The following is a 121,165-nucleotide window of genomic DNA, read 5'->3' as shown; positions in this document are numbered from 1 at the left end:
TTTTTCTTCTATTAGGTGCAGGTTCTCTGTGCTAGTGCCTAAGTCTTTGATCCACATTGAGTTAATTTTTGTACAGGGTAAGAGATAGAGGTTTTAATTTCATTTTGCTTAGTTTTGTCAATTTTCCAGTTTTGCCAGCACCATTTGTTGAATATGCTTTCTTGTCTCCAGTAAATGTTTTTGGCACCCTTGCCTAGTATAAGATAACCGTATTTATATGAGTTTGTCTCTGTGCCCTCTATTCTGTACCTTTGGTCTGCAAGTCTATTTGGTGCCAATACCATGCCATTTTTGTTACTATAGCTCTGTAGTACAGTTTAAGGTCTGGTATTGTGATGCCTCCTGCTTCACTTTTCTTGCTAAATATTGCTTTAGCTAAAGCAGTTAAAAGACCAATATTCTTGGTCTTTTATTTTTCCAAATAAATTTCATGAATGCCTTTTCTATTTCTATGAAGTCAGTCTTCATTGGGATTTTAATAGAAATTGCATTAAATCTATATAATGCTTTGGTGGTATGGCCATTTTGACAGTATAAATTCTGCCTATCCAGGAGCATGGGAGATCTTTCTATATTCTAAGGTTTTCTTCAATTTTTCTTTAGTGTTCTGTAGTTTTCATTATAGAGGTTTTCACCTCTTTTGTTAGATTGATTTCCAGGTATTTTATTTTATTTTTGAGGCTATTGTGAATGGAGTAGTTTTCCTAATTTCTCTTTCAGTGGATTCATCGCTGATGTATAGGAATGCATTTGATTTGTGCGTGTTGATTTTATATCCTGCTACTTTGCTGAATTCATTTATTAGATCTGTTCAGTAGTGAGAGAGATGTGTTAAAGTCACCCAGTATTATTGTGTTGTGGTCAATTTGACTCTTGAAATTGAGAAGGGTTTTTTTGATGTACATAGATGCTCCATTGTTTGGGGCATAATATTTATAATTGTTATGTCCTGCTTATATATACTTCCCTTAAGAAGTATGAAATGTCCATCTTTGTTTCTTCAATTAATTTTGGTTTGAAGTCTACTTTATCTGAAACAAGAATGGAAACCCTTGCTTATTTATGCAATCCACATGAGTGATAAGTTTTTTTCCCATCCTTTCACTTTTAGTCTGTGGATGTCTTTGCCCATGAGGGGAGTCTCTTGAAAATAGCATATTCGGGGCTGGGGATGTGGCTCAAGCGGTAGCGCGCTCACCTGGAATGCGTGTGACCCAGGTTCGATTCTCAGCACCACATACAAAGATGTTGTGTCCGCCGAGAACTAAAAAAAAAAATAAATATTAAAAAATCTCTCTCTCTCTCTCCTCTCTCACTCTCTCTTTTTAAAAAAAATAGCATACTGTTGGGTCTTGCTTTTTAACCCAATCTGCCAATCTATATCTTTTGATTGATGAGTTGAGGCCATGAACATTCAAGGTTATTATTGAGATATGATTCGTATTCCCTGTTATTTTGATTTATTTCTGGTTTTTGATTTGTCTTAGTTTCTCCTTTGGTTGAATGTCCCTTTAGTGTAGATCCTCCCTTTGCTGGTTTTCACTTTTTTTTTTCCACTTCATCCTCATGGAATATTTTGTTGAGAATGCTCTGTAGTGTAGGCTTTCTTCTAGTTGTGAATGCTTTCGATTTTTGTTTATCACGGAATGTTTTAATTTCATCTTCAAATCTGAAACTTAATTTTGCTGGATATAAAATTCTTGGTTGGCATCTGTTTTCTTTTTCTTTTTTTTTTTTAAAGAGAGAGTGAGAGAGGAAAAAAAGAGAGAGAGAGAGAGAGAGAGAGAGAGAGAGAGAATTTTTAATATTTATTTTTTAGTTCTCGGCGGACACAACATCTTTGTTGGTATGTGGTGCTGAGGATCGAACCCAGGCCGCATGCATGCCAGGTGAGCGCGCTACCGCTTGAGCCACAACCCCAGCCCGGCATCTGTTTTCTTTCAGAGATTGAAATATATTATTCCAGGACCTCCTAACCTTGAGGGTCTGGGCTGAGAAATCAGTTGAGATCCAAATTGGTTTCCCCCTGTATATAATTTGATTTTTTTTCTCTCACAGTCTTTAAGATTTTATCTTCATTCTGTGTATTAGTCATTCTCATTATAATGTGTCTTGGTGGGGGTCTGCTGTAATTTTGTACCTTTGGGGTCCTGTAAACCTCTTGTATTTGGTATTCCATTCCATTCTTTAGGTTTGGGAAATTTTCTGCTATTATACATTGAAAAGATTGTGCATTTTTTGGTTTGTATCTCTGCTCCTTCATCTATTCTGATAACTCTTAAATTTGGTCTTTTAATGTTATTCCATAATTCATGGTTTCTTATCATCTTCTCTGCATGTTCAACTCTACTTTTATGATTATATATTTTGTCTTCATTGTCTTCCAAGTGGTCTAGTCTGTTGGTGATGCTTTCTATTGAATTTACAATTTGGTTTACTGATTACTTCATTTTGAGGATTTCTGCTTTTTTTTTTCATCATCTCTAACTCTTTATTGAAGTGGTCTTTCACTTCCTGTATTTTTTCTTTAATTTCACTCCTTATACTATCCTTTATTTTACATATCAATTTAACTATATACAACCTGAATTCCTTTTTGAATATTTCTTCTACTGTGTTATCAGTGGCTTCTGTTGTTGAAGCATCTTGGTTTGTTGGGGTGCTTTATTCCCTTGTTTTTTCATGTTGTTAGTGTGTTTTCCCATCTAAAAATATGGATCTAAGGCAGGATAAATTTTACCCTGTAGACTTATAGTGTCCCTGAAGTTTTCCAGCACTTCACCTTACTGGTGAGAACAATATCAATAGCACCCTATGTACACAATATATATATTTAAACCTAATAGCTCCCACTAAGGTGTCTACTGCTTTCTCCCATTAAACCAAAATAATAAGTTTAATAACTATCTATAGTACAAACAGAATATTTGTTAAAACAGTTTACAATTTCGAATGGTAGATGAGAGAACAGAGGTAGTGTAGTATGAAATATTGACTAGGGAGGAAGAGAGAAGCTAGAAGTAAAAATTCACAGGAAGACTGGAAGAGGAGCCGACAGAGATTGGCTGTTGGTTGGAGAAAAGTTGTAAAGAAAATCCAAGAAACTAGACAAGAGAGAGGAAAAAATGCGAACAAAAAGAGAAAAAATTAAAGACATAGGAATACAACAAAAATGCAAAAACACCATTCATACATCATCGACCTCCACATACTGATGCATAAAAAGCATCCTGTTCCAAATATGGTACAGAGTTCAGTGAATCAAAAAATAAAATAAAACAAATCTTGCTGGAAAGTCGAATTGTCTCTGTCAGTGTTCAACAGTTTCTCAGCCCTGTCTCTGATGTCTCTCACCAAACCCAGATCAGCTTGGATCACCAAACCCAGATCAGCTCTAGTAAACCCAGTCTCTATCCCACCCATTTGGGCTTCAGATACCTCAGGATTGGCCACGCTGCAATTCCAAGATCTCAATGCTGCTCCTACTTGCAGAGAGACCACTAGCGATACACTCATGCAAAAGAGCAATCCTGAGATGCAGCAGCAAGACAAGGGCCACCAGCACTCTCAGCAGGAAGACCCCAGGCTCCTCCCAACCTGAAGGCACCCTCACACTGGACCTGCAGGTCCCAGCTGGAGTTCCCAGACAGAGGCTCTTGTGGTGGTAAACCTGCTGGCACCCAGGCTCCAGGCCCTGGCTGGTGTCTCAAAATGGGTGCAGCCATGTGCAACCAAACCTGGAGTCACCCCCAAGCAGTCCTCTAGGCTATAGTAGCAGCGGTAGTGGTGGTAGTTGTTAGCAGCAGGCAGCAGGTCAGCAGTAGTGGTGGCTGCAATTGCAGCTGTCGGGGCAGCGTCACCAGGCGATCTCTGGGAGTCAGCAGCAGTGTCAGCTTCAGTTTCATCCAGGGCAGCGGTTTCTTCTATGGCAGAAGCACCCAGAAAGAAGACCTCCAAAGATCTCAGGCTGGCAGCAGTGGAATCAGAGGCAGAAGCAATAGAGGTAGTGGTGCAGGAGGTGGTTGATTGACTCCACCTGTCTTTCTTTTCTGGGAAATGTTCTTAAACTATTTCACTGATGATTTCTCCTCCTACTAATTTGTTACCTTTTTATAATCCACTATCTGAATATTTTGTCTATTAGACCAATATTCTAATTTTCTTTTATTTAGTAAGTGTCTATTTTTAAATATATTTGCTCTATTTTTTAAAGATTTCCCTAACTTTATCTTTCAACTTCTCCATTTAGTCTTTCCATTTATAGCATATTGCATATTACAAATTTCTAGAGACTTTCTGATTTCTAAAATACATAAATATACAATGTATGCCCTTTAGCCAATAAATTTCATAGAATTTTACATATATATGTGAAAATGTATATATTCTATTATATTTAACAATATTATTGAGTGGTGATCTCTTGTAAAGCTGTACTCCTTGCATTATTTTTCTGTCTTCTAAGTTAATCCACATTACTGTCTAAACTGATGTTTTGTGTTTTCATTCATGGCCTTGCTCACTGACTTTATTTCATTAATTAATTAATATCAAGGATTAAACCCAGGGAGGCTTAACCACTGAGCCACATCCCCAGCTCTTTTTATTTTGAGACAGGGTCTCACTAAGTTGCTGAGGCCTTGCTAAATTGCTGAGGCTGGCCTTGAATTTGCCATCCTCCTGTCTCAGTCTCCCTAGCCTCTGGGATTATAGGCATACATCACCATGCCTGGTTTCACTGACTTCTCTTAAAAAGGCTCTTTTAAACTGTTGGGGGAGCAAGATTGTGGCATATGAACTCTGTTTAGTTAGTGTTCTCCTTATGAATATAGCAGTAGCAGTATATAGTCTTTTCTGTGTACATCTAAGTTTAGGTTTGCTACTCATTTATGGAAACTGAACAATAAAGCCAGGCATGGTGGTGCACACTTGTAATCTTAAAAGGCTTAGGCAGGAGGATTGTAAATTCCAGGCCAGTGGTAGCAATTTAACAAGAACCTGTTTCAAAAATGAAATAAAAAGGGCTGGGGATATAATTCAGTGGTTCAATCCTCAATATTGCAAATAAATAAATTAATTAAATAAAAAATAAAATTCAACTAAACAATAAGCTTTTAGAGATGGGTGAGACACTCACTAACACTCAATAAAGAAAATCAAGGGCTGGGGTTGTTGGCTCAAAAGTAGAGCGCTCGCCTAGCACATGCGAGGCCCTGGGTTTGATCCTCAGCACCACATAAAAATAAATAAGTAAATAAATGTATTGTGTCCAACTACAACTAATATATATATAAAGAAATTGACATTGAAATTGAAATTAAAATTGACATTGAAATTGACATTAAAAAATAGCTGTTACTTCCTGGGATTTTTAATCTGGGAAGAGCAGATTCTCAGGCTTCTTAGATATTAGTAAGGCTTTATTTTATTTTAGTACTGACTGGGGATTGAACCCTGGGTGCTCTGCCATAAGCCACATCTCCAGCCCTTTTTATTTTTTATTTATTTTTTTAAAGAGAGAGAGAGATGAGAGAGAGAGATGAGAGAGAGAGAGAGAGAGAGAGAGAGAGAGAGAGAGAGAGAGAATTTTTTTAATATTTATTTTGTAGTTTTCCGCGGACACAACATCTTTGTTTGTATGTGAAGGATCGAACCCGGGCGCACACATGCCAGGCGAGCGTGCTACCGCTTGAGCCACATCCCCAGCCCCAGACCTTTTTATTTTTAAGTTGCTGTGGGCCTCACTAAATAGCCAAGGCTGGCCTTGAACTTGTGACTCCCCTGCCTTAGCTTCTCAAATTGCTGGGATTACAGGTATGTGCCCAGGCACTCAGCCTCAGCCCTTTCTATTTTTTATTTTGACTCAGGGCCTCACTAAATTGCCCAGGCTGACTTCAAACTTGTAATTCTCTTGTCATCACCAGTTGATACTACTGAGGTTTTAAATTTTGAGCTAATGGGTTATTAGGTTCATTTTATTACATTTTATTCCTTTTGTTTTCCATACTACCTGATTATAAACCTTTGTAAACATATGATACACTTATAAAAACTAGATGTGCACTTATACAATTAAAAATTTTAGGGGCTGGGGATGTGGCTCAGGCGGTAGCGCACTCGCCTCGCATGCGTTCGGCCCGGGTTCGATCCCCGGCACCACATACAAAGATGTTGTGTCCGCCGAGAACTAAAAAATAAATATTAAACAATTCTCTCTCTCTCTCCTCTCTCACTCTCTCTAAAAAAAAAAAAAAAAAAAAAAAAAAATTTAAAGATGATTTGCAAATTAGAAAAAGGCTTCTAATTTTCTAAATAGAATTTCTTATGTTTTTGGACATTTATTGCCTTTACTAATTTTGATTGCTCCATTTTGAAACGTAACCATATATGATAAAAATTTCGTAGTACTTGCTTAATATATTTGGAATAAAAAGTAAAAGTCAGGGCTGGGGTTGTGGCTCAGTGGTAGAGGGCTCACCTAACACATGCTAAGGCGTTGGGTTCAATCCTCAGCACCACATAAAAATAAAATAAAAGGTTTTATGTCCAACTACAACTAAAAAATAAATATTAAAAAAAGAAGTAAAAGTGCTTTAAAAAACAGGTGAAATTTAACAGTGTTTTCCCCCCAATTCCCAACATAAAAAAGTCAAAACCTAAAAGATAAACAATAAATAACTTTCTTTTTTGATTTTTGGTACTGGGGATTGAACCCATGGGCACTTCACCCCTGAGCTACATCCTTAACCCCCCCCTTTTTTTTTTATTTTGAGACAGAGTCTCCCTAAGTTGTTGAGACTGGCCTTGAAATTACCATCCTCCTGTCTCAGCTTCCCTAGTTACTGGGATTACAGGTATAAACCACTATATCTGGCAGAAAATAAATAACTTTCAAAATTTTTACTGTCCAGTACTTTCAAGAGTTAATAAAGCAGGAGAGGGAATTGGTTTTATAAAACACATTTGTAAATAGGCCAAGTCATTTCATTATGATATGAAATGTGCATCAAAGAAAATTATTCTAAAAGTCTATAAAGCATGGCAGTACCACAGTTCTGGTGGATTATCATAAGAGGAACTGGCAAGAGCCCATGGAATCTGCATGTGAATTTGATTAAAATGTTTTGCTTTAAATATATACTTTGTGATGTTGAGAGGAGACTACTTCTATATAAAGAACATTAGATCAGGTAGATGCATTTGGTCAATAATGGAAAGAAGACATTTGTTCCAACTGAGAATACATAAGGATTTTTCTTTCTTTCTTTTTCTTTTTTCTTTTTTTTTTAGATTTCACGTAACATATGACCTAGTTTACCTGTTTTGTTTCTTCTTCTTCTTCTTCTTTTTTTTTTTTTTAGTGGTGCTAGGGATTGAACCTAGGGCCTAATGCATGTGAGGCAAGCACTCTACCGACTGAGCTACATCCCTAGCCCCTTCATTTTTTTTTTTTTTTTTGGTGAGTTTTTCATTCTATTCTTTGTAAATCAACAAATGAATTTTAAAAATTGTAGCAATCATAATGACACATTGCTATCCAGAAATAACAAGAGCAGGAAAAGGGAGAGAAATATCAAATTTAGTCCACTGAATAAAATTTGACTCTTATGCACAAATAAGCTTCTTTATCCTTTGCCAATCATCATCATCATTATTATACCAGAGATTGACTCCGGGGGTGCTTAACCACAGAGCCACATCCCCAACCCTTTTCAATATTTATTTTGAGTCAGGGTTTTGGTAAGTTGCTTAGGGCCTCACTAAGTTGTCAAGGCTGACTTTGAACTTGCAATCCTCCTGTCTAAGCCTCCCAAGATGCTGGGATTACAGGTGTGTGCCTGAGTATCCCGCTCTGCCAAACATTATTAAATACATAATTTGACATAAAAAATGTTACCAAAATTCATATTTGTATACAGATTAAGATTGAAAAGCTTTTCAACTCTTGTTTTTAGATTTTTTTGAAAATTTTAGTTGTGATATTCTAAATTTAAGAATAATTCTTATTAAGCCAGTTTTTCATTCACTCATCAATTAATGCATTTCTGTAATGCATGCAACATAATAAGTATTTAATAAGTGCAAAGTATATAAACAGCAAAAAGACATGGATAGATAGAATATTTGTTTATTTATTTATTTATTTATTTTTAAAATTTTTTGTACTAGGGATTGAACTCAGGAGCACTCGACCACTGAGTCACATCTTTTTTGTATTTTATTTAGAGAGAGGGTCTCATTGAGTTGCTTAGTGCCTCACCATTGCTGAGGCTGGCTTTGAACTCGCAATCATCCTGCCTCAGCCTCCCAAGTTTCTGGGATTATAGGCGAGTGCCACCTTGCCTGGCTTGTTTATTTTTTGTGGTACTGGGGATCAAACCCATGAGAGTTCTATCTGTGAAGTATATCCTCAGCTCTTCTTTTAAATTCTATTTACTTATTTATTGGTACCAGGGATTAAACCCAGTGGAGCTTAACCATTGAGCCACATTCACAGACCTTTTTATCTTTTATTTTGATTTTTAAAAAATATTTATTTATTTTTTTTTAGTTATCGGCGGACACAGCATCTTTGTATGTGGTGCTGAGGATCGAACCCGTGCCGCCGTATGCATGCCAGGCGAGTGCGCTACCGCTTGAGCCACATCCCCAGCCCCAATTATCTTTTATTTTGAGACAGGGTCTCACTATGTTGCAGAGGTTGGTCTCAAACTTGCCATCCTGCTGCCTCAGCCTCCTCACAAGCTGGGGCTGTACATTCGTACTACTGTGTTTAGCTTCTATTTTTTTTAACGTAATAATCTTCAATACTGAAAATAAAATGTTTTGAAAAGGAGAAAGAACTCTAATTTTGACTCTTTATTCACCACATAAGAATTTATTAGACTTCTGTTGTGTGATAGACTGTGCCAAGTACTTGTGGCATATAATGGTGTTAATAATGGCCAGAGTCTCTGTTCTCTAAGGGCTTTCAGTTTATCAGGCAAGAAAGGTGACTGACTAGTTACTTATTGTCATCCATGCTGCTTTGTCCTTATTAAAATATAAATTATTTCTATGATTAAAGAGTATAAACTTGCTTTCAAAGAAAGAAAGAAAGAAAGAAAGAAACAAACAAACAAACAAAGGTAACAAGCAATTACAATAAAGTAAGATAGGGTCCAGATGGAGAAAGGACTGGGATCTGTGACAGAGGAGGGTATCATAAGTCACTGAGGATGCAATGCACCATTCCCAGGAGGGAGTATTTTAAACTGAGATCTTACAATAAAAAATCATACTATGAAAAAAAAAAAAAAGGAATCACACTATGCATCTATAATAATAATAATAAGACAGGAATTATAATGATAATAATTACATACATTTTATAAACTTGACATTTATCAGGTAATTATATTAATAAACTGATGTATTAACATGATCATCAAGTCTGCATCATTATCTCCACTTTAAAGAAGAACAAACATGTTTAGAGATGAGAAGGTGTAACTGGAATTCTAACCCCTTGAGTCAATGTATATGGAGTTTAGACTTATTTCAAAAAAGTATAAATATATAAAGTTTAATCTTCCCTGCATGTATGTTTACTTTTGGTTTTGTAGTACTGAGGATTAAACCCAGGAGAACTCTACCACTGAGCTACATCCCCAACCCTTTTCATCTTACCTTTTTTTTTTTTGCGGGGGTGGGGGTGGGGGGGACATTACCTTCATTTAGAGACAGGCTCTTGCTGAGTTGCTTAGGGCCTGTTTAAATTGCTGAGGCTGGCTTTGAACTCATAATCCTCCTGCCTCAGCCTTCTGAGCTGCTGGAATTCAGTCATGCCTCATCGTACCTGGCTCAATTTATCTTTTGAGGCAAGGTCTTGCTAAATTGCCCAGGCTAGCCTCGAACCTGTGATCCTTCTGCCTTAGCCTCCCATATGACTGGGATTACAGGTGTGAGCCACTGCACAGCCTCACAAGTTAATTTAAAAAGCATGCTTGTCTAGCACTTGTGAGGCACTGGGTTCTATCCTCTAAAAATAAAGAAATGAAAGTATTGTGCCCATCTACAACTAAAAAAAAATTTAAAAAGAGAGAGAAACAAAGTTGTATAATACTTAATTAGTTAGGAAATCTCAAAGCATACTTGAAAACATGTAGGCTTGCCGGGCCCCATGGCATTCCCAGTGGCCCCACAAGCTGAGGCAGAAGGATGGGGAGTTCAATGCCAGCCTTTGTAATGGCAAGGCACTAAGCAACTCAGTGAGACCTTGTTTCTAAATAAAATAAAAAATAGTGCTGGGTGTGTGGCTCAGTAGCCGAATGCCCTGATTTCAATCTCTAGTACCAGAAAACAAACAAACAAAACAAAACAGAAAACAGGTAGGCTCATTTCATCCATCAAATACATTGTTATTCCAAGACAAAAGGTAAGGGTTTGGGGGTATTGTCCATAAATTTAATATTTCAAAATAATTTCTTGATTCAACTTTAAGAGTTTATCTATAAAGCCACTTGGATAAGGATCCCTGAGGTGAAAACTAATTTAAGAAAAAGAAGTTGAAGCCAGACATGGTAGTTCAGGCCTGTAATCTCAGCAACTCTAGAGGTTGAGGCAGGAGGATCATAAGTGATCCTCAGCAACAGCAATTTAGAGAGGGCCTAAGTAACTTAGTGAAATCCTGTCTCAAAATAAAAATAAAAAGATCTGGGGATGCATCTCAGTGGTAAAGTGTCCCTGGTTTCAATATCCAGTACCCAAAAGGGTGTGTGTGTGGGGGGGTAAAGCTAGGGATATAACTCAGTGGTAGAGGGCTCCTGAGTTTATTCACCAGTAATGCTAAATAAATAAATAAATTTAAATAGAAATATGTTGGTACTCCACAGTTTTGGCCAAGTTAACTAACCTCATGGCCACAGCTTTATACCACAAAAGATTATTGTGAAAAACAAAATATAACAATGTCCTTTGTAAACTTAAAAGTTATTTAAGTTTATCTCCCTATCCAACTTTCTCTTGCTTTCTGAGGGTTGGCACCATATTTTATTTCTCTTTCTGCTCCCAATACCTAGTAAATAATACAGTAATCAAGGCATATCAGCCCTATTAAATTATTTCCAATTATATAACAATTGTGCATTGTTGAATGGGGAAGGGGGGTAGTTTGCTGTTACTAGCTTGGCTCCATGATCAGCTCTACATTTCTCTCTTCTCCATTTTAGACTTCATTATGAGATTGATGCAGAGGAAGCTGTTGGTTTTGTACAATTTTGGAAAACTGCTAAAGTAAATTACAATAACTTGACACTAATATTCTCAGGCATTCTGACCCAAATTTACATATTTCAGAATTAACTGAGATAATGTGGGAAGGCACAGAAGCAGTATTTTGCTTTTGTTTGTGGTACTAGGGCTTCAACCCAGGAGTGCTCTCCGACTGAGCGCCACCCACAGCCCTTCTTTAGTTTTGAGACAGGTCTCTCTAATTAGGGTTGCTGAGGCTGATGTTGAATTTGTAATCCTCCTGCCTCATCCTCCCAACTTACAGGCATGTTCTACCATGCCTTGCTAGTTTGGTATCCTCTTGAGGCCAGACTTGTCCAAAGACTTGTGGGACCAGAACTCCTTGTGGGGGTCAGGTACATCAGGAGGGCCTGAGTCCCAGGAGCTACATCGTAGCACTTCTTATTTTATTTTGTGGTAGGCTCTCTCTAAGTTGCTAAGGTTGCCCTGAAATGTGCGATCCTTCTGCTTCAGCCTTCTGAGTAACTGTCATTACAGATATGAGCCACTGTGCTGGCTAAGCAGTGTTTCTTAGGGATGCAGCAGGTTTATGTTACCTTATGGGTGCTGTGACTTTGAAAGGCTTTTTGTAACCAGACCTTCTGACTTCAACAACAGTTTTCATAAAGTCCGCTTCTCTGGCAATTGATTTTGTCTAACCTCACAGCACTCCTCAAATTAAGGAACTTTCATTTGGTTATGTTTTATCTTTTTTCAACATGAACATATCATGGGAAATCAAAAACAATTACTGAGTAGTTAACAAATGGTCAATGTTACATTCCTATGCTTCTTCATATTCTGAGTTTTGGCAAAGTAAACCACATTGAAAACCTTAAACCAGCAGGGTGTGGTGGCGCACGCTGTATTCCAAGCGGCTCAGGAGGCTGAGCCAGGAGGATTTTGAGTTCAAGTCCAACTTTATCAATTTAGCAAGACCCTGTTTCAAAATAAAAAAAAATAAAAAGGCCTGGGGATGTGGCTCAGTGGTAAAGCACTCCTGGGTTGAATCCCCAGTATCAAAACTAACAAAAACAAGAGAGAGAGAGAGAGAGAGAGAGAGAGAGAGAGAGAGAGAGAGAGAGAGAGACCCTTCCTTTAAGCACTTTATAGTTTAACTGAAAATGTAATGGAAAGGACTAAGAGCATTTTCAAAGCAACAGGTAAGTAAATGTGTGTGTCCTTCAAACTTCTAAAAAATATTAACTCACAGAAAAGAAATGCATTTTACACAGTGACCAAGCATACATATACACAAAAATAACAACAAAAAAACGTTTCATGAAACAATATACACTTTTTCTTTGTCCCCAGAAATGAATCCAGGACAGAGTAACCACTGAGTCACATCCCCAGCCCTTTTCTATATTTTATTTAGAGATAGATCTCACTAAGTTGCTTAGGAACTTATTAAGGCTGGCTTTGCTGAGGCTGGCCTTGAACTTGTGATCCACCTGCCTCAGTCTCCTGAGCTGCTGGAATTACAGGTGTGCACCACCATACCCAGCTGTACTTTGATTTTTTTTTTATTCCATCCTCTTTCACTGTTTTTTGGTCAATTTTTTAAAATTCTGGAATCAGCCAAGGAAACTTAGCTTCTGATCCATCTGGGTCATGACCTGTTGTTTGGAAAATATTGATTTTATTAGATTACTAATAACATTCTTTTGTTTAATCTGTGATAACATGCCTACTATGCTGCCACTTTCTGGGTCCATGAAATTTATAGATAATATAAAAATTAAATATTCACAAGCAATCATTATGTGGGAGTCAGAAACTGATTCATAGAAATAAAGTTAAAAAGGCTATGAGTATCTAGAAAACAATATTCTAAGGCCCAATGAACTAGGCAAAGTCAACTAGAAAACTGTGGAACAAGAGTGGTAAAGAAAGCATTGTCCCTAGGAGCAGGGAGGATAAAGTATCATTTAATGAAACAGGAGCAGACTTGGAAACAGAGAGGGAAAGTGGCTGGTTCAGGATATCTGAGATGTGGAATCTGTGAATAGAAGCCAGGGAGAAAGCAATTTGACCTAAACTTGTGGACTTGGAATGACTCAAAAATACTTGGTAAAACTGCAGATAAAGAAGATAAAATAATCAAGCTAATATAGAGATTTTGAGGTTGAGTGTGGTGACATACATTGATAATCCCAGTGACTTGGGAGGCTGAGGCAGGAGAATCACAAATTCAAGGTCAGCCTCAGCAATTTATCAAGAATTTGTCTCAAAATAATAATTAAAATATAGCTGGGGGTTAAACACCCATGGGTTCAATTCCCAGGTTATTTGTGCATTATCATTATACATAATAGTGGGATTTATTTTGCCATATTTGCATATGACATAACATAATTTGGTCAATCCCATTCCCCAGTACTTTTCCTTTCCCCTCTGCATATCCTCTATTTTACAAATAAACAATAGAGCAAAAGGTTCCATCACCTTGTACCTGTTTGAGTCCCTGACTGAGGATCAGAATGCCTGCAGGTTGACACTGTCCACATAGCTTTCTGTTTCTCAAGGTTCTGAAAGCTACGACTTCCCAGCCTTCAAGCCTAGCAGTGGCAATAGAGCCTCAAACCTTACTTTGTGCTCTGCCCGCCTCCACATGGTTTCCTTGTCTTCTGAGAACTTTTCTTGTCTTCTAATAATCCTTTAAAAATTGTTCCTTTCAAAGTAGCTCCTTAAATTACCCAATATGAGTATGTCATCTATTCCCTGCCAATCCTCAATGATAAGATCCTTTGTGATTCTGCTGTTTTTTTAAGCTTCTCCTAAATAATTTACAAATAAATCAGAAATTTTTTCTAGCATATCCATGATATATTTTTCCCTAATGTACTGAAAAAATATTTGTTTGCTTGTGTGTGTGTGTGTTTCTGTATTGGAAAAGGAACAAAGGAAGGAAAAGGTGGGTAAAAGAAAGATAGATGAAAATAAAAAACTGAAAACAAACCAGGAGACAAAAGGAAATTAAGATCATAAAGGTGAACAGTGGAGTTTAGCAGTTAAGGACTCCATGTGGTGAACTGAGATCCTCCATGGCCACTGGCTATTGTATGACATTGAAAAAAATCACCTTCCTTTGTCTAAAAACTGTTGTAAATAATACTTCCTATGTCAAAGTAGTGTTGTAAGGATTCATGAAAAAAAAAATTGTATCCATTCTTGACAAATTTAGGTCTTCTGTAATTGCTATTTATTTATTTATTTTCCTTTCCCCCAGCATTATTGAGATTACTAAAATAATGTGAATTTTGTTTCTGTATTTTCATTGACATTAGGTTAATTTAGAATTTGAATGAATGTGAAAATCTCCTAGATGGACTCACATCTGTAATCCCAGTAACTCAGGAGGCTGAGGCAGGAGAATAACAGGTTCTAGGCCAGCCTCAGCAACTTAGCTGGGCCCTGTCTCAAAATAAACATAAAAAGGGCTGGGGATGTTGCTCAATGGTATAGCACCCCTGGGTTCAATTACTGGTACCAAAAAAAAAAAAAAAAAAAAAAAAGAAAGAAAGACATTTTTTCTTCAGTAATGTTATTTTGGTTTGTTTCTTCATTCATTAGTTGAATAAATAAAGAAAAACCATCCAGGTGTGGTGCTATATACCTATTATCTAAGAAACTCTGAAGGCTAAAGCAGAGCATCACAAATTCAAGGCCAGCCTCAGCAGTTTAGCAAGGCCTTAAGAAATTTAGTAGGTAGACCCTGTCTCAAAATTAGACAAAAAACAAAGAAAAGGGCCAGGAATGTAGTTCAATGATAAAGCACTCCTGGCTTCAATCTCCAGTGCAAAAAAAAAAAAAAAAAAAAAAAGGAAGGAAAAGAAGAAAACAACATATGCAGAAGGTATATGTTTATGATGTTTTGACTCATGCTTTTTCAACTCCTTGATGATGTGAAAGCAGTAAACATTAGTAGAAACTATATTTCAAATTTTAAATTTGGCTCTTTTCCCAGCCTAGCAATATAGCAGTATGATACAGTTTTCTGATACTGAGCAGTAGCAATGAGCGCAGCTCCCAGAAAACCATGAGATAATGAAGGTAAACAACTGATACTCTGTGGTGTGCGATGTTGCTAAGCAAGGGTAGGTCATGTTGCTAAGCGAGGATAGGTCAGTAGGTAAGGTATATTAAATGCATGTTCAACTTACAATTGTGTGTTTGTGTGTATGTGTGTGTGTGTGTGTGTGTGTGTGTGTGTGTGTTTTGCTGGAGATAAAATCCAGGGACTCACATGTGCTAGGCACATGCTCTACAGCTGAAGTACATCCCTCGGTCAACTTAAATATTTTCAGTTTGTAAGGAGTTCATCAAAATGTAACCGCATCATGAGTCAAGGATCTTTGCATCTGTATACAATATACAAAGATACATATAAGCTTATATGTAAATATATGTATTTCAGAATCCAGCATTTACAGAGTGACAGGTGAATGAAGGCATGATACAGAATTTATCTTCCTATGTGCAATAGCTCTCTATTACATCATTTATGTTATTCCATTATGTTATGTGTGAGTACTTCCTTCAGTAAGTCCTTCCTTCAGTATGACTGCTTATGTGCAAGATATATACAGCATTTTCCTTTTCTTTCATTCCTCTCTTCTTCCCTCCCTCCCTCTCTTCCTTCCTTCCTTTTTTTCTTTTCCTTCCTCCCCCCTCCCTCTCTTTCCCTTCTTTTCTCTCTCTCTCTCTCTCTCTCTCTCTCTCTCTCTCTCTCTCTCTCTCTCTCTCTCTCTCTCTCTCTCTCTCTCTCTCTCTCTCTCTCTCTCTCTCTCTCTCTCTCTTCTACCAGGGATTGAACCCAGGGATGCTTAACCACTGAACCACATCCCCAACCTTTTTTTTTTCTCCCACTTTGAGACAGGGTTTCACTAAGTTGCATAGGGCCTCCTTAAGTTGCTGAGGCTGACCTTGAACTTGTGATCCTCCTGCCTCAGCCTCCTGAGTTGCTGTACACAGGCATGTTCACTATATCTGGCAGCATATACAGCATTTTGAAAACTTTGTTTTAGCATTTAAAATCAAATCAAATCAAATATACAGTGCATCATGTAGTAGAGAAAATCTTCCAGTATAAATTTAGGAACAATTAAACATGATTGAATCTTCTCCTTGAATCGAATGGTATTCGTATACATTTCTTAAAGACATTTCAAAAATACTGTTTGTACTCATAAATTTAAAAAATCTGTCTTCTAATTGTGAACCATATAAGCTGCCTTTTTGATGATGAAAAATATTAAATCATTAAAGTGAGCCACTCTTGTAAAAAGGGAAACAATTTTTTAATTAAAAAGAGATTTTGAAACAATCATTTGACCCCTTGGTTTATTCAGTTTCAATGCAGTAAATGCCCCTGCTTTGGAATATTTTCAGTACTTTGTTCAGCAAATTAGCTAAGCCAGTTGGGCTAAGATTCAAAGGCTCAATTCAGTTTGTAATTTGTTATATTCGAATTTCCTTCACAGGTTTCTTCTTCTGTCATCTGATAGCCACATTGCAAAAGATAAAACCTCTCTCAAATGTGTAACAGAAACCATTTTCTGTCAAATCCATATTTCTGGTTTAAGTTTTGTGATTTATTCTTCAGAAAATTTTGTGGTATCATAAAATGTGCATAGTAGTCTGTTTATTCTGGTGTTATCTGTCACTAATTCTGTTTTTTTAATTTGTTTTAATTAGTTACACATGACAGTACAATGATCTTGACATATTATACATTGAAATCAGATTCTGTTTTTGTTTTGAGCAAATAAAAACACCTCACTGTCACTTTCCTCAGTTAGGAAAGAAGTTTCCTTTGCTAATTTTTTTCTGCTACAGTTGTTTGATTTAAACTTGAATTAAGGATGTTTCAGCAATTTTTTGAAACCTGTGATAACAGAAGCTAAATGTAAGTTTCATGGCAATGGGAATTTTTGTTTTATTCACTGATATCTTCCAAGTATATTCCTGGCACACTGTGAAAGTTCAATAAGCATTTTTTTTTTTTAAGGTGTAGGCAGTGGAACCCAGGGCCTCAGCTACGCAGTTCTGTAAGCATTTTTTCAATGTAATACTTTTTAGCTGTAACAAATATACATTATACACTTCGTTCTTTGGCACCAATAAGATTCTTTTATTTTTTAGTGTCAGAATCAAACCCAGGGCCTCACACATGCCAAGCAAATGCTCTACCACTGAGTCATGTCCCTAGACCTACCTACATTGGTTAGAATGAATCAGATTAGTGTGAAAATCTCTTCTAGATTTGCTAATGCATTTCATTCATTCATTCATTCTTTCTTTTTTCGATTCTGGGGACTGAACTCAGGGGCACTTAACCACTGAGCCACATCCTTACCCCTTTTTATTTTGAGACAGGGTCTGGATAAATTGTTTAGGCTTTGCTAAATTGCTGAGGCTACCCTCAAACTTGATTTTTAAAAAATATTTTTTAGTTGTCAATGGACCTTTATTTTTTATGTCTTTACACACAGTGCTGAAAATTGAACCCAGTGCATAATATATGCTCAGTAAATGCTCTACCATTGAGCCACAACCTCAGCCTGCTTGAACTTTTGTTTTGGCCTCTCAAATCCCTGGGATTACAGGTTTTTAAAACCATATCCAGTCTACTAATGCATTTTAGAAGTATTTCCTATCTGGAAGTAATCTCAGTGATTTGGGAGGCTGAGGCAGGAGGATCACAAGTTTAAGACCAATCTTAGAAATTTAATGAGACCCTCTGTTTCAAAATAAAAAAATATAAAGTGCTGGGGATGTAGGTCAAGTGGTAAAATACCCATGGGTTCAATCCTCAGTCCCAATAAATAAACAAATAAATAAAAATTTCCCCCTAAATTTACTGGTCACAGTAGCAGTAATTCTAATTCCAGTCTCAAGAGGTGGAAGCAGGTGGATCAAAAGTTCAAGGACAACATCAGCAATTTAGCAAGACCTCAGCAATTTAGCAGAAATCCTGTCTCAAAATAAAAAGGACTGGGGATGTAGTTCAACAGCCACTGGATTCAATCCCCAGTATTGAAATCAAAGCAAAAAACAAAACAAAACAAAAAAACTCCCTAATTTTGCAAATGCTTTTGCAAGTATAAATTCAAACTTAAATCAAACTCATTACATTAAGAAAAAAAGTCATTTATTTGTTTTGGCATTAAGAATTGAACCCAAGGCCTTGTGCATGTTGTGTGTCCTCTACCACTGAGCTACACCCCTAAACCCTTATTACATTTCAAAATAATCTGCAAAGTATGAAGAGGTTGTGTTGTATATTAGTATAAAAATGCGAAAGAGTATAATTTATTTAAGGTTTTAAAAAGACACTGAGATATTCAAGCCAAGTTTATGACCTTCTAAGAAATCTATTTATGAAATAAAAAAAGAGAAAGAAATGTATTTACTGTTTGCAAAGTCCCTGAAGGCTTTTCTGTTTTCTTTTTGTTAGTGTGCTTCAATTAAACTCAACATGGTAGGAAATACTGTTTAACAAAAGTTCCTTAGACACGTACACCAAATGTTATTTATTGCTGCACTTGACTGATATCTAGCCTGGCATTGTGCTAATTGGCAACAAATAACAGTGTCCATTCCTTTGCAGGCTCTTGCACTGCCAAATCACGGAGGCCATTTACAACTAGCTGCCTAGGAAGAGCAAGGGCACAACAGCAAACACGTTGACAAATTACTTGAAAACAATTTGGAATTAAAATTTAAATGCATCCTTTGCATTTAAACCCAACTAGAGTGGGTTTTCATGATGCTTGTTGACCTAAGGACTTTATGAAGTTTGGAAAACTAGTAACTGAACTTTCATGCATGAAATCCACACCTAAAAAGAGCAGATCAGGACTCCATAAGAAGTCTAAAAATACTCTCTGATGACTTTGGACCTTGATTCTATTACAATATTCTTCTTAGGTTGAAAAATTAAGAATTATTGCTAATGCAGACTAATGTGTGAGGGAGATTTGGTGTCAACGTTCCGATTGTTGACCCATGAACCACAAGGAATATTTAATATCTTATGTAAAACTTATCATATTTCTGCTTCCTTTCTGCTGAATGAGAAAACCTATTTATAGACTACATAACATGAAAGGCATGGCAGAGTTTTCTTTCAGGCAATAAAAATGTAATGCAAGCCTTCCCTTGTAAAGAAAAACAAATGGCTTGACAAGTGATTCTGTAACTGTTTAAAACAGGATCACTTATGAAAACAGATCTTTTAGTCTTCTACTGGGTTGGGAAAATGAGCAACACCTTAGTGGTTGTTATTCCTCACAATTATCACACAGACGTGTTTCCCCTGAGTAATGGAAGCACAAGACTGGAAAGGTGGATTCTAACATTGAATAAATGGTTACTGATAGCCACATGTGTGAGCAGATGGAAGAAAGGAAGGATGGAAGGAAGGAGGAAGGGAGGGCATAAAGGAAAGAGAGGGAGGGAGACAGAGAGAAAAAAGGAATCAAGGAAAGAAGAAAGGAAGAGCCATAAGGAAAAATTGAAATTATGGCATCTACAGGAAAATGGATGGAACTTGAGATCATTATGTTAAGTGAAATAAGTTAAACTCAGAAGGTCAAGGGTCATATGTTTTTTCTCATATGTGGAAGGTAGAGAGGAAAAAGGAAAAGAAAGGTAGGGAGGAGGAAATCTCTTGAAAATCAAAGGGAGAGCAGTAGAAGGAAGGGACCAGGGGGTAGAAGAAGAGAAGGAAGGTGGGGAAGCTGGGGAGTGGATATTGACCAAATTATATTGTTATATTGTATGCAAGTACGAATGTGGAATCACAAATTCCATCATTACAGATAATTATAATGGATCAAAAAATGTGGATAGTGAAACACATTTTTAAAAAGGCAGGAAGGAACAATAAACTTCACCTGAAACCATCTTGCATTCTCAATTAGATTGGTCATCCTGTATATTTGTTTTTTGCAGTTCCATTTTGAAACATGACACATTTATGAAGGGCATGTTTAAGATAATATCTTTGTAGGCGGTGATCTATTTGTTCAATTGGTATCTTATTATTAATGTGCTAGACAATTCTCTATATGTAATTAAAGTAAGCGATCATATATAGAGGCTAGCTGAGAAAACTTGTTGTGCTAAGCATATACTCTTTGACTTACTTTTAAAAATTTTATAGAAAGATGTGACTAAAAAAAAAAGAAAGATGTGACTAAAGGAATGTTTATTATTCATCCAGTATTTTTATTAAAAGCTAAACACTGGAAGGAATCTAAATGTCCATTAATAGATATGATCTAATAAATTCTATGCACTTTACTATTGAATGTTATACAGTTGTTAAAATGAGCTTTATAGCCAGGTGTGATGGTACATCCCAGTGACTCAGGGCTGAGAGAGGAGGATCAAGTTTGAAGCCGGCCTCAGTAAGTTAACAAGGCCCTCAGCAACTTGGTGAAACCCTTTCTCAAAAAACAAAAAGAGTTGGAAATATAGTTCAGCAGTAAAACACCATGGATTAAATCCTGAATACTACTACTTCCAATAATAATGATAATAATAATTGTTATAATAATAAAGATTAGTTGTCTTTTTTTAAAAATGAGCTCTGTGAAGACTTAGAAAAACTTCAAAACAAATTATAAACTAAAAGTGGGAGTCACAGAACAGTATATATACAATTATTGACTTATGTAACATTTTAAAGTTATAGTGTATGTGTATGCAAATACGTACAAAAAGGAAAAGAACTTTTAGAATGTTTTGTAATATAATATGTATTCACGAGTTACTTACTAACTCGAAAATAGCAGTTATATTTGGGTTCAAATTGGTTCATGGTGTGTTTAGTTTGCTTCTGGGTACAAAATCATTGCCCTTTTTTTGAGTTGTTTTGTTTCTTGTTAGTTTTAAGGCAGATACATTACAGTTACTACCTTAACCATATGAGCATTCCATCTAATTTTTTTTTAATTTCCAGAAAATAAAATCTATCAATCTCTGAAAAAAACTCACTGAGGGAGGTTTAAAGAGAAAAATCTGAGAATTCTGTCCTTGGTTTGGGGATAAGTTTCTCAATACATTTATTTTACATTTTGCAGTGCTGGGAACTGAACTCTGGCCCTTGTACATACTAAGCCAGTATTTACCACTGAGCCACAACCACAGCCCTTAGTACTTTTAAGAATAATTCCTTATTACTATATTTATTCCTAATCCATCAATTCAGTAGGTTTCTGAACATTCTTATGCAGGAAGCCTTTCTCTGAGGCTGTGAAGACACTGAACTTCACCTTCTTAACCAGGACCACTGAAAATTTTTAAAGAGGAATCAAGCACAAAATTAGCAACTCTCTCCCCATACAGTAAGCAGGATACCAGGAAGAGAAAAATAGAATTTAAGCATCAATTAATTATGATTTTTGTGGAGAGGGTGTTATGGGGATTGAATCTAGAGGGCTTTAGCTACTGAGCCACATCCCTAGCTCTTTTTATTTCAAGACAGGGTCTCACTAAGTGGCTTAGGTAACTTACTGAGGCTGACTTCGAACTTGCCATCCTTCTGTCTCAGTCTCTAAAACCATGGGATTATAGGCCTATGCCACCATACCCCGAAGTTACATAGACTTGAACTATCAGTGCACTTAGCTGCAGATAACCTAAAACTATGACTCGATTGACTTTAACAATACAGAAAATGCATAATTTCACGTAGCAAGAATTTTTTCCAAGAGGATTCTCTGGGAAGGTGACGGGGCTCTAACAGAGATTCTGAGAAGTCATCTTTTCATTTCTAGCAGTAGCTAAATAGTGGATCCAGAGCTATAACAGAAGGCAAGACCCATGTCATGAGGGTTGCCGTTGGAAGGGTCCAGCAGGATGGTTTCCAAAGAATCTGTGAAACCATCTTTAAAAAATGACTCAGCTTTACACATCTGCCAAAACCAGAGAGTGCAAAGCTGTCTTAAAATAGTATCAGTCAAGGAAGAACTTTCTGCTTCCCTTTTCTCTCCTGCCTCTAGTGCTCCAACAAAGAGGGGTCAGCAACAGCAGCTGAGAATGTGAGAGGAGTGAACAAACATGAAAGAAGCAGCTCACCACATTGTGTTTTGCCAAGTCCGGTGGCCTGCCCACAGTTACGACCTAACTGCGGAAAGTAGTGAGTGGGGGGGGGGGGATCCTGTTTTTAATGAAAGCTGAAATGTTGATTAACATCACTGTCTGGGCTTTGGAGTGTCATCTTCTAGTCTGTGCAATGTGATTTAAAACAGCAATTTAACTTTTTATTTCCTAAGCATGAGGAGAACAGTTAAAGGAGAGCCTAGGTTATTTTCCAAGGACCTTGGAAGAGGTTTCTTTATTAAATATATTAAATATTAAAATACATTAAATATATTTTTCTGAGGGAGAAAGGAAAATAATGATTTCTTAAGTTCTCTGATTAGGCTTCCTCCCTATTTGCTTCTGTGCACAATCAGTTAAACATGTGCAGTCATCTCTATTCTATTTTTTTTCACAGCCTGTTTTTTGTGTTTTATTTTACTTTATTTTAAAAATTATTTTTTAAAATTTATATATGAAAGCAGAATGCATTAGAATTCCTATTACACATCTAGAGCACAATTTTTCATATCTCTGGTTGTATACAAAGTATATTCACACCAATTCGTGTCTTCATACATGTACTTTGGATAATAATGTCCATCACATTCCACCATCATTGCTAACCCCATGTCCCCTCCCCTTCCTCCTCTATTCTTAAAAAAAAAAGAAAAAAAGAAAAAAAGAAAGAAAGAAAGAAACAAGAATCCTCCTCAGAACTGGGTGTAGTGGTACATGCTTGTAATCCCAGCAATTTGGGAGACTGAGGCAGAAGAATTGCAAGTTAGAGGGCAGCCTCAGCAATTTACTGGCCCTAAGCAACTTAGTGAGACCCTGTTTCAAAATAAAAAATAAAAAGAGCTGGGGATGTGGTCCAGTGGTAAAGCACCCTGGGTTCAATTCCCAGTAGCAACACCACCACCACCATCATCATTATCAAATATAAAACCTCTTCCTCTCCTAGTTCTGATCTAGTTATATTGATATAGTCCCCCTGCCTTTTTTTTCTTTTGAGAGCAGATTTTTTCCCCCATTTTTTTTATCAGTGCATTGTAATTGTACATATTGATGGGATTTGTTGTTATCCCCCTACTGAGAGTGGTTCAGGAATCAAACCCAGGGTCTCTGGCATTCTAGGCTTGTGACCTGCCACTGAGCTATACCCCAGCCCTTCTTCCTCTTTAGGGTCAAATTTACAGAAAAAAAATTGGCTGTGTGTCAGAGGTCTGTCAGGTCAGTTCCAGAACCGTGAATTCCTGATCTCAGCAGCAGGCACATGATTCTGACACCGCAAAACACAGTGGCCAATATCTATGAACAGCAACTGGGCTAAGGAATGCGCCTATGGCACATGCAGTGACAATTAGAATATTTACTTCAGATTGCTACTCAGAGTTTGGAAGGACTGCTGGGAAACCCAGTTTCTGGTCCTATTACCACAATGAACACACTCTTGTAAGATTCATCATTTCTAATATTTGTTACTATAAACTACATCATACTACAACTTATTGAGGCCCTTAGCAACTTAGTGAGACCCTGTGTGGAAATATAAAATAGAAAGAACTGGGACTATATAGCTCAGCGAAAAAGCACCCCTGGGTTCAATCCACAGTGCAAAAAAAAAAAAAAAAAAAAAAAAAAACAAAAACCCAAAACAAAAAAACAATCTAAATCAAATCAAGGGGTCTGGACTGTGGCTCAGTGGTAGAGTGCTTGCCTAGCAGGCATGAGGCACTGGGTTCGATCTCCAGCATAACGTAAAAATACACAAATAAAATAAAGGTATTATATTCATCTACAACTAAAAAATATTAAAACAAACAAAACAGATTTAGCTAGACACAGTGGTTCATGCCTGTAATCCCAGAGACTTAGGAGATAGAGGCCAGAGAATCACAAGTTCAAGGCCAGTCTTAGCAACTTAGTAAGACTGTGTCTCAAAAGTTAAATAAAAAGAGCTGTGATGTATCTCAGAGATAGAATGTCCCTGGGTTTGATCCCCAATACTAAAACAAAACAAAACAAAACAGCAGCAGCACTACCAGCCAGGTTTATTGAGATATAATTCACAAGTATCATGTAGTTCACTTATTTAAAGCTGTGTAACATTCAATGTGCTTTACTCTATTCATGGTTATGCAACCATCACCGCAATAAATTGTAAAACATTTTTGTCACTCCCAAAATGTAGTCCATGCTTACTAGTAGTCATTTCCCATGCCACCTCCAGTCTTATCTTTTTATTATTGAATTTTAACCATACTTTATCCAGTCTGGTTACTAGATCCTTATCAGGTATATAACCTACAAGTATTTTTCCTACTCTGTAGCTTGTCTGTTCATTTTCTTATAGTGTTCTTTGATGCATAAATGATAATGATGATGATAATGATGATGATGATGATTTTGCAGTGCTGAGGATCGAACCCAAGTCCTCCCACATGCTAGGCAAGCTATCTACCACTAAGCTACATGCCCAGCCTCATGTTTTCTATTTTGATGGTATAATTTGTCAAATTTTTCTTTGGTTGCCTGTGCTTTTAGTGTTGAATATGAGAAACCATCAAGCAAACCAATCTGAGGAAAAATTAATAAAAACCAAGGTAAAAATTTTACTTCTATATTTTATTCTAACAATTTTATAGCCTTTTAAGGTTTTACATTTATACCCATGATACATTTCATGTTAAGCTTTGTAAGTGGTGTGGGGTTGGTGTCTATATTCCTTTTAGTACCAAATGGTCTCAGTACCATTTGTAACTATTTGTTATTTTACTCATTAAATTTTACTCCAAAACGCTTGGCAATCTATTAAAAAGTCAGCTGACTGTAAATGTAGGAATATTTTTCAATGTCAATTCAAGTGGGCTGTTCTGTATGCCTGACTTTGTTCCATTAACCACACTGTCTTTATTACCTTAGCTTTGCTGTACTAAGGACAAATCCCAGAGGCTCCACTCAACCATTGAGCTACAATCCCAGTGCCCTCACCTTTTCTTTTAAGACAGGGTCTCACTAAGATGTCCAGGCTGGCTTCAAACTTGAGATCCTCTTGTCTCATCCCTCAGAGTAGCTGGGATTACAGGTGTGTGCCACCATACCTGGCTTTTATTACCTTAGCTTTATAGTAAATTTCAAAAGCTGCAGGATGAAACTTCAATTTTGTTCTTTTTTTTTTAAACTAAGACTGCTTGTTTATTTTAGGTTACTTGAATTTCCATATTACTTTTAAGATCAGTTTGTCAATTTCTATAACAACTCCAGTTGAAAATTTGATAGGGATTGTGTTGAATCTAGATTAATTAGGGGAATACTGCCACCCTAATTATACTGTCTTTCAATCTATGAACATAAGATGTGTTTCCATTTACTTAGATCATCTTAAATCTCTTTCAATAATGTTTTATAATTTTCAGTATCTGTGTTTTAGACTTTTCTTATTATATTGACTCCTTAGTATTTTAATTTTTTTTTAAAGAGAGAGTGAGAGAGGGGAGAGAGAGAGAGAGAGAATTTTTTAATATTTATTTTTTTTTAGTTCTCGGCGGACACAACATCTTTGTTGGTATGTGGTGCTGAGGATCGAACCCGGGTCGCACGCACGCCAGGCGAGCGCGCTACCACTTGAGCCACATCCCCAGCCCCATTAGTATTTTATTCCTTTTTTAAATATTTATTTTTAAGTTGTAGTTGGACACAATACCTTTATTTTATTTATTTTTATGCGGTGCTGAGCATCAAACCCATGGCCTTGTACTTACTAGGCGAGCGCTATACTGCTCAGCCACAACCCCAGCCCAGTATTTTATTCCTTTTGATGTAATTATAAATGAAATTGTCTTTATCTTTGTTTCAGATTATTCATTGCTAGGATTAGATACATAATTAAATGCACTTTTTACTTACTTTTTTTTTTTTTTTTTTAGTAACAGGAGTTGAACCCAGGGGCATTTTACCACTGAGCTACATACCTAGCCCTTCGTCCTTTTTTTTTTTATTTTTGAGACAGGGTCTTGTTAAATTGCTGAGACTGGCCTGGAATTTACAGTCCTCCTGCCTCAGCCTTCCAAGGAATTGGGATTATGGCTGGGTGCCACTGTGCCCATCCCAACTTACTATATTTTCAATTTACAATGAGTTTATGGGGACATATCCCCAACCTAAGGGAAGCATCTGTAATGATATTGTATCTTGAAATTGTACTGAACTTATTTGTTGGTACTTGTAGATTTTTAGTGGAATCCTTTGGATTTTCTACATACAAGATTGTATCATCACTGGGTATGGTGGCTCATGTCTGTAATTCCAGTGGCTGGGGAGGCTGGGGCCAGAAGATCCAAAATTCAAAGCGAGCCTCAGCAATTCATCGAGGCCTAAGCAACTTAACAAGACACTGTCTCAAAATTTCAAGATAAATAAAAAAGGGCTGGGGATGTGACTCAGTGGTTGAGCACCCCTGAGTTCAATCCCTGGTACAGAAAAAAGATAATATCAAATAGAGGTAGTTTTTCTTCTTTCTTTTCAATCTGGATAACTCTTATTCCCCCCCCCTCCCTTTTTTTTCTTTTTTTTCCTAATTGCCCTCATCAGAGCCTTTGGTTTGATGTTGAATGAAAGTGATAAAAACAGATATACTATCACTTTTTAATTTTTTTGGTACTTAGTGCATTTAACCACTGAGCCACATCCCCAGCCCTTTTTGTTTTTTTATTTTGAGACAGGGTTTCACTAAATTGCTGAGGGCCTCCCTAAATTGCTGAGGCTGGCTTTGAAATTGCATCCTCCTGCCTTAGTCTCCTGAGTCATTGGGAATACAGGCATTCAAGACTGCACCCAGCTGTCACTCTCAATCTTAGGGCAAAGCATACAGTCTTTCACCATCAATTGTCAGCTGTGGGGATTTTTGTAGATGCCATTTATCTGATTGAATAAGTTTCCTTCTGTACCTAATTTGTTAAGTGGTTTTATCATGAAAGGGCATTTGATTTTGGCAAATTTGTTCCAAATCTCTTGAAATAATCATGTGGACTTTATTTTTTTATTCAGTATGTAAGTATGTTGAATTTGATATATAATACTAAATTATCTTTAAAAATTGTAACAAATTATATTCTAAAGAGAAATTATAAAATTTTCATTTGCTCATTACCAACAATGGTTATTACTGATCTCAATTTTCTTTTATGGTGCTGGAGACTGAATCCACAGCCTTATGCATGCAATGCAAGCACTCTGCAAACTGAGCTATATCCCCAGCCCAGCAATGGTTATTATTAAATACTTGTTAATTTATCAGATTAAAACTGCTTATGTTTTACTTTTAACCACTGGGCTACATCCCCAGCATTTTTTATTTTTTATTTTGAGACAGGGTCTCACTAAATTGATTATGGCCTTGCTACATTGCTAAGACTGGCCTGGAACTTGCCATCTTCCTACCTTAGCCTTCCGAGTTGCTGGGATTATAAATGTACTCCACTGCATTCCTATCAGGAATGGAACCAAGGGGAGCTTAGTCACTAAGACACCCCTTTTTTATTATTTTATTTTGAAACTGGGTCTCGCTATGTTACTTAGGGCCTCGCTAAATTGTTGAGGTTGGCTTTGAACTTGAGATTCTCCTGCCTTAGCGTACCAAGTTGTTGGGATTACAGACATATGCCAAGGTGCACAGCTTAATATTTTTTTAATTTACAGATACTCATAATTTTTTCTTGTTAATTGCATAATTTCATAATTTCACTTTAACCTTGTTTGTAATTTTTTATTAATTTGTAAAAATTTTTATAAATTATAGCTATTTACTTTATGTCATTTATGACAATTAATAGATACTGTGTCAATGAACATAAAAAGGTATTCTGGAGGCTGGGGCTATAGCTCACTGGTAAAGTGCTTGCCTCGCATGTGTGAGACACTGGGTTGGAGCCTCAGCATCACTTAAAAATAAATAAAGATATTGTGTGTCCATCTACAACTAAAAAATTTTTTAAAAAATTTAAAAAAGGTATTCTAGAGAATACAGGAAATCATTCTCTTTGCCTCATCATGGTGTCAAAATTATTTTCTTCTTAAGATCTTAGTTAAAAGTACATAAAACTCAGTAACTTCTTTTATTTAGACCTTAAAAATGTCAGATATTTTCCATAACATCTTTGACACATTTAAAATTATTTTCTCAGATTCTACTGATGCCTTTTTTTTCTAAAGAACTCATCATAAAGGAACTAAAAATTTCTGGGTGTTCAAACTGTCATTATGACTATGCCCTATAATTTTCCATGCTTGCTTTTTTTTTTTACAACACACATTTTTCTTTCTTTTTTTTTTTAAGAGAGAGAGAGAGAGAGAGAGAGAGAGAGAGAGAGAGAGAGAATTTTAATATTTATTTTTTTACTATTTGGCAGTCACAACATCTTTCTTTGTATGTGGTGCTGAGGATCGAACCAGGCCGCACGCATGCCAGGGGAGCGCGCTACCGCTTGAGCCACATCCCCAGCCCCCCATGCTTGCTTTTGGTCACTTTCAATTATATGCTCACCTGTTTTTGCCTACTGAGCAGAACTGCCATTTCTGGGAATGCTTTGGTAGTTTGTGTCTCTCAAGGTTTTAATATTTCATTAGAGTTGTAGAATTTAGCAGCACAAAATTGTTTATAATATTTCCTTCATATATATATGTATATATATACATACATCTATATATATTTATGTGTGTGTGTGTGTCAGAGAGAGAGAGAGAGAGAGAGAGAGAGAGAGAGAGAGAGAAAGAGAGAGAGAGAAAGAGATATGCTGGGGATCAAACCCAGGGCTTTGTGCATGTGAGGCAAGCACTCTACCAACTGATCTATATCCCCAGCCTTCCTTCATATACTTTTAAAATCTGTAGATTGTTAGTCCTGACCTTGGTCATTTGTGTTTTCTCGTTTTTTTTTTTTCCCCCTGATCACTATACTGTGATCATAGTTTGTTGATTTTATTGCTCTTTTCACATAATGTGTTTCTGGTTTTTTTTTTAAATTTTTTTTATTGGTTGTTCACAACATTACAAAGCTCTTGACATATCATATTTCATACATTAGATTGAAGTGGGTTATGAACTCCCAATTTTACCCCAAATGCAGATTGCAGAATCACGTCGGTTACACATCCACAATTTTACATAAAGCCCTATTAGTAATTGTTGTATTCTGCTACCTTTCCTTTCCCCTACTATCCCCCCTCCCCTCCCCTCCCATCTTCTCTCTCTACCCCATCTACTGTAATTCATTTCTCTCCTTGTTTATTTTCCCATTGTTTCTGTTTTTATTTATTGTTCTTCAATGTTTTTCTTTTTTTGGGAGGGAGGGTGGGTACCATGGATTGAACTCAGGGGCACCCAACCACTAAGCCACATACCCAGCCCTATATTGTATTTCATTTAGAGACAGGGTCTCACTGAGATGCTTAGTGCCTCCCCATTACTGAGGCTGGCTTTGAACTCATAATCCTCCTGCTTCAACCTCAACAGGCATGAGCGAAAGCGCCCAATTGTTTCCTATTTTATTGATTACTGTTGTGGTGTTATTTCCTTTATTCTGATTATTTTCGGTTTCATTTGATATTTCCCCTCTCTTTTTAAAGATAGAAGTTAAAGCTGGGCACGTGGGGCATGCCTGTGATTCCAGTGGCTGGGGAACCTGAGGCAAGAGGATCGTAGGTTGGAAGCCTGTCTAAGAAATTTAGCAATTTAGCTGTCAAGCTACTTTGTGAGACCCTGTCTCAAAATAAAGAATAAAAAGGGGTGGGGATGTGGCTCAGTGATTAAACACCCTTGGTTCAATCCCTGCTACTAAAAAAAAAAAAAAAAAAAAAAAAAAAAAAAAAAAAAAAAAAGCTAAGCTCATCAATTAAAAAACATTCTTTTTTAAAAATACAGATGTTAATGCTATAAATGCCCTTCTAAGTTTTGCTTATGTTGTATTCCACAAATTTTGACATTTTATATTTATATTAGCTCAATTCAAAAACTTTCTATTGATGTCTTTGACATATTGATTATTTAGAAGAATGATTTATTTTAGCTTCCAAGTGCTGAGGGATTTTTCCAGATCCTTTTTTGTTATTGAAATCTGACATAAAATTATATTTAAGAACATACTTTGTATGATTTCCATTCATTTAAATTTTTAAGTTTTGTCTTTTGAACCAGGAAATATAGCTAATTTCATCAACATTTTGGGTGCATTAAGGAGAGTATATTTTATTGCTGTTGGATGGATTGTTCGATCTTGACAATTGGTCAAATTGGTTATTACTGCTGGGTGTTGTGGTACATGCCTACAAGCCCAGCAGCTTAAGAAGCTGAGGCAGGAGGATCATAAGTTCAAAGTCAGACTCAGCAATTTAGGGAGGCCCCAAGGAACTTAGTGAGACCCTGTCTCAAAAAATAGAAAGGGGTAGGTATGTGGCTCAGTGATTAAGTGTCCCTGCTACCAAAATAAATAAATAAATAAATAAATAGATAATTGGTTAATACTATTGCTCAAGTCTTCTATACCTTTGTTTGTTTTCGTATTGGGGTTGAACCCAGGAACACTTTACCAATGAACCACATTCCCAACCCTTTTTATTTTTTATTTTGAAACAGGGTCTCACTAGTTTTGAATTTTCAATCCTTCTGCCTCAGCCTCCCAAACTGGGATTGCAGTGTGTGTACCACCATGTGTAGCATGTCTTCTATAACTTTATGGATTTTTATCTCTTCTTCTATCAATTATTGAGAGAGGGGAATTGAAATCTCTGACATTAATGGTTGACATCTCTAGATCTCCTTTAAATTCATTAATTTTTGCTTCATGTATACTAAGGCTCTATTATTGGATATGTAAATGTTTAGGATTATTATGTCCTCTTGATGAACTGACTCATTTATCATTGTAAAATTATCCTCTCAATCCCTGAAAACATTCTTTGCTCTGAAATCTGCTTGTCTGATATTAATAAAGTCTGTATAGCTTTTTTTTGTTGTTGTTGTTGTTTTCTGATATTGGGGATTGAACCCAGAGATGTTTTACCACAAAGCCATATCCACAGCCCTTTAAATTTTTTTTACACAATACCTTTAATTAATTAATTTTTATGTGATGCTGAGGATTGAACCCAGTGCCCCAGCTGTGCTAGGCAAGTGCTCTACCACTGAGCAACAGCTTGCCACAACACCAGCTCCCCCCCCACCCCCACTTTAAAAAAGAATTTTGAGACAGGGTCTTGCTGAATTGCCCAGGATGGTTTCAAATTTGCAATTCTCCTGCCTCAGTTTCTCCAGTAGCTAGGAAGACAGGCATATGCCACTATGCCCAGCTTTTTTCTGTTTTTTTTTTAACATTTAGCCAAATTGTAAATTTGTATTTAAAGTGAGTTCAGTGTAAGTAGGACACTTGCTAAATCTTATTTTGTCCAATCCAACAATCTCTGCTTTTTAAATGGTGTTTTTAGATAATCTACAATTGCTTTGAGTATTGAAACATTTGGGCTTAAATAAATCATATTGCTCTTCATTTACTGTTTTTGCTAACATTTTTTTTCTAGTTTACTTTTCCTATTTTGGATTATTAAATACTGTTATTCAGTTTTATCTCTCTTGTTGGTTTATTAACTATAATTCTTTTTATTTTTGGTAGTTTACTTTTTTTGCTTTGAGATTTACAATACACATCTTTAATTTACCATGGTCTATCTTTTTTTTTTCTTATGTTCTATCTTAAAGGGATATTAAATCACTTTTCACGCAGTATAATATCTTGTAACATTATACTCTCATTTGTTTCCTTCCAGCTTTTGGGCTACACATTTTACCTTTTTATATGTTACAGGCCCCAAAATATGCTGTTCTGCTTTAGCCAGTTAGTTATCATTTAACGAGATTTAAAAAACAAGAGATAATAACTGTATAATTACCATGCAGTTACCACTGCTGGTGCTTTTCTTTCTTTTGTATAGATAGAGATTTCTATCTGGTATCATTTTCTTTCTGATTAAAGGATTTCATTTAACATTTTATATAGTAAAGTTCTGTTTGCTAGTGATAAATTCTGTTAGCTTTTGTATCTATGAAAGAGTTTTTTATTTCCTTTCTTTTTTGGCAGGTGAGGATGGGGTACCAGGGATTGAACTCAGGAGCACTCAACCACTAAGCCACACTCCCAGTCCTTTTTTGTATTTTATCTAGATACAGGGTCTCATTGAGTTGCTTAGTGCCTGGCTTTTGCTGAGGCTGGCTTTGAGTTTGCAATCCTCCTGTTTCAGCCTCCTGAGCCACTGAGATTACAGGAGTGTGCCACCGCCCACCTGGCCCCTTCTTTTTTAAATTATTTTTTTTTCCTGAGTATAGAATTGTAGGTCAATAGCTTATTCCTTATAGTATTTAAAAAATAGTCCTACCCTATACCTGTCTTCCAACTTGCATTATCTACAATAAGAAATCTATAATCTTTCCTCTCCTCCTCCTCCTCCTCCTCCTCTTCCTTCTTCTTCTTCTTCTTCTTTTTTTTTTTTTTTTTGGTACTGGGGATTGAAGCGAGAGACACCTTACCATTTAGTTACATCCCAAGAACTTTTCATTATTTATTTTGAGACAGGATCTCACTAAGTTGTTTAGTGCCTCCCTAAGTTGCTGAGAGTGGCTTCAAACTTGCAATCCTCCTGCTTCAGCATCTGAGTTGCTGGGATCACCAATATGCACCATGGAACCCAGCAAAAAATCTATAATCTTTTTAAAAAATCTTTATCCCTTTGCATATATCTTTTTTCTTAGCTTCTTTTAAAGTTTTTCTCTTTTCAATGATTTTAAGCAATTTGTTTATGATATGTCTTCTATTGTTTTTTTTCATATCACTTATGCTCACGGTTCAGATATTTGGATATATGGGTTTATAGCATTTATGAAATTTGGAAAAATAATTCAGGTTTTATTTCTTCTAAGTTTTTTTTTTGCCATGTCATCTCTCCTTCCCTTTGTAGACCCTGATCACTTGAAGCTCTTCTTTAGCTTACAAATGTCCTGTTATTCTGTTTTTCCCCCCTTCTGTATTTTAGTTTCTATTTCTAAGCTATTTCATGCATTCATCTTTTCTTCTGTGCTGTCTTGCTGTAGTTAATTTCATTCAGTATATTTTTCACTTCAAATATAGTAGATTTCATATATATTCAATCTTTCCTTAAACTTGCTAAATGTGAAATATAGTTAGAATGCAAGAAATACAGATTTTAATGTCTTTCGGTAGGATTTCTCTCATCTTTGAAAATTTGGGGTAATTTTCTATTAATTTTTCTTCTTAATTATGAGTCGTTATTTTCCTTCTTGTCTGCATGCTTGGTAAATTTTCCCTGTATGCCCAACAGTGGAGTTTTATCTTATTGGGTACACGGATTATTTTGCCATCCCTATGAAAATTCTTGAACTTTGCTCTGGGATATAGTTAAGTTACATGGAAACAACTTGATCCTCCTGGATCAAATTTGGTTAGGTGATATAAGAGTAGCATTTGCTCTAGGACCAATTTTGCCTGACTTCTGAGGCAAGACTCTTCTGAGTACTCTTCCTTATAATTCAGAAATTATAAAGTTTGCCAGTTTGAGCCATGAAAGCAGGAACTGTTTTTAGTCCTATATTAAATCTGATGCTTGCTTATTGTACCTTTAAATCTTTGTTTTTTTTTCCCCTGGCTTCTAGTCATTTCCTTACATATGCACTGATAAACTTCCTGAGTTCATTCAATAGAGATCTCTTCTGTCTGTTAATCTGCATTATGAACTCTAGCTTGCTTTGTCCCTCAGATTCTCAGCTCCAACTCTTCAAATCCAGGAAACCACTTGGATTCCTCTCCTTGTGCCACAGCCTGGAAACTCTTGCAGGCATTAAAATGGGCAGTTGTAAAATTAGTTCACTTTGTTTTCTGCTTCTCAGATAGCACTATCCTTTTGTTACCTAATGTCCAATGTCTTTTAAACAATCATATCTAGGGGCTGGGGATATTGCTCATTTGGTAGAGTGCTTACCTTGTATGCATAAGGCCCTGGGTTCAATCCCCAGCACCAAAAAAAAAAAAAAAAAAAAAAAAGATCATATCTAAATAAAAGTTTTCTGGGCTTGGTGGCCCATTACTATCATCCCAGCTGTTTGGCAGGCTGAGACAGGAGGATTTCAAATTTGAGGCCAGCTGCAGCAATTTATCAAGACCTTGTCTCAAAACCAAAGAACAAAAACCAACCAACCAAAACCAAAAACAAGCCCAAAGGCTTGAAGAGACAACTTAGATATAGAAAAAAAAATATTTGCAGCCCATACATGAATAAGTGATTAATATCCAAAATATAGAAGGAACTCAAACAGTTCAATAGCCAAAAAAAAAAAAAAACAAATAATCAATAACCAGAAAACAAATAACCTGATTTAAAAAAGGGTAAAGTACATGAATAGATATTTCTCAAAAAATATATATAAAACGTTGGCTGGGGTTGTGGCTTAGAGGCAGAGCGCTTGCCTAGCATGTGTGAGGCATTGGGTTTGATTCTCAGCACCACATATCAATAAATAAAATAAATGTCCATTGACAACTAAAAAAAATACATAAAACATCCAATAAGTTGCTGGGCGTGATGGCGCCCACCTATAATCCCAGTGACTCTGGAAGCTGAGGCAAGAGGATGGCAAGTTCGAAGCCAATTTTAGCAATTTAGGGAGGCCATGAGAAACTCAGTGAGCTTCGTCTCAAAATAAAAAAAAATATAAAGGGCTGGGGATGTGGTCAGTGGTGTGTGTGTGTGTGTGTGTGTGTGTGTGTGTGTGTGTATATATATATATATATATATATATATATATATATATATATATATAAAAGCCAACAAGCATATGAAAAATTGTTCAACATCACTAATCATCATGGAAGTCCAGATCAAAACCACAATGTGAAATCACCCTACATTTGTTAGAATGGCCATCATCAAAAAAACAAAAGATAACCAAAACTGGTGAGAATGTTAAGAAAAGGGAACACTTGTATACTGTTGGTGGGAATGTAAATTAGTACAGCCATCATGAAGAACAGGATTGAGATTCTTCAAAAAAAAAAAATAGGACTATGATATGATCCAGCAATTCCCCTACTGGGTATATGTTCAAAGGAAGTGAATCATAATGTGGAAGAGATATCAGTGCTCCCATGTAAGATGTGGCACTACCCAAAACAGCCAAGTGTCTATTAAAGCCCAAATGCATTAAAAACTATGGTCTATACATACAAAGGAATATTCTTCTGCCCTGAGAAAAGAAGGAAATCCTGACATTTATAATAATGTGAATAGATCTACAAAACATATGTCAAGTGAAATAAGCCAGGCATAGAAAGACAAATACTGCATGTTATTGCTTAGATGTGAAATATAAAAAAAAGTCAGACTCACAAAAATAGCATAAAATGGTAGTTACTAGAGGGTGGTGATGAGGGTGGGGGTGAGGATGGAGATGCAGGGGAATGTTGGTTGAAGGACATAGAATTTCATTTATGAGCAATAATTTTAAGAGATCTATTTTAAACCCCAGTGACTACAATTAATAACATACCATGTATTTGAAAATCACTAAGAGTAGATTTTAAATGTTCTCATCACAAAAAACAAGTATGTGAGGTAATGCATATACTAAATAGTTCAATATATTCATTCTACAATGTATACATATATTAAAGCATCATATTGTGCATCATTAATATATACAACTTTTACCAGTCAATTAAAAATAAATTTAAACAATTCAGTCAACATTACCTGTTGATCCTTGGTGGAAAACAGAATTTGGATATAATATAAACATGGCAGTTTTAGCATGTGATGCATGGCTTAGGAGAAAAGATATACTTAAGATTTGGGGGCTTCCAGTTTAGAGTAATAAAAGTTGGCTTAAAGTCTATACTTTTTCTTACACTGTGAATTTAAAGTTATTATTTTAAATAGTGAATAAGTATACAACATGTAAGTGCTCAGTGAAAATTCTAAAAGTGTGATACTTTTTGTGTGTGTGTGTGGCACTGCAGATTGACCCCAGGGCCTCATATATGCTAGACAGGCACTCTACTGAGCTATATCCCTAGCCCTAAGAGTAGGAGACTTTTAAAGATCATTCATCCTTTGACTGCAATCTAGCCAGGTTTTAAACTTTTTGCCTTATATTCTAGGTAGTTTATTTGCAAAATTAGGTAAAATTTGGGAATCTTAGGGATAATTCTTCTCAGATGGCATATCTTGGCAAGGTTTATGACATTTTATACCTATTTTCACTGACATTATGATATCTTGTGAGGTTTTATTTTAGTATTTAGTTTAAAGAATAAGATAAAGAGGCTATGATGAATGTCATGAATAGCCTTTGCCTAGAAAACAAACACAGTGATTGCTCTTTACACATAACCTGAAATCAAGAACAATACCAGCATCTAAAGATACAGGAATTTAAATCACAAGTGCATAAGGTTTGAATCCTGATATACCTGAACCATGTTTTGTACTACCTCAGCTTTCAAAAATCTGTAATTTTTCTATTGAATTGGGAGTTATTCATTTTGAGGGTAATAAAGAAATTCCAATTTGAACTTCCGCGTATCTTTTAATCGGAATTTTCCCAAAGCACAAAAGTAAAAAGTGTAAAAGTTGCTGTGTTTCATTAGTTTCATTCTTTTGAATGTTGCTACCCTGAAATCTCTGTGTGAAATTATTAGAAGACAAGTTTTCAAATGGTGGTAAAAGAAGATGCATATGTGGGGACTCACTCAAAGGGCATTATTTAAAAAAGAAATTTTGTAGCCACCCAGATCTCAGGGTAGCTATGTCCATTCAAGGATAGAGAATCTGCCATCCGTGTGATTATTTTTACATCTGAACTTTTTTTTATACACCAGAGAGACTCAAAACTTTCAGGGTCATTTGCCCAGCATGTAGTGGAATGTCCTGTGCAATAGATTCCAATTAATATGACCATGTTCAATGGCCCTGTATCACCAATGATGTATAACTTCTTTCCACTTGGCTTTATATGGCACTTCTTTGTTGCAGCTGTAACCAGGTCTATCGCCCCTTTGATAAAAATTTCAGTTACCCCAGAGAGAAGCTTTCAATTTTATTAAGCATTGAAGTCCACACATTTGTTCTTTTTCAGAAGAGAAGATCAAAAGCACTCTTTCTAAGGAAGTAATCTGATAAATTAGGATAGTACTGGTGGACTTTGGCAATAATGTTTTTCTGTAATTGAAACCTAAGAACTTGTATAAACTGACTAGACTATCATGAACTTTTTAGCATTTAACAAAAGTTTCTTTCATTTTTTAAAAAAGTAAATAGGGTTCCTTGATTCTATTTAACCAGTTCTTTAGCATGCTGTGTCTTTTTGGTTGTGGTTAGGAAAACCTCAATCTAGGTTTAGTGATAGGGAACTGACAATCAAGGAAAAAAGCAATTAGATCATCAAGTTGTGGTATAGAGAAAAGCCTGTGGTTTTTCAGTCCTACCTTTCACATTAATTCACTGTAAAAACTGGAGCAAGAGACTCAATTTTTTTCTGGGCCACAGTTTCCTCATCTTTGAAAAGGAAGGATTAATTGTATGGTATGTAAAACTTCTGCTGAATCAGAAATTCTCTAATTCTAAATGCCATACTTTGTATTTACATATAGCCATTTCTTTTTCCTTTGTGTCTCCTGCCTGCTACAATTTCAGGTTTAGTTTGGCAATGGAATAATATGATGTAGTACTGCTTCATAAAAGAGCCCAGACAGAGTCTCATTTTTTTCCATAGTCCCAAACTGCAAGAGTTTGGAAAAGACACCAGACAGGCTCTTGTTGAGAAAATTCTCTCTCTCATACACACACACACACACACACACACACACACACACACACACACAACATTCACACATATCAGATTTCTTCACAGCTGATGAGACAAATGTTGCCTTCTGTGTAAGTCTGAATTTGAGTGCTACCCCCTGTTATTAGCACCTTCAAAGGTTTAGAATGAGATCTTTAAATTCCAGTTTGTGGTATTTCAATCCTTGGGAGGGGTATCCTGAATCAAAATGCATGCCACACACTGCCTGTTGACTGAATATAATTACTTGTAGTGGTTTGTCAATGGGTGCTTAAAATATCAGCATTACATGTAGAAGTCTTAAAAATATTTTATCACTAAATGGAAACTATTTTGTATATGGATTCTTTCTAAATTTTAAGCTCTGATGATTGGGATTTAGAAGGGATCATGTTCTTCAGAAACTAAATACCACCAATATGGGGGTAACATTATTAGAAACATTTTCTTAGGAAGAAGAAATTTAGAAATCAAGTTTCTAATTTAGACCCTTGCCAATCCATTTCTGGTATTAGGCAATTCTCCAAACATCTACAAATGCTAGTTTGATACTGGAGATTGAATCCAGGGGCACTCTACCACTGAGCTATATCCCCAGACCTTTTTAAAATTTTTAAATTTTGAACTTGGGATTCTCCTACCCCAGTCTCCAAAGCAGCTGGAATTTTGGGTATGTGCCATCATGCCCAACTCTGTGCTGAATTTTTAAAGGTTAATTGTAATGTGGAATCTGAAACCATATAAATAATTTTTTTTCTATAGGATTATGCCAAAATTCACTGATATTTTTCAAACTGAATGGATCTTTTACTCATGCATGATTTTGTAATATCATTCATTTATTATTGAAAAAAAGTTGGTTCACTGACTTAGTTTGATTTTTCTGAATGCTGATTCATTTCATTATTACTATACCAAGAGATCTTTTTGTTAAAACCACCACCAATCCTGTCAGGAAAACCTGTAAATGTGAAGAAAAAAAGAAAAAAACAACAACAAATTCATGATGACAGATTAAAGTCATCCAAATATGTTACTTTTTATCTTACAGGTTCAAATTTTATTTTAGGCAATAAATACCCTTTCTTTTTGTTTACCTATAAATATAAAAAGGTCTGCCAAATACTTGATGTGAGAATCCACATTTGTTTACTGGTCTTTTTCTCAAGCAAAAATAATGTTCCATGAAAACAGGTTGATTCCCCCTCTAACTCAATTGTGTCAATTTTTTTTTCCCAGAGATAACCATGTTACTTCAGTATGCAGCAATAGTGTTTCATGAACACTTTTCATTTCATTATGCAGAATGCTAATAAGACATGTACTCAAGGGTCTAGATTTATAAAAGTAATATTTTTATTGCTTTTTTTTTCTTACTCTTTTTTTTTTTTTTTTGGCGGGGGTAGGGGGTGGGGTGTGGGGTGGAATTGCAAATTGAACTCAGGGATGCTTTGCCACCAAGATACATCCCCAGCCCTTTTTTTTATTTTTTATTTTGAGGTAAGATCTCACTAAGTTGCTTAGGGCCTCACTAAATTGCTGAGACTGACCTCAAACTTGTATTCCTGTTGCTTCAGCCTCCCAGGTCACTGAAATTATAGGTGTGTGTCAATGCTCCTGGCTATAAAAGACATTCTTGAATGAAACTGGCATTTTAGGGCTGGAGTTGTTACTCAGTGGTAGAGCACTTGCCTGGCATGTGCGGGGCCCTGGGTTCAATTCTCAGCACCACATATAAATAAAATAACTACAACTAAAAAATAAATATTTTTTTTAAAAAGAAAGAAAGAATGGCCTGTGTCCCCTAAGGAAAACCTCCACGTGTGACCCCTCAAGGCCCCTGCAAGGGAGGACCATGGGGGTGGAACTGCCACCAGGGGGACATCTGGGTGTCAAAAAGAAAAAAAGAAACTGGCATTTTATTTTTGATGTGCCTGTCTGATGGTGAAGTGTGTGATAACTACCAATGTAGTTTGATATCAGTCCTTGAATCTTCCTAAGGACCACTCCTCCCGCCCGTTGACTTTACACCATTGGTAATTATTAACACAGTGAAGAAAAAAACTAACATCTTAAATTTATTATAAAAATAGCTTTGTTCTTGCAGACTTTTAAAAGGGAGCTTGGAGACCCCAGGAGAATGCAGATTGCATTTTGAGAATTTCTGGACTAGAGTTTAAGATTGTAATGGTCTTGACTTCTCTCTTTTAGTTGTCAGAAGAATGGGTCAGCTTCTCACGGCTCTTTTTGCCACAGAATTGTTTCATCAGGAGTAAAGAATTATTGACACTGAGGCCCACTCATTAGAAGAAGGACCTACTTAATGACTGAGGCAAGATGTAAAAGCAGAGGGAACTTGAACTAATGTAGTTGGTACCAGTAAGCAGCACATAACTGCTCTCTTCTAACTATATTTGACTCTTTCCCCAAATGGGACAATAATAAACAGACCCTTAACAAATTCTTGGTATAGGGGCAAGGTCAGAATTTTAATCTGGACTAAAGATAAAGTCCATGTACTTGAACACTATCTTACTCAGATCTCTATGCAACTACTTAGCCCTGAAAACCAAGGAATTTAGGAGATAAACATCTTCCAGAAATGACAGATGAAGCTGCTGATGGTTGAAACAGACTCTATAGACACCCTTGAAAGAGTTTAGTAATAACAAAAGCCCAAAGGATTTGGGGAGAAACTGGAAGGATTTTAATAAATGCAGCAAATGGAGATTTTTTTCTAGCCATTTATAGAGCGTATAATAGCCTAGGGGTTAACAGTGCTGGTTTTGAATGTAAATGATTCCAAGCCTGAAACTACTACCTACCACCTGTGTGGTTATGGGCAAGTTATTTAACTTCTCTGTGCTTCATTGTACACAAAAATAAAGAAAACTGGGTGCAGTGGTGCAAGCCTATTATCCCAGCAGCTCAGGAGGCTGAGGCAGGAGGATTACAAGTTAAAACCTAGCCTAAACAACTTACTAAGCATCTTAGTAAGACCCTATCTTAAAATTTAAGGCAAAGGACTGGTGATGTAACTCAGTGGAAGAGTGCCCCTGGGCTCAATACTAGTATAAAAAAAAAAAAAAAAGAATGAAAGAAGTCAGAATGATGAGGGATCATGATAATAATGCTGACTCTTGAGACTTCGATTAGGATTGGTCTGATAAGGAGTAGAGCACATGACAGGCATTAGTGAAATTTAGCTATTAGAGTTATTTGTAATGCTGGGAACATGATAACCATTTAAAACAATTGGGTATTGTTACTTTCTTTAATTTGGTACTGGGGATTGAACCCAGGGGAGCTTTACCAATGAGGTACATTGTCAGACTTTTTATTTTTTCTTATTTTGAAACAGGGTCTTGCTAAATTGCTGAAGGTCTCACTAAATTGCTGAAGCTGGCCTCAAACTTGCTATCCTCTTGCTTTAGCCTCCAGAATTGCTGGGATTACAGACACGTGGAACAGTGCCTGGCTTGATTTGTCTATTATTATTGGACACACTGCCCTCTGCATCTCAATACTATCGCAAACATAGCTTTCATTTATTTTTCATTTATTTTACAGATTTGTTGGTTCCGCAATGATTTACTGAACACAAACTGTGTAATAGTAGCTGTGCTGAATGATGAACCTATGGTTAGCAGCTCTAATGTAGCTATTTTTTTTTCGTGGTAGATTCTAAGACAGACAATTAGCATGGTGATTTTTTACAGGCTTCCTCAGATCATGCAGCTAATGTCAAGCATTCCACCTTTTTCCTCTATTCATTTTTTAAAAAATTTTAAATTAGAGGCAGTCTGCTGATAACTGTGTCTTGATCTTTTGTCCAGCATTTGACAGTAAGAATTTTTTTCAGTGTTGGGAATCAAACCCAGGGCCCTTGAGCATGCTAGGTAAATGTTCTGCCACTGAGCTACACCCCCAATCCAAGGCCAACATTTTAAAGCAAACAATAGATATGAAAGTAAGTGTCTTTCTGATATTATCATAAAGGTTTTTAAAATTCAGGCCCAAAACACTTTACATAGGATGTGGTTCTCTTACAAAAGTTAAAATATAAAGTAATATTATGCCAGTGATACAAATAGATTCTTTGATAGGAAAATCTCGATTCATTTCTCACCATGGTGATGTATCTGGTGCTTGAAAATTTCTTAAGAGCTGCACATTTGCAGATGAAAATGAAGTTCTTCGCTCCTACCCTTATCAAAAACAAATTTCTTGAGAACCTGAAGCTTCTCCCTAAGAACTGAAGAACGTAAGTGCCAACAATTTATTCACTGAAACTGAAAATAAGATTGAAAATTTAAAGAAGATAATCTTTGAGTGGTAGGAAAAGCTAATCGTTTTTCTTTAACAATCCTTAAGCTTCATTCTTCCTGAAAGTTTAAATTCTCCGTAATCTTAGCAAACACTGGAATGTATGAAAATCATAGTACAGGTATACAGCAAATTTGTCTTCAAAATTTCTTGTCTGACAGATTGGAAAATTGAATAATATTTTAAATGCATTAGGAGAAATCCTTACATAAAAAAATCCTAAGATAAATCCTATCCATCCTAACGAATTCTATTATTAACCACAGAAAAATCCTCTCTAAATTATATTTTGAATGTCTGGCTTTGTGTATTTCATGTATTTTAAGGCAAGATGTGTTATAGTAGAAGCTATTATAAATTTTTTTTTATTTATCAAGCGAGAATCAATCATACGGTGTTATTGTAGAGTAAAGGATTGTGAAGGAAATAAAACTGTGAGGTGGGTCATAACTGAGTGATACCAGTGATAGAATTAATTTCAGTATGTGTTTTCCTGAGCTTCTCAATACCCTTCAATGCCACTGGCCACTCCTTCTTTCTTGAATGTGCTCTTTTGTTGTTGTTTTTATTTATGCTTGTCTCAACTCTTTCTTTTTTGCTTCTTTATTTTCAGAGTTCTCTTCTGTCTTCCCTTTTATGCATTAAGTTATCTGTATCTATGGATAGAGCTCTATTGGTTGCAGTCTTGGGGCTGTCTTGATTTCACAGAGCCAGACTTCATGGATTCAAATCCTGACTATAATGCTTGAACTCCGTATAGACAAAACTTTAACTTCATGTGCGTTCCTTTCCTAATTAAAAAAAAGAGAGGAATAAAAAATAAAAGTACTTCATGGGGTTATTATGAAGATTAAGTAAATAACATTTAAGGAAGTTAGATTAGTATTTGGTACATAACAGGCATTCAGTATGTTTGTTTGATTTTAGTACTAGAAATTGAACCCAGGGGTGCTCAACCCCTGAGCCACTTTTTATTTTTACTTTGATACAGGGTCTCACTAAGTTGCTTAGTGCTTCACTAAGTTGCTGGGGCTGGTTTTGAACTCCTGTCTCAGCCTCCCGAGCTGCTGGGATTACAGGTATGTACCACCACACCAGGTTTCAGTATGTTTTAATTCTCCATTAAAAGTATTTTTATTTCCTAAGTAAATGCATGAATTCCATAGGCTGAAAATCCTAAATTTGTAATCTATAATCACATACTTCAAATTATGTTTAGAAGTGAAAGTTGTTAATCTACCTTTTTGTAGATCTCTTTCCCATTCCTAACTTGATCCTCAAATCATTCCAATATGAAAACGTCATAAAATATTTTTTTAAAAGAGGGGGAAAAAACCTGTTTTCAGCAATTAGCATAGTTGATCTTGTTTTATTTATATTGCCATGCCCAAACTAGAGAGTTTTTGGAAGTGAATCCCAAACACCATATTATACATATATATTTTTTTATGTTATCTATAAAATCATTACTTTTTTTTTTTCATTTTTTAAAGACACTTAAAACCTTTACCAAAATATCATGAATTGCTTCAAAATTGTACTTTATTTGCTGTTGATTTCAATTAGAACCCCAAGTGGCAATGATTGATAAACTTTTGTTTCTCTTCATCCTTCTCATTCTGAATCTTCCCTCCCCAAACATTTTTGTTGAGGAAATAGTCATTCTCCTTGTAGTTTTTCTCAGTCCCCAGAGTTTCCTGTGAAATGGTCCTTAGAGTTAAAGTCTTGGCTTGGTTTTTTTTTTTTTTTTTTTTTTTTTTTAGGTTATTCTTTGACAAGATTTCTGCATGGGAAATGTTGAGCATTTTCATCAGGAAGCACAGAGGTCTGGTTGTCCTCTCTTTATTTGTGATATTAATATCTGTTTATGGCCATTGTTTAGAGTAGGCCCGTTATACCATTAATTGTTATGAAATGTTAATATTCTTTTTATAACTGTTTCATGTATTAGCTGAAATATTTTTGTACAGAGACTCTGCTCACAAATTTTGGTTACCCTCCAGTACCTACCACATAGGAAAGACAAAATACTCAGTTCTTACACTTTATCTGTCCCTATCTTCTCACAGTTTATCCTCTCTCTCTGTATATGGTCATTTAAAAACCTTTTTTTAAAAGCTTTCCATTAAAAAATAATAATAAAAAACATAAAAAAAATGGTAACCATAACAGTCCTTCTTTTCATTTACTTGAATATCATGGAGATCACTTTTATAGCAGTGTATAATAACAGCTTTATTTCCTTTTATAGTTTCCTAACACTTAATTGAGTGGCTACATCATGCTATTCAACCAGAACACTTTCTGACAGATGTTTGCTTTGTTCCTCGGTGTGTGTTGATCAGTGTTCCACAACCAGCTCTCTACAAAGGAAAAAGTCCTGATTTGGAGTATTTGCAAATTTCTGTGGTATAAACATTCCCACCATGGCTGATTTCAAGCTCCTACCATGCCTCTGAGGTGAAGTTGGGGAGTGATGTACAGTGGCAATCCTTCAAATACAATACATGTAGATTACCTTACTATGCTTAATAAAGCCTAGTAAATCAATTAGGAAATGAGGAATTTTGAATGCTTATTACTTTTGCTTTTTTTTAAAGAGAGAGTGAGAGAGGAGAGAGAGAGAGAATTTTTAATATTTATTTTTTAGTTCTCGGCGGACACAACATCTTTGTTTGTATGTGGTGCTGAGGATGGAACCCGGGTCGCACGCATGCCAGGCGAGCACGCTACCGCTTGAGCCACATCCCCTACTTTTGCTTTTAATATTATTTAATTGTTATAAGTTTATGTAATTTAATTTCCAATGCTGGCTGTATTTTAACAACCAGCTTGCTAAATTACTGACAGTTTCACGGCTGGTTCTCACAAGTGGAGAGAAGCCAGCTCTAGTATTTTCACTTGGTTGCTATTACAAATATTTCTTTGATGAATAGTTTTGTACATGTGTCAATTTTCAGTAATTGCCAATGTATTGTTGGCTCAGAATCTCAAATGTGGAATTATTGAGTCAAAGGATAAATGTGATACTGTGAAATTATTTTCTAAAAAAGCTGTATTATTTGGCACTTATCACTAAAATTATACAAGAGTGTTTCCCTGAATCTTACTATCAGAGCATATTCTCAAGATTTTGGATTCTTTTCCCCCAAATAGGTGAGAATTGTTATCTCACTATAGATCACATCTACATTTATGTTAGTATGAGTGAGGTTGATCATCTTTTTATATCTGGCATGACTGATACCTTCTTTGCTCCCCATTCCTCATATCTAGCTGATTACCAAGGATTTCTTTTTCTTTTTCAGTATCAATTGCTACAATTCCAGGTGATGCTACAATCCTCTTATCTGGATTAATAATTAATCTTCCTATTTTTTTCTTCCTGCATCCAAAATTGTTGCCTTCCTTAATTCATTCTTTACAGATCACTCAGTCCAATTTTTCCAAGAAAAATGGAATCATATCACTCACCTGCTCCACATGCTAAAGTAGTTTCCCATCATCCTTTAGAATCCAATTCTTCCTTAATCTGACCTACAGGCCTTGGCAGAGAACTTTGTCACAAAACACACTTAACCATATAGGAAGCTTGGAAATATAGTGTGGAAATGGAGGACAAAGAGAATTTTTTATACTAGCACAGGTTAAATACGTAATTAATTAGACAATGGTTAAGTTAGTTTACAGTTTATTTGGGAAGATGTCTTAAAACAGGTGGTAAACATGAGCTGGTGGAGAGAAAGTAGAAGAATGTAAAAGGAAGTAGCAAGAATATCTTGGCAATAGGAAGCGAATGGGAGAGGTTCAAGGTGCAGAAGGAACTACTGTGTGGAGTCTCTAAGAGGCTCAGAAAAACCACAGCTCTTTCCAATTTTTGAGGTTTCCAGAATGTTATAATTAAAAAAATTCCAAAACAGGGCCTCAAAATTTATGGTGTATTTCAAAGACATCTGTTTGATACTTGTAAGTCAATTTGCAACATAATTCCATCATTCAGAAGATGATTACAGGATTTACAAAAAGATATTAGTTTATAACACACCACAGAAGATGTGCTGTGGCAACAGAGTGCAGGTTTTAAAGTTCTACAATGTATATTTCTTTTCAGTCTTACTAGAGTGTCCTTAAGATGGTGTTACCAGTTGAATCATGTCCTCCTCTGGATTTGCCAGGGTTCTTTGGAGAAACAGAACAAATAGTGTGTGTGTGTGTGTGTGTGTGTGTGTGTGTGTGTATGTGTGTGTGTGTGGTGTTTATGACTTATTGATTTTGATATTGGGAATTGAACCCAGGGGTGCTTTACCCTGGAGCTACATCTCAGTCGTTTTTATTTTTTATTTTGAGGCACGGTCTTATTTAGTTGTCTAGGAAAGCCTCGAACTTGTGCTCCTCCTTTGTGGGATCTCAGGTGTGTACCACTCCACCGGGCTGTTTATGATTTTATATAAGTAATTGGCTCATGCAATTATGGAGGTTTCCAAGTCCAAAATTTGAAGTGTGGGCCAGCAGGCTGGAGACCTGAAGTACTTGATGGTGCAGATAAAATTTGAAGTCTGTCTCCTGGAGAATTCCTTCAGTCTTTTGTTCCAGTAAGTGATTGGATGAGCCCCAATCACATTCTGGAGAGCAATCTGCTTTATGCAAAATTTACTAATTTAAGTGTTATTCTCATACTAAAACAATCTTCAAGATGATACATAAAATTAACCTTCATACCCCACAATAATGATGCCTTGAAGTTCTGATCCTCATCATCTCAGAATGTGAACCCACTCTACTAACACCTTGAGTTGAGACTTAGGTACCAAAACTGTGAACAATAAATTTCTATGGTTTTTAACCACCCAGTTTGAGTTACATTGACCCAATAGCCCCAGAAAACCAGTATAGACTGTATGTATGACTTCAGTTGCAGATATTAAAAAATCTAACTTGGAAGCCCTTTATTATAAAGTTGATGTTTGTAGGTCAACTCACTAAAGGTCAGTTTTCTAAAAAACTGTTAGAAAGATTCTGCCTTATGTAGTGAGTTAAACATTCCCTTAAGATTAAAGAAATCCATATGACTTTCTTCATATCTAGATTCCCATGGATGTTTTCAGTTGTGAAAGTCTGTGTCTTTTCTTCTGTTTGTTAGGGAACACCATAGTATTGTGGATTTTGTAAGGAAAGCTTGACACCAAGTTGGCTCACACTAGGTAATATATATATATTTTTCCCTGGTGCTGGTGATTGAACCCAGGGGTGCTTAACCACTGAGCCACATCCCAAGCCCCTTTTTATTTTTTATTTTGGGGTAGGGTCTCACTAAGTTGCTTAAGGCCTTGCAAAGTTGCTGAGGCTGGCCTTGAACTTGGAATCCTCCTGCCTCAGTCTCATACATAGTTGTTGGAGTTATAGGCATGCACTGCTACACCCAGCCCACACTAGATATTTCTGAAAGAATAACTCAGAACTCTTGGAGTCAGGCTGGCTTTCAACTCCAACTCTGCCAGTTTCTAACTGATAGAGTCATTGAATCTGACTCTTAATTTCTTCTTCAGTGAAATGTGGGAGAAAAATCTTCCAAATTTTTCCTTCTTTCTATTAGCTATGCTATTTGCAAGAAATCTATTCTACTTTGGTAAATCAGATAAAAGTTAATGTGATTTTTTAAAAAAGTAATAGTTTTTGTTTTATTTATCTTATAGAGTTGTGCAATCAACATAATGCCGGGTATGGTGACTCACACTTATAATACCAGGACTGAGGCAGGAGGATCACAAATTTGAGGTCAGTCTCTGTAACTTAGTGAGGCCCTTTCTTAAACTAAAACTAAAACTAACTAACTAAATAAATAAATAAAAAGGACTGAGGATGTAGCTCAGTGGTAAAGCGCTCTTGGGTTCTATTCCCAGTGCCCCCCCCCAAAAAAATCAATGTGATAGTAAATAATAATATTGCTTGACAAAATATATTAATATATGGATGTAACAAATTTATCTTGCTAATATCATCAACAGCTTCAAAATAAATTTCTGGTTCAATATCACGAATAAGCATGCTCTTTTTAAGCCTTTAGGTAAGGAAATTAATTTTTGAAATTTGTAACTGTTTATGCATATTTATATTTTCAAGTTTAGGATTGCTAATTTATTTAACTTAAAAGATAACATTTATGCAATAGAAGCAAATACAGTTCTTTCCAACTTGGCATAACAGGTTCACAAACTGGCATCTGTTGCTCCTAAATGCAAAAATATCTTAAAAAACAAAAATATTTTGCAAGTAATCTGTAGTAAAATTTAATTTCAACTGTTTACAGTCAACTTATTCCACTTAATGTGATTATTTATAATGTCACAGCAAAAGTATGTGATTCTTTCTTCCCATACAGAGCTTAAGAAAGATCAAAAAAGACAAAGAAATTAAAGAGTAGTATGAAGGAGATATTTAAGCTGCATATATTTAAGAGCCGAAGTGAGTGTTATTAGGCCAGGAATGAAAAAACTGTAGACTTTAGTTTTTTACCTTCTAGAAAGGTGAAAATAATTTTATTGAATGATTGTGAGCTCAAATTTAACATGGTCCTTTTAACAGAGAAAGTACAGTTTCTGAAATAAACTCGATTTTTCTTGAACAAAGGAGAGTAACCTTGATTCTTCAGAACTTTTCTTTCATCAAAGTTGAACCATCGAATAATAAAGACTCTTGTGTCCTGGTGGCTCATGACACATTATCATTCCATGAATTGGCCTCGAAAAGTGTAGGATCATTGTCAGGCTTAAGAAATAAAGAGTTTGATTTTCAGGAGTCGGATTGAACTTAGAATAAGACTCATATAGGGTTCTTGACCTTAATATTTGCTCAACCATCTTTCAAGGCTCTGATTTGTTCAATCCCATTTTTACAAGGCACAGTTTTCCAACCCTTGGTTACCGCCCGGTCCTGTCTGTTTCAGGCAAGGTCAAAGTACCCTGTGTGAAGGTTGTGAGTGCAGTCCTTGCTGCCAGTCTCCTCCATGATGTTTTTCTATTTGCTTAAAAAAAAGAAAGAAGGAAAGAAAGAAAGAAAGAAAGAAAGAAAGAAAGAAAGAAAGAAAGAAAGAAAGAAAAAATATCCATATTTAATTTAAACCTCAGACTACACATGCAAAAGCTTGGGCACTTATTTAATAATCTAAAACACCTTGAATATTAATCCATCTGCCTTGCCATCCTTCAAAGGTCTTTTTACAATATTAAATAAAGAAATAGTTTTCTTCAGTAAATACTATACTGCTATCAGAAGACATGACCAAAAGCATTTCCACTGACAAATATTCATCATAGGGTAGTGGTTAGAAGCAGGAAAATTTGGGACTGGACTCAAATTCCAGCTCTGCCACACTTTAATAGTGTGGGGCAAATAACTCAACCTCCTTTCTTTACTTTCTCTCTCTTTTCCTTCCTTCCTTCCTTCCTTCCTTCCTTCCTTCCTTCCTTCCTTCCTTCCTTCCTTCCTTCCTTCCTATTGGTAGCAGGGATTAAACCCACAGGCACTTAACCTCTGAGCTACATCCTTAGCAGCTTTTTTATTTTTTATTTTTGAGACAGGGTCTTGCTAAATTGCTGAACTTGTGATCCTCCTGCCTCATCCTCCTGAATCACAGACTTGCCTCAACTTTCTTATCTGTAAAATGGAGGCAACAATACAATAGATTTTTCTGGGTAATAAATGTAAAACATTTGGTAAGGTTCCTGCTGTTACATGTAAGAACTCGAGAAACATTTACTTTTTGCCATTATTTGCAGTGAATGAACTTATAACATTTGAAAGCTTTTATTTTGCAAAATTTTCCCACACCATATAACCTCTTCCATTGCTGTCTGCTTCAGTGGCCAACACACATGTCATGTTCTAGTGCCTCTACAGATATATATCTCTGGAATCATGTCCTTCAAAATCCCTAAGAATGGTGGGGAAATATCATTTTTAATTTATTCAAATGTCCCTGGCCAGTATGACTGTGATCCAGAGTTTATCATGACTGTATCTTTTTGCCTTCTAGTTTATTTTTTTCTCAATTAAAAAAAAGTCCTATTAAATACATTTTTGCTGAGTGTGAAGTTTTACTACTTCCATATTAGAGACTACTGGCAGAGCCTATCAGGCCACAATCCTTTAGAATCCTATTCCAATATCCTATCAGTGAGGAATGACAGAAATAAGGTTTACAGATATCCAAACTCTTATGAGACTGAGCATGTCAATTTTCAAAATATGGAGTATTTTGAAATATGCAGTGGCGTCCACCTATGACCCTAGTGGCTTGGGAGGCTGAGACAGGAAAATCATAAGTTCAAAGCCAGCAACTGAATGAGGCCCTGAGCAACTCAGCAAGACCCTGTCTCTAAATAAAATATGAAAAAGGGCTGGGGGTTGTAGCTCACCCCTGAGTTCAATCTGGGACCATAAAAAAAAGTTATGGAGTGTCAAATTTAGACACACTCAGCTGTATGCATTAGACCACACATTTATTCCATTTTTGAGAATATACACAGTATTTGAAGTGAAAACTAATTTCTGTATTTCTCTTGTTGACTACCTACTATATCCTAGGCACTTGAAATAGTTTTTATTCAGGTACAGCTGAGGTACAGTAATCCTCATTCTACAGGTCTGACAAACATATACAAGTGCACCATGACAAAACCATGGGACAGTCCCACTGCTCCAGAACATTGCCCTGCACCCACAAAATTAGCCCTATTCCCTGCAAGACACTGATCTGCTTCCTGACTCTACACCCCAGTCACAGCCATCATCCCAGGTCACTTTATCTAAAACTCCTCTGAGGGGTAATATTACTCTTGTGGCAGAGATAGAGTTGGCTGAATATTTTTTGCCTTAGGTGATAGCTAGTCTGTAACTTTTAGTCTTATCAGCACCAAGCCTTATAACAAAGTGTTAGGAAAAAAATAGCTACTATCAAGTGACTTGTTTCCTATTAATGGAAGCTGATTACTTTCTTAAAGGGAGATTTTTCCCCCCTATGACATGCTTCTTCTCAGAGTTTGACTTATTATTTTATTTTTTTTGGCACTGGGGACTGAACCCAGGGCACTTAACCATTGAGCTACATTCCCAGCCCTTTTTTATTTTGATTTGGAGACAAGGTCTTGCCAAGTTGCTTAGAGCGTGGCTAATTTGTGAAGCTGGCTTTGAACTCGCCATCCTCCTGCCTCAGTCTCCTAAATTGCTGGGATTACAGGTGGGTATCACTGTACCTGGAGTGACACTACTTTGTTTTTTCCTGCATATGTCAGAACTTATGGTTTCTTTCTGCTGTAATACTCAAATGAAGACAGAGTAATGAGACTATAAAATTAATTTTAAAGCTAGAAAATGGGCTGGGGATGTGGCTCAAGTGGTAGCAGGCTCGCCTGGCATGCGTGCGGCCCGGGTTTGATCCTCAGCACCACATACAAACAAAGATGTTGTGTCCACTGAAAACTAAAAAATAAATATTAAAAAATTCTCTCTCTCTCTCTCTCTCTCTCTCTCTAAAAAATATTTCTTTCTGTTGAGAGCCACAGCCAAAGGGGCCCCAGCAAACTTCCAGCTGCCAGCAAACTTCCAGCTGCCGGCTGATGATTGGCTCACAGCGGCCCCAGCAACATCTAGCTGATTGGCTCCTCTGCGGTGATGCTCATTGGGCTGTTTCCCTGACCTTTCAGACCACGGAGCTGCTCATTGGGGGACTTCTTTGGCTCCGCCCACACAACCCAGCCAATCGGCCTCAAGAGCAGGAGGATTGTGGGAGGTGGAGAGGCTGGTGTTGGGGAGAGAGGCTTGTGGGAAGCGGGTGGTGGCAGTTGGGCTCTGAGGGTTTTTTCCTGAGGAGCTGTTTTGTTTGGCGTGTGTAGTTCTAAAAATAAAGTTAGTGTCTTTTGACAAGTGCCCAGCCAGACTGCGGCATCTTTCTTTCTTTAAAAAAAAAAAAAAGCTAGAAAATGACCACCGATTTTTATAAAGAGCTTATTTGTATTCCAAAATAATTTAGAGGCAATGTATAAACTCTGTCCTTTAAAAAAAATTTTTTTTGGGGTGCTACCCAGGATTGAACCCATGGGCGTTCTACCCCTGAGTATGTCCCCAGGCTGTTTTGTTTTGAGACAAGACCTTGTTAATTTTCTAGGGCTGACTTTGAACTCAGTATTCTCCTTCCTCACCCTCCTGAGTAGCTGGGATTTCAGGTGCATGCCACCATACATGGTTCACCTCAGTCCTTGATGGCACAAATAGAGTGAAAATTAGCAAAACGCCCTTAAACACCTGGCTCTAATAAAAACCACCAATCCACCAATAACCAACTTATTAGACTCCATCCAATGACAACAGAATTTGTTGTGCAGAGACTACTAACCAAGATAGTATCTTGGGTCATAAAATAAAACTCAGCAAATTCTTAGAAATGGAAATCATACAAAGTATGTTCTGTAAGTATAACAGAATTAAACCAAAATAAGCCCAGTAATCTTGAATTTATTTATTTATTTATTTATTTATTTATTTATTTTTAGTTGTTGATAAACCTTTGTTTTATTTATTTACATACGGTGCTGAGAATCGAACCCAGGGCCTCATGCCAGGCCATGTGCTACCGCTGACCCCCAGCCCCAGTCCCAATCTTGTATTTTAAATGGTAAAGGTAGAGTTTGTAGGTAAGACCTTGGGCTCTGGATTTGAATAGAAAAGAATTTGAATTCTGGTTGTATTTATTAATATGTTATGGAAGCTTGGACAATTTATTAGACTTATAGGTGTTTTATTTCCTAATTTGTAAAATGGGCATAATAATTATCTATGTCTTACACCATTATCATATTTACATAAAGAGAATAAATTGCCTGGGAGAGTTTACCTCTCATGTGTTCGATGTACCTTGGCTATTATTATGAGGTTCTGGAAGCCCACTTAAGGTAAGATTGTTGATAACAAAGGCAGGAACCCCTGTTTGGATTTAAAATAAGAGGAGTGTGACGGATTCCTTGACATTGATCCAGCATAATGCATTTTAACATTTTACTAGAATATCACTCATTTGTTGTTTTGGAAATATTTACTGCATGTGACCTGGGTCTTTATTCACATTCTAGAGCCCAAACTTTGCCTAGCACTGGTGAACTGTGTTTTCTGGGGTTGATTCATACAGCCACCCTCTTTACCACCTTCTTTTGACTGATTAATTTTGTTGATGAAAATGGGAACCATAATAGAAAGAATTCATTCATTTAATAAATGATTACTTGGCACCTACTTTGTAGTGAGCACTATCTTAGATAATGGGAAAACAATGGCAGAATGTATTGTCTAAAGGGGAAGCAAATACAACAAGCTTTTTTAAAAAAAATTTTAGTTGTAGATGGACACAATATCTTTGATTTATTTTTATTTTTTAATTTATGTGGTGCTGAGGATTGAACCCAGTGCCCCATGCATGCGAGGCAAACACCCTACTACTGAGCCACAACCCCAGCCCCAAATACAACAATTTATTATTTATTTATCTATTTTTGGGGTATCAGGGATTGAACCCAAGGGCACTCAACAACTGAGCCACATCCCCAGCCCTTTTTTGTTTTTTATTTAGAAACAGGGTCTCACTGATTTGCTTAGGGCCTCACTGTTGTTGAAGCTGGCTTTGAACCCACAAGCCTCCTTTCTCAGCCTCCCGTGCCACTGGAATTACAGGTGTGTGCTGCCATGCCCAGCAAATACAATAACTTATAATAAGCAATTAGAATAAAAATAGTGAATGCTGTGACTATTGGAGTACAGTTTAATAGACAAAGACACTTGAGTCGAGATCCCCTTTGCAGTTGCTATTCTTGTCCACTCTGTGTTAAGGATAGCGAATAAGAGATGGAAACTATTGGCTGGGCTGGTGGATGACAGGCAGGGTGGGAAAGGGGGGCACCCCTTAGTGTGTCCTTGTACATTCATGATGGTGTCATAGACCCAGAGAAGATTAGAACACACTGTTATAAGCTCACCTCTCAGATCATCTTTCAAATTCAGAGATGCCAAAAGATCAAGATTCCAAAATTAGGATCTTATGGGTCTTTCCAAGTGAATATGCTTACCAGTTTTGCTAATAATGATTTTATGAGTATTTGCCAAAAGCTGACCTGAGGGAAGGCCTATGCTTGTGAAAAGTAGAAAAGAATTTTATTTAAAAGAAAATGATTTTTTATAACTGAAGATGACTGTTGTAAATTGTGGCTTCTAATAATGTACAGGAAACAGGTGTCTTATGAAGCTGTTTGAGACAGAGACAGAACTCAACAGATGAAATGGGGGTTAAATAAAATCTCATCGTCAGCAGGTTTAAAAGTGGTTTCTATATTAAGGAGGGCATAAGGAGCTAGACGGAAAAGGTATTTCAGTGACTAAAATAACTGACTTTTTTGACCACTCTAGGGAGCAGAAAGACTTTAGTTTTGGATCCTTGGGCACATGATTACAGAAAGACCAGAGAGTTAAAATGAGCGTGAGTATTATTATTGACTATTCTGTCAGGCTTAGCAGCTTTATGTACGGGGGCAATTAAATGTATTCAGAAGCTTGAATCAGTCTCTCAAAAGATTTCAAGTAGCAACGTGAAATTCCTTCTTTAAGGTAGATCTCTAAAACCATAGGAGCCATGGTCCAACCCCTTAATGAGAGCAAAGCAATTTTCCTAGGTTGGTAATGTCTCACAAGTTTTGTAATGATTGAAAAACAGAGAATAATTTGTCTGTAAAGCTCTAGGAAAAATGAGAAGATTCTCAGAGCACTGAAGGACTTAATCTGGTATTAGTTAAAATTCCAACCACCTGCTGTAGAAAGTTTTATAAAGTATGTATGGTATATTCTTTTCATCTGTACAAAAACTGGTAAGATTATTTCTTTTTCTTTTTTCTTTTTTACTTTTCTTTCTCTTTATCCCTACTCTCCCCCTTTCTTTCTTTCATAGATAATCAGTCCAAAAGTCAGGGAAATGAAGTGACTTACCCAAACTGCAATTACTGCTAAGTAGCAGACTGAGTACACCTCCTTTTGGATTCTTCAGCTTCATTGGAATAGAACATAATTTGGATATGTAAATAATCTCTATGAAAATATTGTTCAAAAGATGCAAAAATTTACCACAGGTTTCAGAGTTTCTGTTTTTATGTAAAGAAGTAACTAATGATTTTATGTTGAGTGTGAGTGATACCTTGTTCTCTGTCTTGGTAACTTTAAACAAATTATTAGATTATTAGTTACTATCAATAAATGACATTGTAAACTCTCATTTTTGTTTTATTTACATTTGTAATGTGATTTTATTGTAAAAACTTTTTGTAAATAGAGATAAACCAAGATAAAGATTATCTAACTCCCCAGTTCTTGACCAGAGAAATAACTGATAAGGGCTGGGGATGTGGCTCAAGTGGTAGCATGCTTGCCTGCCATGTGTGCGGCCTGGGTTCGATCCTCAGCAGCACATACAAACAAAGATGCTGTGTCCGCCGAAAAACTAAAAAATAAATATTAAAAAATTCTCTCTGTCTTAAAAAAAAAGAAAGAAAAAAATCACTGGTAAGCTTTAATGTATCTTCCTAGTTTTTTTCTTTGTTGTTGCTGTTGGGTACAGAGATTGAACCTAGAGCCTCTTAACCACTGAACCACATCCCCAGCAATTTTTTTTTTTATAACCACATCCCCAGCACTTTTTTTTTTAAATTTTTAAATAGGGTTGCTCAGTTGCTGAGGCTGACTTTGACCTTGTAATCCTCCTGCCTTGGTCTCTGAAGATGCTGGGATTATAGGTATGCACCACCACACCCATCTCATCTTTCTAGTTTCATATACTAATGATGGTTCAACTTAGTTTTTCAACTTTATAATGGTGGGAATGCAATATATATTGAGTTTAAGCCGTACTTTGAACTTTAAAACATTTATTATTATTATTTTAGTTGTAATTGGGCACAATACCTTTATTTCACTTATTTATTTTTATGTGGTTCTGAGGATCGAAGCCAGGGTCTCACATGTGCGAGGCGACGCTCTACCACTGAGCCACAACCCCAGCATCGCTGTACTTTGAATTTTGATCTTTTCTCAGGCTAGTATTATGTGGTATGATGTCTCTTGTGTGATGCGGGGCAGCAGCAAAGAGTTGTAGCTCTTGGCCTCAAAATCACCAGGGGAAGCAGAGGATATGCTTCAGTGTACTGTGTTGCTTGGCTATGATGTCAGCAGGCTAGGTCTACTACATGCATTTTCCACTTGTGATATTTTCAATTTATGATGAATTTACTGGGATATAAATTTAACTTTGTAAGCATCTGTATACCCATATATATATATATATATATATATATATATATATATATATATAGTATATATATATATATATATAAAGTAAATCATATCCACAAACATATACTGTATAAACACATTTGAAATTTTATATACACACTTAAAATTTTGTATATCTTAAATACACATAAATGTATTTATATATATATATATATACATACATACAAAATAGTTGTCTGCTTATATGTTGATTTTTTAAGAAATTGTCATGTCCATTCATACACTTCTACAACAGCATTTTTATGACAACATTTTTTGATGTTTTAAATTGTCACTATGAACAATACTGAGAGGAACATCTCAGTAACTTTGCCTAAATTTTCAATTCTTTCCTTAAGGCAAATGTCCTGGAGGGAGTTTTGATACATGTTGACAATTGTCTTCCAGGGAGTTATTCCCACCAGCAGTGTATAGGGGTTTTTGTTTCCTCACTTGCACATTTACAAGGAGGGTTTTCAGTTCATCAGTTGGCATTTACTGAAACTCCTATGTACTCATAGTTCTGTCCTCCTGAGGATATTTTATTCTAAATGACTAAATGACCCTGAGATACCCATGGAGAGTGCAGTGACAGGAAGACCAGCTGGTTTGCAAGATTTATTATTTTTTTTTAATATTTATTTATTTATTTTTAGTTTTCGGTGGACACAACATCTTTGTTTGTATGTGGTGCTGAGGATCGAACCCGAGCCGGATGCATGCCAGGCGAGCACGCTACCCCTTGAGCAAGCTACACGCTACCGCTTCCCCAGCCCCTGGTTTGCAAGATTTAAACAAGATACTCCATGCCCAGCATGTGGCAGAGTGTCTATAAGTAGTAAATGCTAAGTGTATTGGTAACTATTATTATTGATATTTTAACTTGCAATCTTCCCCTTCATCTCCATTGGGAAAGGTTGTCTTTCAGCCTCCACATGAAATACACAATCTTCTTTTCCGTGTCTTTTAAAGTTTCTTCAAGGATGAGTTAGACCCATTTTCTCTTCACCATGTGCACTTTATATATATTTCTGTTGTAGGTCATATCATATTGTAACAAAGCGATTTTTTTTATATGGTTGATTTTCTAGGTACATGTGAATCCCTGTAAATAAAGACCGTGTTTTATCTCTGCCACAGCGCTAAGCACACGTCCTGACATATGATAGCAATGCAATAAATGTTATGAGTGAATGGATTTTAAAAAAGCAAAAGTGAAAACGTTTCACTCTTCAAATAGGTGAACTGTGACTTCCTCATGATCCCTTATTATAGGATTTAAGGTACAGAAGAAAATTGATGAGGACTTATGGTCCTAGTTTCCTCTGAAGTTTGCAATAGAATTAAGAAAATATGCAGCAGGGCCACGTGCAGTGGCACATGCCTGTATCCCAGCTATTCAGGAGGCTGTAGGAGGATCTCAAGTTTGAAGCCAGCCTGGGCAACTTAACCAAGACCCCGTCTCAATAAAAATGGCTGGGGATGTTGCTCAGTGGTTAGAGCACTTGGCTAGCATGTGCAAGGCCCTGGGTTCAATCCCCAGCACCTCAAAAAATAAAAGAAAGGGGAAAAAAAAAACTATGAGGCAATTATGGAGAAAACTATGAGATTTCATTGGAAGTTTAGACACAATGCTTTTGATGTGTAGGCAAGAGTGTCTTCCTTTTTTTTTTTTCCTGTGTTGTCAGAGTATGTCACTGAAGAAAAAGGAACTTGCCAAGTTTTCAGAAGGAGGGAAAAACTAACAGATTCCTGGGGAGATGTCTGCTTAGACTTTCTTTCCTTTTCCCTAATCCACATGGGTGAGCCGTTTTAGTACTGTTATCTACTCCTTTCTGTCCATAATTAGTTAGTGGTGGACAATTTACTCAGGAGGCACCAATTCCTTCATTGTACTGAATCAACGAGAGTGTGTCCCTTGGTTATTAGGGCCAAGAGGGGCTAGTACCGATTAATTGCTGCTGGAGCTGGACCTGAGAGGACATGTAGTGGCACTTAGGGTGGCCATCTTTGACTCTGGGTATGAAGAAGGAGAATAAGCACATCTGCAGAGTGAGAAGAATGATACAAATGTGCCCCATTAAGCAGAGACAAGAAACCATGCCATCCATAGGGAGAGGGAGAGGGGGGTAGGGAAGAGAAAGAGACGAAGAGCTGCCTGGGCTTTCCACTATGGCTCTGCTCGACTGTGGGGCCTGGTCAGGTTCTGTGCTCTTTGTCTGCAAAGACACCCTTAAGTTAATTGTAAAAACCTTCAATGATGGACTGGGGGTTTGGCTCAGTGGTAGAGCTGAACCTACCAAGGCCCTGGGTTCCATCCCCAGCATGGCAGAAAGAAAGAATTTTCTGTTTTCCATTTTTACTTGTTATTGGAGTCTTTTTATCTTTCTTTCTAAACTTCTAATACAAAGAATTTAACCAAAGCAGTAGGTTGTTTATTGTACAGAAATAGTGAGTGGTACTTTGAAAACTAATGTCCATCCTGGAAGTGCCAGGATTTTGTCCCAAAAGACATGTTAGAAGGTGGTGTGGAGGTAGAGTGTCATGTCACTGTTCCTGATGCTTTATGCATAAATCAGTCCTTATGGGCAGTCCAGCCAAGGGGTCAACTATTTTCTGTCTTGACTATGATCCAAGTGGATCTTTGGATGTACCCTGGCCCCACAGTGACCTGGATATCGTCCTCAGAATTTCTGCACCAGTTTTACCTCTTGGCACATTTGTAGAGAAAATGATCAGGATCCTTTGGATTAGAGGCAGGCAGTTTTCCTGGGAAAACTTTTAAAAATGCACCTATAGGGTGACTTATCATTTAAACTTTTGTTTGTTTGTTTCTGAAGATTGAACCCAGGGGCATTTAACCCAGTACCAATCCACATCCCCAACCCTTTCATTTTTAATTTGGAGACAAGTTGCTAAATTGCTTAGGATGTTGCTGAGGCTGCCCTTGAACTTGTGATCCTCCTGCCTTAGGCTCCTGAGTCTTGTTGAAATTACAGGCACACATCCTCACACTTGGCTCATTCAAACTTTTGAGAGTGAAAAGGACACTATTAATAGTGGAACAGAAGTCAAAAGTGGAACTATTTTTGGCAAATGGTTATATCGTCACCATATCTCTGGTGGTTTGTAAAGACTTATGTATCTATTAAATTAACAAAGGTACTGACTTTTATTTGAGAGTCCTTATTTTTTATTTTGTTTTAAAAAGTATTTATTCATTGTAGACAAAATGATGAACTATAGATATACATAAAGAAGACACATTGGGCTGGGGATGTGGCTCAAGCGGCAGTGCGTTCGCCTGGCATGCAAGCGGTGCTGGGTTCTATCCTCAGCACCACATACAAATAAAATAAAGATGTTGTGTCTGCTGAAAACTAAACAATAAATATTAAAGATTCTCTCTCTCTCTCTCCCTCTAAAAAAAAAAAAAAAAAAAAAAAGAAGACACTAAAACAAATACCCAGTCACTCACCTCTCAAGGATAATGACTATTACTGTTTTGACACATATCTTTCCAGGTTTTTCTATTTATGCTTATATTTAAATAAAAATTAGACTATATTGTACATATCATTGTATAAATTGCTTTTAAATGTCTTTTCATGCCAATACCATTTTAAATAGTTATTTTCTAATTTACTTATGTGCCATAATTTGTTTAACAATCCCTATTCTTGGCCATTTAGGCATTTTCTAGTCTTGCTAATTGTGCTTTAAAGAGCCACTCAGAATGTTTTAGTGGAGAGGGCTTCTGACTTTTGCTATTTCAGCAAGTTGTTTTATTCATGAACTCTAATTCCATTTACATCAATTTGGGAGCAGTCTATCTTTTGGAATGAGACATCTTTTGCCCAGGGGGAGGTAATCAAATATATTAGTCTAGAGTCACAAGAATAAATTATTTTTTGCTTAAATTAAAACCATATGTTTATTAGACGTCATGTCTTCTTCCCTATTCAATGGCATGCTAATCTGTTCCTGGTCTCTTTGTGGAATGAAAAATGAATCATGGTTTGAAGAACTGTCATTCTCTCATTTTCTAAAGAAACTATTAATGATGGCTGTTTCTTACTTCTCTATTATTTTTTACCTAGAATTTTCTTTTATTTTCCTACTTCCTAATATTTATTTTGTTTCCTGAGTGTCCAGTCATAATTTATTTTTCATTTCCTGCTACTATAACAACTTAGAACATTAAACATGCTCATAATACTTGGGTGGCATTTTATAGTGACACCTTATACATTCATGTATATCGTTTATAAAATATTTTGATAACCTGCCATAGATTCTCGTTCTGTCCACATGCTTAAAAAAAGGGCAGCTCTCAAGAATAAATATGAATGTGTTTAAAAAAAATAAAAACCATCCTGCAATATTTTTTTCTTGTGAAATAAACGTGGGGAAGCAGAGGTTTTTTTGTATGGAGGACCATGCTCTCAGAGACCCCTCAGGTGAGAAACACGCTGTAGACTGTATACATAAGCCTATTAAAACATTTTAACTGGTCACCAAAGCAAATAGCATTTTCTTCTTCCAGGAAGACAAAAGAAGCTTTTGGAAGCAGGGCCTGTGCACCCCCTTGTGTCACCTGGGTGGTATGAGCTGCCAGCATTCCTTCCTTGCATAAAAACAGATCTTCCCAAAGCTGAGGAGAAAGATGGCTTTGCAAAGAACACCATGATAGATATCAAAACACACAAAAGAGTAATTTGTAATTTGTCTTTATATCTCTAGGGATTTTTGTACCATGAAGTGATCTTGACTTTTGGTACATTTATTAGATAGCATTCTCTTTTTATCTTACCCCATCTTTGCTATAATATCATTTTGTATAATTAAAAAATTTTAACAGTAACATACTCATTATAGAAAATACAGAAAGTATAAAATAATTATTATAACAAAGAAGATGATTATAAGCATTTTTGATGTACTTTCCTCTAGTATTTTATATATACACACACACACATATATATACATATGTAATTTATATAGCAGATAGTATATACTGTTTGGGGGTTGATTTCTTTCTTTCTTTCTTTCTTTTTTTTTTTTAAACTTGACATTGAATTCTCACTATAGGAAAGTCAGTTTCTGTATCTCTCAGGCTCCATGCTGAATCTCTAGTACCCAGCAAAATACATGGCAAGTAATAAACTCCTGACAAATAGTAATTCAATTGCTGAATCTTTATCTTGTTATTTATGTAACCATTCCCATTTCTGGTTTGTTCACTATTGTAAACCACATAATGATGAGCTTCCTTGTGCATACATAAATCTTTTTCCACCTTTCTGATTTCTCCATCATGATATATTTCTCAAATGCAATGATTAGATCAAAGGGAATAAGAAATACCAATTACATGTTGCCTGACTGCCTTCCAATTCACACGGTCATCAGCAGGGTCTATGAGTAAATGGCAGAGCGTCAGATGCAACTAAACTTGGGTTCTCAACACTGGGTCCTTGATACTATTCTGTGCTGCCTCTCCATCAATCCAATTAAATAACTGATTGAACATTGGTAATCTAAGGATTCTGATTAATTAATTCTGACTTACCAAGCCAGTAATTCTGGCACAAAAAAGAAAGGGTTAGTTTGTTGGGGCTTTAACTTAATAAAGCCATTCTGACTCATGATAACAGAACCACTATTAGTCCAAATAGTACCTTTGTTTAAAGCAGAAAAAGATCATCCTTCTCTAAGATATTCAATGCACTGTGTAGGAAAATTATCTTAATGAATTCATCTATGAATACAGAGGTGGGAATTATACCCTCTACAGCCATAGGACACAAAACCTGGATGACTGCATTTTCTAAGCCCTTGGGAATCCAGTGTTTAAACCAGCCTAGAGGGCTAGGGATGTGGCTCAGCAATGGAGAGTTTGCCAACTTGCCCTGGGTTCAATCCTTAGCACCACAGAAAAACAAACAAACATGGGAAGGGTGGAGGAGTGAGATGAACATCATTATCCTACAGGTATGACTACACTACCTGTGTGACTGTACATCATGTTCAGCCAGAGGAAAGAGAAGTTGTGCTCCACTTGTGCACAATGTGTCAAAATGCCTCCTACTGTCATGTATAACTAATTAGAACAAACTAAAAATAAATAATTAAAAACAAACAAAACCCAGCCTAGAATTGTGTGAGGATGTAATGTCAAGTTAAGTAAACCATGGTTTCTGGAAGCCCCTTTATGAAAATTCGGACAACTCTTGCCCTTCTTTTAATCTCTTGACTTCTCTTCCGGTCTCTCTCTCTCTCTCTCTTTTTTAATGTTTCCATTGTTCTCCAATTTCATCTACTTCTCCATTTCTATTCTGGTATCATAAATTCTCTCAGTTGAGAGTGATGTCAGAAAATATCATTATATGGGCTGGGGATGTGGCTCAAGCGGTAGCGCTCTCGCCTGGCATGCGTGCGGCCCGGGTTCGATCCTCAGCACCACATACCAACAAAGATGTTGTGTCCCCCGAGAACTAAAAAATAAATATTAAAAAAATTCTCTCTTTCTCTTTCTCTCTCTCTCCTCTCTCACTCTCTCTTTAAAAAAAAAAAGAAAATATCATTATATAATAAAATAACGCTTTGTGAAATAAGCCAAATCCCAAACCCCAAAGGCCAAGTGTTCTCTCTGATATGCAGATGCTGACTCACAGAAGGCTGGAGGTGGTGTGGGTGGAGAGGAGGAAGGAGTGGAGGCACAATGGGGTGACAGGGGTGAATAGGGGGAAGGGAGAGGTTATGGGAATGGGAAAGACAGTAGAATAAATCATACATAACTTTCCTATGTTCATATATGAATACACGACCAGTGAAACTCCACATCATATACAACCACAAGAATGGGAAGTTAGACTCCATGTATGTATAATATGTCAAAATACATTCTACTGTCAAGTGTAACTAAAAAGAACAAATAAAAAAAGTTCAAAAGTAAAATGATAAAATAATAAAACAATAATAAACCATTCATTCTCAAGAAAATAAAATGACTTATAACTATGATTTTAGTATTGTAAAAGTAAGTTTCATGTATGTCTTTATTTGAACATTTTTTTCAAAACTTGAATTTATTAGAGAAATATTTTGTTTTTCTAATATGTGGAGTCAGAGAATTTGTGTTCTCCACCTCATTACTTGACCCTTTATAGGATGAGTCTTCATCAATTCCAGAAGTATATTTGATATTCAATTTTGACATCTCAGCTTTCAAATGTAAACTTGTAGATAAAAACAGTGAGTCTTTCAAGAGATATTATTATTATTATAAAAATTCTCTATAATTAACATATTAACAGTGGGCTGACAAGTTGAACAGTTGTGAGGACATCTGAACATTGTTTTTTTTTTTTTTTTTTGTGATACTTAGGGATTGAACTCAGGGTCTTCTCTAGGCGAGCTCTCTGCCACTGAGCTATGTCTCCAGCTCTGGTATACATTGATTTTTAACTATTTATTTTTGAAATTTTTAATATTATTTTAAATTTTATTGAAGTATGTCCACACCGAAAGTAAAATTTTAAAAGGCATAGTTTATTTTAAACGACATTCTGAGATCTTTTTTACGTGATAGACACAGAAGGTTACATTTCATTTAAAACAGATTTTTCTCCTCTATTTTGTTCTGCTACTGCCATCTAGAGTAAAAGTGAAGCAAAGGACAGACCTCAAGCAAGCCACCTAGAGTTCAGATTCAGTCAGAAGCAGAGCAGTTTAGCCAATCAGACCAGCACAGGTGGGACTCCCTAATGTATTTGTGAATTTGGCAACACACCCATCACCTGTTTCAGGCTCAGTTGTGAATAGTGAGTATTTGTCTTGAGTGTTTTCTGTCTTCTCTTTTTTAAAGTTCCTTTTTCTCTTAACACATTTTCTTCTGAAAATATGTTCTTTTCTTTCTCATAAAATAGTTCTCTCTGGCCACACACCTGTAATCCCAGTGGCTTGGGAGGCTGAGACAGGAGGATCACGAGTTCAAAGCTAACCTCAGCAACGGCGAGGTGCTAAAAAACTCAGTGAGACCCTGTCTTTAAATAAAATACAAAAATGGGCTGGGGATGTGGCTCAGTGGTCAAGTGACCCTGAGTTCAATCCCTGGTACCCCCCCAAAAAAAAAGTCTCTCTGGACAGGATCTGACACACTAATACTCAGATGTAAAGGATGAACAAACTGTATGAACTGTTTGGGGGCATTTCAGCATTAGTGAGTGCTATGGTTTCAGGATGGTTTGTCTCTACCAAAACTCACGCTTGGTCCCCAGTATAATAGTGTTGAGAGGTATTGGACCTTTAAGAGGAATTCATGCTTTTTTTGTGGGAGTGAGTTCTCACTGTTGCAAGACTGGATTGGTTACCTCGAGAATGGGTTGGTATAAAGTGAGCCTGGTATCTCTCCTCGGTCTCCTCTCACACACGTGCTGTTCTGCACATGCCTACTTCCTCTTTTTGTCCACGAGTTGAGCCGCCATGAAGTCTCACTAGAAGGAGGAAAGATGCCATCTTCTTGAACTTTCCTGCCTCCACAACTGTAAGCCATCACGAACCTCTTTCTTTTATAAAGTATCCAGCCTCAGGTATTTTGTTATAGCAACAGAAAATAGACTATAACAGTGAGCCTGCAAGCAGCCATTTCATCTCTTTCTAGGTTGGGGCAGTTCAGGATGAATGCATTCATATTCAAGTGGCAACAGAATTATAAATATTTGAGGATTTATCTAGTTTAGTTGCTCAATAGCTGACTTTCAGAAAGACTTTGCCTTGAACTCCACCAATGATGACATCCTATGGGACTTCAATATCAATACATGAAAAGACCTGCTACAAGGGTCCTCTCTGTTGTACTCCCAGAACTTGCCTAAAAGAATATCTTTTTCATTTTATGGAAATTGCTTAATTATATGTCTGTCTCCACTAGGACTTTATGCTAAGGAGACATTCCATAGATGTTTGTTAAAGAAAAATAAAAGTATTACATTTAACATTTTATGAGTTTCTCTTTGTTCTCAAAAGACTTTAATGCGAATATTATCGTAATGGCATAAAATCAGGCAAACGGCGTAGCCTGCAGCTCAAACTCTACCATGGTGTTGAGACTTGATTTGCTATCCTTGAACTGCATTGTGGTGTTGAGACTTGACTTTGCTATTACTACTGTCAGCAACATCACTTAACCACACCTATTACTAGATGTATATCTGAACAGCCATAATAAAGTTCTTAAGTGCAGGCGTGCTACCAGCATTGAACCTGGGATATCTGTATTCACAGCGTGGAGTCGTTAAATACATGGCTAGTTAGATGATAACAATAGTAACATAAGCCTTTTAAGTGGCACCAATAGTAGAAGAACAACAATGGAAAAAGGCGGGGAGTTAAAAAGCCAAGCCACTGATATTTATTTCTGATAAATAACAGTGTCACATAGGCTATGTTGGCTTAGCGAATGGCTTGCAAATCAGAGGAACAGCAGCTACACACCACGGGAGTCCTAAGGAATGGTTACAGATTAGCTAAATGAAAATAAAATTTATGTGACCAGAATGTCTTATAATCACAAGTAGACACAGTGATGGCAATCTTCATTAATAACAATCTTTGACTATGAGGTACCATTAGGGAAAAAAATGCTTGCTAACTGATCTAAGTTCAACAATAGCTAAAAAAAAAAGCAAACAAATAAACAATAACAACAAAACCCAAACAAACAGAACAGAAACAATAATCGGAATTTTTTCAGGGGTTATTAATAGCACCAATTTAAATGAATTATCACAAAATTTGTTTCCTTTCTTCCTCTCTCCCTTCTTTTTTTCCAAGAAGCTTTGAGGGTGATGTCAATTACTGTTCCACTATAGATTTATTGCAGTTGTATCCTAACATCTACCTTAAATACAGTAACAAAAAAATACCTTCCTAGTTATTGCCCAAACTCCTTGCAGCCATTTTCTCATCTTTCATTGCCTTTTTTGGGGGGTGGAGTACTAGGAATTGAACCCAGGGGTGCTTTACCATTTAGCCACATCCCCACCCCTTTCTTATTTATTTATTTATTTATTTATTTTTTAAATTTTGAGACAGTGTCTCATTAAGTTGTTTAGGGCCTCACTAACTTGCTGAGGCTGTCCTTGAACTTTCGATCCTCCTGCCTCAGCCTCCTGAGTCACGGGGATTACAGGCATGCAACACTGCACCAGGCTTCATGACCTATCTCAATAACAATTTCTATCTGTACCTTTCTGATTTGTTCTTACCACCACTACCACCTCATTATTGTTATTATTAATTTGGCACTAGGGATTGAGCCCAGGGGCACTCTACCATTAATACATCCTCAGCCCATTTCATTATTCTCTTTTGAGATAAGAGTCTTGCTCAAAATGCCCAGACTGGCCTCAAACTTTTGGCCCCCTTGCCTCAGCCTCTCCCCCCGCCCCCCCCAAAAGTCCCTGGGATTACAAGGGATGCTTCATTCAGCTGGACTCTACACCTTTAATTAATCAATTAACTTACCTTTTTGTTTTTTACTACATTTATTTTTTACAATTAATTTATTTATTTTACTATATTTATTTAAATACAGTATTTTACAGTATTATTTTACTGTATTTAATTTACTTACAATGCATTAGGTCACACAGAACACAAATGGAGCAGAGCTTCTCATTCCTCTGGTGGTACATGGTTTAGGGTCACTCCATAGTGTAATCATACATGATATAGGGAAATAATGTCTGTCTTTTTTACTGTCCTTCCCATCCTTACAACCTCATCCCTCCCCTTATTCCCCTCTACACAGACCAAAGTTCTCTATTCTTCCCTATGCCCCACCCTCATTCTTCTTAATATTGTATCAAAGAGAAATTAGATGACACCTAGCTTATCCCCAAGCGAGAGTATTCAGGCAATTAGTGATACAGCCATGATTATATGTATTCTGCCAACACATATGGTCTATTCTCTATGCTTATTTTACTCCATTTCCCATTAATACTTGATACTATTGATCATTCCCATGTTTTTGAAAAAGACTTCCTTTGTAGTCTCTTGCTATTTTCCTACTCACTTGGTGGCTAGTCCTTCTTTACCAGACTTCCACATATTGGAGTGTTCAGGGCTCTGAATACAGCCCTTTTATCTTCTTATCTCAATGTTCTGCTTAAAATAATTCCATCCAGTCCATTGGCTTTAAATACTACGAATACTCAAGACAACTCTCACATTTTATTATTAATTTCAGCCAGGACTTCATCCCTATGCTATAGGCTCATATAGCAAACACATTTCCTCTTGGGTGTCTCAAACTCAATGTGTCCAAAAGAGAACTATGCATTTTATTCCACTCCAACTCTCATTTTCTCTGTGGCTTTGCCATTACAGTAAATGGTCCCATCATCTATCAATTGTTTGCACCCCAAACTAGGTAGTTATTCTTAATTCCTCTCTTTATCTTCTCAATAGCATTGACTTTGAAATAGATTTTTGAATCTAACCTCTTTTTACCATCACCTCTGCTACAATTTTAGTTCAATTCAGCAACTGTTGGTTAAACTAGAGATGTCAGAGACATCTTCACCTTTATGCTATCCATTATTCAATAGCAAATGAAGAGGTATTTCTAAAGTGAAAATACCATCCTTTAGCTCACTAACATAAACCTTGTAATGGCTTCAGTTGTGGTTTGGATATAAGGTGTCACCCAGAAAGCTCAGGTGTGAGACAATGCAGGAATGTTCAGAGGTGAAAGATTCGATCATGAGAGCTGTAACCTAATTTGATGGATTAATAATCTGAGTGGATAAAAATGAGTGGTAACTGTAGGCAGGTAGGATGTGGCTGGAGGAAGTAGGTCCCTGGGGTGTGCCCTTGGGGATTACAGTATCCTTGGCTCCTTGCACGCAAGCGCTCTCTGCTTCCTGGCTGTCATGAACTGACCATCATTCTTCTGTCATATGTTCGGCCTCATTCAGGCCCAGAGATATGAAGTGGACCAACCGTAGACTGAATCTCTGACCCCATGAGCCGAAATAAATTTTTCCTTCTCTAAATTGTTCTTGCCAGGTCTTTTGGTCATAGGGATGAAAAGCTAACTAACACAGTTTACATCTGTGACCAGAATAAAATATGGACTCTTACCTGAGGTCTGCATGGTCGGGCTCTTGCCTGTCTCAGGACATAGTCTCTCTCCATTTCTTCCCTTGTTCTCTGTGCTTGAGTCACTGGGCTTCATCTCACCTCCCTAAGCTTATTCTTCCCAAGACTTTTACCCCGTTATTCCTTTTACTTGAAACACCCCCCCCCCATTTTCTTTTCTTTTCTTTTTTCTTTTGCAGTGCTGGGGATTAACACTCATCTTTACATGACATTTGACATAATAAAAATGTGTATCCCAGGAGATACCTTTTCTAAGCATTGTAGCTAAGGCAGTATTCCACTCCCACCCTTTATCATATCACTTAATTCTATTTTCTTTAACAATTGAACTTTCTTATTTATTATTTTAGTTTATAATTTGTTTTCCTAATGAGAATACATAATTGTCTGGAGGGCATCTCTGTGTGTTTGTTCTCTATGCTTAGAACTATGTCTTCCAATTGTATTCAATAAATTTTATTAACTGATGAAGCACTTCTCTGGAGTTCTGTTGAATTTATTACATTTGGTGTATATGTCTGTCTGTAATTGTCCTAATAAATGAAAGCAGCTTATTGTTTTCTGCATAAAATGAAACTTGCTTATTGTGAAATTTCAAACAAAATAGCATTAAGAAGGAAGTCAAAGTTACTAAAAATCTCACATATAGGTAAGGTAATTACAGTTAAATATTGTACAATGATTGAAACAATAATCAAAAACTTAGCATATATTGTTTTGTTTTGGGTATTGAATTATGTCCCTAGAATGAATTCCTAAATGTGGAATTGTTGAGTAAAGATTATTCTCATTAAAAATGATCATGTAGCCAGGCACTGTGGGGTATTCCTGTAATCCTAACAACTTGGGAGGCTGAGGCAGGAGGATTATAAATTTAAGGCCAGCCTCAGCAATTTACTGAGATTATCAGCAATTTAATGAGAGCTTGTCTCTAAATAAAAAAATAAAAAATGACTGGGGATGTACCTCAGTGGTAGAACACCCCTAGTTCAATCTTCAGTACCAAAAAAAAAAAAAAGCTGATGTGTTTTTTAAACTCTTTTAGTTACTTCCATGTTCCCATTTTCTAGTTGCTTCCAAGCAACTGTATGAAATTTTACTCTCACCAAAAATATATGAATGTATTTATTTTCCACATAAATGAAAAATTTGTGCTAATGTGATTAATAAAAGACATTTCTTGGTTGGTTTATTTTCATTTTCATGATTACTAGAGAGATGGAACATGTTTTCACTGTTTAGTTGATATATTATACATCTTCTATAATGAAATAAATGGGCTAAACTCTTTTGCAAATAATTTTCTACTGGTGGTATGCCATTTTTAATTGATTTATGGTAATTCTTTATGTATTTGAACAATAATCCCTTTGTATAATATGTTCTGAACATATTTTCTATTCGTGATTTTTCTTTATTCTAGAACCTTACATAACATTTAATCTGAACATAAATGTGTATTCAAATTAAATATTATTTTAATAACATTCACATGGCATCAGTTTTAAAAAGTCTCCCTGTCATCCCAACCCTGTTCCCTGGGCACTTGCTCCTTTCAGGAAGCAACCTATGAATATATGTTGTTTTCCTTGTGCATACCCGTCTAGAGAGAGTCTCTGCATATCCAAACATATTTCCAAATAGTTGTAATCTATGCACATAGTTTTCAACTTTGCTTTACTTAAAAAATAATCTTAGAGATTGCACCATACCAGTATGTAACCTCTTGTTTTTGTGGCTGCATAGGGTCATTAGAGCCAAGTGCAGGAGTCACATCTGTGGTACCAGCTACTCAGGAGGCTGAGGCAGAAGGACTGCTTGAGTTTATAAATGGAGTTTGAGGCCAGTTTGGGTAACATAGTGAGACCCCAATATATAAAAAATTGCACTGCAATTTATTTTACTAGTATCCTTTTGGGGATATTTGATTTGTTTGCAGTGATTTCTTATTATAAAAAAATTGTGTATTTAATAATCTTGTATTGATGTCCTTTTGCATGGATATATTCCTAGAATTAAAGATGTGTACTACTTGGACAATGTTAAATTGCCCTCTATGTAATGTTCCCCAGTCATGTTTGAGAGTGCTGTTTCCTTATAGCATCTCCAAAGTGTGATGATTTTTTTTTAAACTTTGCCAAATAGGTGAAATATTTTATCTTGGCATAGTTTTAATTTGCATTTCTCTTGTGATGAGTGAATAAGCATCTTTCCATATGTTGAAGAGCGATTTCTATTTACTTTTTTAAAAATATTTTTTAGTTTCCAGTGAATTTTTTACTTTATTTGTTTGTTTATGTGTGGTGCTGAGGATCGAACCCACAACTTCTCACATGCCAGGTAGGCACTCTACCACTGAGCCACAACCCCAGTTCCTGTATTTACTTTAATATAAACTATTGATGTTCTTTCCTATTTTTCCTTTTGTTATTGAATTATGAAATTTATTCTTTTCCACTGATATGAATTTTAAGGATTTTTTCCAGTTTGTCATTGTGCTATATTTTTCCCATGAAGTACTTTTAAAATTTTGACATTATCAAGCTCATTAATTTTCCTTTAAGGACTTCTGGGTTTTGTAAAACATGAAAGACCATCCTTAACTCTGCAATTATGAAGAAAAAATTCCATTGGGTTCTTATTTCTTTTATATATATATATATATATATATATATATATATATATATATATATATATATTTGATTCTTTATTTCTTACATTTAAACTTCTGAATCATCTGGACTCTATCTTGGACTAGCATGTGAGAAGTGAATTAGGACTTACTCTCCTCCTCCCTATTACGTGCATTGGTACTCAGGTGACTCTCTAGCTTGTTTTTTATCTACTGACTTAAAATGCCACTGTAATCATATACAAAATTTCTTAATGCTTTATGCTATACTTCTGAACTACTTCTTCTATTCTACTGAGTTATATGTTTATTCATGTATAAATATAACATTCCCTCCCAATACACATATCAAGTAGGATCACTCTTATCTTTTTCTAAAAAATTTCTAAAAAAAAATTCTGTCTAATCTGGCTTCTGTATTTTCTCTGAATGAATTTTAGCTTATTTTGTTAAAAATAAGCATTAGAATTTATTTTTATTTTATTTTATTAGCATTTATTTTTCTTGAAATAATAATTTTAGAAGAGTTAACCATCTTTTCCTGTTATGTTTCATTGATATATTTTAAAATTTTTCTCATGTAGATAATGCATGTTTCCTGATTTCTCCAATTTATCTTTTTTTTTTTTTTTGGTTGCCATTTGCAACTTGTCTTTTAACTTGCTTGAGATTATTTTCTGCCCAGCAGATTTCCATATTTATATAATCATGTTTATCAGCATTTTCCAATGTTTTTCTTTATGGTTCTGCAATTCATGGACTATTTAATTAACATCTCCCTATTTCAAGCCTAAATATAATTTTTCTTTAGTATTTGAGAATATAATTAGGTGACTTTTTTCATTTCATACACACAGGGCCTAACAGTTTTACATTCAATTTGATTAATATATTTAATATTATCTTTTTTCCTTGAACTTTTTATTTTTAAAGATTCAAACATACAGAATATTTTAAAGAGCAGTGCAGTGAACACCTTTACACTCTTCATCAATTGTTAAAAAATAGGATAAAGGCTAGACCCAGTGGCCCATGCCTGCAATCCCAGGAACCTGGGAGGCTGAGGAAACAGCATCACAAGTTTGAGGCCAGCCTCAACAACTTAGTGGGACCCTGTCTCAAAAAAAAAAAAAAAAAAAAAAAAAAAAAGAGGGCTGGGGGTGTATCTCAGTGGTAAAACTCCCCAGGGTCCATTTCCCAGTACCAAATAAATAGATAAATAAATAAAAAAGGATAAAAATTACAAAAGAATAAGAAAAAGGGTAGTAGGAAATTAGTGTTTAAAAGCAGTAAATGACAGTGATTCTAAGATAAATTTTCCTCCTGTTGGATTATTATTACATATTTGGCTGTCATTATTATGTATTTTAATTATTTTGTTTTTGGTAGTAGGCATTGAATCCAGGGGTGCTTAATCACTGAGCCACATCTCCATCCCTTGTTTTCATTTTTTTTGAGACAAGGTCTCAGTAAGCTACTCAGGACCTACTAAATTGCTGAGTCTGGCTTTGAACTTGGTGATTCTTCTGCCTCAGCTTCCCAAGCTGCATGCCACTGTGCCTGGCTTTCCTCAAGTGTCTTTAAAATTGTCCTGTATCAATGTGCATAGCTGTAATTAATTCGTCTTTGTTACTATACAACATTACTATAGCACTTTACTTAGATTTATTTTTTACTTTGTTGTTATTAGACATTGGAGTAGTTTTTTGATCTTGGAGAAGTTAGTCCTTTTAGATACATTGGAACTGGTGATATATTTGAATTTTTAATGGATCAAGGTATGTGTTACTAAGTATTGTCAGTTTTCTCTCTGGAATTTCTCTGCTACCTGTGCTCTCAGAGCCGGGCATGTGGCTCCCCCTTTTCCACAGCCTCAACAACATCTGGTATTATCTGATTTTCTAATATTTACTGCTATTATAGGTAAAGTATTTCTTTGTTTTAATTTGCATTTCCAAGATAAATGGAGGAGTCTAATGCCATTACTGTACTTCTTTTTAAGAATATAGTTGATTTTATATGTGTGTCAGTCTGTGTCATTATATTCTGAACTATTTGAGAGTAGGCTGCTTACATCATTACCCCTTTACTATCTTACTATTTCAGTACGTATGTATTGTGAACAATATCCTATTTTTATGACAGCAGTTCAGCTATCAAATGAAAAAAAAATTAAATAGATATAGTATTTTATCTAATCTACTGTCTATATTCCAATTTTGTAAACTGTCCCAATATTTTCTCTCTCATGTGCGTGTGTGTATTATTATTATTATTATTTGTATTGGAGATTTAACCCAGGGCTGCTTGACTACTGAGTTTCATCCCCAGCCCTTTTTATGTTTTATTTTGAGACAGGGTCTTTTTAAGTTTCATAGGGCCTCGCTAAGTTGCTGAAGCTGGCTTGGAACTCATAAGCCTCCTGCATCAGCCTCCTGAGTTGCTGGGATTACAGGCGTGCACCACCACGCCCAGCTGTGTGTGTAGCTTTGTACTGGGGATTTAACACGTGGGGTACTTTACTATGGAGCTACATTCCCAGTCTTTTCAAAACCTTTTTCTTTTTAGCCAGGGTATCACTAAATTTCTAAAGCTGTCCTCAAACTTGCAATACTTCTGCCTAACCTCTGGAGTTGCTAGGATTATAGGCGTGAACCACAGCACCCAGATCGTTTATATTTATTTATTCTCCAAGAAAGAATCCAATATAGGATCACATATAGCATTTGATTTTCCTAGCTCCTAGTTCCTCAATATTTCTCTGTCATTCTTGATTACATATTTGAAGAATATGGCTAATTATTTACAATAAAATGCCTAGGTTGGAATTTGCCTAAAATGTCTCTTCTCAATTGGGATTTCTCAAGCAAACTAAGATCTGGAACATCCAGTGTATAGAATGAACTAATTTCTCTCTTATGAATCTGGAATGGAGGATTGAGAAAATAGTCACTCAGGTCATTTTCTCTAAGAGTTAATTCTGCTGTGGAACCCTGGGTGAGAGCCCTGGCAACCTTATGACTTAGTTCAGGTTATGCATTGCAGGCTGGGCTACTACATATGTGACATTGTACTCCTCTTAAGATATGACATTTGGAAGCACATATGTCATCTCTCATTGATGTAGATTTTGATCATGCAATTAAGGTGTTGTCTAGTTTCTCCCCTATATAGTAACTGCTATTCTCTTTACAACTAATAAACAGTCTTGAGGGAGACCCTTTATGAGTGTATAATTAGCTTGCCCCTTTGTACAATGAATTTTAGGAATTGCTTAAATTTTCTGAATATAAAAACTTTTTTAGTTATATGTGCACACACACTAAAGATTGAACTAAAGACTGAACTAAAGATTGAACCCGGGGTGCTTTACCACCAAGTTACATCCCCAGCCAGTCCTTTTACTTTTCTTTTTGAGAAAGTGTAAGTTGCTCAGACTGGTCTCAATCTTGTGATCCTCCTGCCTCAGCCTCCTGAGTTGCTGGGATTATAGAGATGTGTCACTATGCACATGCAAAGTTTCTAATATGATCTGACTTATTAATATTTTTTCCTTATATTTAATTTTCTTCATGTCCTAGTAATGAAATAATTCCCTATTCCAAAGTTATGAAGTCATTCTCCTTACTTCTTAGAGCATTTTAGTTTGTTATTATGCTTAGGTTTTTAGTACTTCTGGAGTTGATTTTTGTGTATGGTGTGAGGTAGGCACACAATTTTACTTTTTTTCCATATGTGAGGCCAGGCGTGGTGATGTACCCCTGTAATCTCAGCAGCTTGGGAGGCTAAGACAGGAGAATCACGAGTTCAAAGCCATTCTCAGCAACTGTGAGGTGCTAAGACCCTGTCTCTAAATAAATATAAAATAGGGCTGGGAATGTGGCTCAAGTACCTCTGAATTCAATCCCAAGTACCAAAATAAATAAATAAATAAATAAATAAATAAATAAATAAATCCATAGTTTACTCAGTGGGCTAACCACCATGCATTGAAAAAATCTGCAATTTCTACCATGATATGGAGTGATTCAAGTCCAAGTATTCAAATCCACAAATAGTATGTATGAGCTTTATTCTGTTCATTAATCTGCTTTTTTTGTTTCTGTACCAATACTTACATTTCTTTATTACATTAATTTTTTCTAAGTTTTGCTATTTAGGTAAAGCAAATTTATTTTGTTCTTTTTAAGAATGTCTTGGCTATACTTGGTTCTATATATTTCTACATATTTTTTAGATTCAGTTTGCCTAGATTCACAAATATAGGGCTGGGGATGTAACACAGAGGTAGAATGTTGGCCTAGCAAGTGCCAGGCCCTGAGTTTAATCCCCAGCATCACAAGCACACTCACACATGTAAATAACTCACAAAAATGAATTGAGGTTTTAATTGTTGTTTTATTAAATCTATAAATTAATTTTGGAAAATTTACATCTTTAAATATTGAGTATTCTACTCAATGAATATGGTATATCTCACCATTAGTTTAGGTCTTCCTTTATATCTATTAATACAGTCTTATAATTTTCTCCATAAAAATCTCAAAAACTTCTTTGATGTTAGGGATTTAGTTTGCTTAATACTGTTCTAAATTTGAGGCATAGAGGAGTATTACAATTTATCTCTATAAATTGATTTCATTTCAGTAATTCTGTTAAATTTTCCAAATTTAAAATTGTCTAGATTTTTGGATTTTTAACCTTGACAATTATATAGCATGTGTGAATAACAACAGTTTTGTGTCTTCCTTTCTGAGCAATTAATTATTAATTCTTACCTTACTTTGCTTTTTTTGTGCCTTGCTGTGCTGGATCCTTATACAGTGTCAAATTGGAGTGGTGATAGTAGACATATTTGTTGTATTTCTGATCAAAGGGGAAACTTTCAAGAGTATTATACATTTTATTTGCAATAGTTTACTTATTTATTTGTAAATACTCTTAGGTTAAAGAAACTGTCATAATTTTTAGTTTGCAATGTTAAATTTTATCAAAGCTTTTTTCTGCATTTAGGTAGAAGATTAAATGCTCTTTCTCTTGGGCTGGAGATGTAGCTCAGTGGTAGAATGTCTACTTTGCATGTGAAAGCCCTGAATTCAATCCCTCCCATCACACACACACACACACACACACACACACACACACACACACGAGAGACAGAATTATTTTTCTTAATTTGTTAATGTGATGAATCACATTAATTGACTTTAGGTTAAAAAAATTTTACATTTGTGGAATTAAACCAAGTTTAGACATGATAAATTAGCATTTTATGTGTATTGATTGATTTAGTGTGCCAATACTTAGATTGCAAATTTTGAATATAAGATACTATTATTTTAAGGCACTATGAAAACAAAAATGTTGCCAACTAAATTATGACACAATACATTGCTTTCCCTCTTTTTATTTTGTGTTTGTTGGGATAACTCTTTTTTAGCTTCTTTAAGCATAGATTTTATTATTTGTCACCCTTATACACAGAAAAAAATAGTATCAAGAAAAATTGGTTAAGATACTCCTAAAATGTATCACAACTGTAGCACTTTAAATTTAAAACCACACCTTTTTCAAAAGTAACTTCTGTATTTCATCAAATTGAGGGCCACTCATCCATAGCCTGTGGTGAAGATATATCCCTCTAAAGTGACTTTACTTTTGCTTCTGTCATTGTGAGGACTAGAATTGGTTTTGCTCAAATACTTGATGTATATTTCTTGGAATCTTATTTTTCATTATCTCTTTTTCCATGAATGTTGTGAATTTTCTTTTCCAACTTTCATCTAGTGAAGAGGCAGCATAGGTACAGAGTGGCATACTCTAGGTATGGGAGAATTGCCATCTTCACTGGACACTAACATGCACATCTGGACTACCATAGTTCTTGTCTGGGGACTGAGTCCTCTGCTGTTCCACCTTAGATAACTAGGGGCAGAATAGGAAAAGTTAGACTTACCCAGCTGCTTTTTCTGTGGACTTCTAAATTATCACCTGATGGGTTTCTCCAGGCCTCCTCTAGCTATCTGTGTATACCACTTCTGTCTTGAAACCCCCTTTGAACTGCTTCTGCACATCTTTTCCTTCTCACCGGAGGCTGTAATTTCCTCCTTCAGTACCTACTTTGCCTCCCATAGTTCAGAGATATTATATGATTTCTAGACTAGTAGTACCACCTCTTGTTTTTATCCTAGGCTGCTATGGATTTATTCATATTATTTTTTTATTTCTAGAAATCTGGGATGGGATGTGCAGTTAGAATGTGCATTCAGTAAGTATTTCTACCAGCATTTTAACAGTGGTTATATCTGGGTGATTTTAATTAGCATTTGGTGTATTTTTTAAGCTTTTATATAAAGCATTAACATTAGTTTACTTAATTATATTTTGACTATATTATTGTCATTTATATTGATTGCTTAATTTTATTTAATATTTTTTTTATATGCAGTGCTGAGTATCGAACCTAGTGCTTCACACATGCGAGGCAAGCATTCTGCCACTGAGCTGCAACCCCAGGCCTGCTTAATTTTATTTTTTACTACAAACATCATTAAATAATATTTGTGCAAAAGTGAAACTATCTTTACACCCCCTGCCTCTAATCTCACTTCTTATAGTTAATCACTGTCTAGATCAGAATTTCAAAATCTTGGCACTATTGGCATATAGGCCAGATAATTTTTTGTTGTAGGGAGCTCTCCTACCCACTTTAGAATGTTTTGCATCATCCTGATCTCTACCTACACCTGCTAACAGCAACTCCCAAGTTAAAACACCCAGCAGTGTCTTTATATATTACCAACTGCTTCCTGGTGGACAAGATCATCTGTGGTTAAGAACCACTACCCCAGATTTATTTTAATGAGTTTACAAATAAATACACATGGGCATCACATGTGAAGAAAAAGAACTCTTTTTCTTTGGTACTGGGGATTGAACTTAGGGGCACTTGACCACTGAACCACATTCCCAGTTGTCCTATTTTGTAGTTTATTTAGAGACAGGGTCTCACAGAGTTGCTTAGCACCTTGCTGGAGAGCACTCTGTTATGTCTTGTTTCTGTGACTAGAAAAATTAAGCAGGTTCATTGTGGGCAGTTTAAAATCAACAAATAGGAAATTGAAAGAGCCCAAAACCCACCCATGTACATTCTAGGTGCCTTTCTCCTGGGTCTCGTGGTGTGGAGGCTGACTTTGAACTTGAGATCCTCCTGCCTCAGCCTCCCAAGCTGCTGTGATTACAGGCGTGCACCACTGTGCCTGGTGAAAAATAACTCTTATCCAGTAAATGATAAAATCTGCTGACTATGAGCCTATAAAATCAATATTTTCCAAAGTGTAGCCTTTGAACATTAGCTTGATATTGAGTGGTATGTGAAAGAACAGTGCTCTGTGATCAACTAATTTTGAGTGACCCTGAGTTAGTAAATTAAATACTTTTCTTTCCTATCAGACTACTCTGAAACTCTTAAGTTATTATTCTCAGGAACTTCTATAGAGATATAATTGTACTATTTCTCAAGTTTATGTGACTGAAGAATTCTTAAAAAGAATTTCATGGAGCATTTCACGGGGCTAATATTCTGTGAAAGCACATTGATCCTCTAAGTATAAGCATGCCCATGGCAGGTTTTAAACAAATATAAAGCTGAAACAATAAAACAGCAACAACAACAACAACAAACCCAGTACTATTTGTGATGAGTTTTGAACAATGATGAAGTTAAAACAATAAAAAAAACACAAAACTCAGAACTATTTTATGTTCTCAACATTCTCCCATCTTCTTATCGTATCTCAAACCACAAGGAATATCAGACCCTGAGGTTAGGCTGATGGACGAATCAGACACAAGCAGACAGATTGCAGGCCCACTTGGCACACAGAAGTACATGACTTTCCCTAGGTGGCAGTTTTTTATGGAATACTACAAGCTGTTGCCAAAGAGAAAAAAGTACTAGAATAGTAATGCTCTCCTAGTAATGCCATCCCAGTAACCCTATATTTGGGAGGAGACCTATCTCATGAGTAGCCATTGTGGTTCTTCCTATTTCCCCTCTGCCAAGATTACAGTCTATTATTATCTGATCTTTGCTTAAAAAAAAAAAAAAACAAAAAACAAAACTAGGAGGAAGAAGTTATTTTCACCAGAATTTTGGTGGCAAAAATATTATTATTTTTTTAACCCTCATTGGATTTATAAAAATTTACGTGGGTCTTTTGATCTTAAAACAAGAAATTTTACTAGAGGGAGACAAAGAAAAAAATCCTTTACAGTGTTTCCTTCAGATTGATAGTCATAGCTCATGTATAGTGAATCCAAGGCGTTTTCTTTGTCTCTGTTGTTAGACAAGACTCAAATTCTACTGTAGGTCTTGGGGCAGGAGTGTGGCAAATAGACACTATTTCTTTAAATGAGGGTAGCCTGAGGTCGGTTGGTGTTGTGTAGCATAAAAGACAGCAGGGACATAAAGGAGCAACATCCATGCTCTCTCATCCTTTCGTCTCTTCATGAATCAAATAAAAAAAAATGAAAGTAGGCTGGAAAAAAAAAAGAAAATTAAAGCTGAAGGTAGAAGATGTAGAAGGTCATACTCATGGTATCGCTTTGTTATTTCCAAGATGATTATTTAATATTTGTGAGATAGAGAAACAAATGGAAAATATATATATATATATATATATATAACTTCACATGGGCTCATTCAGTGAGACCAGGGCAGAAAGAGTGAAGGCTATTCCATGCCTATCTAAATCATTTCAATTTGCATTTTCTAAAGAAAAACAGCATTATGAAAAGGGGGGTCTGTGTCACACTTTTCTATTCTTATAGAAGTTGTCATCAGAGGACAGTAGTAAATGTCTAGGAGAAGATTAGACTCTATAATTGACAAAGAGGAAAGAGTACAAGGCCGTAAGCATAAATCTTGGTTAAGTCTATTCGTCTGTACTTTTTTATATTTTCAACTAGAAACTGCAATGTTTACAACAACTTTTAAAGGGAGGTCTTAAAGTGAAATTTTTATTACTCCTACAGGAAGATCTCAATTTTCTGGGACATTTTTGGTTTTTTGATGCTGGGAGTGGGACCTAGGACCTCATCCATGCTAGGCAAGTAAAGGTTTCAATTTTCTAATTAAAATACCTTTTAAGTTTAGATGGATTTTTGTATAATCAGTTATAACAGGTTATAATTATAATATAAATCTTAATTGAAAATAAATCTAGCTTGCTGAGATGGTGCACACCTATAATCTCATCTACTTGGGAGATGAGGCAGGAGGATTGCAAGTTTAAGGCCAGCCTGGGCGACTCAGCAAGATCCGATCTCAAAAGAAAATTTTAAAAGGGATGTAGCTCAGAGGCAGAATGTGCCTGGGTTCAATCCCCGTATCAGAAAAAACAAAACAAAAATCCTTCTCTTTGAGATTTAGTGGTGGTACCCGTATTAGCCTTATTGTGCCATATGGCTGGAACATGGCATTTTTCTTAAGCTAGGAGCCTCATGCTATCATTTGACTTCCAGAGTGTATTTTAAGAAAACATGATTTCCTTTCCATCCAAAAGAAATGGAAGGAATTGAAATTACGCAACACATACTCCAAAAGGATATATAAATAAATTTGGAAACAGAATGTGGTTTTGTTCAAAACTTGATTTCATAAAAAAATTCATTTTGATATATTAAAAGTATAGTTTGTTTAAGTAGTAATTGCAAGTTTACTAATTAAGGTTACACATTGCATCTATTTATTTTCACAAATAAAGCAAGGACAAATTTGAGAATTGAGGGCACTATCATATTTTAGTAAAACAAAAGGAATTAATTATGTGTTCAGGATGTGATGCCAAGAAGACCTGGAGGACTTGCTTTCCAAAAAGAAAGTGAATGGGGTTGGGGTCGGGGGCAGCGTCTCAACTAAAATTGAGAATGAAATTTGTTGAATGTAAACTCTATCAGTCTCAGGTGGTATAGAGACATTCATTGATTTCTCCTGCTCTTTTTTCCTCCATTTTTATCATCACAAAAGACATTAAAAACTAAAAGAGGTTCCCTAGATTGAGGAAAGCTTCTCTGCTTTTATTTCTCTGAAGACGAAAGCTGAAGACTGGGGGGGGGTGTAGTTCAGCATAAAGTACTTGCTTCTTATGCACCAGGCCCTGGGTTCCATAAATACATAAAATTGATATAAAGAGGATAGAGGAGAAAAGGCTACCGTTTTTCAACATTGTCATATCTTTAAAGTTACCCATGGTAAAAATGGTGGGCCAACTTTAGCCACTGTATGTATACCTCCAGATCTTTTTGGTCTAAAAACCCACAAACAGTAGCCGGATGTTGATTGACCATATGTATCTTCATCAACTAATCTTGAGGCATTCACAAGAAATCCAGTGTAGCCAACTCCAGTAAAAATGTTTGCCTCTTTCACTGGAGATCTGTGAACTCACATGAAGGGGTTCTTACACAAAAACTCAGAATTTCTCCAGAAGAATGTCCTCATGAACCATTTCTTCTCTCAGGAATTTCCTCTAACTACAAGTTACTCTTGTGTATCTTCTTTTCTGTTCCATTCCCTGTCCTGATCTGCTCCAACAAACTTTTAATCATTCTTTTTCTCTTCCTACCACACACAGTTTTATTTTCCAAAGCAGCTTTTTTTCTTCCCTTGAAAAGTAGCATCTCCCCGTGCAGACTGAAGCCTTCTCAGGCTTGAGTCTATCCAGAAGTGGGCTATCAAAGAAAACATCTCAATAAACTTGGCTTCCTTGTTTCTTTTTCTAATGTAACTTTCACTCCAGCTACTCAGAAGCATTGCTAAATAAGTAGTCCATTCTCATACAAACAAACAAAAAGAAGAAAAGCATTGTTTCTTCCCCATGGAGCAGTGGATGAGAAGGTGTAATTACTGAGAATTACTGTGGAGAGCATATAACGTTATTGCTCATGAAATATTTTCAAAGACTTAATTTTTTCCTAGATAAAATATTATAAATTTATTGAAAGCTTGATTCTCACCTTCAGTATGCAAAATGTAAACTTGAAAAATGTTTTTTTTAAACTTTGACAAATATAGAAAATAGAAGCCTCTTTAAGTTTATATTACATATTTATTTAGATAAGCAACTATACAGAAAAAATAACATTGGTTCAGCTTAAAGCATACTTGAGAATAAACCGTTGTATAAATTATTGTACATCTGAAATCACAGCGCATAGCAGACTGCATGGAGGTGTTAAAGTAGTAAACCAGTGGATGCATGGATAAAGAAAATGTGGTTTATATGTACAATGGAGTTTTATTCAACCATAAAGAAGATCGAAATTATGTCATTTGCAGAGAAATTGATGGAACTTGAGAGCATTATATTAAGCAAAATAAACCAAACTCAGAAGGATGAGAATTGTATGTTTTCTCTCCTATGTGAAACTAGAGAGGAAAAAGGAAAAGAAAGGTGACAAGGGGGAATCTCATGAAAACTGAAGGCAGATCAGTAAAGCAGAGGAAAGGGACCAGGGGAAGAGAGGAAGGGAGATTGGGGAATGATATTGACCAAGTTATATTGTTATATTGTGTGCATCTACAAATATGTAGCAACAAATCCCACTATTACGTACAACTAAAATGCACCAAGGGGAAAAAAATATGTGGACAGAAGGAAAGAAGCCAATCAAGCAACACTGATTTTACCATTAACACCTTGGATAGGACTGAGGCTTCTTAACTCCTGAAGAGCAGATTCCTTTCAGATGAAAGAACTCCTTGTGGAACATGCTAGCCTGCAGGTTTGTGGGTTTTTTTTTTCTTTTCTTTTTCCGCTTCTAGGAATTGAACCCAGTGATGCTCTCCCACTGAGTTACATCTCCAGTCCTTTTTTAATTTTTATATCAAGACAGAATTGTCCAGGATGTCCTTCAAATTGTGTTTCTGCTATGCCTTAGTTTCCTGAGCAGCTAGAATGACAGGGATATGCCTCTAGGCTCTGCTTGCTCTGTAGGTTTTTAAGGATTTTGATAGAGTAGAGTTCAATTTCATGGTGTAATAAGTAGTTTTTTAAAAAATTATTTTATAACAAATTACCATGAAGGGATGGGGGCAATGGTGCATATCTGTAATCCCAGCAGTTTGGGAGGCTGAGACAGTAAGATTGCTAGTTCAAAGCCAGCCTCAGCAATGGCAAGGCACTAAGCAACTCAGTGAGATCCTGTCTCTAAATAAAATACAAAATAGGGCTGGGGATGTGGCTCAGTGGTTGAGTGAGTGCCCCTCAGTTCAATTCCTGGTACAAAAAAAAAAATTACCACAAATGTGACACTCACAGTGTCTGTAAGCCAAGAGACTGGATGTGGCTTAGCTAGGTCCTGTGTTCCAAGTCCCCTAAGGCAGCACCCAGTGTTGGCTCTCCCATGTTCCTTGCTGGAGCTCAGGGTTCCCTTCCAAGCTCACTTGTTGGCAGAATTCAGGCCACTATGGTTGCAGACCTTAGGTCACCATTTTCTTTTTTTGGCTGTGAGCCCGGGGCTGTCTCAGCTCCTAAAACCTTCCCATAGTTCCTTGAACTTGTCAGTCTCATGCTGGTAAATGAGATGTAACTTCTAGATCAGAGTTTCAGGAAAGTTAACTCCTCATAGCAATGGTGACAGTCCGATTATCAATATTGCATAGGGTCCCTTGCCCTGGTCCCTGCAGGGTCATGTGAGGAGGGCTGGATAGACAGATGCCTGCATATTCAGCAAATGGCATTACAGGTAAAGAATTTTAAGTTTAGGGAAACTGGATCTCCCATCGTGCACAGTAGCATGCTTGCTTTTGCCCCCAAGGGAGAGACAACCTCCATCTTCCAAGATTGTTTACCATATAAACCTTTCTGAAAAGATATTTCAAAACAAAGACAGTGCCTCTGTTTAAAAGACATGGAGAATTCTCTCTCAACAATAACCACTGTTCAATTTTCAAAAGCAGGACTTTATTGCCAATCTGGTACTATTCCCTAATCTCCAAACTTTATCAAATTTCACCAAAGTTCTGACTACTCTCCTCTTTCTGCTGTGGGATCACATCTTCTTCATCTTCTTCATCTCCTTTAATCTGTAACATTGTCCTTCTTAGTGTTACATGTCTCAGACATTTTTGGATACAGGCTAGTTATTTTGTAAAAAGCTTCTTGATTTCAATTTGCTTCATATTTCCTCATTATTTTGTCAAAAATACCCAAAAATGTGCTGGAGTTCCATTTTAGTACACTGTATCAGGATAGCATTTTGTCACACTTGTTTAAAATCCTAATTCTGATCTCTTCAGGTGGTGTCTGAAGGTCTTCTCTGTTCTAAGTATAATAGTTCCTCTTTATAATTAACAAATCTTAAACTACAAAAATCTTAGCCAGGCATGGTGGCACATGCCTGGAATCCAGCAGCTCTGGAGGCCGAGGCAGGAGGATTGCAAGTTTAAAGCCAGCCTCAGCAACTTAGCAAGGCCCTAAGCAATTTAGTGAAAACCTGTCTCAAAACAAAAATGCCTGGGGATGTGGCTCAAGGGTCAAATGCTGCTGAGTTCATTCCCTGGTACCTAAATAAATAAACAAATAAAAAGGGAAAAAATTACATAAATCTTGTTTTTCATTATATTTATTGATTTTTGAAAATATTTTTTGTACTTGGACACACTATCTTTATTTTATTTATTTATTTTTGTATGGTGCTGAGGATCAAACCCAGTGCCTCAAACATGCTAGGCAAGCGCTCTACTGCAGAGCCACAACCCCAGCCCTTTCATCATATTTTTGCCCATAAATTTTAGCATTCATTGATGATTCCTGCCTGAGACAATCATTACTATGTGGGTTTGCCAAATGTTTTTCTATTTCAATTTTGCTTTAACATTTGTTGGTGGGATTCTGTCATAAGCAACAACTTTTGCCTCTCTCCCTTTATTTATAAATTCAATTATTTATATCAGTATGACTCATGTATACTTATTTTAATTTGGGAGTTATAGCCCATTACTGTCATTATTTATTTCATTACTCATATTGTTCCTGATTTGGCCACTGGGGATCCCTTCAAAATGGCTTTTTTTTTTTTTTTTTTTAAAGATGGGTTATTGCTGTGTTACCACGGTCATCCTTAAACCTTGATCCTTCAGTCTCAGGCTTCAAGGTAGCTAGAATTACAGGTGCACAACACTGTGCCCAATTCTTCTGTCTCTTTGACAAGTTCCCATCATTTTGAGTAATTTCTAACTTTCTGCTAATATCCATTAGTACTGGGGTGTCATTGCCTCTGAGGCTTCTCAGCAGATGAACCTAGGAATTGGCTGGACCTGTGGCAAATGCCTGCACTCCCAGTGACTTGGGAGGCTGAGGTAGGAAGATATTAAGTTCCAGGTTAGCCTCAGGAATATGGGGAGGCCCTGTCTCAAAATAAAAAGTTAAAAGGGTCTGGGATATAGCTCAGTGGTAAAGTGCCCCTGGATTCAATTCTCAGTACCAATCAACCAACCAAAAAAATTATGTGTATGAACACACACACACACACACACACACACACACTTATTATTTTTATTATTAAAAACTCCAATTCTACTCCAGACCCACAAAGGTTATTCTAGCCTTTCTTCTTCCTTACTTTAAACAGATTTTATCATTAATAGTTTCCTCATGCTTCTTTGCACAATTTTCCTCCTCACTCCTTATTTGCACAGCTCTGATTTCTCTTTCTATTCTGGTGTTTCTAGAATATCATGTAATTGTATTCATAGGGTGTGTAGCCTATTTATATATATAGTTTATTTATCTTCTGTACATATTCTTTAGCCAAGTGTTAATCAAAAGCATTTTAAAATTAGGTTGTTTATATTTTTATTATTGAGAGTTCTTCTAGTCTGGATATTTCCTTCAATTTTTAAAGTTTTTTTCCTTTGGTATGTTAAGGCAATCTTTTTTGCAATAATGTTTCAAATGTTTTTTCCTAGCTTGCCAGTTGTCTTTTGAGGTTACTGATAGTATTTCTTGTCATGAAAAAAATTTAAGCATTATTTACATTTATCAAGTTTTAAAATTGTCACTCGATTTGACTCACAATTAGGAAATCTTTCTCAACAATGAGATCTAAAGAGGAATCTACTCATGCTTTTTTTTTTTTTAAAGAGAGAGTGAGAGAGGAGAGAGAGAGAGAGAGAGAGAGAGAATTTTTAATATTTATTTTTTAGTTCTCGGCAGACACAACATCTTTGTTGGTATGTGGTGCTGAGGATCGAACCTGGGCCGCACGCATGCCAGGCGAGCGCGCTACCGCTTGAGCCACATCCCCAGCCCCTGATGCTTTTTTTTAAAATAGAAAATTCCTTAATTTTTGGTAAAATTATATTTAAAATATTTACATTTAATAATTTATGGAATTTATTTAAAAAATTTTGATACTGGTGATTGAAGCCAGAGGTGCTTAACTACTGAGCTATATCCCAAGCCCTTTTATTATTTTTTTAAATTTTTTAAAAAATTTTGGGGCTGGGGATGTGGCTCAAGCGGTAGCGCGCTCGCCTGGCATGCGTGCGGCCCGGGTTTGATCCTCAGCACCACATACCAACAAAGATGTTGTGTCTACCGAGAACTAAAAAAAAAAAAATATTAAAAAAATTCTCTCTCTCTCTCTCTCTCTCTCTCTCTCTCTCTCTCTCTCCTCTCTCACTCTCTCTTTAAAAAAAATTTTTATTGTTGGTTGTTCAAAACATTACATAGTTCTTGACATATCATATTTCACACTTTGATTCAATGAACTCCCATTTTCACCCCGTATACAGATTGCAGCATCACATCGGTTACGCATCCACTGTTTTACATATTGCTGTACTAGTGTCTGTTGTATTCTGCTGCCTTTCCTATCCTCTACTATCCCCCATCCCCTCCCCTCCCATCTTCTCTCTCTACCCTATCTACTGTAATTCATTTCTCCCCCTTGTTTTTTTCCCCCTTTCCCCTCACTTCCTCATGTATGTAATTTTGTATAACCATGAGGGTCTCCTTCCATTTCCATGCAATTTCCCTTCTCTTTCCTTTTCCCTCCCACCTCTCACCCCTGTTTAATGTTAATATTCTTCTCATGCTCTTCCTCCCAACTCTGTTCTTAGTTACTCTCCTTATGTCAAAGAAGACACTTGGCATTTGTTTTTTAGGGATTGGCTAGCTTCACTTAGCATAATCTGCTCTAATGCCATCCATTTCCCTGCAAATTCTATGATTTTATCATTTTTTAATGCAGAGTAATACTCCATTGTGTATAAATGCCACATTTTTTTTATCCATTCTTCTATTGAAGGGCATCTAGGTTGGTTCCACAGTCTTGCAATTGTGAATTGTGCTGCTATGAACATCGATGTAGCAGTGTCCCTGTAGCAGGCTCTTTTTAGGTCTTTAGGGAATAGACCGAGAAGGGGAATAGCTGGGTCAAATGGTGGTTCCATTCCCAGCTTTCCAAGAAATCTCCATACTGCTTTCCAAATTGGCTGCACCAATTTGCAGTCCCACCAGCAATGTACAAGAGTACCCTTTCCCCCACATCCTCACCAGCACTTGTTGTTGTTTGACTTCAGAATGGCTGCCAATCTTACTGGAGTGAGATGGTATCTTTAGGGTGGTTTTGATTTGCATTTCTCTGACTGCTAGAGATGGTGAGCATTTTTTCATGTACTTGTTGATTGATTGTATGTCCTCCTCTGAGAAGCGTCTGTTCAGGTCCTTGGCCCATTTGTTGATTGGGTTATTTGTTATCTTATTGTTTAATTTTTTGAGTTCTTTGTATACTCTGGATATTAGGGCTCTATCTGAAGTGTGAGGAGTAAAGATTTGTTCCCAGGATGTAGGCTCCCTGTTTATCTCTCTTATTGTTTCTTTTTCTGAGAAAAAACTTTTTAGTTTGAGTAAGTCCCATTTGTTGATTCTAGTTATTAACTTTTGTGCTATGGGTGTCCTATTGAGGAATTTGGAGCCCGACCCCACAGTATGTAGATCGTAGCCAACTTTTTCTTCTATCAGACGCCGTGTCTCTGATTTGATATCAAGCTCCTTGATCCATTTTGAGTTAACTTTTGTGCATGGCGAGAGAAAGGGATTCAGTTTCATTTTGTTGCATATGGATTTCCAGTTTTCCCAGTACCATTTGTTGAAGATGCTATCCTTTCTCCATTTCATGTTTTTAGCCCCTTTATCAAATATAAGACAGTTGTAGTTTTGTGGATTGGTTTCTGTGTCCTCGATTCTGTACCATTGGTCCACCCGCCTGTTTTGATACCAGTACCATGCTGTTTTTGTTACTATTGCTCTGTAGTACAGTTTGAAATCTGGTATCGCTATACCGCCTGATTCACACTTCCTGCTTAGAGTTGTTTTTGCTATTCTGGGTCTTTTATTTTTCCATATGAATTTCATGATTGCTTTCTCTATTTCTACAAGAAATGCTGTTGGGATTTTAATTGGCATTGCATTAAACCTATAGAGAACTTTTGGTAATATTGCCATTTTGATGATGTTAGTTCTGCCTATCCATGAACAGGGTATATTTTACCATCTTCTAAGATCTTCTTCTAGTTCTCTCTTTAGGGTTCTGTAGTTTTCATTGTATAAGTTTTTCACCTCTTTTGTTAGGTTGATTCCCAAGTATTTTATTTTTTTTTTTTTGAGGATATTGTGAATGGAGTGGTTGTCCTCATTTCCATTTCAGAGGATTTGTTGCTGATATACAGGGATGCCTTTGATTTATGCGTGTTGATTTTACATCCTGCCACTTTGTTGAATTCATTTATTAGCTCTAATAGTTTCTTTGTAGACCCTTTTGGGTCTGCTAGATATAGAATCATGTCATCTGCAAATAGTGACAATTTAAGTTCTTCTTTTCCTATTTTTATGCCTTTAATTTCTTTCATCTGTCTAATTGCTCTGGCCAGTGTTTCGAGAACTATGTTGAACAGAAGTGGTGAGAGAGGGCATCCCTGTCTTGTTCCAGATTTTAGAGGGAATGCCTTCAATTTTTCTCCATTCAGAATGATGCTAGCCTGAGGCTTAGCATAGATTGCTTTTACAATATTGAGGTATGTTCCTGTTATCCCTAGTTTTTCTAGAGTTTTGAACATAAAGGTATGCTGTACTTTGTCGAATGCTTTTTATGCATCTATCGAGATGATCATATGGTTCTTATCTTTAAGTCTATTGATGTGGTGAATAACATTTATTGATTTCCATATATTGAACCAGCCTTGCATCCCAGGGATGAATCCTACTTGATCATGGTGCACATTTTTTTGATATATTTTTGAATCCGATTCGCCAGAATTTTATTGAGGATTTTTGCATCTAGGTTCATTAGAGATATTGGTCTGTAGTTTTCTTTCTTTGAAGTGCCTTTGTCTGGTTTAGGAATCAGGGTGATGTTGGCCTCGTAGAATGAATTTGGAAGTTCTCCCTCTTTTTCTATTTCCTGAAATAGCTTGAAAAGTATTGGTATTAGTTCCTCTTTAAAGGTTTTGTAAAACTCTGCTGTATACCCATCCGGTCCTGGGCTTTTCTTAGTTGGTAGTCTTTTGATGGTTTCTTCTATTTCCTCAATTGATATTGGTCTGTTTAGGTTGTCTATATCCTTCTGACTCAATCTGGGCACATCATATGACTTAAGAAATTTATCGATGCCTTCACTATCTTCTATTTTATTGGAGTATAAGGATTCAAAATAATTTCTGATTATCTTCTGTATTTCTGAAGTGTCTGTTGTGATATTGCCTTTTTCATCCCGTATGCTAGTAATTTGGGTTCTCTCTCTTCTTCTCTTTGTTAGCATGGCTAAGGGTCTGTCGATTTTATTTATTTTTTCAAAGAACCAGCTTTTAGTTTTGTCAATTTTTTCAATTGTTTCTTTTGTTTCGATTTCATTAATTTCAGCTCTGATTTTAATTATTTCTTGCCTTCTACTTCTTTTGCTGTTGTTTTGCTCTTCTTTTTCTAGGATTTTGAGATGAAGTATGAGATCATTTATTTGTTGTTTTTTTCTTTTTTTAAGGAATGAACTCTAAGCAATGAATTTTCCTCTTAGAACTGCTTTCAATGTGTCCCATAGATTCCGATATGTTGTGTCTGTATTTTCATTTATCTCTAAGAATTTTTTAATTTCCTCCTTGATGTCTTCTATAACCCATTGATCATTCAGTAACCTATTGTTCATTCTCCAAGTGATGCATGATTTTTCCTTCCTTCTTTTATCATTGATTTTCAGTTTCATTCCATTATAATCAGATGAGATGCATGGTATTATCTCTACTCCTTTATACTGGCTAAGAGTTGCCCTGTGACATAATATATGATCTATTTTTTAGAAGGATCCATGTGCTGCTGAGAAAAAAAGTGTAACTGCTTGATGTTGGGTGGTATATTCTATATATGTCAATTAAGTCTAGGTTATTAATTGTGTTATTGAGTTCTATAGTTTCCTTATTCAACTTTTGTTTGGAAGATCTGTCCAGTGGTGAGAGAGGTGTGTTGAAGTCTCCCATGATTATTGTATGGTGATCTATTAGACTCTTGAACTTGAGAAGAGTTTGTTTGATGAACATAGCTGCACCATTGTTTGGGGCATATATATTTATGATCGTTATGTCTTGTTGGTGTATGGTTCCCTTGAGCAGTATGTAGTGTCCCTCTTTATTCCTTTTGATTAACTTTGGCTTGAAATCTATTTTATTTGATATGAGTATGGACACTCCTGCTTGTTTCCGAATTCCATATGAGTGATATGATTTTTCCCAACCTTTCACCTTCAGTCTATGTATGTCTTTTACTATCAAATGTGTCTCCTGTAGGCAGCATATTGTTGGCTCTTGTTTTGTGATCCATTCTACTAGCCTGTGTCTCTTAATTGGTGAATTTAAGCCATTAACATTTAAGGTTATTATTGAGATATGGGTTGTTCTTCCAGCCATGTTTGTTTATTTATGTTACTTAACATGGTTTGTTTTTCGTCTTTGATTATTTTCCCCCCTTTACTGTACTACCTCCCACTGTTGGTTTTCATTGTTATTTTCCATTTCCTCTTCCTGTAATGTTTTGCCAAGGATGTTTTGAAGAGATGGTTTTCTAGCTGCAAATTCTTTTAACTTTTGTTTATCGTGGAAGGTTTTAATTTCATCTTCCATCCTGAAGCTTAATTTCGCTGGATACACAATTCTTGGTTGGAACCCATTTTCTTTCAGTGTTTGAAATATGTTATTCCAGGATCTTCTAGCTTTCAGAGTCTGTGTTGAAAGATCAGCTGTTATCCTGATTGGTTTACCCCTAAATGTAATCTGCTTCCTTTCTCTTGTAGCTTTTCAAATTCTCTCCTTATTCTGTATGTTGGGCATCTTCATTATAATGTGTCTAGGTGTGGATCTCTTATGATTATGCACATTTGGCGTCCTGTAGGCTTCTAGGATTTGGGATTCTGTCTCATTCTTCAAGTCTGGGAAGTTTTCTCGTATTATTTCATTGAATAGATTGCTCATTCCTTTGGTTTGGACCTCTATACCTTCCTGTATCCCAATGACTCTTAGGTTTGGTCTCTTTATGTTATCCCATATTTCTTGGATGTTCTGCTCATGGTTTCTTAACAGTCTTGCTGAGCTGTCTATGTTCTTTTCAAGTTGAAATACTTTGTCTTCATTGTCTGATGTTCTATCTTCTAAGTGTTCTAGTCTGCTGGTAGTATTCTCAATTGAGTTTTTAAGTTGGTTTATTGCTTCCTGCATTTCTAGGATTTCTGTTTGTTTGTTTTTTATAACCTCTATCTCCCTGTATAGTTGATCTTTTGCTTCTTGGATTTGTTTATGTAATTCATTGTCGAAGTGATCTTTTATTGTCTGATTTTGCTGTCTAATGTCTTCCTTGAGACTCCAGATCATCTGAAGCATGTATATCCTGAATTCTTTATCTGACATTCCATCTGCTGCAGATATTACCTCTTCTAACGTTAAGTTGACCTGCATTGCTTGTGGTCCTTTCTTTCCTTGTCTTTTCATACTGCTCGCATTTCTTTCTGCTTGGTGAAACTGTTGTGTTATTGACTTTTCCCCTGTATATTTATATTGCTCTTATATAGTTGCAAAGTCCCCCTCGAAGGCGCGGGTGGCGGCTCTGCCCCTCCTCCAATTGGTACAATGTGCCTACCGTGCTGGCAGGCTGCTGGGCCTGTTCTGCCGGTTGGTAGCAGGTCTGCCTACCTTGCAGGTGCAGGCGGCAGTTCTGTCCCTCCACGGGCCATTGGGCCTGATCTGTCTGTCGGTTGCAGGTCTGTCTACCTTGCACGCACGGGGGGCAGCTCTGCCCCTCTGCGGGTTGCTGGGCCTGTGCTGCCGGTGGGTGGCAGGTCTGCCTACCTTGCAGGCGCTGAGGCGGCTCTTCCCCTCCGCAGGCCACTGGGCCTGTTCTGTTGGTGGTCGCAGGTCCGCCTACCTAGCAGGCAAGGGCGGCAGCTCTGTCCCTCCCCCAACCGGGGCGATGTATCTACCACGTTGTCGGGATGCTGGGCCTGTTTTGCTGGTGGGTCTCAGGTCTGCCTACCTTGCAGGCGCTGGGGCGGCTCTGCCCCTCCACAGGCCGCTGGGCCTGTTCTGTCAGTGGTCGCAGGTCCACCTACCTTGCAGGCGCTGGGGCGGCTCTTCCCCTCCGCAGGCTGCTGGGCCTGTTCCGCCAGTGAGTTGTAGGTCCGCCTACCTAGCAGGCGCTGGCGCGGCTCTGCCCCTGCTCGGGTTGCTGGGCCTGTTCTGCCGGTGGTTGCAGGTCTGCCTACCTAGCACGCGCTGGGGCGGCTTTTCCCCTGCACCGTTTGCTGGGCCTGTTCTGCTGGTGAGTCGCAGGCCCGCCTCCAAGCCCTTTTAATTTATTATTATTATTATTATTTAGTCATTTTTTGTTTACTGGTTCTTTTTAATTATTCATGACAATAGAATTTATTTTGACATAATTATAAGAGCATGGAATATAATTTGTTCTAATTCAGTATCTTCTCTTACTAAGTTGCTGAGGCTGGCTTTGAACTTGTGATTGTCCTGCCTCATCTTCCCAAATTGCTGGAATTATAGGCATGCGCCACTGCACTGGGCTGGAATTTAATTCTTATGTATGAGGTCTGGGTTTTTCCTTTAGTAGGCGAGTTTAGTCTATTTCCATTTGTTGATATGACTTGATTGCTTTCAATTATTTTTTAAAAATATTGTTCAGTTGTAGATGGACACAATACCTTTATTTTATTTATTTATAATTAAGTGGTACTGAGGATCGAACCCAGTGTCTCAAACACACTACCACTGAGCCACAACCCCAGCCCCCATTGTTTTCAATTGTAATATGAGTTATAATTATTGTTTTATATAATACTCTGTTTCTTCTTGAAATGGTATTCTTAACTTTTTTATTTTTGTTTTGTTTTGTTTTCGGCATTTATAGGTATTTATTTTTGTTCTGGTGGTTATCTTTATCTTTTCTAGTACCTTTACTGCCCTATTTTCCCATGGAACCTTCCATTATCTGATTTGTTAGTAGTTACCTTTAATTCTCCCATATTACCTGTGTAGTAGTGATTCTCAACGTAGGTGGTGTTGCCCCCTAGGGAACAGGTGGCAATAGATAATTTTGGTAGTCACAGCTGGGGGATGCTACTGGCATCTAGTGGGCAAAGGCTAGAGATGCTCCTTAATGTCCTACCAGGCACAGGACAGCCCTTACTCAAAGAATAAAAGTGCTAAGGTTAAGAGACTCTGCTGAAAGGCTGGGGGAGTAGTTCAGTGCTACAGCACTGTGTGAGGTGCTGGGGTCATTCCACAGCACAGGGGTGGGGCAGGGAGGGGACTGTGCATAGCAATCAACTTCTCTCCTTATCTCCCATTATTTTGCATCACCTTTATTTTGTCACATGTAATGGCTATAATATTTGTACATTATTCCTCCTTTGTTCACATTTTTTTGTTATAATTTACAATTATATCAACACACACACACAGACACACACACACACACACACACACACACACATGAAATTGTTTTTGCTGGCACCATTTCCCCAGTTATCTCTTGCTTGAGTGAAGCTCATCTTTAGGGACTATGTTGTCTAATATGATAGTCACTAGCTACACATGATATGGATCACTTGAAATATGGCTAGACCAAATTGAGATGTGGTATAAATGTAGTAGTACAATAAAAATACATAAAATATCTCATTAAGAATTTTTATAGTGGTGATATGTTGAAATTTTAATATTTTAGATTTATTGGGTTAAATGACATATATACTTAATTTTAGTTTCACTTGTTTATTTTTACTTTTTAAAAAGCAGCAAAGACATTGAAAAAATTTAAAAAGCTAAGTTCATAATTGTTCATTGTATGAAATACAAGAAAAATTGTGAAGATTCTGGGAAAGGGAAACAATCATTGATTATTGGAATCCTTAGACAAGGAGGTGGAGATAGTTTGGTCTTTGAATCATTTCCAAGTTACACGTCTCTCACAATAACACGGTGTTTTTTGTGTGGATTATGCCATTCAGCTTCAAACCTACCTTTGCTGTGTGTTACTAGGACTGGGACTCTCACTTGCATTTACTTTGTTAACGGCTCTGTGTTAGTCTCTGCCAATAGTGGGTGCTAGAGGGAGACAGGAAGGCTGGCCAACTTGATGGTTGCCGGTTTGCTTCCTGTTCTGCCTTTGCTTTCTATTCCGTCAGTTGGTTTCAGCAGTAGCTGTATCACAAGGAGCTGCTGGTTTTAGTTTGCTGTTTTTCTGGAACCAATCCCAGTGCAGTTTTTCAGACACCATCATCTACTTCCAGAGCTCCCTCTTTAAAGGTACCTGTCCCAGCTCTAGAAGCCTGCACTTGAGGGTCCAGGCTCTCAAATTTTAGGAGTTGCGTCAAGCTTTCCATTGACATTTTTCTAGAAGAAATCCCCCAAAGTATTAGCTCTTCTAGAGGGAAAATTACTGCTTAATATATTGCACAAAATATCATGAGGCAAGCACTTTACCACTGAGCGACAGCCTCAGCTCCAGTTGAACACTTCTTGGTGAAGTTTTATAAATCAAATTTGTATAATGATTATAAAAGCAATTTACGTCCATGCTAAGATGTTCTCAGAAAGTCTTAGGCTGATATATTGTCCCACTTCCAATGTATGACTATCTCAAACTGATAGAATTTTAAAAAGAATAATGTTTAGATTATGATTATACAACAAATATACATTTATAAGAGAGACTGGAAAATACATAAGTCAGAAGAAGAAAGTTAAAATCATATGAATTCTAATTCCTTAGATATAAGCACTTTAAGTTTTGGTTTATTTTTTTCATATTCTTAATGTTGTTTTTAATCATACTTTTAAATACATTGTCAAAATGATGCATGTTGGATATTTAAAAAAATCTAATAGTTTAAAGCTTAAAAAAGGAGGCTTTGGTTTTTTTCCCATCTTTCCCAATTTCAATTCATGGGCACTATCTTTGCTCTTAAAATTAGCATTATAATATGTTTTCCATGTTACTATAAACATCAGTAGAAATACCTAAAACATTATAAAAATACCATTAACTTGTTTACAAACTGACAGATGTTTAGGTTGTTTTCATTATTTCCTTATTATAAGTGTGCAGTGAACTTCTTTATATGAAAGAGTTTTTTCTGAATTTAGAATTTTCAGAAGTGAAATCATTGAGTTACATATAAATAAAATTAATTATTATTAGCCCTGGATCATTCCTCAGATAGAAATGTTCTGCATATTTATCTGTAGAGGTAAATAATAGCTTTGACTTAACATGTTTTATATATATATATATATATATATATATATATATATATATATATATATAAAATTTAATTTTTTTTGGTACCCAGGATTGAACCCAGGGTGCTTAAACCAACTGAGCTACATCCCCAGTCCTTTTTAATCTTATTTTTTATTTTGAGACAGAGTCTTGAAAAGTTACTTAGGGCCTCATAAGTTGCTGAGGCTGTCCTGGAACTTGTTATCCTCCTGCTTCAGCCTCCTGAGTCCCTGGGATTATAGGGTGTGCCACTGTGCCTGGCTCATTCATATTTTTAAATCTTGAGATTTAATATAAAATTGCTTTTGAAAAAGCTCTTTTCAATTTATACATCCAAGACCAATAGAATTCCTAACACTGGAATTTTGAATATTCTAATGACATTACAGAAGATTTTCAAGAAGAGGCCTTTCTGTGTAACTGTAAAGTCACTTTACAGAGGAGCCTTTTTTTAGTTATACTAATTTGATTACATGTCCTCCATAATCTGAATATTAATAAAAGACATTTAATCTTTGATAAATCTGTCCATTTTATCCCAGGGAATAGCCCGTACCAATTTTTACTCTTTTGGGAGATCCTATTTGTTATTGTCTGAGTGGCTGCAAAGCTTCATTGTGCATAATAATTGCAGGAATGGAGAGAGTGTCAACATGCAGGATGGTCCCTGTTCTGTAGATCTGAGTAAGTCTGGGGTTGGGGCCTTGGAATCTGTGCCTTTAACAAGGGATTATGAACAGGATGAAGTGGTGCCTGCCTGTAATCTAGTGAATCAGGAGACTGAGGCAGGAGGATTCCAGGTTTTAGGACAGCTACTGCAATTTAGCAAGACCCTACCTAGGAATGTTTAATGGTGAAGTGCCTCTGGGCTCAAACCCTATTAACAAACAGGCAAAGGATTCTGGTGTGATGGTCCCTTAACTTGTGAAGAGAAACTCTTCTCTGTGGATTAGTTCCTGGTCTTTGTTTTTGTGATTGACAGTGGTTGAGTGCAAAAAAAAAAAAAGGAGTTGAAGAGTAAAAATAAATGTGGGCAATGCTGAGTTAAAACTAAACAAGTAAAAAATATTTGTCTTAGAATTTTTCATATCATAAGATATTTTGAGACTTTCTGAGGAGGGCTTTTATTTATTGGTAGAATGTTCCAAATGTTTATAATTGACATTGACATCTGTCGTTCCCAGTATCAGTTTGGAAGTTCTGGGTTAAGTGATTCCTATTACAGCATTTTCCATTATTCCTTTAGTACTTGAAGAAATTAATGAACTTCTCCAGGCAAGTAGCTTTTACTGTATAGTTTAGGCAAAACACAATCTTCATATTTTGTAAATGTAAATTTTCAGGGTTGGACTAAATGACTTCCTAACAAACATGCATTAACTTTTTTTTTTATTCAAATGCATTTTCTGTTCATTCTCTTAATAAAGAAGTGTACCAAAGAAACCTGTTTTGAAGCCCTCCATTTCCTATTAGTGCCTATTAACTAAAGTAAGATGTGATCTAGAAGAACTTCGTATAATAGAAATAAAGCCCATGTGACCAAAAATTTAACACTCATCCAACAAGAACTGCTTTAGAAGTGGCAGGGTCTTTATTGTTCAGAATTTCTGATGTTGGAGTTTATTCAAAGGGTTATAAGAAAGGTCTTTTGAAACACTCCTGTAACAAATTATTTTGGCTGAATTATAAATCCTCAAAAGTGGGGTTTTATTATAATGGAAACAGAGTTAGAATAAACTCCAACAGCATTTGTAGGCAGCACTGTGTAATTAGGCTTGAGTGCATTGCTATATTAAGACTGGAAGCGTATCTTTTCACTATCTCAGAAAAGCACTCCTAGCTTTTATGCACAGTGTTACTGGTCAAGTGCTCTGTGAGCTTCCTTGTTTCTTTTTCGTCTGATTGTTTAGCACATCTTCTGCATATGAAGCACCACAATCTCAGATGACCTTGTCAGGTTTAAATTATTAGCCCTGGATCACTCCTCTGCTAGAAATGTTCTACATATTTATCTATAGAAGTAAATAACAGCTTGAACTTAACATGTCAACAACTTCAAAGAACGTTCTAGCCAACTTGAATGAATTCTATCTTGTTAATACCACTGTCTGAAATTTGGCCAAGAAGATTAGGGAAAATGATGAAGGTTAACTCACTAACTTTGTATTGTTGCTTTATAATTTGCAACACATTTAATATACCTGATCAAAATAGGGAATCCTTGAAATGATCCTGTGAGGCAGATATTGCTACAGTCTTTGTGTCACTCAGCTTTCAATTACTGTAAGAAACTACTGGAGACAATCAACTTCAATAAAAGAAATATATATTTTGGCTCACAGTTTTGGAGTTTTCAGCCCATGATCAGTTCGCCTGTTGCTTTAGGGCCCGTGGGGAGGCAGTACACCATGATGGGAGAGCATGGCACAGGAAACTGCTCACCTTGCTGTAGCTGGGAAATAAAAAGAGATAGGAAGTGGGTGTGGTTCCAAAATCATTTTTAAGGGCATGCCACATATGACCCAGCTTTTTTCTACTAAGCTCCACCTTCTAAAGGTTTCACCATCTCCCAGTAGCCCCACAGGCTTGCAGCCAGGCCTTTAGCACATGGGCATTTGGGTACACTTAACCAAATCACAGCAATCTCCAGTTACAGAGGTGGGGAGACTGAGAAGCAATGAAAGTAAGCAATTCACTCAAAATATCTTAGTTAAATAATTCATCTAGGACTCAGAGCCAGGTAGTTTGATACAAAACCCCATATTCTTTTTATCACATAAGCTTCATTTCTCCAAGTCACCTTCCACTCAGACTACATAAGCCCTGAGGGGATTTTGTTATTTAAACCCATCCTCCCTTTAAAGATCCTCAAGGGATACAAAAACTTTCCAGTTATAAACCTCTTCCATGTTTGTAGGCAGAGAGGGCTGAGCCACAAAGCCCTACTGTTTTCACACACTTGTCTTTCACATATGGCTCTTATAAAAACAAACAGATGTAATGAGAGTTATGGAGATCTAGATGGAATAGTCCCATGATGGTACTCAGGGTATCCAGTAGTTTATCAATAAATGGAATGGTAGTTATTCTTCATCTTATTTGCAGAATTTTACAATGTTGAATTTTACCTGTCTTCTGATCTCGAAAACTAGTGAAGGTCAGAAATGCCATCACTTGTGTTCTGCAAAAAGTCTTAATGTGGCTCTTGAACTCTCTTGTTTATCTATACCAAAGGTCAGCTGCAAACTCAAAATTCCTTTCTTTATCTCATAAATGATCAGCTGAACTGCTTGTCCCCATTGATCAATTGAAACAAAATGCACATCATCCTCATTTTTCTTAAGCATTTCCCCTTCACCTGGGATGCTGAACTTTAGCTCACCCTCAGAATGAGCAGCAAACACCCCTCCTGAGAACAGGCTAGCTGTAGGATCAGACACTGATGTACTTTCCTGTCACATCACCCTTGTATTTCACTTGCCTATAGCTAGTTCTGTCTGGCTTTGTTCAAAAGAAAGAAAAGAAGGAAGGAAGGAAGGAAGGAAGGAAGGAAGGAAGGAAGGAAGGAAGGAAGGAAGGAAGGAAAGAAGGAAGGCAGGCCTAACTCTTGATGCTTACAGTACTTATGGTTAGAGCTTCTCCCTGTTGCAACAACCCTTTCCAACCCTTGCAATAATCCTCTTCCACAAAGTCTTTCTGAAGTACAGATTTATTTTTATTTGACAAATGTGTAGAAGGATACTCTGTGAAAGTGTTCTGCAACCACTAGCTTATTATCAAGAAGGTTCATAGAATAACTTTCTTTGGGTAGCTTCTTATGATTTGTGCTGTAGCTCATCACTAGTCACTATGTAAGGAGGCGGCTCAGGTGGATGTGCAAAGCAGCAGAAGGGCGGGAGGTAGAACTCTTGCCACCAGTCAGAGCTCCCTTTTTCCCTATTTAAAATAAGCTATAAAATAGCCATCCTGTATAGTCTCTGTGCCTATTTAGGCAAGGATGTTAGAAATATGGGAAAGTGTTACAATGTATTTTTAAAAACACAAGTTTTGAAACAATGTAGAGAATGTGGTCCACTGGAGGTTAAAAATATGTTTGTTCCTATAGAGAAAAGATCAAGAGGTTCTATACTAGTTACAATAGCAGTTATGAGGGGAGTGAAATTTGGGGTAAGAGTTTTCTTTCTTTTTCTCAGAATTTCTGCAGTGGACAAAAATTTCTCCTTAAAAATTAAGTTTTATTTGTTTATTTTAAAGGATATACTGTCTTAGTCCATTCTGGCTGCCATAACAAGATTCAGTAGACCAGGTGGCTTAAACAACAGAAATTTATTGGGAGTTGGAAAGTCTAAGCTCAAGTTTCTGGCCATGCTCAGCTTACAGTGAAGGCTGTTTTCCGGGCTTGTTGAGGCTGCCTGGTCTCTGTGTCCTCCCATGGTCCTTCACTTGGGTGCATGCAAGGGGAACAGGTGTGCTTTTTGTGTTTCTTCTCATAAGGACAGTGATCCCCTCAAATCAGGGACCCACCCTTGTAACTTCATTTAAACTCACTTATTCCAGATATAACTTACTTATTCCAAATATAACCATGCTAGGGGCCAAGTTTGCAATAGATGCATTTGGGGAAAGATACATAAATTCAGAAATAACACACAGACTTAGCATAAAATTTAAATAATACAAACGAGTATATAAGGCAGTAGTGAAAGTGGACTCCTTTCCCCTTCTATCTCCACTCTAGACACAACCATTGTTCCAGACTTTTCTCTATGTTCACACCATGTTTGGGGGAGGGACACACACACACACACACACATGCATACCCATAGTCCCGTACAGTTTCTTGTTTGTTCTAACGGTATCGTATACTCTGTATTGTTCTGCATTTTGCTTTTTTCTCTTCACAACATATCCCAGGCAACTTTCCACGTCGGGTCTGTTTTTTAGTTTTGAATCTACTTAGACTCCTTGTTGCTACTATAATTTGTTGAAGGATGCTTAGTTTATTTTCGTTATTTTTGCTCATTGTTACCTTTTAAAAACATTTTAAGCAAAGACAAAATTTAATTAGTACAGTATGAGCCCGGTATGGAACAAATAAAGCATTTACATTAAAAAGGGCTAGAAAGAAATAAATCAAAATACAAGGATGATAATTTATGAATAGTAACAGTATAGATAATTTTGTTATTTTTAAACATAATTTGCTGTACTGTGTGCTTCACTCTTGGTAAGGTTACTGAGGTTTTTCTTTTTTTTCAATCTTCACGCAAAGTCTTGCATCAGTTTTGGAGAGTTCTGTTCTGTATCTCTGCTGCAAAAAGGACAAAACTTCAACTAATGTATGAGTTACTTAGTTTAGCTGTAAACAATAACCAAAATTATATCTGATCGCATCATCATCATCATCACCTCATTTAAATAAAGGGGTAGCTCCTTTTTGGAGAAATCACGAATCAAGGAGAATATACTCTGGGTTTCTCTTTGGTAGACTTAGGTCTTAAAGCTAGTTGAACTGTGTGCCTTGAAAAAGTTCTCTTTGCCTCTCCTGACTCAGTTTCCTCCACTACTGGGTGACATTGCTGTGGCCCTTAGAGATCAAAGGAGCAAGGAGCCGATTGTTTCACTCATGGGCCGCAGTGTTGATACAGCCATTTACTTCTGACTTACACAAGCCAACAGAACAATAGAACCTTTGTTCTTCATAATGTTCTGCCTCTTCTTTGAATCTGTGTGAAATACATAAGAAACATGTTGGAGCTCTCTTTCTGCCTCCAGTTCGCAGAGTGGCGGAGCCAGTCCTGTGTCATTGTTCCTTAACTTGCTTTTGTTCTGTGCACATTTGCCTTTTTTTCTGTTATGTAAGTTATTTTGAGGGAAGGAAGATAGCTAATTCCAGGTTGTTTTTCAAGAAAACCTCAGGGCAGGTTTCAGAAGACGGGGAGGTTCCTCCCTCCTGGCATCATGGAATGTCTCTGTGGTGCCCTTTCCAGTTCTGCTGCGGAAGCACTTGTGTCCCCATCTGTGGCAATGCCATTTCTGTCCCCAGATTCTAACTCTGGGTTGGGCCTTCAGGGGAAGGGGTCCACTTCCTGAATTCTTTTGTCAGAGATTCAGAAGCCACGCAGTGGCAGACCTTTCATATCCCTGCTTGGAACCCAGGATACTCTCCAATTCTTCAAATTAATCTTGGAGAAAAACTGCTCTCTTTCTGTTCTTTCTTTTTTTAAAAAAATATTTTTAGTTGTAGATAAACACAATAAATTTGTTTTGTTTGTTTATTTTTTTATGTGGTGCTGAGGATTGAACCAAGTGTCTGCCTCACACATACAAGGCAAGTGCTCTACCACTAAGCCATAACCCCAGCTTCTCTTTTTGTTCTTTTTTTTTTTTTTGAAAGGGAGAGAGAGAGAGAGAGAGAGAGAGAGAGAGAGAGAGAGAGAATTTTTTAAATATTTATTTTTTAGTTTTCGGTGGACACAACATCCTTGTTTGTATGTGGTGCTGAGGATCGAACCTGGGCCGCACGCATGCCAGGCGAGCGCACTACCACTTGAGCCACATCCCCAGCCCCTCTTTTTGTTCTTAAAGGAAAAAAGTAACACATAGACATTGTAAGCTATTAATACAAGTTGCAAGTGTAAAAACCAAATTCCTGTTCCATATTTTTTCCTCTTCCCACTAATAATTATGATTTATACCATGAACACACGGTCCTATATATAAAACTCTATATTGAACATGCAGACACACACATCTGGTTGTGTGTGTGTGTGTGTTTTCTTTCTTTCTTTTTGCCAAAAATGGTATCATATTATACACGTATAAGATAGTGAGAGCAATGTAAGGGTAGTTGGGTTAAAACTATCAGCACCCATTTGGCTTCCATTACTTTAAAATAGCAGATTTCACATACCCAAACCTCCTTCCTTCCCCTACTCAGCTTGTCCCTTCTGCAGGTTGTACTCACTAAAATCTTTCCATGAAATTTGCCAATAATTACTGTGACTAACTTTTCCCTAAATTATAGTTAGTACAGGAAAATGCTCATATTTGCCTACATATTGTCCTTGTCATTTTTTTCTTATTTCCTCCACTCCTTGAGATACTAACAAATGGAAGGAAAATATTTTTGAAAGAAACAGTAATTTGAGAATTTGTTTTACAAGTCTTTAGCCTTGTCTGTTGGTTTTAGGTCTAATCAAACAAGCTGGGTTCAAGTTGAGGGGCATAGTTCTCATCACAGTATTAATTGAATTCTAGCCTCCCCCACATCCAGGCATTGCAATAACTATATTTAATTTTTTTTCTAAAATAAGTCTCTTATGCTGCAATTTAAGGTTTATGTCCTCTTGCTTTCTGAGGATACAAAGAGCAGTTATTTGTGCTCACAGTTCTTCTGATTAAGCCAATAATTGGAAAATAATCACATCGAAATGGGCTTCAGAATCTTGAGTGGTACTTGTACTTGGGAGCTAACAAATATTTCTCCCCTCCGAAGCACATAGTTTGGAAAAACACTGCACAAAAAGCTTCAGGATGGGTTTTCCCAGCAGTCATCCTATATCTTTCAAGATTAGTTGCTGAGGAGGACTGGCAGGAACACTTTGGTCCTGTGGAGTGGAACAAATAATCAGATTCTGGCACACTGCCAAATTTTATTGATCCTTTAAAAATTACGTATATACGAGAGAGAGAGAGAGAGAGAGAGAGAGAGAGAGAGAGAGAGAGAGAGAGAGAAAGTCAAGTTCTGACTTACCACCTATTTCTAAGTTGATCTGTCTTTCCTTCAGTACCTGAGGAAAGAGTTCATGGTGGCCAGGTATAAGGGGTTCTGGACAACCAGTATTTCTCTCCTTTAGCTAGTGGCTGTCCATCAAGAGGACGATTGCTCTTCTGCTCTGCTCACAGTTTGTTAGGTCATTGTCCCTGTATCCCAGGTTAGCTGAGGTGAGCAGCAGGATGAAAACAAAGGCACAGCTTATTTTTTTTGCCTCTGAACTGAACATTATAAAGAAATCACAATGGTTCTGTCTGTGCCCAAGCAGCACCATAACGTTCCTGCAGTGTATTATGTTTTCAAGACCTCTTCATCCTTATGGAAAACAATTCTTTTTTTTAATATCTATTTTTTACTTGTAGTTGGACACAATGCTTTTATTTTATATTTACATGGTGCTGAGGATCGAACCCAGGGCCTCTCACTTCCTAAGTGTGCTCTGCCACTGAGCCATAACCCCTGCCTATGGAAAACAATTCTTTAGTTGTTTGTTTCTATACTAATGGGCTCCGTGAGAGCAGAACTTTATTCCATTCACTGTTCATTCACTGTTCATACCATGTCTGGCATATGATAGGCCTTTAGTAAATATTCATAAATTGACAATAGATACTATCACTTTATGGCTTTCAAGGAGAAGGCCAAGAAAGAGATTTTAATATGAAGTGTAGTAACTGCCGTGTTCTTTTGAAAATCACCATGAGGATTCTCAAGTCACATTCCTTAGAATTAATAAACGCCCAGTCTCTTCTATGTGCTTCTGTAAGCACCTGGAAAAGGAGCTCACTATAGTCCCTCAGTGGAGGGAGCTGAGTATGGATTTCTTTCTAGTGATATTTGGTGAGGAAATTTTCAAACTCTGAACCCTTTCCTGCAAGGTGGCTAACAAGAGCACAGATTAGTACCCACTGTTCACAAGGAACCAGGGATCATGAACTTTGGTTTAGCCTTTTTCTTAAATTAGCATCAAAGGAAGCCATCTCTAACTATTCACCTGCACCATGGAGCATCATACACATGTACCACTGCACAAATCCACCCCTCTATTTGTTGTTCTGTATGCTTTGTACCGCAAAAGTCTTTTTTTTTCTTCACTCTTTGAATGCCTGTCTGTCTTGTTGTGGCATTTTTGTGATAAGATGCAGAAAATTAGAAACAGAATTAGATTACAAACTGGAATAGGAAAACAGATACAAATTAAGAACTGGAATAGAAATTATTGTCTTAGGAAATATCACATATAAAGTGATGGTTATGTGAAAACTATTGTATGGAAAATTGAAAAATGCAATTAACCTAATGAAATTCAGCTAAAAACAGGATAAATGAGTAAATGTACAAATAATATAAAACCCATGTAGCTGGTAGAATGCCTAGATTTTTGGGAATCATTTTGCTGTTCTTATCTCTAGTTTGGCATCACATGTAAGCCATTTGGCCACGTGTTTTCAAATGCTGTATGTAATTTTTGTCTTTCTATGCTACTATACATCTTTCAATGTTATAGTGGGAGTAACAGCCTAAGTGTTATGCATTTCACTGAAAAAAATATATATATAAGGAAAACTTGATTTGTGAAAGTTGTTTCTCCTCATTCATTTGTTCATTTCTTCTTTGGGTCAGTTATCCATTTATCCTGTTGTCCTACAGCATGCTAGACTATGGCAATACCCTGGGAAAGAAAGTGCAATCTTTCACCTTGAAGATGCAGTGAGGACTTTGTTACAAAGAGTTTTGAGAGATTTGGAAATTTTGATAACAGAGTCTGTTCCTTATTGCAAAAGGTAAAACTGTGTCAGCTCTTTAAATAGGCTCCTACCTGACCAAGTCACTGAAGCTGGTGGATTCAAACATGATGTCTCCAAAGCCAAATGAATTTGGTCTACCCAAGGTGATTCTAATGAGATGATGTCTCCAAGAGCACCTAGTTCAGAGTAAATGCCTGTTTATTTCTTTTTTCCTTCAATGACTTCTTGATTCATCTAAATATAGCCTATGTGTTTCTTTCCCCCCAGAAATTACTATTTCCCACTCTCAAGAACTGAACTAGGCTTCTGAGAGCAAATTTAATCTCTTTTTGAGAAACGTCAATTAGAGAGTCTAAAATGTTACATTTTTTTCCCTTGGTGCAATTCTTTTCATTTCTAATGTATGTTTTAATAAAAAACAAAAAACTGAATCCATAGGGGAGTCTATCACAGCATACCTTTATCACAAGAAAAGGTGACAACATATAGGAGGTGTGAAAAAAATTATATTGCAAGGCAAGAGAAAACAACACCCAACTGCACCCTGAATTTGAAAGCCTTCAATACTTTATTGCATGCAGATGCCTTATTCCCTGTTCCTCGTCTCGAAAATACTTGTAGTTGCCCAACTAAGAAGGATTTGTTTTGCACAAATTCTGGAAATGGCTAATTTCAATAACATTTGAAAATATACACTTTCCCATACATATGTACATTTATATAGATTCATTTAGATTTCCTCTTTTTCCTCTAGGAATGACTTATATTGTAAACTACGCTACTGAGCAGCTTGTGTTTCCATGTAATGAAGTACCACTGGAGAGAACAGTCACTTGTGGCAGGTAGCAAAGAAATTTCAATAAAGTAAACTCTTGGTATTATCAAAATTATACATTTGGGGCTGTTAGCATGGCCTAGAAAAAGATGAGGACAGGCTCATCTCATTAAAAGAGAAGAAATAGTGGAATTAGCTTGAATCTAATTACAAGCCACACTATCTAATGTAAAAACATGACTGTTTTTTCACTCCCATTCATTTTGACTAGTAATTAGTTTTGGCCTCTAAAATGCCACCCTTTAATCATCCAAACACAGATGTGATTTGCCGTGCAATTTAATCTTGCTTTAATGAAGAACTAATGGACGCATCGCAAATTACTTTCCCTGTTGGAGAAAAATTCTATTTCCTGCTTTTCAAAAGATCAAGAGTATCTTGTGATAATAGCCCAAGCGGCCCTGGCAGCCTCACCGCACAGAGCAAACAAGCTCTTTTACTCAACTCCCAATTCAATGGAGAAAAAGAGGCTACAATTAGCAACAAAGCAGGGGAAACGCAGCATTACAGCCGAATCACTTTCTGTAGCTCAACCCCCAGCAACCACTGGCTTGTTAGAGCCAGGTCTAAAGTGTCAGGCACGAACAATGCGCTGTGATAAATTACTCTCTTCAAACAGCTGCACTGCTAATTTTCAATTATACACACAAATGGCTCTCAGATTGGAAGAAAATGGAGTGCATGGGGAGAACAGTAGTAGATTTCTATGTTTGTTTGGTAGTGAGTGTGGAGGCGGGAGAATGACATCTTGAAAAGAAAGCCTTGGTGAGGAGCGGTGTTTGAACTTCAGAAGATGAGCTGTCCTGGATCTTAGGGAGACCTGGGGTTCCCTCGCCTAGCTCTTGTCTCCAAAAGGCGTGAAATTACGGGTTACTTTCTTTCGTGGGTTGGTTTTCCTGGGTTGGTTTGTTTTCACCAGTCACCCGGTTGATGCTGAAAATTCACTGCTGATCTCGCTGTCCTGTCTTGGGGAGCCTGCTCCCAATCACAAGGCTCGGTTCGCTGCGTACTCTGGCCACCGCTGTACCAAATCCCCACAGACCCTTCCATTTCCTTCCCTACTTCCTTCGTTCCCCACCAACCCAAATGTGCTGGAAGCTTCTACTCGTTCGCTCTCATTCACCCCATCAACAACAATTCGGGACTTCAGTGCTATATGCAGACTCTGAAGAGAAGCCCCCTCCACCCCAATAAGAAACAGTCTCTCTTTTAGACAAGAGAAAAATTTAAGAAATCTCACTTGTTTTTCCTAACAAGATTTTGCCTTAAGGAATGCTAAAATTTGGTCAGACTTCTTTCTCCAATGAGAATGGATATTGTGAGATATACCTTTTACACCTGGTTTTTGGATGCAGAAACACATTATTATTTTTTGCTTTCTTGACTCATGTGTTCTCCCTGTGGTCCTAAATGTCAGCCTATTCTGGGGCTGATTTGAAAATTAAAGTTCAGGGAGGAACCCACTGCTGGATCACTTCTCAGTGTTTCAGGAAGGATTCCCGGTGGACTTGTACCCAAACCACTCTACCCAGACCATTTAGCACCTTGGTGCTGCACCTTCTGCCCCCACTCCCTGTTTTTCAATTTTTCAATCGTGGCTATTTCCCAAGAAACAAAAGGCAAAGGTTGGCTTTTTTCAGAGAAAGAGTGTTGCTAAAGAAATAATTTTCTCATAAGAAACAAGGAAGCCACTTCTTGTTGAATCTATTTCTATCTTTTTCCGTGCAGGAGAAGATAGCCCTAGTGTGTGACATGGGGTCTTCCTTTAGCTCGCTGTCTTGGAAATCAGTTTGTGACCACAGTAGCTGCTCTTTTGTCTCACAGCAGGGACAGTGTTGATGCTACTGCATTTTTCATCTTGAAGATGCCACATATCTCTTGCCACCATTAGTGTCTATTCATTGTGTTTGCTGTGCTCATCTTTTGGGGAGCACCTTAGTTGATGGCTTTCCCCATACATTTTTTTTTTAAACCATGATGATTCAAGCCAGGAGCTTCTTTTGACTTCAACAGAAGATAATAAGTGGGCCTCATCTGCTTAAGGGCCACACATTAACACCACACAATCATTTGGCCAGAAGAGGACAATGGCCATTAAAATGTTCTGATTTCCAACCATTTTTTAGAAGATTGAATGTAGCGTAAATTAATGTTTTTAAAAAAGGGACTTCTAGAATAGAATTTGTTTTAAAAAGAGCAATCATTTTAGAAGGATAAGGTTGTGGAGTGTGTGTGGGGGGCTCTTTTAGAGTAGTCTTCTTCACCAAGGAAAAAACTGAGTATTATATATTTGAATCAGAAATATTACCATTTAGAAAAGACTATGTGGAAAATTTAAAATGCTAGTCCATTAAAAGTTACTTTTCTTGGTGCAGCACAGGAAGGCTGGGGGTCGGGGGTGGGGGATGGTTGTGATATTGAGTGGAAATGTGGCACCTTTTTTTTTTTTTTGCTGAAGTGGGATTTTACTCCTTCTACTTTATAATCGTTACAGAAATTTAAACCTCAAACCATTTCAGCCCAAGCTTATACTAAGCTTGTTAGTGGTTTCTGATGCTGTGGACGATAATGCCGCAGCATTACCATAAATCAGCAGAATTAACTATGATCTTCAGAAGCATGCTTGAAAGTGGGTGACAGAAGTCTGCAATTTGGTGCTCTGAATATTATGATAACATTCTATATTAAATGTTCATAATCTACTTAAAGCTGAGCTTCAAGTACATTTTGTATTTGTGCTTTGCCCAATATTAAAATCCAGTAACAATTATTACAACTCGTGTGAGGCTTCATTATTTGCAAATGCAAAATATAAAAATATATGGTCATATATGTATCGAGTGGCCATTTAATTGATTTTTTAAAAAAGTATTTTTTTCATCTAAATGTGACTTGCTTTGTCCACTTAAGAGTTGGTTTGAAATTATATTTCTGTCACATTGACATTTACAAGAAAAATGATCTATAGATTCAAATGCATTTCAGATACTATATTGCAAACTTCTAAAATATGCATTATTCACTCTTTCTTCAATATCTTATGTCAGTTTCATACAATCTTATGTTTTAAAAGGAAAGGATCAATATTAGGCAAAAGTAATACATTTAATTACATGAAAATTAATACCCTTAACATATTTTTGCAAACACACTCCCCAAGATATATCCTCTGACTTAGTCCCAAAATGACCTAGTTATGAGCAAATCAAGGTTTATTTCTTTATTGTCCTTGTTATTCTATTTTAAATTTCATACATCCCAGTATACTAGAGATACAAAGAAAATATCCAGGCAAATCATTCTTAGTAAATGGATAGAAAATTATTTTTATAAAAACAGTGTTAAAAAAGTACAATGGTTCATTACTTGACCTGAAATTGCCACCTACCAGTTTAGGTTTTCCCCTAAATAGCACTTACAATAAAGTTTACATGCCACAATAAATTGGCTAATTTAGCAGTAAGCAAGTTAGACACACTGAGGATTTTTAATATGTAATTTATCAGACTAAAATGAAGGTCAAATAAAGGATGCAAAAATGTAAATGCAACTTTATTTTCCCACTGATTTTTGTGCAAATGGAAGGAAGATGGAATTTTGATAGTACTTTTCATTCACAATGGTTATATAGAAAAGCTCATCTAAACCAGATCCTAAATGGGATTAAATATGATCTATTTTAAGTGGATCATCTCATAAAAACCTCATAAATTTCTAGCATTTAAATTCTTTCAAAGAAGCTCTGCCTTTCAGGTCTTGCCTGGGGATGCAGGAGGAGTTTGAGTCCTTGAGATTCCTCCGTGTGCAGTGCTTTCTCCAGTTCACCCTTGCTTTCTTCAGCAGCAGTGAATGATTGCCAGCAGCCCTCCCTCTTAATGTCCCTGTGTCCATGAAGAGAAAAGATGCACAAAAGCACTTTGAAAAGAGAAAACTGCTATGCGAATACAAGATATACAACAGAAAAAAGAATAACAGTGATAACAATCACAATTTATTGGGCACCTACTAAGTGCTTCAATATGTGAATGATCTATATTCAAAATTTTTCAATCTTCTATATGCAAAAATTTCTAAACATCAATGTGGGCAATATAACTTTTAGATAGATGAGGAAATCAAGTCTCCAGAGGAGGACCCAGGATTTGAACTCATGTGTTTGGTTCTAAAGCCAGTAATTTAAATCACTGAACTATCCTGGGTCCAATTACTTAAATATATTGATTGTATATCATCATTATATAAAAATATGTGCTAAAATGCATGTTACAAGTTATGTGGTCATTGTGTTATGTTATCACTTATGAAAAACCAAGATTTTAAAAAATAACTTCCTTTCCCAGAGAACAAGATTTGGGAGACATTTATCTCTAGATTGTATGATTTGGAGAGAGGGAAAGATGCAGAGGACTGGCATTTGGGATCACTCAGGCAGGGGCATAAATGATTGGTATGAGAATGAAGTGACTAAATTTGCTACATGAGGTAACTTCAATCAAATCAATTTTTCTTCTTTTTTTGGCATTATATGCATTCATGATATTTTCATCAGAAGCAGCATTCTTTAAAAAAAATGGGTTTGGCAAAGTTCCAAGAGTAAATGAAGACGTAGGGCATGTACGAGCCCTATGGCACCAATACTTATAATGGTCACGAAAATTTAGAAAGAGAACAATGTTTGGAGACTTGCCTTACCATTAGGAAAGCACATTATGCTAGTCAAGATATACTAATATGAAGACGGGTATTCATGCAGAATAGGCCATGCAATCAGTGGGACAGAATATAAAATCTAGAAAAGATCAATATATTCATGGGGATGTGGTTATGATAAAAGACATTTGAAGTCAGTGGAATAAATGAACTCTTTAATCAATGTGTTGGGACAATTGATTGCCCATTTAGAAAAAAAGATGTGATTAAGTCCCCACTGTTCATAAAAATAGTCCTGAAGGATTAGTGATTTAATATAATAAGCAAACACATAAAAAAACATAAAACAAAGTCAATAAAACAAAACCATAAAAATTCTAGAAAAAATGCAGGAGAATATTTTTCATGGTTTTTAGGAAAGAAGTTCCTAAGCAAAACACAAAACTGCCAAGTCAAATATTAAGAACTTACAAATTTGACTACATTAGGCTAGGGATATAGCTCAGTTGGTAGAGTGCTTGCGTTGCATGCACAAGGCCCTGAGTTCAATCTCCAGCACCACAAAAAAAAAAAAAAAAAAAAAAAGAAGAAGAAAGAAAGAAAAGAAAAAAATTAGAATCTTTTCTGCCATTAAACAAAAGTCATTTTTAAAAAGTTAAAAGGAAAGCAATTGACTGAATAAAATATCTGCAATACACTATAATAGTCATAATAGTCAAAGGAGTAATAATAGTCACAATATGTAAAATTCTCCTACAAATCCAATGATAAGAGAAAAATATTCCAGTGGTAAGTTAGAAAAGAATGTACAGGGCCATTCATTTTTGGAAGAAAAATACAACTATGTGGTAAGTACAGATGTATTTCAAAGAACTGTAAATAAGAACAAGTTACCAGTTTCTAGCCATCAAACTAGCAGAATTAAAGGCTGCTCTTGTCCAGTGTTGATGAAGTTGTGGAGAGAAGGACACATTTGTACACTGTAGTGGAAGGTGAATAGATAACACACCATCAAAATTAAAAATTCACAAACTGTCTGACCCAGGTTCTCATTATAACATTTCTGGTAATAGCAGAGAACTGGAACCTACTATGTGTTGGTTAATATTAGGATAACAAATATGGTGCATCCACCCATGGAATATTATTGAGAATGAAATAAACTTATAGATGGAAAGAGATCCAGTGATTAATGAAAAAAAGGGTAAATCTCAGAATAGTAGGTGTAGCATAGTCTTGTTCATGCAAAATCTGTATATGTGTATACATAGTGCATAGGACAACACTTACCTCAGTTGGACATCTCATTAAGAGAAAGGGCTTTGGAGTTAGGTAAGTGTGGATTAAAATTTCCTTGGCAAATTGCAGGACCCTTGGAGGACTCAGTTTCTCCATCTGGAAGATGGAGTCCTATCTTACAGGACTGTTGTGAGGGTTAATGAAGTCATGTACTTGAATCACCGAGCTCCACATCTGGCCCACAGTCAGCACTTGATGAATGGTGGCTTTTATGTTTGTAGCTTTACAACAACTCTGGGACGTGGTGAGATATTTTAACTCTAAATTTTTACATTTGGAGAAATTTGGGCTCAGAGAGGTTAAATGGCTTCTCCAAGATCAGACAGACCTGGGACTAGAGACTGGATCTAATTATTATTATTCTGACTTTTTAATAGAAGCTAAAGAAATTGAAGGTTCCATAATTATTCCTTCAAAAATTTCTAATTTTTAACCTACATTTTAGAAAGTATTACTTTCACCTGTGATATGAAAAAAAAAAACCTAACTTGTATGGAAATTGGCATTGAGGGGACAAATCCCTCCAGTAGCTCTATATCATTTCCTATGAAGTGCCTGGCCTCTAGCATCCAAATATCTGTCATTACTGGTACCTGAGGGCAATGAAATAGGCAGATATCTACTATTTTCTGATTAAAAGGATCTCTTCTCCCATGTCCCCATCTCATCCCAAGTATCCTGCCCATTCTTAGATCTCAGTTTTCCCCTTCAGTTGACATAATGCTCTGGCCTCTGACACATTCCTCTGTGGCTCTGGTACACCTCCCTCTCTACAGCACCTCTCTTTAAGCTCTTCTCAATCACTTCCATTACTTTTTCTACATTTTTGTTTTTCCTAATAGCCTAGCTCTGAGGAAAGATACTTTCTGTGACAATTTGTAAATTAAAACCAGATAGACCTTTGAAATATTGTCAGAGATATACAAGAAAATGTTAAAATATGAAATGTTAATATTTTTCTTTAAATTCATTAGTGAATCATTCTTCAAAAGGTGCTCAAAACAGTTTCTGAATGATTTTGTTTTTCCAGAGTCTAATATCGTGCCTGATGCATAGATTAATGATCATTAAATGACTGGATGATTATGAAGTTTCAGATGTTCTTTGTTTCCAAGGAAGAAATACCTAACAATGAGACAACCACCTGGAAAGATTCAAGGACTGTCTATGAAGACACTCTACACAGAGCTTGAAGCTAGACAAGATCACATATAAGATCTTTGTTTGATTCTGGGATTCTAGGATTTTAAAATAAATGTTTGAGTATCTGCTTTTGTTTAATTTAATTTTGTTTTGTTTTCATATAAGATACTTGAATACTTTGGTTAGGTAAAGCTACTAGCTTTTTCTTTCTTCCTTTGTAGAACTACAAATTTAAAGAATCAGTTTTTGGTTTAGAGATTTGTGAGTAGCTTAGAGTCTGGAAGGCAGAGCACAGGGGACCTGGAAATTCTATATTTCTTTTATACTGGTACAGGCACTTGGAAGAAACTTAGCTAGCGGAATACAATGTCCAGAGAGAAGTGAGGCATCAATAGGTCATAATCTGGTTAGATAGCAATGTCATGCAATAAGAAGTAGATATTCTTAAATATCGGCAGAGAATCCCTGACTAGAAACTGTGAGTGGATTCAGGAGGAAGCTTGAGGCCAAGGTGGAAGCAGGTGGGGTGTGGGTATAGCTCAGTGGCAGAGCACTTGCCTAGCATGCTTGAGGCACTGGGTTTGATTCTTAGCACCATATAAAAATGAAACAAATAAAGGCTCGCTGTCCATCTACAAATATCAATCAATCAATCAATCCAAATTAAAAAAAAAATTGCTTCATTTTTTCCCCCTAAATTTGTCAGGAGGATTTTTGCAGGTGAAATTTAATTTTGCTTAATGTGAAAGAGATTCAGATAAGCTGTAGTGTCTCTTCTGTTTTAGTTGTCAGTGTTTCATCATTGTGATCAAAATATCTGACCAGAACAACTTAGAGTAGGAAAATTTATTTTGGCTCACAGTTTGAGAAATTTAGTCCATGGTTGGTTGACTCCATGGCTCTAGGCCTCAGGTGAGGCAGAACCCCATGGCGGCAGAATATGATGGAGGAGCCCTGCTCCATGCAGGCCAGGAAGTAGAGAGAGGGACTGTGGAAGGGGTTTCAGGGAAGATTAACCCTTGCAGGGCACACCCCTAGTGACCCACCTCCTTCAGCCAGGCCCCACCTGCCCATAGTTGCCACTTAGTTAATCCATTCGAATTGGGAAGGACTGATTACGTCACAACTCTCACGGTCCAATCTTTTCACCTCTGAACATTCCTGCATTAACACAGGAGCTTTGGGGGACACTTCATGAACGTTATTTTGTTTTGTAGTCATTATTCTCCAATTATTCCTTTACTGTGAAACTATTTTCCATATTTGCTGAACAATTAAAGGATACTTAGGCAGTTAGAGGGAAAAAATTGTTGTATTGATTAATAATACTTACAAAGTTATCATTAGCACAATGTGGTTTTTACAAACCATCATCTATTTTAAAGTAGTATTTTTGTGAAGTGGACCTGAGAATTCTATTTTCACAAAAAGTCCAACTAATCAGGGTGATCTGATCTGTATTGAAAAAAAAAAAAACCTGAGAAATTTGGGGTCTTCAGCTTTGCACTTGGCCATGAGACTAACACTAGGTCTCCAATAAAAAGTATTTTGAAAGATCCAGAGGTAAGCCCCGTACAGTGGCAGTAACCTCAGTGACTTGGAAGGCTGAGGCAGGAGGACAGTAAATTCTAAGGACAGCCTTTGCAATTTAGTGACAGCCTGTCTCAAAATTTACAAAAAAAGATGGGGAGAGCTGGGGCTGTAGCTAGTGGTAGAGTGCTTGTCTAGCATGCACGAGGCTCCTGGGTTCAATCCCCTAGTACAGCAAAAGCAAAACAAAACAAGGCAACCCCCCAAACCCCACCACAAAATCCCCAAAAGATTCTGAGACAGAATAAACTTTTTCCTGGCTGGCCACTGAAAGATGTCAGGAACCTGCTTCCCTTATATATAGAGAGTTTTCTTCAAGACTGTGGTCCAGGAAGCCAGTAGGGCAGCATACAAGTTTTATGAGAGCTTTTGATGTCCATTAAGTCTCTCTACACTTCTGGGTGAAGTACGGGAGGGGGTATATTCTGGGAGGAAAATGTGCCAACTGAAGACTATGAATTAATGCTTTTCTGATATTCCTAAAATTAAAACCCCATGAACTAACCATTTTAGAGTATTAAGCTTTGCTTCAAAATGCATTCTCCACAGATGAATCAAAGGGCCTAATGCATTTGCTATTTGGGAATAATAAAGCATGAAATGGGGTGTAGGACTTATATATTTACATAAGAAGAAGGAGCCAGAAAAGTTTAGGAAAAAACAACAACAGAGGAAGGTGCTCTGTGAGACTTGCTCTGAAGACAGCTGCGCCAACTGCTCCTCTTCAGACAACTCCAGTTCATCACATCCAGAGAGCACACAGGCTTTGGAAGCCTCAACTGTTCCTTTCTCTTGGGTTCCCTGGCACTTTGTCCAGTTTTTGGAACTGCAGTTGCTTTGCTGTGCACTCCTGGGAGAAACAAAGAAACACATGAAAGGACAATGTTTGTGTTTTCCAAGTTTTCAGTGTTGATCAGGTATCGTGATTGCTACTAGGAAAATAATATCATTTACAATGGAAAAGAAAAAGTCCAGAAATAGAAACTTTAGCAATAGCATTGATCTAAGCCCAAAGTTAACCTAAAATTGAGTCAGAGTTTGCATTCCATGCAAGAAAAAGTTGTCTAAATCACATATAAATGTACATAATCCCTTTGGCAATCTCCTGTGGAGATTTAATCTTGTGGTTAAGTTGTGTTGAAGAATCATGGAATCACACAGCTTTTGTGGCTGTAAGTTGAACATCTTGTCAAGATAAGTAGGATTTTCAAATTTTTAAACAAAAAGATTGTTTCAGATAGAATCACTTTTTATTTAATTTAGTCATAGCAAAGCAAATTGAGAACCAAGTTCAGGCTGTAGGCAGTCCCTGGGTGAATAGAGGCTCTATCAGTTAAAAACAGTTTGGCTACCTGTCATGGTAGATGGGAAGTTACCAAGCCATAAGCAAGATTAAAAGCTAATTTATTTCTCAAGTTCATTATTTTGGAAGGAGGTAGCCTAGGGTTGATGTGGTGGCTTCATGACATCATAGACTATAATGTTTTATTCTTGTTTCTTTGTCATGGTGAGGTTGCATCATTTCCAAAAATGGCAGTTCTGATTTTAGTCATCATGTTTCCATCCCAGTCCACAGGAATGAAGAGGGGATGTAGAAGATGGAGGGCAAAGGATATTACGAGAAACTGCCATATAGCTCTTCCAGTTGTATTTCAAAAGCCTTGCTTAATTGCATAGTTACAACTAGCTGCAAGGGAGGCTGGGAGAATATTCTTCATTCTGGACAGGAATGTGCCCTCCTGAGCCCTGGAATTTTATTAGCAAGGAAGAAGGTGAGAATGAATGTCAGAGCAAATGGCCATTAGTCATTAGTCTGTGTCTTCATGCCACCTAGATGCCCATTCTAACATACTTTGTTACTTTTTGGGGGGCGGTACTGGGAATTGAACTCAGGGGCACTTGACTACTGAGCCACACCCCCCAACCTACATTGTGTTTTATATGAAGACAGGGTCTCACTGAGTTGCTTAACACTGCACTTTTGTTGAAGCTGGCTTTAGACTCTGGATCCTCCTGCCTCACAGCTTCTCAAGTTGCGGGGATTACAGGCATATCCCACCCCACCCAGCTCATCATTGTTACTTATTTCTTCACTTTAAACTTTACTAATTTTCTTCTGAATGCAGATCTGGAGTACCAGTGCATCAATTACATTATGCAAAGTTGATAACAATAATTAATTGGAAACACAAGAGGTAAAAATAGAGATGATTTCTAACTTAGGAATAAAAAACAAAAGGGGAAAAAAGGGCCTATCAAGTTTCTCTCTTTCCCTCTCCCCCCACCCCCACATGCACACCAGTTTTACCCATTCTAGTTATTTTTTTTTTTTTTGCATATTTCTGGGCTGGGGAGCCTCAATGGATGGTTGAGAATACTTCACATAATCTAAGAAAGAATACAAGGATAGTTATTTGGCTGTTTTTTCTTTGAAGGGCAAGGCAATTCACAGAAAGGACATCTGCTGTGTCAAAGAGGAAAATAAAGAAAATCTTTTTTTTTTTTTTAAAGAAAATCTTTTATTATTGTTAGCCAAAGAAAGTCAAACATCTTTTGAGTTTCTTTGGTTATTTTAAACATTGCTTTGCATTTGCACTCTCAAATTTTTGTGAACCAAGACATTATTTATTGAGATAACCACTAGAAGTGGTGGGTTTCACCTCTATCACCAACAAAAACAATTTATTTGATATAAAACAATATACTTGATATATAGAAGTTTTTTTGTTGTCTAATTCATTGTCAGGGTATGTGAGTGACCTTATCCAGGAGAGCTATCAAGTAACATTTGAGGACAATGTAGGAGGAAGACTTTATTGGCCAGGCTTTGAGAGTAGGGTGATATAAAAGTCAGCATTATAATCTGTTGTTTGATTAATTAGGTAGATAATGATAGTGCACTGTGGTAAAAAATAATATATACCTCCAACTTTGGCTCTTAATTTTAGTATGTGTGATAGTCAACTGAGGAGCTTGTTAAAAAAAACCTGCTCCTAATCCAATTTTCCAAACTCTCATTTGGTACATCTAGGATAGGTATCAGAATCTGAATTTTTGACCAGCATCCTAGGATCAACTTTTAAGAACTACTGCCCTAGAAATGCAGGAAGCATGAAGGTATTGACAGAATATGAGATTTAATACTGTAAAAACTGAATTTCAGTTGTCTTTACCATTTACTAATTGTGTAATCTTGGGCAAACTATGTGAATTTTGAATTTATTTCCTCATTTTTAAAATTGGTAAAACCATAAGTACCTAATACTGATTATTTTTTGGATTAACTGGAAAAAGATTCATGGACACATATTTCTTATTGTTTAATATTCATAAAATAGTTCTTCTATCTTGTCATGATTTAAAGCCGTCCATGGGCCATCTACCCAAAAGTGCCATCCCAAGTAAGCCTCTGAAATTCTTACCTAAGTATCGTTTGGATTAAAAGATTATCTTTAGAAAATATTTGTTGCCATCCAAACAGGTCACTAACAACTGCTAATCTTTACCTGTGTTTTTTGTGGTATGTTCTATGGAACAGGGGTCCTGTGGGACATTAAGAGGTGGTATTCAAAAAAAGTTCATGGCCAAATAATTTTGGAAAATACCAGATTAAACAAAGTCAATTAAAGTTTCTTTAGTGAAAGACTTCTATGAACCTTAATATATTAATGTACATTTTGCATCTACAGAAGGAGAATTTTGTATAAACATTTTCCAAATTTAACAGGGAAATCTTTTTTTCATGAAGCATTCCTGGAGGTTTGGGTCTACAGAACACACTAGGAAACACAATGACTATGTCCTCACACTAAAGTTTTAGATTTGCCAACAGACCGTGCTGAGCCAAGAGAGATGCTAGAATGGTAGTTTGGGAGCAAAGGAGTATGAAAAGTTATGGGACATAAGAGGTCCCTAGTGAGAAGTTCACAGCAGTCAAGGACGTTGGAACACAAGGGGTCCTGGAGGTTGAGGTTGTAAAATGGATTAAGATTTGAAAGTCAAAATGCTTTAGTTACCATTTGTCAAGTATGTTTGACTAGGGAAACAAGTTCTTTACTTCCTTTCTCTGTTCTTATATTTACCTTCATGTCTTCTAATCTCCCTAATTGAGCTCACCTAAGCACCACAAGGAACATTCATCCACTGCCAAATAAACTTTAATTTGGTAGTTAATGTATGTCAGACACTGGGATTGAAGCTAAGAATCCAAGATTGAAGATACTGTTCACGTCCTGGAAGAAGGACAGTGGAGTCAAAGAGAAATGCAGGTGAAAGGATGTGTGTGGTCACTTACTAATGTTAATTAACTTATGAGGATACTTATAGTGAATGAGGGGCAGGGTTTTGGGGAGTGAAGTATCAGGAAGATTTCACAGATAAAGTTGATTGTGCCAATTCTTGAGGGAGTAAGTCTTGAAACATTTGGAAAAGTTTTGAAATACATCCAAGTCTTGAAAGATTTGGAAGCATGAAGGAGAACAGCATTCTAGAAGAGACTCTCATCTGGAAGCCTAGAGTGTGCATATGACTTGATAAAAACACATGGTCCTTTTTATAAGGTAAGGGACTAAGGGTAAATTCTTAAAACCATGCTGCCAAATCTTCCCCTTATTTAAGAGCTGATTTTTCATCCATGATGGTATCATAAATGGATAGAATGAGCCCTTAACAGACTACGGATATGGGAACCCAATAGGCTTCGTGGTCACCCTGATGGATTCCCTCTCAACTGGGTCTCCTCAGGAACCCACAGTCACTGAGTCTTGACCATATATTGTCTATGCTCCCTGCTCAGGCTAGCTCTTGAATCAAAATGCAATCCATTGTCATTTGAAATCAACGTGCCCTCCAAGAAGTATGAATCTCATGCACACCTACTGTGAAATTTTCCCTGACTTCTGTAGTCTAAAGTACTGTCTTCTTCTTCTTTTTTTCTTCTGAATTAATGGTGTCTATGGTCTAAGAAGGGCATTAGACACACATTCAACTCATTCAATAGTTTTGCATCTTATATGGGATCTATCCCTGAAAATATCTCAAACCATCACTTAAATTGATAGTACCTGAGCACTCTGAAGTCCAAAACCAATAATGATCTAGTGTTTTTCTTAATTTTTACTTTTATCCCCCTGTATCTTTTTCCTGGGTCTGTGATAGCAACTTTTAAAGTTTAATTATAGATTGACAACAAATGGGGATTTCTTCTGAAGTAAGGGGGATTGTGTAAAATTTGAGGCCAAGACACAAGCCTAACCTCCCTGGTTTCTAGTATTATTTCTTATTGGTTGGTTTCATTTGGGGAGAGAAGAACTTCTATGGAATTAGAGCTTTGAAGCTAATTTTCTGGACAAAAATGGGTACTTTGTGTGAAGACAGCTAGCCAGTCAGAGAGGCTACCACCCTGCCTCAGAGCAAGTGTCCCTGACAAACAGTGTCTGTAAGGCACCAAGTATTTAAATATATTTAAAAGAGAAAAAAATGAATCAGGTGAAATAAATCCATTTTCTCTAAAATTCAGAGAGTGAGTTTTAGAGT

General features: G+C 36.5%; 2 long non-coding RNA genes across 5 annotated transcripts; both read left to right on the top strand.

The window, feature by feature from the left end:
• Nucleotides 1-3,884: 3,884 nt before the first annotated feature.
• LOC308652625 lies at nt 3,885-60,386 on the top strand. Of its 4 annotated transcripts, XR_014022840.1 has the most exons (6): nt 3,885-4,003; nt 22,287-22,423; nt 43,583-43,670; nt 44,355-44,416; nt 56,337-56,411; nt 57,603-60,386. It is a non-coding gene; the product is annotated as an uncharacterized lncRNA (long non-coding RNA). The 4 variants fall into 4 exon arrangements; XR_014022841.1 differs by lacking the exons at nt 44,355-44,416; nt 56,337-56,411; nt 57,603-60,386 and adding exons at nt 55,039-55,108; nt 55,574-56,316; XR_014022842.1 differs by lacking the exons at nt 56,337-56,411; nt 57,603-60,386 and adding an exon at nt 44,843-46,215.
• Nucleotides 60,387-77,977: 17,591 nt separating this feature from the next.
• LOC308652626 lies at nt 77,978-114,166 on the top strand. Its single transcript, XR_014022844.1, has 3 exons — nt 77,978-78,017; nt 80,786-80,859; nt 113,928-114,166. It is a non-coding gene; the product is annotated as an uncharacterized lncRNA (long non-coding RNA).
• The last annotated feature ends 6,999 nt before the right edge of the window (nt 114,167-121,165 follow it).

Source organism: Spermophilus citellus (assembly GCF_964194105.1).
Source record: "Spermophilus citellus genome assembly, chromosome: 7".
NCBI classification, from domain to species: domain Eukaryota; kingdom Metazoa; phylum Chordata; class Mammalia; order Rodentia; family Sciuridae; genus Spermophilus; species Spermophilus citellus.
This window is presented reverse-complemented; position numbering and strand designations above follow the sequence as displayed.